Source organism: Perca flavescens, chromosome 24, assembly GCF_004354835.1.
Source record: "Perca flavescens isolate YP-PL-M2 chromosome 24, PFLA_1.0, whole genome shotgun sequence".
NCBI classification, from domain to species: Eukaryota; Metazoa; Chordata; class Actinopteri; order Perciformes; family Percidae; genus Perca; species Perca flavescens.
The window spans coordinates 6823553-6967731 of record NC_041354.1 but is presented as its reverse complement, the minus strand read 5'-3'; the positions used below and the strand labels follow the sequence as shown (position 1 = coordinate 6967731).

Here is a 144179-nt window from a genome sequence, read left to right as displayed (position 1 = left end):
TTCTTTTCTCAAAGAAAAACTTAACTCCAAGTCTTCCAGAGTCACGGCCAAAGCTTATTCAAAAGACATCTTCTTTGTTTTCAAGTAGCAGGGAATTCACGCGGAACCATCACAACTCTGCCGTCCTTATGTTAAGCCCGCCCACCACCGGTGTGATTGGCCTGACCAGAATTTGGTTTTTCCAGCTCGCAAGCCAATGGAGTTGCTAGACTGACCCTGGCTGCAAATTACATTTGCTGCCGCTAGGGTGCGTCTAGATTTCTAGGCTACTAGTATTCACATTTGCAATTTGGATCAAATACAGAAATCCCATTTCAAACATTTCAAAATCTTTTCAGTATCATTGTTTCACAATGCATTTCGAATTCTATTTCATATGACGAAAGAGATTTTAAAAAATACATATAAAAGTCATTGAATAATTCCTCAGAGAAAAACAAAGAGAAAACAAGCCCTTTGGTTTGGGTATATTCAGAGATGTATCAAGACCAGCACAGCAGGCCACAAGAGGCCCGGCTCTTTGATACTTTCTCTAAGGATGAGTAAAAGAAAATGTATTGAAAGAGCATAATTCACAGCACACACACAATCATACACACAGAAGGACTTGGCAAATGACTCCTCAGGTGTGGCAAAATAGAATAAAGTTCTGTGAACTGCACCTGGCAGAAGGATTATTCTGCTTCTTCTTCCCTCAGTTTCCATTTCCTCCAAACACTCTTCACCACCTGGCGTCTATCCAAATGGCTCAGTGATGCCGCTGGGGTGTCCGTGGCTTTGCCCGAGGGAAAATATCTATTATCCCCCCTCCTTGTTTTTCTTGCCTGGCAGAGGAAAAAACCCTGAACGATTCAGGGCTTTCACCTCTACTCTGATAAAGGTTATCTTGGCAATTTAGTGCTGGCGATATCGCATTATGGAGAGAGTTATGAGGCGGAAATCAAATTTTGCTCCCAGTGACTGAGGAGAGGGAGGATGAAAGGTGTGTGGGACTGCACAGTAATGATAAGGTAGAAATTGTTGTGTGTTTGTGCATGCAAGGATGAGTTAGAGTGCATATGTTTGTTAGTGGAAACTGCTTTTTACAAAATTGCACTGCAGGCTCATACATGAAAGTGCCCAATGGGTAGTGTCAGCCAATCTGCTTAATGGACATTTTAAATCCTGCTAATAAGTTTTAGAACTGCTAGCTGGGCTTTGCAAGTTGCTATATGTCAACTGTTGTGGCAGCCTGAAAGCTAAATAGTCAGTTTGTTTTTTTCCTAAAGGTTTTATTTTAGATGCATAAACCCTAAAGTCAGGGTTTTCCAACTCTGATTGTGCGGCGGAAGAGAGGGTCAGCTGCAATTAGCGTCGAAAATCTGAGAGTCATAACTCAGTAAAATCTGAACACAGATAGGATTAACATATTCTTAGATTCATTACATTACATGTCAATTAGCTGACGTTTTTATCCAAACCGACTTCCAATTAAGTGCTTTCAACCCTCAAGGTGCAAACCTTAGACAAAAAGTAGGAAGTGCAAGTACATTAGCTTTACAGAAGCAAAACTACAAAGAGTCATATTAAAGTGCAGCTTTAAGAATATATATATATATATATATATATTTTTTTCTTTTTTTATCCGAGGTGCAGTCGGAAGAGATGTGCTTTTAGCCTTCGGCGGAAGATGCATAGGCTTTTGGCCATCCTGATGTCAATAGGGAGCTCATTCCACCATTTAGGAGCCAGGACAGCAAACAGTTGGGATTTTGTTGAGTGATTATTTGTCCCTCGCTGTGAGGGGGCAGCAAGCAGGTTGGCTGATGCAGAGCGCAGTGGGTGGGTTCAGATTTAGATTCACTTCCACTTTCCAAGTATACCATTTTTCCCAATATCTGAATAAGCATCCACAGATCCACATAGAAATAATAAAAAACAAACACACTCCTTATAACTCCAGAACTGCCTCAATATCATCATGTTTTTAAGTTTTCTTCAGTATCCAAGTAATCCAGTGGTAGTTTTCTGTACATCCATGGGCAAAATATAAACAGGAAGTGCTAATGGCTATATTCAACACACTTTAAATTGTGCCTATTTGCAAAATGTAAACAAAACAATAGGCTAAAATAATGGGACTGAAGTTGTAGCCCACAAGTATTTGGCTTCATAGAAACATTATTCTTACTGTTTACATTCACTAAAGCCCCAAAAATGATGGCCGCATAATTATACCCTAAATCAAAGGGGTTTTTTTCCCTAAGAAAAATAAAGTGCTGATAACTCTGTGTGATAGTGACACCTCTTTCCCTCATAAAAGAGCCTGGAAATTAGGGAAACACACTTCTATCAGGGCTACTGAGAACCTACAAAGCACACCATCACATCACACCTCCTGTATTTGTCAGATGCATTATCACATGATTATATTCACAGTTTACCCAACTCCCTGGAGAGCGAAGAAAATATGCTGTTGCATGGCTCATTCTGCCAAAAAGGTTGCCATGACAATGAGATTTCACTCTTCTTATTCCTTTTAGTTTCAGTATATTCAACTCAACTCCTTCATCGTGTACAATTCATAAAATATCAACATTGCAACAGTTTTGCCCAAGGATATAATTTCAGCTGCTACGATATATGTGCTGCTATATATTTTGTGGAACTGTTTTCCACTTTATAAGACAGAATTCTAGAGAAGAGTGCAACCTTTTTGCACCTCTGAGGTAGTCGCTGGAAGCTTGGTGTCCCACAGCAAATCGGTTATGTGATGGTGTTCTTCTTACTGTTGGGGATTTAAAAAATGGGAAACGTTTTCATATCATGGTGAACTTAGACATTCTGAAGTACCGTGAGGACATGTAACAGCAAAGCAACGGGGAAGTAGGACAAAACTAGTTTCACTGTCTTAAATACACTTAGGTCACACAAAGAATGAACACTTGATGACATTTCTTTTGTGTCTTATCAAAATGGATGACCACTTTTGGTCAATATCAAAGCAGCAGAGGCCAATATATCCGGACTCTTTTAGTCCCTAGTTTATGTCAAATTCCAAAAACAGTGCATCCTACGTTTCCCATAATGCAACTTTAGTGAGACCTTTTTCAAACGGCCCACCTCCAGTTTGAAATGCAGACTTTCTCTTATACATGTGTAGTCTTTGAGCCAAAGCTGAGATAAACCCGATGACATCATGATTACATCATCAGGGGTTATTTTCTCAAGCTGTGTTCAGACAGGAAACAAAGCATATTTTCGTCTCACATCATTGGCGCAGATTTGACCACTGGGCCAGTTGTGCAGTCCCTATTTTCCCGCCCCAAGCAGCCAAGGTACTAATTACATGGATGTTAGCTATAAGTTAGCTGGCTAATAACACACTAGAGCATGTGTGTGGTAGTCTGCTCAACACCTACATATCAACTCTAGTCTGAAGGTCCAATAACATGACTACTGCTAATTGGTAATACATCAGACTTAGCCATTGGTTGATTTTAGCTGCGCTAGCATCGTTGTGTTCTACGTTTTAATTTGTGCTATAAAACGCTAAACAAAGAAGGTACAAATGGTCAACATAATAACTGCTAAACATCAGCGTGGTAGCATTTGTCAGTGCAAATATGTTAGCATGCTGATGTTAGCATTCAATGCTAAAAGCATCAATGTGCATAGTATAGCCTCACAGAGCCACTAGCGCAGCTTTAGACTCTTAGCCCTGTGTAACAGCCTCACACACATTAGCTTCCCAAAACGCTTCAAACATCAGCACACACGTGCGTTGTGGTGAAGGTTGCAAACAACTTAATCTCAAAGTGAGTGCCCTCCTATTCCTTCAGCCCACTAGTCCAGTACTTCAAATTTTGATAGACGACGAGACGCTGTAGCACTCGCACAGACAGGACAGCTAAAACCCTGCGATCTGATACCATGTCTGGGTTTGTTTGGCTTCTCTGCACCTCCCACAGTGGTCACACCTCTAAGCCCTTTTCATCACTTTTTCACCAAGTTAAACCCCATCCTGAATAAAAATACTTTAGCAAGCCTCATCCACAGCAAAGGATTCTCTCTCTGCATGTCAAGAGTACAAGAAGTGGAACGCCTGGGTAGCTCACCTGGTAGAGCAGGCGCCCATGTATACAGTATAAGGTTTAGGGGCTGTATTTCATTTTGCTGACATTTTGGGGAGAGCAGTGGAGTGTCTTTTAACTTTTTCTTCACCCAGAATATTATTCTATTTCATTCTTTCAACACTTACATTAATAGGATGTTTGTCCCATGCATCATAATAATTAAAACCCTAAACTTATGACCATATGTGGAGAAATGCAATCCACTCTCTGTATCAGGGATTTGTTTTTCTCATCAAATATAGTATCGGACCAAAATGGCACATCACTGTATTCTATATTTGGCATCATAACAGAACGCAGAAGAGCAGTAAAGTCAAAAGAGTCATAAAGTTGGCGGAAAGGGTCCCTGATGAGTCTCCAAGAAGTGATTGTGTATTAGGCCTCATGTCAATGGCTTAGTTACTTCATTTGCGGCGACAAGCAAGTGTTCATGTCTTGCACGTAAAAAGCCAACTCAGGTGTGCGTGGAAGAGCTTACTGGTACAACAGAGTGTGAGCCTGCAACTCAAAGCTTTCTCTCTTTATTCTGTATGTCAGTGAGCATGCACTTTAATTTCAAGGGTAGGATCGAAAGGAAATATGAACAATGTCGGAGGGAGTCTTGCTTTTTTATAAAATGAAAGTCAAAATTCAGACCCCTTCCCCACCCCAATCATTGGCATACTATCCGTAACCAGGGAGATGTGGTATTATTGGGTATTTGTGGTAGGGGAAATGCATCAGTCCTGGACTGCTTTCCTAAAGACAATAAGACTAAATGTTCATCTAATTTAATAATTAAATAGTCATTTAAAATAGTTAATAGTCTTCAATTTAGATTTTCCAGGAGACTTTACATTACTTTTACTTGTTACATTACTTGTCAAGATGGACATTTGTGTAGTGTTCAGTCAAGTTCTCACCCACCCAGACAAAAGCATCGCTAGACGAGCCTCACTCAGTACGCATATCACGACCCGGAGCACCAACAGTAACTATTCTGTGATTCCCTTTTCTCCTCTCCAATTCTGCCCGACCGGGCATGTTCTGAGCATCCACTGAGAGGCTTCAGCATAGCCATTGTGTACTGCATGTATTCTCTGTATTGTAATGAAAAGCAGAGGCAGCAGAGAAGTCAACAAGAGTTGGAACAGAGTTAGTGTTCAAAGCCGTAAACTCCGTAGGGTCATGCTATTCATATTCGAGTGACATACAGAGTAGACAATAACGGATGTGAAGAGTGATGTGTCTATGTTCAGAAGTGGGATCAAACAGACTATTGCTCAATTAAACAGCAGATGTCCTAGGATGTGACAATTCCATTTCTGCTGTTTTTAGTTCTTACATGTAAATTAATAACATTGAAAATTCCAATTCATGTTATTGAGGTCATTGCCCAAGACACCCTCTTGATCTGAGCCAGTCAGATATTCTTCGGTGCCTGTGGGCTCCAACTTTGAACTCAAACACTACCAGCCCATCAGTAGCCAAATAAACATTTTTCTAAGGCCCCATTCAAACTAGAAAACTTTTTTAAAAAGCAAAACACAAGTAGTTACAGAGCAGCCTTTGGTTAAATTTGGGTGTGCTCCAAAATCTGATCAAAACAGTCCTGGTTTGAACCCAGCGAGCGGGATTTACATGTAAAAAGGCAGGGTAATGTCTTTGCCAGTGGTTCCCAACAAGTAAGCTGAGCAGCCAACAGAGTTATGTTAGAATAAAATAACCACTGAAATAAAAATGAATTGTAAAATGTTATACTCTATATGGATCATTAATTGGCGAGGATGCTGACTTTGTACCTGGGACATGTTAGCTTTAGCCTCAGTCTTTTAGCGATATAACGTGTGTGGCCATTAAGTGCATACTCAAACCCCCTTTTACGAGATTATTTAAAACAAGTCACATAGAAATATCCAAAAGTCAGCTAAGTATTACGGAACTCACATAAGATGTGGTTATTGATCCATAAAGGTGTATATATAGCACATAAATGAACTACTGTTTGTTGCACCTGTGTCAGACACATTTCTGAATAGATGTGGTTGTACAGTGCTACACCCGATAGCTGTAATGGCCCACTCATCAGGCTACAGGATCATATCACAGCGATACAGCCGCTTGAGCTCCGTCTCAGCGTGTGTGCCAGCGAAAGAGAGGAGGCGATGGACTTTGAGACTCTGTTCCTTTTACAAAGCTATTTCAAACAATTTTTCAGTTTCTGCTTGACAATCCAGACACAGTTCATCTCCTGCAGCAGCAGGGGGTTTTGGGTTTCATTTCAATTTTCTTATCTTTTCTTTTTGTGCAGTGAGGGCATTCTGCCGCGCTCAGCGGGAGTGAGATTCACTGTTCAGGTATTCTGGGAGAAGAATAGAAAGGGCATTGCTTGTGGCACAGGACAAAAAACTTTTTTAGAATTGCTGTGACTCAGCCATCATTAAATACTCAATTTTCAGGCCTTGCTGGCTCCACAGTAAACTGACATTTATCACGGTTGATTCAGTAGCCGTGAGAGATGGCTGGGCGAGTGTACATGACTGATGAACACTGGAATGCAAGCTAAATTCAATTAAGTGGCCTTTTATTGTAAAAGGGGGATTGACAAATCTTCTGGGGACACGATAGGTGAAATAATGTTATTGTCTGTCACCAAACTTTTAATTTAGAGAGTGCTACAAATACATTTATCTTCACACACTATTCAGCATCCATCTATTGAATACAAATGCTAAGGTGTCTTAATTTAATGGTCATGAGGTATTTCTAACTTTGGAGGATCAAATAAAGAGTCTTAGTGTTAGACATCCGCTCATGATTGCACCAAGTCCCTGATCGAAACACAGTTGTGATTGTAAGTGCATGGTGTGCCCTAAGTAGGAAGGGGAAATGACGGGTGTCTGTCCAGTGCAAGTTTCCCACAACTTAACATGATCAGCAAGCAAAAATTAGTCATTGGCCTTAATCTTCACCCTTCACTCATGTTTATGCATTGCTGCGTACCTCATCAGCAAAAGTCAGTCTGCTGAGGATTCTTTGTTGCCATTGCATCACAGCACCACAGATGTGGGAAAAAACTCAGTGAATGAAACGTGTGTATCACTTAGAAATCCACAAGAGTCCCTGGGAGGAAATGGCTGAGACGAGAAGGAACATTGTGTGCTCTTCCAGATAATGCTCTTTATTCCTGTCTTTTGTTCCAGAAGTTCTCGTGCTAAAACTGCACATTTGGTGCTAGTGTTAATTGCTTTGAATTACGATGCCCAACAAATGTCATAATTTAGCAAGATGGAAATTCTACAAGCTCCACCTGTTGCAATGTTGTCTTTAACCAGACAGAAGCAGAGCATGACTAATGCATAATGGGGAAAAAATAAATTAAGAAAGAGGCATTGCCTGTACAACTCTTAACTTTAACTTTGGTTGAGGTGTAAACCCAAACTACCTTTAGGCTAAAAATGGCTTCTTCCAATCGGGTTGAAGTTTGCACAGGTATAGGTAACTTTATTCTGATAATGTGCTAGTATCTTGCCTAAAATGCCAATGAACTGTAAACACGATGGTGTTACCAGAGATTTGGTTGTCAGTCAGGTACAGTCTGTGCATGACTACACAGTCCTGAGAAGAAGTTTAATCAGGAAACAAGTGAAAACACCTGTTTGGGTGTTGACCATCAAAATAACATCTAACAGCCAGAAACAAAACAATTTTCCGGTCGCATGTTCCAGCTGCAACCATTTACCTTTTTCATTATTATTTGTAACAAATAGAAAAAGCTTTTAAGGTAAATGAACAGCAGCTGGTGAGACCGGAAAAACAAATGGAAGATAGATTGTTTAAAGAAAATGGGAAGTCTTGAAAGCCTCCTGACCAGGATCCAAGTTAAGTTGCCAAGTCTTGCTGTGAGTTGATTAAAGCCACTTCTCCCAGTGGTGTTGTCCTCACAACCTCATGATTGTCTGGAACTGATCAGACACTTGATTACTAAAACGGAGGAGAGGGAGGAGAGGGATTTCTAAGCTCTCATTTTCAATGAAGCTCTGCTCTTTTTATCCATGTCCCAGACCGACTGAACAAAGGCTAGGTCTTTTTATTATTATTATAATTTTAGAAAAGGTCCCAATTTCATAGCTTTGACACTGTTTGGAGCTTGACTGTGTGTGTGTGTGTGTGTGTGTGTGTGTGTGTGTGTGTGTGTGTGTGTGTGTGTGTGTGTGTGTGTGTGTGTGTGTGTGTGTGTGGAGCATGACTTTGTAGTACACTGACTTCCCCTCTAGAATTTACTATCAAACTTATTCATTCACATCTCATGTTTGTCGTGTTTTTCCGTCACCTCTTGGACATGTTAAGGTTTCCCATTGCCTGTGTTTTTATGCAGGCACACACATGTCCACTTTACTGCTTCTTAACAAGACAAATTGTGTGTGGTAGTGTATTGTACCATTAGTCTTTATTAAGCAATATTAGGGAACTTTCCAGATGATTGTCATGGACATTTAAACTTGACACTTGGAAGTGTCAAAATAAGCCTGTATGCACTGCAGTCTGCAGTACCAGAGACCATCCACAGTGGGGTGGTGCTTCACCATTATTCATAACAGCTGAGAGTAAACCTAGCATATTGGCTTGCTAATTAGTTGTATCAGTTGCCATGGATTGCTTTTAACCCTAGATCTATAGCAGCCTGGCAAAGAGCCTCAAATGGTTCAAAATGAGCAAAGTGTCCAGGGACGACCAGTGTGATTAACATCCTGCCCTGTAAGTCAAAGGCAAGTCAGTTTGCATATGGTAAAGTACTCCAGGGCCCTTGAGAGGACAGCTCTTAAAGTAATTACTTATTTGTTGCATCTCTATCAAACTGGTATCAACTACTTTTGAAATAATTGTCTTCTGTCATGTGTGTGTGTGTGTGTGGGGGGGGGCTAGTTAAATAATTCCAATTAAAATATCTGCAGTTATAGTGGTGGAAAGTAACAAAGTACATTTATGCTTAACACTGTACTTTCAAAAAGTTAAAGTACTGATTATGCAAAATGGCCCCTTTTTACCTTATAATGTATATTATATTATTGGATTATTATTGTTACTGATTCAATAACATGTAAGCAGCATTTTAATGTTGTGGCTGATCAAGGTGGAGCCAATTCCAGCTGCTTAATATACTGTTGGGTAGTTTGATCTATAAAAATGCAACACATTTTGTAAGTATATTGTAAAGAAAAAAATTATCTGTAAAGTAACAATAGCTATCAGATCCATGTAGTGGAGTATAAAGTACAATATCTGTCTGAAATGTAGTGAAGTAGAAGTATAAAGTAACATAAAATGGAATTACTGAAGCAAAGTGCAAGTACCTCAACACTGTACCACTCCTATATTATAAATAACACCACAGATATTTTAGTTAGACATACAGAATACTTTTTTCTTTAAATTACATTTATTTTTTGCTCAAGAAGAATTTAAAAGTAGCACTTGTTTTGTAGCACTTAATAGTCCATATAAGTGCAATTTCAAAGTCTAATGAAAAGTATTGTTTTTTGGTTCATGTTGTTTTTATATTTGCAGCCTATGTGAAACGTGAACTAGCCTACCCCACCAGCATGAACTACTGTGTTTCAAGGAGGTTTTATGTAAAGTGCTGCTTCAAAAATCACCACGAGAAGAAATTCTGGCCTTTTAGGAGGACAGCCCTCGTATTTCCACAGCAGTTGACCAGCAGAGTTTGGCCCCTGCAGTATAATTGATAAGACTGGGTGTGAATGGCTGCTCTCTGGCAGCCAATGGTTGAGCACCGGATGAGAGATATCCGCTGCAACAACAAGCGCTCTGTTCCCCCTTCAGCTTGACGCCATTTACAGCCCAAATCCCGACCTCCTCTCCGGAAAGAGCAAAAAAAAAAAAAAAAAAAAAACTCACACATGAGAAAAAATACCAACTCGCCAACCCTCAGAGCCTTGCGGATAAAACCCACCGAATTAATACTACTTCTGAGCTGGAGTTTTGTCTCTCAGTTGTCCCTTTTTCTCCCTTCTGTACTTCTTCTGCAAAAGTGAAGTGACGTTTACACTCCGCCGGTGATTGATTGTGAAGTTTTCGTTTTAATGCCTCGTGCTCTTGCGCAAAACATGGGATTTACGTCTTAGCGCTGCCTTTAATGAAAATGCGCCCCGGTTGTTGGGAACTTTCTCAATGGATTCTACCGACGGCTTTCCAGACTGACTTGTTGATGTATGGAATAAACACGCTTTCAAATTGGATTTACTTCACCTAAACGGGAGCTAAAGGGTCGAAAGCACGGTAAGTGTAGCCTTTTGCAAAACACACTAAAACAATACGCATTTCTTGTTGTTTCATTAACTTTAGCTTTAAGAAGTTTGGTATCGTAGTTTTTTAGCTTGCATGTGTAGCCTCTTTTACAGCTCCCCTCTCTTCCTTTAGCTTACTATACGCTATATATTTTTATTATGTATTCTCTTTAATTATATTTGTTAATGTTAAGTGTGTTAATCTGTCTTCTACTTTTCCTCTTATCCCTTTGGTGCTGCAACAGTGTGAATTTCCCCATTGTGGGATTAATAAAGTTTATTTTTTATCTTTAATATTGTAGTTTTAACAGATGGAGGCTGTCTTACTTTTAACAGAGATGTTGAGCTTATCGGCGGCTATTTTTGCTGAAGTCCGATTTTCCTGTATCTAACATTAATTTATGACGTTGCCAGGGAAGTCTAATTTAATTGTCCATCTCACTGCTGGCGTTTGCTTTATTAGGTAATAGTCGTGTCCAAGTTGGCACAAGTGTTTGCCTCTGTGTGCATTCATGCATCTTGTTGCTTCCCTCCCATGCAAACAACATAGCCTATCTACTAAACCTGTATGATACGACATGTATCTAAGCAATATTAAAATAATCTGCCACACACAGTGGAAAACGCTGCCTTATCAGATGTGAATCAGAAACAAAATGACTCATTGGATTTCTATATTTAACTCAACGTACTGAGTCATTTGTCAGTTTTTGCTTGATAAAGCTTGTTTTTTTATATCTATAACCTCATTTTTAAGAGCTGATGCCATCCGCATGCTTCAGTTTACTTCCGTCAGTCCCCACACTTCACCCACCCACTGTGGCCAACATTGCTTGCACACAGGCCCTGTAGGTGCATGAGGGGCCACACATACCCCCTAACAGGTTATCATTTGAGTGTGCCTGCAAGCTCTTCATTTGGAGCAAAGGGATCATAAATCCTAAAGGAGCCTCATGCATGCTCATAGAGAGCAGTGCTTCAGTCCCCCACCCACCACCACCACCCTTGAAGGAATCACTCACACTTTACATGGACTCTTTCATGCTCCAAACTTCTTCTTTTTTTTATCTTGTCACTCATCATCTTTTCAAGAGTGTCACAATGTGAAATGGGTTAGAATGGGGAAGGTTGCTGCAGGCCATTTGTGATGCAGCAAACAAAAGCCCTTCCTGTTATTGTTATTGAAAGGGGGGACCCTCACAACCCCAAAGATGGCATTTGAAAGCTAATTACCACAAGTAAAGAGAATTAAGGCCACTACTGTCAGTTTCTTTACTTTGATGTGATATGTTGGTGGAAACAAGGCTGTGCATTTGAATAGGTTAGCATATTGCCCTGTCACTCTGCATTTATCTAATACTTACTCCCTCCATACGGTAAATCGGTGAGATTACAACTGATCTGGGACTGTGAGTGCCCATAAACTAGATGGCAGAATTTATGTTTAAAAATATATATACAAAAGGCAGTCCATAGTAAAACTAAAGGCCATTTAGTACCCTTGTTCTGCCTACATTCACTCTTATATGTAGCTTTAACGTTGCATGTCCGTGTTATCTGTTTGGGCCATATTTAGTCTTCAGTAAAGTACCCTACTTCCCTCAGCTCTCAACAGAAAAAAACGAACTTTGATCATTACCATAGCCTCTGAGAATGGAAATATTGATCCATATAGATAATATATGACTAAGATATTTAGTGTAGAAAATTGTAAATACGTATTGGCTACCGTTTGACACAGTAATTACAATAGAAGTCTAAGAAAATGTGTCCAAAAACAATTCAGATGTCATGTTTTGTCTGACTATTATTGGGTTTTGGACTGTTCATCAACTTACTATCATGTATGGCAACAAAAAGCATCAACCTCTGACATTTGAGAAGCTGGAGCCAGCAAATGTTGGTTTAAAAAAAAAAGACATGATTATTCGATTATCAAAATATTTGCCGATTAACGTTCTGTCGATCAACCGATTGACCAATCGATTAATTGACTAATCGTTGCAGCTCTCGGATTATATTCCTAATTTACCATTTCATACAATGGCAGAATGTAGTAAAATAAATGCCCTTCACAATGTCCCAAAGCCCCAAATCACATTTCATTGACCAACAGCCAAAACCTAAAGATATAAAGTTTTATATCTAAAAAGACTAAAAGAACCAGGGTATATTCATCTAAGTTGAACCAGGATATATTCCATTTAGTTAAGTTATTTTGAAAGTTCTTAGGGCGTTTTAAACGTTTGTTGCACACTGTCGAGAGACAACGGGAATTTAGGGAAAGAGATGCAACAGAGGTCTCCAGCCCGACTCAAACCGGGGACGTTGCAGTTCATGTTTGATGTCTTAAGCTACAGGAGTTAACTGCAGATCAACTTTCTGTCAATCGACTGATCGATTAATCATCTTTCACCAGTCATTTCTCTCTCTCTCATTTTCCAAGTAAACTTGCTGATTTATTTGTCTTTGGTGAGGTTAGTCATTGTTGTTTCATGGGTGTGGAGAAACAGGAAGTTTGCACAAAGCAGGGAAGCATCTAAATTCAATAAAGATATCAGTTCATAAGCATGACACCTGGACCTGCAACTTGAACCCGCTAGTAGAGTAAACAAACGTATCTGTTTTTTTCTAGTAGCCACATACATCTGTAGTTCCATAGACCCACACTTGAGTTAAAGTCTCCAAAATCTGATTCTGAAAACGCCCAACCACCCCTCACTACTGGCTCCAAACATTAAGCTAACTATGTAATCCAAGGCGTCCATCTCTCTCCCCGACACTGTGATGTGTTTGTTAGGCCTTATTTCCATAGCGGTGCTTGTACAGATAGTGGTTATGATTTGCATGTCATCATTTGCATGGCTTGTCACAGATGGAATATCAACGGTCTGTTTCTGTTACAGGACTTCAGATGTGTCCCATGCCAGCCACAGTGACTCTTCAGTCCCGATATGGATTCCACAAGTCAGAACGACAGAGACGGGGGAGGAGGACGCCACGGCCGGTCACCGCCACCGGCCGGCACGCCGGATACGCCGCATGACGAAAGGAGACCACAACCACGGCCTCCGCAAACCCAAGGTGGTTCGCCAGATCCTGGGTTGACCAACGGGACCCATACGCCGGCAGTGCTGTCTCTGGATCAGATCAGCATAACCGGGAGTAGTAATGAGTACACAGAAGGGCCCACGGTTGCCCAAATCTCTCCAGCCTCTCAGCACAGGAGACAGAAGAGTGACTTGGTTATGTCGCCAGGTCCACGGTCCAGTGGGCAGCAGGAGACTGTGGAAGAGGGGCCCAATAATCTCCGTAACCTGCGTTCATTGACTGAGTATGGAAACACAAATACGTCCATCCCTTCCAGGGAGGGCGCGCTGCCGTCCTCCAGCGCCGAGGACTCCCAGAGCAGCATCAGGACCAGCGTAGGGAGTACTTCGTCAGGCCAGCGTCTCCTCAGCAGCCCGGCAGGCAGTAACCAGATAATCAGAACCCAGCCGAAATGCGCGGAGCTGAATTCCGAAGAGCTGAAGCCCCTGAGCGGTGAGTGCAGGGCCGTGTTGGCCAAGCCAGGCAGCGGAAGCTACAAAAATCACGGCACGCACGCCAACAAGTGCGAGGACTGCGGCCGGTGCCGGTGCCCAGAGTGCAGCCGCCCGCGGGTGCTCCCTTCCTGCTGGATGTGCGGCCACCGGTGCGTGTGCTCGGCGCAGAGCGCGGTGGAGTACGGGACGTGCATCTGCTGCATCAAGGGGCTCTTCTACCACTGCTCCAGCGACGACGAGGACACGTGCGCCGACAAGCCCTTCTCGTGCTCGCAGTCGCACTGCTGCGTCCGCTGGGCGGCGGCGTCGCTCCTCGCCGTGCTCTTCCCCTGCGTCCTGTGCTACGTCCCGGCTAAAGGATGTGTCGCCTTGTGCCAGTGCTGCTACGACCGAGGCACGCGACCCGGCTGTAGGTGCAAGAACACAAACCCAATCCACTGTGAGGATGTTGGCAAGCCAGCGTAGACAAAGATGGTGATGTTAAAATGCAAGAAGGATGAAAAGACTCCATGTTGACTGAACCGATAGATGGTCCTGTAGTTCAGAGGTTTGCTTTAGAGAGCTAATGATGCTTGAGTTTTAGTTTTTTTTTGTGTGTGTTCCCCATCTAGATCTTCACGCCTACCAGATCTGGGCAGAAACATAGTCCCATTTTGCCTTCAGTTGTCAACTTTTAATGTTCGGTTGACGAAACTGGAGGTGCATTTACTCACCCTAACATTATGAGTTTCACTTCACCAGGTAAACCAAAATAAGCGCTCCACATGTCATAAGGTATGAAGACATATTCAAATACTGTTTTAATCCTGAAAAATAATTTCTTCACTCAAGTGCCCAGATATCGAGTTGTTGCTATGAGAGTCCAAATGGCTTTTTTTTTATATACACATTTAATACAACTTATATGCTAAGAACAGACTCCTATTATTAACTGTATGTAAAGTAGGAAATGCAAAAGGTATGTACATTAGAAAATTAGTTTGACAGATGTTTTATTTTTGTACATATAATAATACTTCAACTGTGAAAAGTTTTCTGCCATATCTGAGGCACCTTGATAAATCCACATTTATATGAATCAGTAAACAGTTCATTCATACAATGTTTGTACATTCACTGGAATGTATATCAATCATTTAATGTAATTTACAAAGGAAAAGTCTGATCCCTTCTACTTGTAAATTGTACAGTGACCTTATATGAAAAATTTATTTTCTAATTCCAACATTGCTTAGTGTAAAGTTAAAAAAAATATATATATTTATTTGAAGGTTTATTATTTTATAATGAAAAATATTTATTTTGAGGAAGCATTGTTAATGTGTCACCTCTCACGGGGGCTACTCTGTAGTCGCTGCAGATTCTGAGGTGACCTGTAGGTGTGTCAACGCTGGATCAATAGTTCACTATGAATTAGAAGACAAATATATTAACGTTTGAAATTAAACAACCTTGAAGTCAGCATTGCTCCTGTTTTTATTTCTGCATTGTCATGTCTACTCTTTAAAACATGTCTGTCAGGGCTTGGACCATATGCCTTTTTCCCCGATTCGATTCTTTTCGCGATACGTGGGTGCCGATTCGATTTGTTTTATTTATCGTGACTCTAGAAGTATTGCGATTCGATAATATTGAGCATTGCAATTCACTTTTCCTTCTTTTGACAAAAACAAAAGTTTAAAAATAAATTTCTAGAAACAACATATCATGAGACTTTTGTCTTTCAAGATATTTATTTTTATTCTTAAAGAAGTACATAACATGTATTTTCTGCTTTTGGTCAGAAAACTGATATGATGTAGTTGCTGTCAGCGGTACCGTATGAACAGAAAATATTTAGGTGAATCATTGGTTTAAAAAAAAAAAAGATGTATGTATTGTAGGGAAAGGAATTGTTTTTAAAAATCATTGGAAAGAAATTGCGATACATACGATTTTCGTTTTATTTTGTTCCACCCCTAATGTCCATTAAGTCATATTCAGACGATGGAGCAAATGATAGATATGACCATAATGTATTTCTACACCACTGTAAGAACATGTCCAAGTGCCAGTTTTGTCTTGAGACTTTTCTGGATGGTTTAAGCCAGACTTAAGCACTTGTGTGGTTGACATTTTTAATGGAACCTCTGCAACACAATCGCTCCACAATGTTTACAGAGATCAAACAAGGACGCATTCATGTTTTTTTTCCTTGGGCCACATCTGGCTCTGGTAAAGCCATGTGTATAGGAATGTGCTCATGTGCCCATTTGTTTGCATGCTCTCCAAAAAATGCCTCTTGAAAATGATTTACCTTTTTAAAATTGGGTCCTACAGTATATCACTTCTTTTTAATCTTAAAAACCAAGCAGCCCTTCTGTTGTTTTTGCAAATATGCATTCATGTAAGCCTACAATTACACTCTGGCCTGGCTTCAAATTCACTTGATACACGTTCCCCCGTATCCTGCAGCTAGGCCCTTTTATTCTTCCTTTTTTTTTTTTTTTTTTTTTATCAAAGATTTGTTCAGGAATTCCTTGGTTTTGAATGTCCCTGCAGGCGAAACATAAGCCTGAAACATAAGCCCCTGACACTTGTTGACAGCATACGGACGTGTTTGCGGCACGGTATGCATTCAGAGCTGTGATTGACGCGCAGAGGCCCAACCTGCACTCACTTGTTTGTTATTCATCCCCAGCCTTTGACTGATGGGGGGTTGCTTTACATAATTATCAACTTTCACCTATTTTACAGAGTCGGTGGAGGAGATAGAAACATAACGGGCAGAATCCCATTAGAGACAGAAAAGGGAGCGTTGATCTTGTGTTTAGTCTTTATCTTTCCAGTCGCATGCCTCCTCTCTCCCTCCATTGTCTCAGCTGTGAATGAAGAGGGAAGGGGTGGGTGTGGAGGAGGACGAGGGGGGTGGGTTGTTAGGAAGAGGGACAGCAAAGGGTTAAAAGCATCACTTTAAATGACAAAGACCTAACAGTTTACCCCCGTATTCAGCCCGGCATGCATTCATCCTGTTTTCAATAGTCAGGGGGTCATTTTGGCTCCCTAACGCTCCTCTCAGCTACCTGCTCCTACTTGGTATTCCCATAGGGAGATGGTTGTCTTGTTGGTGGGTGGGGGGGATCAGTTGAATGTGTTGAAGAAAATATATCTGTTGGGACATGCAGTTATAAAGCAAACTAAGGCATATTTTTACATGTGCCAATGAGAAAAAATTTTATTTCTTCACTTAAAACACATTTCTCCACACACTGATCAATAAGTTTTTTATTGCTAGAACTTTGGTCTCTCAGGTCTACATCTCATCTGTGTGCAAAATGCTCACTGGCAAAAATGGCACACCTCGTTCTTAAAGCACACGGGCCCTTTTTTTTTTATGGGGGGGGGGGGATCTGAAAGGGTTTCTTGGCAAAAAGCTGTACATCTGGGAAAAGTGCAACCGGATGTTCACGATGCGCATTACATCCAAAAAAAAATTGGCTTCTCTAGCTTTTTGGACTGATCAGGAATATGTTAAGATACTGTGTTTGTTTGTTTTTAGAAGTAATACGTTTAGAATCACTATATTGCATTGTACTACTGATTACTACTTTTATGTTCGACTTTTATAATCTACTAGAGTCAAATACCGTGCATGCACAGACTTATTCAACCAATATACTGACAACAAAGTAGTGCAGAAAAGGGTAAAAACAAGATACACGGAAAGACATTGTTTATCCGGCCGGCAGTCCCAGTGATTTGGCAGCAGAGAGTAGCAAGAGGAGGAGGAGGAGGAGGGGGGGATGTGAATTGGAGAAAAAAAAGGCCCCAGAACGGCTCTCTTTGTTGGTTTTAGCCGCCGTGGCCCCTGCGGCTCATGGCGGCTGCAGGGCAGAGCGGCCTATTCACCCTGCTCACCAAGGCAGAACGCAGCACAGGAAGACAGGAAGGAAGCGAGGCTATTCTTCATGGACGCATTGTCTGTCTGTCTGACGGCCAGGCTTAAGCAATCAAACAGCCCTGTGAGAGAGAGGGAGGGAAAAGAGAGGAAATACAGGCTGGTGAGGGAGATGTACGCCACCCTGTGAAAGCATTACAACTGTTAAAAATAGAAAGATTATGAAATAATGTACTAAATGTATAGTATGTAAGGGCAAGTTGCCTCTTTGCCACCTTTTTTTAGAAGAATGTTGGCCTAACTGCTTCATGCACTGTTTGGTAGTTAAGTGACAATGCATCATAATATATGAGCTTATAGCCATATGTATGTATAAAACTTCATTCTTCAAGTACTTTTTTTTTAACTCTTACCACAAATGGAGTACTAAAATATAGTAAAAAGTCTTCTACTTTTAGAAATACCCAACTATACTAGTACATGAAAAGTACTATAAATAAGTGTGCTGTATATGTAGTAACTTTAAAGTTGAAGAAAGAAATCAGTATTTATATCCTGCTGGTGTTTTGTATTGTATTTGTATATTCTGGTTAGAATTGTTATTACCAAGAAGAATAGTTTTATTTATTTTTTCTGCAGTGACAGCACCCGCATCTTTAATATTCATTTTTTGTTTCCGACTGACAAAGTTTGCAGTTCTATACTCTTTTGAAAAATGTGCACAATAGCTGCCGTGTCATTATAGTTTATATGAAAGGGAGGAGAATTCCAATTTCAGTCCGACTTCAAATCCCTGCACTTTAAACACATTATGTAGATTATATGGGTCAGGCGTATTGGGAAAAGTTGCGGATTGAGTTGCAGTTGCACATAAGTTACTTCTCCACTTATGTGCTCACGGCCGAGTCGATTTAAAATACAGTAAATTAACTAATAGTACCTCAAGGTGTTTTAGAGTCATTTAACGTTGGTACAGTTGGCAGAGGCGAAACAATACTTTTTGTTTTTTCCTTTTCTTTACCCGAGATGATGATGTCAGTCTGTCATGTCAAAGGCAGAGACGCCAAGGCATCTGAGAGTGGAATTGTGGTTCTGTACTCTGACAGTGAAATGTGTTTGCTTTTGCTTTATAGAAAGAATCATGGAAGTGAATGCTCTTTTCTCTTTGGTGGTAAATCATCTTCCGGAAAGTGGCTGGACTTTGCCACCGTTGTTTATCAAGTAAGACAGTGTTTACAGCAGAGACTTTCTTTGAGTTACACAACCCTTTGTTACTGAAATGAGAACATGCAGATTCCAGTGTTTTTAGAATAGTGTGTGCAGAGACGTGTGCAAAAAAACAAACATCAGGCTTTTCAACTTTTAATAGGTTTACTTCAAATAAAATTTTGTATTGCTTTTTATAATCACTCACATTGGTTGTAGCTTGTTGCAGGAAAGTCAGTTTAACATAACACATCAACATGGCCGCAAACAGAGGCTACAGAATGTAGGTCTAAAAGAAGAAGAAAAAAACGCACCTTTCTCTTCTCTACCGGTGAAAACGCTTTCTCAGAAGCTGAACTTTTTTTTCTGGTTTTCCGACGTGGGCGGCGAAAGATGCACACATCTTGAGCTCGACGCTAAAGCGCATCCCCCCACCTGACTGTGGTTTTACTTTCCACTGAGTATGGCCTCTGCTACTCTCACTGTATATTCAGTCGAATTACATAAAGAAAACACAAGTGACACCACGACACTGCCGCAAAGCCTTTTAGTGACAAATCCCTAAAAAGTGCTAAAATGTCCAAAATGGCACCTGTTGTATTTCTACTTTTGTACTTTTTTGAACTTTAATATTCACTTTTTATAGAGCACCGAGGAGATACGTTCACCTCTGCAGCTTTGGGAGAGTGTACAGCTTTGCAAGGTGAATGACGGGGCACGTCTGCAGTTAAAAATCTTATGCAACCCAAGTTCTGTGTCAGTGACAGAGTACTGTTATGCCTTGAGGAAGAAGATTACAGCAGCCAGGAAGGCAAAGAGAGCAAATAGAGGGAGCAAGAGAGACACTAGAGAGTGTATCTGTCATAAAAGTTTAGTGAGTGTGAAGCGATGGAGGGTGTGTGTGCAGCATAAAAGGCTTCAGATAAGTCTTTGCACATGTTGAAAACTTTTTTAAAAATTGGACCTGTGCATGTGTATTCTTGTACACGTGTGTTAATGTCAGCATAAAGGAGTCTTTTGCCCAGACAATAAAGCCCGACTGGAGGCCTAAGTCTAATAGCAGCACTTAACTTCAATCCACCTCAGGAAGTTGGCTCATCTACACACACACACACACACACACACACACACACACACACACACACACACACACACACACACACACACACAGTCGGTCCGTTGCTGACAGCCAGTGGATATTTGTTGGCGACACTGTGGCTGCAATGCTCTTTACAGCTTAGCAGCCAATTGTTGTTCACCCAGATACACACACACACACACACACACACACACACACAAGAGCTTAGAACTTCAGTTGTTATCCTGAAAGGCAATCCTGATCCCTATGCTACACAGTAGGACAGACACACATAAAAAGAGGAATTAGTGCGGTCTGATAGCTCACTATACCACATTGCATTTAGTGTGTGTGTGTGTGTGTGGAAGGGAGGGTGCACATGTGGATGCAAGTGTGCAATCACTGGCAGACATGCAGCAACATAGCATAGTTCCTGGCCACCTGATGAATTTAAGCACATAACACTCTCCTTTTAGCTCCATTTTGGTCTCAACACCTGAGGCAGATATCTGCCTCCATGGCTCATTTTTAGCTGCGGGCCGCAAAACCAAAACAATGAGCTGAACGTTGCTAAAACGCATTTAAAAGCTGAAAGGAACAGCAGATTCAGGTGATCATTTTCGTTGCTATGTAACCTTTCACATTACACATTGATCGTTAATATAAAAAATATAAACAGCTTTAAATTATCCGGTTTAAGATAGTGGCTTCAAAATCACGGCCCACAAAGGGGTCGCAGGATGAATATTAGAGAGGGTGTGAGATGACGTAGATGAGAAGAAATTAAAAACATTGCTTTAACATTTATAAAAGAACATCTTCATTTTTTTTTTAGCTTTTTCCATGTGTGATTTACCTCTTTAGCACTCTGTAAACTAACAAATTGGCTTTGAATTGTCATAAGCCAACAAGGTTGAGAGCTAATGGTTAAATAATACATTTGGTGGCTTTAGCAAGCTCCTTTTCATGCCTGCAACACTGCTCTGTTGATATCCATCCATCCATCCATCCATCCATCCATCCATCCATCCATCTATCTATCTATCTATCTTCGTCCGCTTATCCGGTGTCGGGTCGCGGGGGGAGCAGCTCCAGCAGGGGACCCCAAACTTCCCTTTCCCGAGCAACATTAACCAGCTCCGACTGGGGGATCCCGAGGCGTTCCCAGGCCAGGTTGGAGATATAATCCCTCCACCTAGTCCTGGGTCTTCCCCGAGGCCTCCTCCCAGCTGGACGTGCCTGGAACACCTCCCTAGGGAGGCCCCCAGGGGGCATCCTTACCAGATGCCCGAACCACCTCAACTGGCTCCTGTCGACACGAAGGAGCAGCGGCTCTACTCCGAGCTCCTCACGGATGACTGAGCTTCTCACCCTATCTCTAAGGGAGACGCCAGCCACCCTTCTGAGGAAACCCATTTCGGCCGCTTGTACCCTGGATCTCGTTCTTTCGGTCATGACCCAGCCTTCATGACCATAGGTGAGGGTAGGAACGAAAACTGACCGGTAGATCGAGAGCTTTGCCTTCTGGCTCAGCTCTCTTTTCGTCTGGCGGTGCGATAGATTGAATGCAATACCGCACCCGCTGCGCCGATTCTCTGACCAATCTCCCGCTCCATTGTCCCCTCACTCGCGAACAAAACCCCAAGGTACTTGAACTCCTTCACTTGGGGTAAGGACTCATTCCCTACCTGGAGAAGGCATTCCATCGGTTTCCTGCTGAGAACCATGGCCTCAGATTTAGAGGTGCTGATCCTCATCCTAACCGCTTCACACTCGGTTGCGAACCGATCCAGTGAGTGCTGAAGGTCGCAGGCCGATGATGCCATCAGGACCACATCATCTGCAAAGAGCAGCGATGAGATCCCCAGCCCACCAAACTGCAACCCCTCCCCACCCGACTACGCCTCGATATCCTGTCCATAAATATTACAAACAGGATTGGTGACAAAGCGCAGCCCTGGCGGAGGCCAACCCTCACCTGAAACGAGTCCGACTTACTACCGAGAACCCGGACACAGCTCTCGCTTTGGTTGTACAGAGATTGGATGGCCCTGAGTAGAGACCCCCTCACCCCATACCCCCAGCACCTCCCACAGTATCTCCCGGGGACCCGGTCATACGCCTTCTCCAAATCCACAAAACACATGTAGACCGGTTGGGCATACTCCCAGGCTCCCTCCAGGATCCTTGCGAGAGTGAAGAGCTGGTCCGTTGTTCCACGACCAGGACGGAATCCGCATTGTTCCTCCTCAACCCGAGGTTCGACTATCGGCCGAACCCTCCTTTCCAGCACCTTGGAGTAGACTTTACCAGGGAGGCTGAGAAGTGTGATACCCCTGTAATTGGCACACACCCTCTGGTCCCCCTTTTTAAAAAGGGGAACCACCACCCCAGTCTGCCACTCCTTTGGCACCGTCCCAGACTTCCACGCAATGTTGAAGAGGCGTTGCCAGCGTCTGCTGCCCGGGTCTGGTCCGTCGAGGCCCCTGACCTTCACTGCCACCCATGTAGCATCGCACGCGACCCCAGCGGTTCCTCCCACAGGTGGTGGGCCCATGGGCTGGAGAGATGGGAGCCACGTAGCTTGTTCGGGCTGTGCCCGGCCGGGCTCCGTGGCAAACCCGGCCACCAGGCGCTCGCTGACGAGCCCGCTGTCTGGGCCTGGCTCCAGACGGGGGCCCCGGGCTTCCTCCGGGCAGGGTCACTCCATCTCTACCTCGTTTTTCTGAAAATGGGAATGGTTATTTTCACACATGGCACTCTAACATGCAACAGGCAGATATATTTCCATATTTGAGTATTTCTGGCCACATTTACAAGCCAACTTCTCTTTTTCCAGGGGCCCCATTCACCTCCCATTCATGTGAATAGTGTCATTTAGACTCGGATAAAATTATTCAAATTACAGTACAAGGAAGAAGGTGAGGACATTTGTAAGTGAAATCTACACTGACATAACTGGTGCTGTAATAAAAATAAAAAAAGGTATAGCAGACTAGACACACTCTCTAAAATCCTCTCAGCTGTGAAGAAAAGTAAGATGTAAAACCTGTTAACTGACGATGGTATCAGTGTGTGCATACTGAGAGAAAGACAGACTGGGCCAGTGAAGAGTTCAGGAGAATTACATGGTGATATTACTATATATGTCTCCATTGTCATCCTTCCGTAGTAAGCTGGAGATTGTGTGAGGGGAGAGAGAGAGATCATGTGGAACAAAGCTGTGGAAGAAAAAGATATGATCAACCTGTGTGCCATTCAGCTCCATTAAAAACAGATTCCCCCTTTCTATGGCTCAAACTTAATGATGCGTTGGGTATGTCTTGGAGGTTAAAAGACTGTAACTAAGACGGGATGCACTGAACTGCAATGTGCCGTTATGTGTGAAATACTGAAATACACTTGAGACCTCCGGGCATGTGTTTGTGTTTGATTGTATTTTGCTTTTAGTAATTTCTAAGAAAGGCACAGGCATACTTAGAGCATCGTTTCTTTTTTTTATTGGTTTTGTTTTGACAGCAAAGTCTGTGGGAAAACTGATTGCACTCCAGTTAACAATGATACTCATAGTTTGGCCTGGATATGAATGGCTACTCACATAGACTGTTGAACACATTTATTGGGGGATGAGATATGTTTTCCGTGCTATAAAAATGGTCATTTGCATTCTATATAATACTGTAAGTCAGTGTGGTAAAAACTGGTAGCGGAAAAACGATTCTGTATGATTAGCCTTGTTATTTTTTCCAACTCAAACATAGTTGATACCTTTTAAAGAAAGGAAAAAAAAAAATATATATATATATACTGTATATACCATTATGCTCTATACTTTCCTGTTTAGCTAAAGATATGTATTGATTGATTGTATTTATGCTTCCCATAAAAAAGATAGGTAGATAAGCATAATGCCCCGGAAACTGGTTAAATCTAAGCTTGTTAGATCAATATTACAATCAGGAGTGCAGGTGAACTGTGGCTTTATGCTGTTGCTTTTGACAACTCGTTACTTCAAAGTGTTAACCACAAAATGCGTGCATGTACATGTTGCTAAGGAAATGGCGAAATGCTTTACTGAGCAACGGCTCAAACACCCCTTTCCTATTTGAGGACCTATTCTGGTTTTTCTTTTTATGAATATTTGCGCTGATGTCATTTTTGAAAATTATATGAAAGCCAAACATGTATTTTGTTTTTAATGTGAAGGTTTATTATAGTGTGCTTGCTAAAATCCAAGTCAAACTTTGTACTTTCCCGATGTTCTCTCTTTTTCGAGGAAATTGATCTCTTGAGTCTGTCAGGCAGCTATGAGAGCGCTGCGAGCCACCAGCTCTTGTTTCCATTCACAGGTGCGGCGCATTGACAAGCCGACGATTGACAGTCAAGCCGAGCCAAGGTGGTGGAGGTGTGTGTTTGTATCTGTGTGTCCATTATGTGCACATGAGAGTGCGTATGTGTGCATGTTTCCCCGGCCTGAAGACAGAAATTTTTCAATGGCTGCAGAGATTGTCGGCATACCTGGGATTCCTCTGGATTCCAAACAGCCAGTGACAAGACAGAGAGGCATATAAGAGAGAGAGAGAGAGGCTTTCTGCCAAAGCTATCCACTCTGCAACGGGCACAGGTGCAATATTTCACAAGATAAAGGCTCCTCTGTTTGGAGAAACATGCTGCTTTGCAGCCATGATATAGAATATTTAGAGGCAGCGGGCCGTGCACCTTTTGGATGCAGATGTGCAAAAAGAGCTAAATGAAAATGGATAACACAGGGCTGCAAAGCTGTAAAGAAAAAACCCTTCTTTTGATTACCTTAAAGCATCGCGAGATGTCAGAAATTCATCAATTCCACTTGTCACAGGGGGAATTTTGTGGCTTATGTTGGAGTTAATATTAAATACAATTTGGAGAATGTGTATGTAAAAGTCTTACTAAAGCTTCAGTCAGGATGCGTCACTCTGTCACTATGTACGTTACTCTGTAACTGTATGTTATTCCAATGACTGTACGTTACTACGTGACTCTGTTCATTACTTTGTACATTACTCTGTACGGTACTCTGTGACTCCATGCGTTATTCCAATGACTCGGTATGTAACTCCGCATCATGACTGAAATCACTCGGTAAGGAATGCTAAACTTACAGGATGTTTCTCTGAGTTTTGACAGTCTGGGCACTTGCCATCACCACTGGACCCAAGAAAGAGATGACTAATGCTAGCTAGACCCTGTCCTTTCAATAATGTACAACAAACAAGTCACTGAGTGTGTGGGAGCTGCTGATGACTCAGCAGGGGTTGAAATAACATGAACGAAAAACAGTGTCTGGAGGCAACCAGTGCTTGAAACTAGGCTAATTAGCTACCACTCGGAAAATGGTAGCTTGCTAGCTTCCATTTTTTTTATAGTGAAATTCATACTTTCCTCAAAATTCCCCCCCCCCAAAAAAAAAGATGGAACAGGCATCTTAAATGCTAAAAACTGCACATAACCAACACTATTTGGGCTTGTTGAAAGAGAATAGCGACCAGTCTGTAGCGGAAGTTGACAGCGAGTCCCCTCACAATGCCAGTCCTCAGATGTCACTCAATCTATGTCATGGGAAACGTCCACCCAGTGGCATGAAGTTCCATAATGAAGCTCTTGCAATGCTGAAGTGCATTTTGTTCTGAAAGAAAGTAAGTGTATGTATGTGTTTACAGAACTTACCGTAAGTTCCATCACTGATTCGCTGTAGGCCACTAGACAGAGATTGCCTCATTGCAGAGACCCCAAAGTTAGAGAAAACATGCTGCACACTTAACATGTCATTTCACTGCGAGGAGTCTTAAGAAGTAGCGTGGCAGTTGGCCCAGATCCAAAAACAATAGAATTCCTTCAGTTTGGAATGCCTGCTTGATTAATATAGAAAACAGTCTCGCTTGAGCTCATTTGGTGTAGAAGTGTGGCACTTTCCTGCTAGTTAAGTTGCAAATCAAAATAACGAGGCACGTCTGCCACGACGGAGAAGGACTTGACCGTTTAAGGAACACTCAAGCGCAGCTTTTAGGTACAAATTTCAATATTGGACTGCTTCGATTAGGCAAAAGAGAAATGAATCCGTAGTAGCTTTGGTTTAATCCAGGAGTTTTCAAGACGTACAAAGCAAGACATGGAAAGTTGCCATATGTTTTTGCACAAAACCCTTACAAAACCAGCCAGTGAGAGCAATGCGCTTCCTGTGATGTCTCAACCGCTCACACTAAATCGACTTTGTGTCATACACTATCAAAGCAAAAGTCAAAATCAATGCTCAAAGTTTCCAAGGTCTCATGAACACACCACCATTAACATTGATTTTCCTCCACACGTGCTGACACCAACGCTGGATGAATAACACAAATGAGAGTGCTTGTCCTTTAGGAATTTTGTGTGCGCAGGTGAGTGTGTATGCATGTATGTGTTGTGTTTGTGTGTGTGTGTGTGTGTGTGTGTGTGTTTGCCCAAAGAGGAAGTTCCTGTGGTGAGACAGCCCTAAGCTGAACACACACACCACTGGAAAAGCTCTGGAAAACAACTTCCTGTGGTCACCTGCGCTCAATGACCCTGAAGAAAGAGACCCTTACAAACCAAAACTCACTGTGTCTCTCTCTCACACACACACACACACACACACACACACACACACACTGTACTACCCAGGCATGGTTGTAGCCAGGCCTCGGCTGTAACACACAAGGAAAGGAGGATGAATGGGGCCCTCTGAGAAACCTTCAGTGTGACGGTCAAGAGAGAGAAAAAAAAATTATTCAACCCAGCAATCAGATAAATCACATTGACATCTTCAAATAAGCATTTATTTTGTATTACTTCATCCTAAAACTGTGAGAAAAAAAAATCTTGATTTCTTGTTTGGTGATAACTTCACTCCCTCAACAGTTGACAATGGAGGTAATTCAAGACGCAACAGCAAAACCAACATACACAACAATAACTGCATTTCATTGATTAAAATCTGCATGAAATTACTAAATGCAGCCAAGTGCCCATGTCAGATTACATAAGTTTCCCTTTTCGGCACAGGGCGCAGCCAATGAAATCATCATGCCTACTTGAGTTTTGCTTATTTAAGGCTGTTGGGTGGACTAATAGGTGTCCACGCCTGTGGGCAGGTTCAGTGGCTGCATTCACCGTACAGACAGAAAGCAAAAGCGGTTGTGTGATGAATTCTGCATTTTATGAGAGCAGGAGTCTGGACATTTTAAAATTCCTAGACAAACTTATACGCCCTTGTAAGCTTAAGGGCCCTATTTTAACGATCTGAAACGCAAGTATGAAACGCAAAACGCAAGTATCTTTGTGGGCGGATCTCGGGCGCTGTTGCTATTATACCGGCGGGATAAATGAGTCTTGCGCCCGACGCAAATCTAAATCCTATGATTTGCCTGGCGCACGCCAGCGGGACCTGTCTGGGATGCGGCAAAGTAATAAATGCCCGTCTTGACCGGGTGGCGATGTCGCTGCTGCCTCTCGGGCGCATCTCCACAGTCTGGAGAGGATTGCTGCAGCCATGGAGCGTGGGCCTCCAAACGCACCACCTGCTCCTGTTGTGCCCCTTCCTCCTCCCCCCACTCCATCTCCGTCCACCCGCTCCATCAGGAGCGCATCGCGCATTACTCCCGGACCAGATTCCGCCGGAGTGTCCAATCCCGCCGTAGTTCAACATCACGTCTCCTTAAGTCCTCTGATATTTCCTCATTTATGTCATCAACACATCCACTGATTCATGGAAATGTTGTGTAAAACACAACAAGCCACAAAGAATGCTGCAACTTTTTGAGGACTGCACTGTAAAGTTCCTCCTGATCTATCCAAACACCTGAAGTGCATTTTCAGTAATATTTTCCTTTGTAATTATGTATGGTTTGCAAAAAATGGGAACTGCTGCGTCCGTTTAGATGAGAGAAGTGTATGTGCGTTGTGCCCACGCTACATTATGGCCAAGCATGCGCCCTTAAAATAGCATCTGAATAACGCGCTACTGACTTTAGACCAGGTTTTTCCTGGTCAGTCGCGGAATTGTTTTCTGAAACTGCAAAATAGCACCAATAACGTCAGCGCCGGAACACGCCTCCTCTTTTCGCTGAACCGCCCCCGGGAGCGCAAATACATTCCCTATTTTACCGACGTGCGACTGTGGAGGGAAAAGTCCGCCGTGCGTCGGCTGCAAAATGGGAATGATACATGCGTCGGTGTACAAGATAGGGCCCTAAGACTTTTTGCTTAAATCAGTTCAAAATGTAGCTGAGGTTAACAGATGCCAGCTCGCACATTTATTATTCCGTATCAGTTGTTGCCAACTTTTTTGGTCTGATGTTATTGAACACTATCGCTTATATTATTATTACAATATTTTGTTTCATACAATTTGAAATGTTTAGTTCAGTTTGGTCAAGTTTGCATTTATACTACTACGACTTGGAGTGTTTCAACACTATCCATTCATTTTAGCTAACTTTTTCTAATTACCATGTGAAGACTCGATTTTAGCTTTACCTTGCCCTTGCTCTCGACACAATCAACCACTAATAATTCCACTTATTTGCCAGTTACAGGACAAGATGCAAAAGATTTAAGAGTAGGGGTAGGTGTTTACAATATGAAAGGTAACATCTAAGAAGCCTAAACATCTAAGAGGCTAAAGTGTCCAATCTCCATTTCCGTTACTACCATCATTCAACTCATTGCCAATTGGATAAGAAATTAGCATACGTTTCATCTACATGTCATCATTTTGAAAAACTACAAAACTACGGCCTTTTCTTAAGCTGCTTTCTCCCAGACCCCGATGTTCACCTTGATGTTTGGGTATAGCAACTTTGTCCCCTTCCTTTTTCTAAAACTCGAGCACTGCCGCTGACATGAAAACAGTCTAGCACTATTTGTTTTACAGTCCCTTGAGGGAGCAGTACTGTCATTTTCCAGCCAGAAAGACAAGCCAGGACAACCTTTTGCTGGTCTTAAAATACAACAACAACCAGAAAAGACTGCAGGGTGCTGTTCTACAAGAAAAATGTATCTAATCTTTTTGACTTATGACTATACAACTTGACTGATTATATGAAGGGTCAGAGTTCTGGAGATACTGTTAAGTTAAAGGAGCAAGATCATTTTCCACTGCAGACTAATTTGCAATAGAAATGTACCTTTACTACTTTACAGACATGTGCTCTACTGCATACTATTTCTGTAGTCTGTAGTAGAGCACGGGACCTAAACACAAATGTCCGTACTATGTGAACTGAGAATATAGTTCCTTTACGTCAGCGGTCTTCTACGTTTTTTAGGCCAAGGACCCCTCAGCTGAAAGAGAGACGGAGCAGGAACCCCACATTACATAGTGTATAAAATTTGAGTTGCGTATTAAAACAAGCCTTATTATTGACATATTCACATATTTATACATCATGTTTTAAGTAGTGCTGTCAAACACTAAAAATATTTAATCGTGATTAATCGCATTAATGTCATAGTTAACTCGCAATTAATTGCACATTTTTATCTATTCTAAATGTCCCTTGATTTCTGTTTGTCCCATTATTTTTTCTCATTTTAAAGGGGTGATAGAATGATTATATAGGGTATTTCACACTGTTCCTTATGGTCTCCTAATGGGGTATGTAACATTGGTTGGGCTGAAAATGGCCTGGTTGATATTTTATTGGCCCTTATGCATCCCTGTGTTTTGGCCCTATTTGTAACAAGAGCTTTTCTTCCAAATATGGTATGTTCATGAATATTTAGATGAGCTGTGTGCTGATTAGTTGAGCGAATCCCCCATATACACACATTAGAGACGCGTGCTGATTGGTTGAGCGAATCCCCCATACACACACATTAGAGAAGCGACAGAATCTCATATTCCAAACACTGCAATGTTTCATTACCAAATTCACTTCTGAGACTATTTTATGCGAGAAATCAACTATATAAAGCTCAAATATGGGCCGTTTTACGAAAATTGATGGCTAATTGCAAATTTGGTAAGACGGGACAGACTTTAGGACACAGTCTGACGAGAAAGTGGCAGCCTGCTGGGCTCCATGCCCAGGGCAAAGTCACCCTTTGTGGATACTGCACTACGGGGCTCCGCGGCCAGCTGACAGCATAACTATAATATATTTACAGTTTGAATTTCGTCACGCCACTTATCTAACATCTACCCCAATGTCTTACAAAGCTAACGTTGTGTTCGTTTTCAATGTAAGGTATTTTCAGGCGTTTTGTTAGGAGCAGCTAGCTAGCTATATGTCCCATTCAATACAATGGGAAAAGATTGCTGCTAGCTAGCTACACTTTCGGCATAACTATAGTAGCTATATTTACAGTTTGAATTTCGTCACAGCACTTATATCACAGCTATCCCAAGCTCTTACAAAGCTAACAATGGTGTCAGATTTCAATTTAATGAATTTTTGTGAACACTAGCTAGGGGTTTCTTTAGCTGCGACTGTCCCTTCAATCCTATGTGTACAGATTGCGGCTAGTTAGCTTAATTTTCGGCGTAATTCAAGTATATTTACAGTTTGAATTTCGTCACGCCACTTATATAACCTCTACCCCATGGTCTTATAAAGCTAACAGTGGTGTCCGATTTCAATTTTATAATTCTTTGTGAATTTCATAGGAATTCTAAGAGGAGGCTAGCTAGCTCTCATTGATAGAGCTAGCTCCATCCAGCCGCAGGCTCTATCAATGAGACTCGCGGACAAGAGGTGTTTATTTCACCGATCGTTTGTTTAAATAACTCAACACATTATAATTACACACATAAGATTAACTGGAACCTGTGGTAAGAGATTGCTGGCCTAACAAGCTCGCTGACCGCGCTCTCACTCACACACACGGGGCATTTAGCAGGAAGAGGGGAGCTGCAGGCCCTGGAGCTCTGTCCAGGCAGCTGCGTTTGTTAGTCCATTAACCCACAAAACGGTGACTTTGCGCAGGTATGGAGTGCCGTGGGCTGCCAGCCCTGACGGAGCTCAATCTACCTCACAGCAGGCCGGGGTCTGTGAAGGAAGGCAGGCCAGGCAGCGAGGCAGCTACACAGGCAGCACCGGCCGCTGAACTCCGACACACAGTCGGACAAAAATTGCAATTAGACATACATTTTCGTAAAACGGCCCATATTTTACCTCTACATAGTTGATTTCTCACATAAAAAAGTTTCAGATGTGAATTTTGTAATGGAATAGCAGAGATCTGTGCGACCTAGATTCAGAAGACTACCTGATCTCAGGTCAGTTGTGTGTAAAGTTTTAGGGAAAGATTAAAATGTATAAACTTTATTAAAAGCACCCACCTGATCACAGATCAGCTCCCACTTCTTGTTGTTGTCATAGTAATGCAGCAGACGCACCTTGTCTGGAGGCAAGTTCGAGTTCTGAAACACAAATCCCTGTTGTCGCTACCCGATGTGAGTCGAGTGTAGATGTGAGTTGCGCATGCGTCACTTTGTGGGGACGCATGCGCGTAGTCCTAGACATGCATACTAGGACTACAGTTGAAAACACTGGCGCATTTACAGAAATGTTGATTAATGTGCATTGTCCTAATGAAATAAAACTTACTTACTGGTGAGTTTTAGTTTTAGGACCTTAACCAAATAGTAGTTGCCAGGGCCACAGTTTCCCTAACTTTAACCAAATTGTGTAATTTCCCAAACTTGATGATGTGACTTTGAGTTAGGATTGATACTTCAAAGAATTTGACAGAAAACCTTACAAACTGGCGTCATGGAGTTTGAAAGATGCTGTTGAGCTGCATTGTGGGAATTGTAGGATCCAGCGTTTTGAAGCTTGACTCATACTTGGGGCTAAACAGCTGTCCAACAAGATCTCAGCTATGAAATCAGTCCCGTCTCTCCTTTGAAAAGAAAACCAAGCAAATATTTGAGTGGCATTTGGATTTAAATTGCATATCAACGTCAAGTTAAGCACAATGGCAAAACAGACTATATAAAAAGCTACAACCATATTTTGGCATGGTCTTCAAAAAATGATGTGTGTAATGGTCTGAGCCAAGGAATAATTCCATGGCCTATTCTTTATAGCCAGAGAAATACTGTCTATAAAATTATTTTTGTTGGCCACCCTAAATCCCCTCTGTGCAAAAGAGGAAGTTACTTATCAAGGATCTGGTCTACCTGTGCCAAGCTAAGCTTCATGTTACTGCCTCTTTAACCAACCCAATATCCTGTTTGTGTGTGTGTGTGTGTGTGTGTGTGTGTGTGTGTGTGTGTGTGTGTGTGTGTGGGGGGGTTGTGTGTTTTCCATGTGTTTCTTGGAAAGAGGCGGACTGCCGCTCCTTCATGTTTAGCCTCAAACAGACACACACGCCATCGTAGACACACTTCGGCACATATTCACACAACCCGATACACGCACACACACACACACAGACAGACAGACAAACAGACACACACACACACACACACATACACACACAGCACAAACAGCACAAACAGACTGCTGCTCTTTGAGGCCGCGGAGCGAGAGCAGCAAATGATTGCCGTAAAGTTTGCTGTTGCTTTCGACAAAGCAGCCTCTGTTCTTCATTTTGTGCCCCCCACCACAGACGCCTTCCCCCTCCTCCTCCCACCCATTTCATGCCTTCTCCCTCCTATATCCCTCTCTCACCTCTCTTCTGTGTCTCCATGTCAACCCCCCTTCAACATGCTCTATGCTCCATCCTCTCCCTCTCTCTCCCTCTCTCTCTCTCCCTCCCTCCCTCTCTCTCTCTCTCTCTCTCTCTCTTCTGTCAGCCTCCTCCCTTTCTCCCTCCGCTCTCTTAATTCAGCTCACCTCTCCTCTCGCTCATCGCACTTCAGATGTTTATCAGGGGGAGAGCAGGGGCTGTGAGACTGCAGCAAAGGGACCATTTTGGTGTGTGTGTGTGTGTGTGTGTTTGTGTGTGTGTGTGTGTTGCTGCATGGGGACAAGAGAGAGGTGTCAAAGGGGAGTGTGGGATGGGATTTCCACCCACATAGATAAAACTAGGGAAGCTCCGCTTTCCAGATCAGCGAGGGGATACCTGCAGTGTGCAACTCGTGTGTAGGTGATGCTGCCAGGGTTTCAGTGGCTTTGTCCTGGTAAACATCATATTCTGGAATAAGCCCGTATGTGTACTTAATGAGTAAAACAAAATGAACTGAAATGAAATAATATAAAAAAGTCACAGTGCAGCATCAGCAGTGTAGTTTGCAGCAGAATTTAGTTTTGTGATGTGGAGCATGATTGGTAAATGTCAGTCTTTAGCGCCACGCCCTCAGACTTAAAGAGAAAAGACTCGCTTTTATAACCAAACATTATCCGGACAAAGTTAGTGACTTTAGCTAAACTGTGTGCTAGCATGTTCGCCATAGGTTGTGTTTAGAGCTTATTCCCCTGCCCCCAAGTGGCCCAGAAAAGAACATTAATGCAGCTTTTAGTGTTAGATTAAATATTACAGATTGATATGTAGCTGTGTAAGATTATGCAGAAGAGCTCTTTCTAAAATTGTTTAATACTGGGTTGTAATTCAGGATCGCCTGTGATGACATTTGGCTAGGCGCCGAAGTAAACTAGCATTTTTGACCAAAAAGGAGGGAGTGAAGATGAAGTTGAAGAAAGAGGGTGAAGTCATCTGGCTGGATGCATTAATTGATGGATCCGGGGGAAAACGGGATGAGCAGGGGGAGATTGTAGGTCAGAATGTAAAGTTGGAATTAATTAGGGCCCATCGCAGGGCAAATGAATGGCTCATTGTTATCACGCACAGACAGCAAGAAGGAACAATCTGAGCTTTGTGCTCGGAGTTCACCTCTCCGTCCCCCTCGTTCTCACTGAGTGCATACATACATGGTAATGTTTCAGCATGCAACACAAAGAGGAGGGTAGTTACATCATAAAACCAAGATATGATGATACTATTCTTAAAAGGTAGCAGTGGTTAGTCTTTGTTTATTCCAACACTGCATGATAAAATCTCAATTTTTCAATATTTTTCCAATATTAAGTTTCTTTTAATGGGACAATTAATATTTACACCCCAAATTTGCCTTTATAACTCATATGTGCATGCATCATTTGTGAAGTAATGTATATGAGCTGTAGACTGAGGGCTCTGTTTGAACTCAGCAGAGGGGAGAATGGGACAGGCAGGTGGCTCTTATCTCTGGCAGACCACAGCATGGGGACACTCACTGCATTGTTTTCTCCCTCTCACACTCTCTCACACACACACACACACACTCACACACACACACTCACGAACACACTCTAGCGCATGCCGGCTGGCTTGGTACCAACCATCTGCTGTGGAGGACAGGAGCCTTCCACTCTTTGGTGGTGATGTATGGTGTCTGGCTGCTACTTGCCACCTCACCCAGCAGTCACAAGTTCAACACTTCATCATATAGAGCCAGAAGTGGGTCAAACTCCAGCATCGCTTTGAATGCTTTGAGTGTTTGAGTGCATGACTTTGTCGGCTCGCGAAGAACTACTAGAAGTTGCCTTTCATGATGGAATTCACCAAGTCAATGGTATATCAATATTATAAATTTTGAGTCTTGGATGATGGTTTGTAGCACTTTTTTCTGTTGAAAACTGGTTTTTGAGAGCAGCGGATATTTTTTTAATGGAGTGTGATGGCAGTGTTGGTCTGTTGGTCCACCACTTTGGTCTAGACTGATATGAGATGTTTTAAATTATTGAATCGCAATTAAATTTCTTACAGACATTACTGGTTCCCAGAGGATGAACCCTAACAACTTCGGAGGGGGGGGGTTGAAATGTATGGAAATATTATTATTTTTCTTCACATGAATGGTCGCCAGAGGATGAATCCTAATGACTTTGATGATCTCCTAATTTTTTCTCTAGTGCCATCGCCAGGTCAAATTTATGACCAAATGCCTGCTGAACTATTGATATTACCACCAGCTGTACTTTGCGTTTTGTGCTAATTAGCAAATGTTTGCTAAACTACAATGATGAGCATGGTAAACATTATACCTGCTGTACATTGACCCTTATTACACTTCCTGCACAGCTGTCATGTAAAGAGGAAGCACTAGTCTTAGCACTATCCTCCTAACTAATTTGATAATTTACCACTTTCCTCACTTTAAGGCAACCAGGTCCAAATTTATTTTGTCTTTGCCTTTAAAGATTGGTCATATTGACTCCAGTCCCGCATTCAATCTCAGCTGTCTGCAAACGGATTGGAGAGCATTTGCCAGTAAGTGCTGTTTATTGCTTCCAACTAATGGGGATCTTTGCATCGGAGACTGTAGACAACCTCTCCTCCCCATTGACATCTTGATAAGTGGAAAATTGGGTCTGGAAATGAAGCTGGAGAAGGTTTACAGAGTCTCTCCACCCTGCATAATTGCAGCCTCGAAACTGGCTGTAATTAATCTTTGAGAAAACTTGTCAAATTATTAATAGGGCCCTTAAGTGATGGCCCTGAAAGGAGGCCACTGTTCGGAGAGGTAGGAGAGGGAGCGAGAGCTTTTGCAAGGGCTGTTTACTGTGAAAATATGAAGAGGTCGCTCTCCAGGAGTTCCACGACTCCACGTGTCAAAGCTCTCCACACATGAAGGAGTTAAAGGGAATGTAGGTCTCTCCGGAAACCAGAGAGCTCAGAGTCGAAACTTGAAATGTCATCAGGTATAAAGTGGGCTGCTCGGTAGACACTAGATGGAAGATTTTTGTCAACGCACCAAGCAGTCTATGGCTTTTGGAGAGAGATGCTGCAGATATACATAAGAATTCCTGCTGTTTTCCAGCACATGGGCAACACTCTTTACACTCTCTGCCTCTCACCACACCTCTCACCTGGTGAACACAACGACCATTGTTTTTACCAACAGGCCACCTCACACCATCCCATTCACACATTTGTATCTTTACAAGCCTCACTATAGCTGCGTACAAGGAAGAGAACTCTGTTCAAACCTATATATCAGTTGCGGTTGCTTGAATGTGTAACGCATACAATATCATGAAATTATTGCCAGTAATTTGCCCATCAAAATTTATTTTAGTTCCAACAGGAAATTAAATCTGAAAGGAACCGCCGCAGCTAGTATAATGCTTGGCTTTAATAAGTAGAGTTAATTACATTAGTGAAGTAGTGAAGTGAAGAAGTAAATTTAACTGAAAAACTCAAATAATTCACATCTCATAATACATTCTATAGTCAATTTGATACCATGCTCTATTGTTGTTAGCATGGGTACTTATTACATGCTTGAGCACAGTTCTTCAGCTTTCATAAAGACACACAACGAAAGCAAAACACTGACAGACTGAAACAGACTGCACGCTGAAAATAGTGACAAGATGAAGTTTTATGTGAATCCGAAGGGCATAATTGTTATTGTCAATTCCTCAGGAATGAAATCCTAGAAGAGGCAGGTTCAGTGAATACTGGGGCGTAGAAAATGGCATTTATTTCAAAATGTTCTACAAATGAAGAATGTTGATATGTTTGTTTACTTCCACTATATTATTCTTTTTGGCATGGTAATCATTTTACTTTACATTAAGAATTATTGGTTGGAAAGAAAGAAAAAACGCTGGTACACCTGGTGGAGCTCTTTGTCTTTTAAGTCATTTTATCACTGCTCATGCTAAATACCTAGTTGAAGCAGTTTTAACATTAGCTCTTGTTGCTGTTGGGAACAAGATACAACCTGGACATTTACTTATATAAAATGTGTCCGGATTAATGAGCCGTTGCATCGTTTGGATATTATTCCTCAACTGGCAGACCTGAGGTGGCATCCACAGGAGAATATGTCAATATTTGCTGACGTTGAGCTTGTACCAATGTGCATGTGTGTGTATAGTGTAAGTGTTGTTCCAGAAACACAGTGCTGCATGGGAACAAGAGATAAATGGTGCAGAAGTCAAACAAAACATGAAAAAGACAGGTGTGTTGTTCAGTCTGGGACTAACTGCTGTCTTCGAGCAAAGAGATGTCACTTTGGGTGTAGGTTATATGTGCTGCTGAGGCTGAATGTCACCTGTTTTGGCCCTTCATTAGCAATATTAGCTGTTTTGGTGGATTTGTTGCACATGTACTTGCGCAATTCCTCTCACAAAACTGTGCACACACCTCAACCACATTCTCTGCAAATGTGAACAAAGTTTCTGCCAACAAAAACTGTTTTTAGGACCTTTTAAGACCACTTAATATATTAAGTATAGTTTTATACGTTTTCTAATTAGGCGTGTTAGTTAGTGGCCTCATATTTGATAGGATAAAATCATATATAGACCACTTAGTCATCAACAATATTTTAACTTTGTACATTTTATTATTGTAATAAATACTATTTTGACATATATTTAGCATATACCAAGTGCTAACTGAACAATTAACAGGGACTTGGGTTTTTATATTTCAATGTTTCTTTAAAGATGTGTGGCAAATTCTTTTTTTAGTCTGTTTTTGAGTCTATTTTGGGTCGAAATGGGTGGGGTTTGCCTGACAGGATTATACAAAAAAGTTTAGACAATTCCCGGAAAGAAGTGAAGTAAGCTTGCCAGTGCAGGACAACCCACCCACAAAGAATTACCCCACACTATTCATTATACAATATTTGGTTAAAGACTTTGCATCCCATTGACAAATTCCTTGTTCGTTTTAAAGAGATAACCTATAGGCCACATTTGTGGTTTCACATGTGTGGTAAATGCCTCAAAAATCCCTGTTTATGTGCATGTATGTGTGTTTGGAGGGGTGTGTTGTGTGTGCGTGCAGTCTTGTGAAATGTCACAGTCCCATGCATGACATTCAACAACAGACAGGTATGTGTGTCCATTCTCCCTGTACGTACGAAAGATGCCCCGAGGACCTGCTGTTTGTAGTGACTCCTAAATGAAGGAGGCGTGTGTACACGCAAATGCCAAAATGCGGATCACACAGCCATTCTGTTCTTCCGCAACACCGTGTTTTGTGCCCACTTGAAAGCAGCGCTGCATTGTGCCAAAGAGATTACATATTTCCTCACCTAATGCCACAGGGTTAAGAAGCTTTGCTTTTGTGTGGGCGATTGAAAGGGGTTCAGTGGTGGAATGAGTTTAAATTCAGAGACAACAGAGAAATAATCAAGCAGAAACTTTAAAGGAATAGTTTAACATTTTGGCCTTTCTCAACGAGATCTACATGGGAAGATCAATACCATCTGTCCATCAAATGTAAAGCTGGAGCCAGGAGACGGTTTCAGAACATAATCATTTGTATTGCATATGCAGTGAGTGAAAGCTCAAACACAAAACCATCTGTACATGGAAAGTCTTTGTGGTTTTACAAGGCTGATGCATTGACATTTGGTACACTTCAGTGGTTGTCTATAATTAAAGTTGGTTCATATCATAAGTGTGACACCACAAACAAAGTTTCTTTCCAGGAAGGCATTAAACCTGGCCACTAGCAGAGGTGGGTAGTAACGAGTTACATTTACTCCGTTACATTTACTCCGTTACATTTACTTGTGTACGTTTTTGAAACAAATTATACTTCCAGGAGTAGTTCTAAATCACTATACTTTTTACTTTTTACTTGAGTAGATTTGTGAAGAAGAAACTGTACTCTTACTCCGCTACATTAGGCTACAATGAGCTCGTTACTTTTCTTTTTACCTCTTTGGTATTCTACACGTCATTCTACACAGATGAGGAGGAATACCCCAGAGGCCAGATCAACATGTCCTGGATTTTACTTCAGTTACCCGGCTTCACCTAACCTAACAACCACGGTCCCGCAAGCTGTGTCATGACCACTGACATATATAACGGTGGTTAACAGCTAGTTCAATCAACCCAGGGGTTCCCAATCCAGCGGCGCATGTTCACATAAAAGAGGCGATGTTTGCACAACATGACCAATAGCCACATATTTTACATAAGAAGAGGAAACTATAATTATACATACATATGAAGAACACAGACACGGTTTTACAGACAAAACGCAATACAGTCGCTGCTTCCTAAAACAGGAAGGACAGCTGGCAAACAAAAACAAAAATAGCCTACATCACAACGCTTATCAATATCACTTCCCCATCAGTCAGGACCAACATCTGACCATAATTACACTTGTGCTTTCCATAAACTGCCGTTGCTTCAGCCTATTATTTCAGTTGCAACCCTGGCAGTGGAAGCATCGTGAGAGCAAATAAAAAATATACAAAACATAATTCAAACCGCTGTGTGCATTGGCGACACACAGCTCAAGAAGCCGACAAATAGCCGATATGTAATTCCCTCCCATTAAAATCTATATATTTCATAAATATACCCATCAGGTAATGTTAACGGGGTTGTCGGTCTCTAAATGTTTTTTGTATGAGCGCACCTCTCTCTCTCTCTCTCTCTCTCTCTCTCTCTCTCTCTCTCTCTCTCTCTCTCTCTCCTCGCACCGAGCTCCGCCTGATCTTCTAAGAACGGTGACGCCGTTATCAATCGAGTATTGATTGGTCAGGTTTTCACCAAGTACTTTTTTACTCTTACTCAAGTAATTATTTGGATGACTACTTTTTACTTTTACTTGAGTCATATTATTCTGAAGTAACATTACTTTTACTTGAGTACAATTTTTGGCTACTCTACCCACCTCTGGCCATTGGTTACCAGACAATAGTTGCAGCAACTTGTTATTTACATATTTTGGTATGTGTACAGATTAAACAAGATATATATTATGTTAAAGGGGCTGTACTAGATATTCAGAACACTAATATAGCAGCAAACAAATGCTTGCTATGCAAAGATATAGTGGAGTAATCGCGTCCTGAGCAGAGAATAAGTCATACTCCCTCTGTGTGTTGGACTCCAAGTTTCTCTGGTCTTAGTTTTGGCAGGCGGTCCGGCAGCGCGTCACATCAGTGCATGTGACCGTGAAAAAACTTTCACGTGTTAGTGAACGTTCTGTGAGAGCCATGTGGAGGCAATCCCAGTCCGCTGTTTTCAGCATTTCTAGGTGTTTTTAAAAGTTTGAAGAGCCTGCAAGCTGTTTTCCCCTGTTTCCAATCTTTATGCTAAGCTAAGCTAATCGACTCTCTGTGCTAGCTCCACAGTTAAGGCACAGACATGAGTGGTATCAATCATCTCATCTAACTCTCAGCAAGAAAGCAACAAAGCATATTTTCCAAAATAGATTGTCTAACTATTTATAGAATGTTTTGGACCTATACACCAACAAATTGTCAGACAAAATGTGAAGGGCCTCAAATCATTTCATTGATCATGGTTTTGTCTTTTGTTCTGAAACTATTACACTTACCACACATGCTTTTTGGCTAAGGCAAGCTGTTTGCTTTGAAGAAACACCCACACACCGGAAAGCTGCTGGATGAGCATGGTGAAGTAGACACACACTTCACCAGTTGGTTTTCACCTTGACACACACACACACACACACACACACACACACACACACACACACACACACACACACACACACAGAAACACACACTCTTGGTAGTAGCCAGGCAGCCGAGGCCCTCAGATATGCTGTTGACAGAGATTATCAGTGCAGTTCCCTGGCTGCCTTTCTCTCTCTGCATGTGACAGAGTTTGCTTTGGGCTGGAACTACACCCTGACGAGGCTCCACCTGGTCAGAACGTGGGCGAGAGGCTTTCAAATAGAGAGACGGATAGCAAGAAAGGATGAGGAAAATGAGTTTGGAGACAGGAGAGGGCCCCATAAAGGAAAACATTTGCAAACCGGAAGGGAGTTATGTAAATGGGTCAGTCATTAAGGCCTTCTAAAAAAGAGGAGGCCAGATTGGGGCCAGGGGAAGGTGGGTAGGCAAGTAGGGAACATAAACCCATTATGTGAATAGGCTTCACTGTTCAACGTAAGCTCCTCTTTCTTTTTTTTTTTTTTTTTTTTTTTTTTAATACAGTCTTTACCTAAAGGCTAATATCAGCAGAGGTGGGTAGAGTAGCCAAAAATTGTACTCAAGTAAAAGTACTGTTAGTTCAGAATAATATGACTCAAGTAAAAGTAAAATAATTACTTGAGTAAGAGTAAAAAAAGTACTTGGTGAAAAAACTAATCAAGTACTGAGTAAATGTTGAGCAACGTCTGGTTTATTTTTTTTTTAACACAAACATTCAATCAGACAGACAAAAATACAAAATAATCATCTTTAGGCAAATTATAGCCTAGTTCATCCAATCAAGAAAATAAATTTAAATGAATGAATTAATTACAAAATAGCTTAAATTCAAATAATCCAGGTAAATTCAAATACTTAAAAGATAAAATCAATAAAATAATAATACATAAAAAAAAAAAAATAAGCACAAGTAACACAAATTTCCAAACCTTTATACTTTTTTTTTACCAGGCTCTGCAGGCAGAACTAGAACAAGGTAATGGAGCTACCGTTTGGCACTTTTACCAAGGTAAACATGCTTTCATTATGAGGCCAGAGGCCTGGACTACGAAGCAAGATTTGGTTTTCTGTATCACGAAGGTGGATCACTTGTTACTGGGTTCAATCGCCGTGGTAACTCATGCTGGACGCCTAACCTGGTCGGGAGCAAGTTATGTTGGAGATCAGAGATCAACCGGTGTAAAAGCAACGCCTACTGACCAATCAATACTCGATGGATAACGGCGTCACCGTTCTTAGAAGATCAGGCGGAGCTCGGTGCGAGGAGAGAGAGAGAGAGAGAGAGAGAGAGAGAGAGAGAGAGAGAGAGAGAGAGAGAGAGAGAGAGAGAGAGAGAGAGAGAGAGAGAGAGAGGTGCACTCATACAAAAAACATTTAGAGACCGACAACCCCGTTAATATTCCCTGATGGGTATATTTATGAAATATATAGATTTTAATGGGAGGGAATTACATATTGGCTATTTGTCGGCTTCTTGAGCCGTGTGTCGCCAATGCACACAGCGGTTTGAATTATGTTTTTTATATTTTTTATTTGCTCTCACGATGCTTCCACTGCCAGGGTTGCAACTGAAATAATAGGCTGAAGCAACGGCAGTTTATGGAAAGCACAAGTGTAATTATGGTCAGATGTTGGTCCTGACTGATGGGGAAGTGATATTGATAAGGGTTGTGATGTAGGCTAGCCTACGCATCTACAGCGTCGCCTATTTATTTGTTGTTGTCAGCTGTCCTTCCTGTTTTAGGAAGCAGCGACTGTATTGCGTTTTGTCTGTAAAACCGTGTCTGTGTTCTTCATATGTATGTATAATTATAGTTTCCTCTTCTTATGTAAAATATGTGGCTATTGGTCATGTTGTGCAAACATCTCTTTTATGTGAACATGCGCCGCTGGATTGGGAACCCCTGGGTTGATTGAACTAGCTGTTAACCACCGTTATATATGTCAGTGGTCATGACACAGCTTGCGGGACCGTGGTTGTTAGGTTAGGTGAAGCCGGGTAACTGAAATAAAATCCAGGACATCTGTTTTGAGACTGCAGATGAAAAATAGCCTTCTGGCTAACTCTGGCATATTGACAGAAATGTTTATTAATATGCACGGTCTCTGTAATAAAATAAATAAAAAAACATGTTGATCTGGCCTCTGGGGTGTTCCTCCTCATCTGTGTCTGCATTGCCGATGGTTGATTCTGACATTGTCATTTTTGTTTTGCTGCGACTGTAAAGCTAACTGGCTCTCAAATGGTGGAATGAGCTCCCCATCGACATCAGGATGGCTGAAAGCCTACACATCTTCCGCCAAAGGCTAAAAACCCATCAATTCCGACTACACCTCGGATAAGAAAAAAAAAAAAAAAAAAAACTCTTGTACCTGCATTTTCATGTCTCTTTGTAGCTTTGCCTATTTAAAGCTAATGTATTTGCACTTACTACTTGTCTCGAGTTTGTACCTTCAAAGTTGAAAGCACTTAATTGTAAGTCGCTTTGGATAAAAACGTCAGCTAAATGACATGTAATGTAATGTAGGTTTCCACACAGCAAAATTTCGCTTTGCTCTCATTGAGGTTGAATGGAGACGAAATTTGCCCTGATTGAGCGAGATGAGAGCGAATCGCCGAGGGGAGCGAAATAAAGTTGACGAAAGTTTAACTTTATTCAAATGAGGACCACTCGAGAACCAATTAGGTCCGTGTGTTTGTGTTTGGAGGCGGGAGTTACAAAAAAAGTCTGACCAAGATGGCGGAGGTTATCAGCACCTTATCATGAACATTTTGATGTGATTAAAATGTTTCTACACGAACATCGGTACTTCTATCAACACGAATTGTGTTTTATATGACACACAAACTTAGTTAGGGCACATACACCACTAAATAGATCACTGTATATGTTAATTTAAACACTCAAACTTTTCAGCTAGCCGACTAGTCAACTGCTAGCATGTTCAGACATTGCATTTGATTGTAAGCATAGCAAGGCAGCTAGGCTACATAGCCAGATTACCAGAGCATTTATGAGCTAACATTTTAGCGATGGTTTGCTGCTGTGCATTTTTACCTTTGTCTTCTGACAGCCCGGGACATTTAAAAAAATGTTGCGTTCCTGCGTGTTGTTTTCGTGACCATGCCCCTGAGGCAAACTTTCGCTGGCCGAAATTCGCGAGGTGTTTCGCTGTGTGGAACCCTACCGTAACCCGTCCCGCCGATGAGATTGAGTATGGTCACGTGACGAGACTGCACAACTACGTTTGATTGGTGAAACACAGCCACGTGGTAGAGCCATTAGCGGAAGTCTCTCTGTCAAAATAAAACATTAAAATGGGGCGCACACGGGGGGGATAAAAACAATGCCGCGTAGAATACCAAAGAGGTAAAAAGAAAAGTAACGAGCTCATTGTAGCCTAATGTAGCGGAGTAAGAGTACAGTTTCTTCTTCACAAATCTACTCAAGTAAAAGTAAAAAGTATAGTGATTTAAAACTACTCCTGGAAGTATAATTTTTTCAAAAACTTACTCAAGTAAATGTAACGGAGTAAATGTAACTCGTTACTACCCTCTCTGAATATCAGCAATAAGTAGACACTTCCCAGAGTATCTTAAAGCGGTCAGTACAGTATTTCCCAGAGCAATGAGGCTTCTACTTGACTCATCCTTTCAGTCTAACGTCTCGGACACTGATTGTTATTCAGTGTGCTTCTGTGTTACTATGGTTTTCAGCTACATCAACACCACAGGACTTGACGGTTAATTCAGAAAACCTATGCAGAATAATTTTTTTTTTAAATGATTATTTACATCTAAGTTGAAGCACATACTGTATTTGGCAGCATTTGAACTGAAAACCTTTGCTTTGTGGTGCCGTCGACAAGCAGCCGTTGTAGAGCCAGTTCTGACAGCTCGCATAGCTGTCAGCAACACGAAAAAGAAGGAAGAGAGAGACGGGGGGTGGGGGGGAGGGGCAACAACATCCTGTGTCTAATGTGACACCTATCAAAACCTGGTGTATAATTTACACAGGAAGGGAAGTGCAACACCTGAGCCCTGTCTGTCAGGAGGCAGGAGACAGCTTGTAGCTTCAAATGTTTCACAATGAACAAGCAAACGTGGTCTGGCACACGTAGAGGCCCTTCTCGCAGCACGGATCGTGCTCAAGTCTAGTCTTGAGTGAGGTCATGAGTCCAGATTCCTGCACTTTTGTTTACTGGCTAAAACATGATCAAATGGTATTGATCTCCACTTTAATGAAACTGCCAGAAGTCACTGTCATCCATTACGCTGAGGTGCAGAGGGCAATGGGATAAATTGGATCTGGTTCCCTGATTTTTTCTTTTCTTCTTCTATAAAGATTAGAGCCTGCAGGAAACTCATGCCGCTTTTACTTAACCTGTAACATCTCCACTGGAGCCAAACCTCAACATAAAGTCTGTGGTTTTACTTACCAGCTCCCCTAAGTGAAGGAACATGTGCAACTACTGCCTCTTTGTGGCAAAACATGGAATGACACTATTACCACCCTGCAGTTTGTTTTAGTGCTAGCAAATGTTAGCATGCTTAAATAAGATGGTTAACATGATAAACATTATACCTGCTTAATATGTAAGCATTGTCATAAGCTATAAGCAGCTTAGCATGTGTATGTTAGCATTTAGCACAAAGCCCTACTGTGCCACAAACTCACAAAGCTGCAAGCATGGCTGTCAACTCCTAGTCTTGTTTACATGTAACTAGATTTTTTGAATTGAAATAATACAAAAATACGGACAGGTTTTTGATGAAAAGACATTGTGGAGAATATTATCGCAGGGCATGATTGATGGTACAACTCTGTATGAATTCATACATACGCAGTAAGCTTTCACTTAGCAGCTTTAGGAGAATAAACTGTTAATGTTTAAATTTTAAGCTCACTTTTAAGCAGGGTTTCCCCCAGTGTATTGCAAGTCTGGTGGCCCATCAGGCCTAAATTGCCCCCCCACCAGGCCTAAGCCACTTGGAATTTATTTTTTTATTGTATTAAAGACTTTTTTTTTTTTTAACTACAGTTACAGTGGGGCTGCTCTGTTTGAAACTTTTTTCACTTTGTTTTTTTGCTTTTTAAATCAGATAATCTGTCTATTTTAGGCTGCAACCAAAGTGTTATTTTGAGCGCAGTTTGTCTAGTTTGGCACAATCTTGAGCTGACAGAGAGCCACTTAATGACCTAGTGACTGTTCTGCCTCCTGACCAGTGGTGTCTTCTGACATAAAACCAAGCTTTTAGATTTTAACATAGGCAGCTGTGTGAGGACAGAGGGCCTAGTTAACAGCCTGAGGCACTGGGCTGTGTGGACATTGATCTAGCAGAGAGCAAAAAGCACTCCCAGAGCAGTGCTAAAGAGCCCCTGGCTTATATTTATCAAGCCTCTCTGAGCTGGACTGCTGAACTCGGATCAGTGGTTAGGTCGCACCGCCATTTAAACTTCAATAAAACGACAAGAGTAAAAAATGGGTCACAAATCACCAGTGTAGCAGCACAGCCAACTTTTAGAGAGACTAAATCATAAATATAAGATATCCAATCATCAATGAAACAGGAGCTATCTAATAAAATGGGATAAGAGGTGTTGAATCAATATTTCAGAATACTTTGACTTTTAGATTTTATAGATAATAAAGATGTCGTCAAAGACGTGAGAGCCATTCAACTGAAATGATCTCACGCTGGTCCCTCACTCCCAGACTTTAACAATATTAATGCTGCCTCGTGCATACAGTTGACGAGTCCCTTTGCCTCTATACTCATGAAAGGACTTTCTTTTTCTTATGAAAAAAACACTAATTCACTTTTTATCTCAGCTAAGAGAAACAAGGATATTGTTGGTGGAAAAGAGGCTAAAGATGACCCATACATTGAATGAAGCAATGAAGTTAACAGAAACCCCAAAGACACACATAAAGAAGGACATGCTTGAGTTGAAGAGCTTTGACACTGATAGGAGCTCTGACCCAAATACAGAACGTGTACTGAGCTGCTAATGAAACTACTACATTAGAATCTTACAAGCAGTATTTAGCTCCATCTAGTGGACGCAATGACTATAACCGGTCATGCCTATCGCACACATCATTGTGTTTTATATGAAAGTATTGGGTGGTCTTCACTCCAAGAAAGATGTGATATACTCACTGGTATCTCTTTATCTATACGTCTCACTACCTTACAGAACTTCTGTCACACAGAGGGACATTATCAGACTCGCTCTGCTGACAGACTTTTGCTTCATTTTCCACTAGCTCGGTCTGAACTTGAAAAAAACTGCCTTTAGTTTTAGTGCACCCCGACTCCTGGAACAAATTACAGCCTCTTAGACAATTTAGAAATCAGGTTTTAAGCCTGCAAACTTCTACTTGTAACTGCTTCACATAGTTGTACTTTCTTTTTAAGTTTTTATTTCTATTGTCTATTCTATTGTCTTTCTATATGATTCTTATGAATGTATTTTCAGCGTTCTGTTTTTGTCTTTGTAATTTGACTTTAGATTGAAAAGGAAGGTCGCCCCTCAATGATCTCTCAAGGATGAATAAAGGTTGAATGAATGAGTGAATGAATATGAGCAATGTTCATCATCTTAGTTTAGCATGTGGTAACATTTGAAGTGCATCTGAGGCTTATGGGAACATCATTAGTTTCTAAGTATTTGGTCATAAACCAAAGTAAACCATAATCATTTCTCATTTGTTTTCTTAAAGGCATTGAAGCATTGTTGTCAGAAGCTTCCCCTCTCCATCTACACGGCTTTCCTCGTGCTTAACGATTTCTTTGCCCTTAGTGGTGCAGTTAATGTGTGCCCAAATGCTAGCCTAGAAATCTAGACGCACCCTAGTGGCAGCAAATTTATTTTGTGGGTCTGGCTTGTCAGGCTACCCAAATGCCATAAAGATAACGCATATGCATTTCAGGGCTTGTTTTTTTTTTTTTACTTCAAGTAGTTATTGTTTGACCATTATATTTTCTTCTTTATTGAGCTATGAACGGAAGGCCTGGGGGAGATAAGGCAACAAAGAAAGGCCCATGAAGCTGGTTTAGGGTCAGTTTCACACTAAGAGCCTGATGATTGGCTGGATGATAGCCAGTTAAGTGTCCATGAATTAAATGTTGACGCCTAAATACTAGCTTGCTTGTGAGTTACACTGACAAAATTCAGGTTTTAAGTGCAAACAACAAAAGAAAAAAAGAATCCAGAGTAAAACTTAACCGACTTTTGAACTTTATTGGCATTTTTTTGCAAGAAATCATTTGTCAATTTCATTCCAGTTACGATAAATGCACAACAACTGCTTCAGAAGACATTACAAGAATTATCTTAAGACAAAAAAAAATAGTTTGGCTGCTTTCTCATTTTTTCTTTATTTATTTACAAAGAAATGTAATTGTACTAGATTAATTCTAATATTACCCCACTCATTCAGGTGGATAAATCATGCAGCAGAGCTTTAATTTGTTGAAAGACCTTGATATTGCAAAAAAAGTTGGATATGACCAGAATAAAAAAAAAGAAAAGAATAAAAAAAGTTGGGCAATACTTAAGCTGTCACAGTTTAGGCTAAAAGCGATGAAACAAAACACACAATATCAATATTATCATTATTGAAAAATAATAAGTGCAAAAGGCAAATTATCTATTGGGGATGATTAAGTATTCCAGTTGTAAAACTTGGATGGCGAAGATATTTTTTTTTTTCATTTCTTCTCTGTCCACCACAAGTTAAGCAGATTCACAAATCATACTGTACAGAAGTTCTTCAAAGTGCAAATATTATGAATTGGCATAAGCTGGTATATACATTTTGTTTTCTGGATGACAAAAAAAGTTATTGAAATAAAAAAAAAAAAATGTTTTTCTTTGTTAGGCTCCATTTTCATGGCGCAAAAGCTCAAAGACTACTGCACTCCCACTGGACTGTACCCCCTGACTTCATCGCTGTTACACTTAGAGAACATATGGCAACATCTGCTGATGTCGTTCTCATCTTATCATATATTAAAAAGTGTTTTCCTCCACACAGAATCCACCTTTCTAATAGGAGCTATGTTACATCACCAAAAGCTTCTCGCGCAATGAAAAGAACCTTTTAATCTAATCATAAAAGCTAAAATCTCAAAGAGAGATCCACGTGTTCAAATCATGCACAACATGCCCGAACCGGTCACATTTTAATAGCTTTTATTGCATTTTTCTTCTGATTTACTGGTAATTTAAATCCTTGTGTTGGCAAGTGTGTGCAGTACACACACACACATATTGTGCAGCTTGTTCAAAGGGCACCTCAGCTTTATCCCAAAAATGAACACCCGCTTCACTCTGGGCGGAAACCTGATCTCAATCTCTAATGGCGAAACTATTCCATGATCACAGGACTTTAACTCCACCACTATTGTAGGTCATTACAGAGAACTAAATTGCACATGACTCTTTTGTTCCAAAGAGTCTTACTCAAGTTGTATTTAAAATGCTTATTATTATCAGTTCCCCTTCCACAGCACTGAAGCAGGAGCTCACTTTCCACATAGTCCTGCTTTTGGGCCACTTTCCAGCGATCAGCCTGGAGCAGCCTGTGTGGTCTAGAAACACTGATTTGTCCAGGGAGCCTCCACTGATTAGCTGCGCTCCTCCGTAGCTTACGGACACGGTTTTGCCAGTGTGGAGTTTGAGAAGAACAAAAAGCTTTTACAGACCTGTTTTGATAAACTGGGCCCCACAAAGGTGACACGTGTTACTGTAACATATGGTTAAAAACGGATTATGAAGTGGTTGTTTTTTTGGTAGTTAGGCAGAGGCTTTTTATTTTTCTTTGATTCAAACAGAGAAACTGTAGCCCTCTAAAAAATGTCATGATTGATGAACATCTTTACTGCATAGGTCAGCTTAGCACGACAGTTATCATTAAAAGGCAAAAAGAATAGGACAAATGTATGGAGAGCACATATTAGGTTCCGTTTACAATATTTGTTTTAGTATTTTTAGTAAATACGCAAATTTGACCGACTTTCATTGACTGCCTGGCTTCCTCTTTTTCCGTTCAGTGGCTCAGAGAGTATCGACAGAAAAATTGTTTCCTGTTTCAGTTAGTTCAAAACTCCCCAAGTTCAAAGTCGGGGCTTAATTTAACGATTGGTCTCAAAAACATTGACATTAAGAAAGAGTTTCAATTTATTCCAAGCTGTTTTCTGTACTTTGTCCTATTTTGCCATGTCACGGTAAACGAAATGAGCGTGGGCGAGTCGGAAATTGTGTTTGTTTTAAAAACACTAAATGCATCTGGGTCTGTGATATGTAAACCGATCACTGCATTACTCTGGTTTTTTGGTCATACGTGCACATTTGAGTGCCCTTGAGATGAAAATCTTCCATCTTTCCTCTCGGCTTCCTAATTGATTTCAGGGTAGAGAGGCTGAGATGCTAGAAGGATGCACACTGTCAACTAAAGGAGATTTTGGCCACGCCGCGCGTTAACGAGGGCGTAAAAATGCTACATCGCGGTTTAAAAGTAAGACTTGTTCAAAGCACCCTGAACTTAAAAATGTGGAATGGCAAAGCTAGTGCTTTTGTAGACAAAGCTGGAAGAAGAGATTTGAACATCGAAGGCTCGGAGTAGGTTTCCAATTGCTGCACGTTGTCTATTTTATAAATTCCAAAAGTTTTTGGACAGAGGTTTTCTCAAACATAAGCTGATTACACAAATGAGCTAGAGGAACTTTTGTGTTTAGGACATTTACGATGCCGTTTTGTTGAAATAGTTTCATTGTGCTTTCATTTAGCTCTTAAAATATTGGCTATCTCATTATGGGAGGCTGAATTTGCCTCAGGTAACCATGGTAATGTATCTGAAAAGCACTCTTACTCTTGAGAGATACATCTTGACACATATGTGGGACTGTTTTTTTATTTATTTTTTTAAACTGTGTTTAGAATCAAAGGAAAATGGAAAATGAGAAATGAAAACGAAGCCAGAAGATAGATCATCGTGGACTCATTTTTTTCGGCTCGGTTCAGAAGTTCAGAGTGAGCCGCGTTATGCTTTTAATGAGACCGGTAACACTTTCTCCCTACGTCTTAACCTTCCTTTCTTCCCCGTCTCCTTTCTGCACTGCAAGGCTCCTCGCTCAGGTTATTCGAGGGGGAGGGAGGGAACTTCACATCGGAAAGGAATGGTGATGGTGTGGAAACCTGTGGGACATAACATAAAAATCATTAGAGCAAGCTAGGCATGGGCCGGTTACCGGTTTGAAAAAGTCGCGGTTTTAAAACCACTCAAATTTAACAAGCTTTTTTTAAAGGGTCTTAAAGGACAGAAAGTGCAGTTTAGAAATCTCTCTCCCTGTCAGTGTGCAGTGTGTTTGCAAATGAAATATATTGTGTTCAATGGGAAGAAAAAAAAAGTTTTTGTTTTTTTTACCCAGACATTTTAAAGCTGTAATTGCAATACCGCAATACCGTGATATCTTTGCTGAAGGTTATCATACCGTCAGAATTGCCAATAGCAATAGCAGCGATTTTGTGATTTATTGTTTATTTTTAGAAGAGCTTTTACTTTACCTTTTAGTAGAGGAAGAAGAGGCGTGTTCTATGAGAGGTGGCCATATTCTCTGACATGTTGCGGACTTTAAGATAGTTAACGAAACCCCTGAAGAACAGCAGGAGACCTGTGGAGGGAAAGCACAGTTCAATTCGCAACAGAGATCTCCACTTGAGAGTCGGAAAAATGTCAAGATGAAGGACTTAAAAATGAATTAAAAAGAAAAAAAAAAACATTTCTAACATTGCATATATACTCACCGAGCAACAGGAAGATCCACCAGAGCCAGTACTGACCATTAAAGTAGCCAGTGAAGTAGTCGGAGAACTGGACACAGAGATCATCACTTTCAGTATACATATATATATATTTTTCTTTTTTATGAAGAGGTTACAATTCAATTCAGCAAGAAAAAAGCAATTGTCAACATACCCTGACAATGAGAATCCACTTAATGAGGGAAAGGCCGAATCCGCAGATGGCTCCGTAGCGTCCTGCGATGGTATTGGTCAGACAGAAGGAAAGGCAGAAGCCGATCCAGTTGAACAGGAAGGCCACTAGAGGGACAAACACAAAGACATGTAGTCATTTTGCTTTACAACAACAAAGAAAGAAAATAGTCATGACATTTTAACAATTTTTTATTAATTTTCTGATACATTAAGGAACATTTATTTATGTAACATTTAATTTACATTTTGTGTAATATTTTATTTTGAAAATGGCTATGGGAATTTTCAAAATAAAAGCACTGGGAAATTGATGTTGAATTGGAATGACTTTTTGAGATATAGGCTGATTAGGACAACTTAAAAGAAAAAAAAGGCAACTACATAACTAAAACACAAACACTTAATGCTGGCCTTGTCTCACTGGATTGCACTGGATTTGAAAAAATAAATAAATAAATAACAGAAACATTACAAATGTTAACATGAGACAGACTTACTGAAAAAGGCCAACATGAAGATTCCATCGTTCCCAACTCGAAGCTGATCGGCGTCACTGAAATCATCTCTGGGAGGGAATTCCTCAGCCTGGACACAGACACACAAACAAAATGTACATATGAGTTTGGTTAAAAACATGCGGTAACAAAGTCAACAGATGGGTTGCAAAACACGTTCGAGCTCCCTCAACCCTGAGAGCTATTTCACGTGATGACAAAATGTGATGACTAATTACTACCATGTATTTTGTTCTTACATGTACGTTGGCTTGGGGTAGTTTAGATGTAGCGTGCTGCGAGATAAACCCGACTCTACGGACATGTATGTCAAATTATACAAACACAACACGAATAGCCTGCAAATATAATGCAGCCCAGGTCTGAATCTATACTGCATTAATGGAAGAACGTTGATAAAACAAGCCCATAAAAAACACAGAAAATGCGACAAATAGCGAGAGGAGCATGTGTGTGAGCGTTTGTCCTCACCCGTGGCATCACCTCCACAGTGGAGGTAGCCATGGCGGCCGCTTTGGCCTTCTCCGCTTCGTCATATGTGGGCAGGGATGTGGCAACGCTGTAAGGCGGAGGCACTGGGAAGTCACCACGGTAACTAGTCTCTGTGGGAATAACAGAGAAGGAGAAGACAAAGGGAAGAAATGGGACCGCATGCAGTATCTAGCTAAGTAGCTGCCCATAATGTGGTAATGCTGTCATGGAAATGAACACTGAGTCATGAGTTAAGACGCTCCAGAAGTTGCCTTGAAACTGCTGCTGTTGCTATTTTAGGAAGCATGCAACCACATTAAAAAAATGAAGATGCAGCAAAGAAAATGTACAGTGTTGTCCCAAGGTTTGTGGAAAACATAAGTGCACATACTGTATATTTGGTGGGGGATTTAGGGGTCCTCCCTTAAGAAAATGTAAAATTTTTCAAAAAAAAAGCAATTTCCGATCATTTTGGACCATTATTACTATTACCATATCTATGTATAAAGCATTGTAAAATCTAGAGAAGATAATTAAAGACAAAACTTGCTTAAGAAGTCTACTGGGGACCAACTACAATCATTAGATCTGAGTCATTTAATCAAGTAATATAGTTAGTTTTGATGCTCACATTGATTGATGGTAGGGAAAACCCTGGGCATGGACAAAATAGGAAGTAATCCCGTACTTACCAGGTGCTGCAGCGGTTGCTCCCAGGTCAATGGAGGCGTAAGGGGGTGGAGGTGCCTCCGCCTCCCCCTGAGTCCCCGATCCCGACGCTTCCTCTGCTGCTGCGGCGGCGGCAGGCGCCGGGCCGTTCTGGTTCTGGTTCTGGTCCTGGCTGGACCTACCAGCCTGGGCTGTGGCAGAAGTGCAAGGCTGCTGCTCACTGGTTGAGGCCTCCGAAGAGTCATCCTCATTGTCCAGCTGGAGAAGAGGATGATACGGGAGGGGGGGGGGGGGTTAGAGGAATCGGCACAAGCAGATCAGCTGATCAGTCAGCCAAAAAGTGTGGCTTGTTGAGGGGATGTTCACACTGTGCCAAGTTCCTAAAACTGGCATCAATCTTGCCTTTTTTTTTTTGCCAGGCAGAATGGACGGCATAAGACAATTGTTATTTTTATCGACATATTTAGCCAGGTTTTTTTAAGTCGTACATCTGTACTGTTTTCTGATAGCGGGTAGTTATTATGTAACTAAATGAGTACAATCTGTTTTTGTTTGTCAGCACAAAATGTGGGTCATGCTGAATTGATTTTCAAGCTGAATAAGTGGGCAACACAATATGTGTGGAGGAACAACTTTCAATGACATACAGTATGTAATGGGTTACATCTTAGTAGTGTGTATATATATATATATATATTACTGGTCGTGGCGGGTCCACCATTTCTCCACTGTATTCCGATTGCCTACCTACAAGGGATGTAAACCAGCTCCATTTTATCTCAGGGATGACAGCTTCACTCTTTACTGCTTACTCTCTTTACACTGTATCACAGCGGTATTTATTTACCACTAAAGCAAACCGAACATTTCCTACTGCCGTGCTTCACATTAAAAGCGTTAAACTGGCAAAACACGGGGTGGCTTTTACTGTGAAGCTGCCACAGAATTTACAACGCATGATTACAACTGGAACTGCTATTTGGAAGTATGTGTTGGAATAAAATGACTGGGGTATGCATATATATATATATATATATATATATATATGTCTGCCTGGGGCAGGGTAAGAACTTAACCGTTTGCCCTCAGCAGAATGTTTGACATCGTAAGCCCAAGAGACTTGAGACTACATCAGTATGTCAACAGAGGAAGGTCTCTGGAAAAGTGATACACATATAATCAGTTAATAAGGGTCTCCGCCACAGCTGATAGAGTCAGTTACATTTTTGCCAGACCAAAGAGCCAAACACCCTCTGAAATTACAGAGGGGTAACGGGAACATGGCGGTTACAGAGCGACTGGTGGGAAATCTGGGTGGGCAAAGTGAGGGAGTAAATCCTCATCACCTTCTCTGTGGCTTTCCTTAAGAGGTCCCCTCAAGAAAGTTAACTCAAACCCTGACAGCATTATGCAAACTTGTGCTCAATAATATCAATAAAGCTGATATTGACCTTGATAAAATCAGCAGCACATATATTGTTGTGGCTTTATGGTTCATTCACTGGTATCTCACCTTAAGGATAATGCTACACTACCCAGTTTTATAAGATAACAACTGCATGCTATTCGTGTGTTATACTGCTGACACAAAGCAAAGATTAGCAAATGCTATCTTAATGTGGCTGAGCAAGTTCATCTTGTTCAGAGCCGTAAAACAAAATTTCGGAACAACGCGTGTGGTAAGGATAAGTGACGGCTGTAAGAACAGATTTCTAGAACACAATTTCCAAGTTGGGATGAAATAGTAGACTGTTGTTTTGCTGACCTGTGTTGATAGACCAAACATAGCCCTTCTGCTTCTAACGTTTTAGTCAAATACCTTTATTGAGATTGCAGTTTGCAATTTTAGTTTTGGTGTTAAAGGGTGATTTCGTTTTTTTTTTCTCAACCTGGACCCTATTTCCCTATGTTTTTGTGTGTAAAAAGTGACTGATAGGTGTAACCATAGATGTAGAATATATTGTTCTATATGGGTGTAACAATCTTTGAAATGGGTCCAGTATTGAATGAAGTGTATTTTACAATGCTAAAATTATTTTATTTTTATTTACATGGAGTCTGGTGGCTTTAACGAACGCAATTTTGCAGATGTGTAGGCTATATGTTCAAAAACCTAGAACATTAATCTGAGCCTGTCAGTGGCAAAACAAGCACTTTTGTGAACGTAAATTATACAAGCTGCGCAATTGCCCTGTATGAAATGTGACATTGTAGCTGCCGACAGCAGCGGACTTGCTTAATACCAGACCAATGTCAAATACTGTTGTTCCCATCAGTCACTTAGACACAACATAGGAAAATAGGGTCCAGGTTGGAAGAAACCAAAGTTACCCTTCAAGCTTGCTTTAGTTTTGACTACAAATAGGTTGAAATTCCCTCCCCTAATTTCCTTCCATTTTTTTACTTGACATTGGTTTTATCATGTCAGTTGCTTTTTTGTATTGTTGTGGTTGTCATGTACTTTCTATTTATGTAGCCTGATGTTTATCTATATATCGTGGCAGACTTAAAACCATCTGCCTTGGTTGTAAAGCACTTTGGGTCAACTTATGTTGTTTTAAATGTGCTATATAAATAAAGATGACTTGACATATTTAGTTAACATTTTCCATGACAAAGTGGCTATAGTCTTTTTGTGGTAAAACACCACAGTTCAGATGGGGAAACACCCTTCGTAATAACAGCTGACATCACACTGATAACTAAAACGTCACAGGTAATAACAGCAGATCTCAATCAACTACTGACCAAAGAAACATGGTCATAATTAAAAGGAACTTTGTTTGTTACCGTGCAGATAAAATTCTAAAATTCAAATTCAAGCCACCTTGTAAAACTCCACCAGGGCAGGGTCAATGTACAATGCAGTGAGTGAATGAGTGGCTGACTAGTGGCTTGGAATCGAGGACAAAGCATAACGCACCCCCGCGCACAGGGGATTACATAAGATCTTCATAGCCACAAGCTTCCTCATGTGTCCAAATATACCCAAAACTCATGCAAGCCCACTCAGAGCAGCAGTGCCCCATACTTGCAGAAATCTAAGTATTATTTGGAGAAGAATAAGACAGCTAGAGTGCAAAATGTGGGGAGGAATGAAAAGTGTAAGTGTAGGCATAATGAAATGAAGACCGGGCTGTCTACAAACCACAACATCACATAACTTTTATCAGTTTGGTCCGGACGTGTTGAACATGTAAATTATCTAAATAATCCTTGGGAATCCATTGTCTAAAAGTTGATTTTTGTTGTTGTGCTAATGTTATTTTACAAAAAACTGGATTATTGTTGAAATTTGCACTTTGTTCAGTGTTGCAAAGACAGAGCACAATGCTGATTTGCTTTGGTTCATGTGGGATTATCACACTCTCATACCCAGAACCACAGGCATCAGAGCACAAAGCGGACGTTTATGGCCGGAACCGTTTCCAAAATATCTCAGCCACTGTTGTTACTTTACACGCCTGGTAACACTTTTAGAACAGCAATACATTCCACTTTTAAAATGCCAGTTAACCCAAATATTCACCATATTGTGAGGTTGCCCTTTTTTAAACTCAACATCCGCATTGCTTCTGACTAGTAGGCTACTGGGAACACAACGTTTACTTCCATGAATTTGCGTTTTTGAAAGGTACTGGTGTTTTTAGGAAATTGTAGTGTATTGGTCTGAATAAATAGATATTGAGAAATTGTCAATAAGAGGCAGTAATGCCAACTGCCGTTAAAATCTAAAGAAGAAGACTTCCATGAATAACTCACTGAATGTCTTAGTAAAATGTCTGCTAGGAGATGCAATATAGTCACACCTTAATATATATTAGTTACCCTGTTGTTATTATTATCATTCCGTTCACAGGACTCTTACTAGCCCTTTGGTCTTGAATACCTAACCGGGGTGTTTGCTAATATCACTTGACTAGCTAGCTAAGTGGCTTTAAAAAGTGCATTTAAAATAACGTTACATTAAATATTAGCCGGTTAATAACTCGTTACAGCTAAGCTTCTTTACACTTGTGTTAGCTTGTCAACAGTCGTGCAACTTAACAAAGGTGTCATAGTTAGTAAGTAAGTATACCCAAGAGAATGTATAATAAGTGTGTAACACAGTTTAGGATTATATATATATATATATATATATATATATATATATATATATATATATATATATATATAGGACGTTAACTTTCGAGGCCTAGCGATAGCTAGCTACAAGATGCGGAAGTGCTTGAGAGGCTAGCTAACTGCCATAACAAAACAATTCGAGAAAATAAATGAAGCTAAAATACAACAGAAGTAACTAATCACTCAGAAGGAAACTAACATTAACGTTACATGTTTTGTATTCGTGACTACGTAATATAGCTATAGTAATATTCTACTTGAATAGTTTTTTTTTTTTTATTATTCCATAGCTGATTCTAGCAAGGCCTTGTTTCCTGTGACATGCAGGCCAAACTATCAAACGCTGTTTTGATCTCATTTGTCCTCACTCACCACTTGGTATCGGCTTGCTGGGTCCATCCCGACGAGATTCAGCTGGCAAGCAAGCCAGCCGAGAAAACAATAGGGAAAATCTAAGTTGTTGTAAACGTTACTCCAAAATGTGTATTACAGACAGGAGATACTTCTCCCAAACAACGTAGAATTACAGGACACAGACCGATGACAGAAATGGCTGCAATCTACGGGGCACATAGAGTCTATGCTGTGCACTCGCTTAGAGAAATACTGAGTCAAACTTCTCATGGAATCTGATACTTCCTATGAAATATTTCAAAATAAAATATATAAAAATGCAATGACCGTTCGCAAAACCCCGCCCTCGAACGGTCCTCGTCCAATTCTAGCTCAGCAACTGTAACTAAGGAGAAGGACCCCCGTCAAACATTGCGGTTTCAGCAAGATGGTGAAACGATGCGCCTATGGCACCTGCAAGTCTGACACCAGGTACCCCAAAAGTTTAGAGGGAGCTACATAAGTTACAATCTGTAAAACGGGACTTAAGTTAACAGTTGTGGTTCTATATAGCATTATTATCGAAAGTAGTAAAGTTAGAACATTAAATACTTTATTATTCCGTAGGAAATTCAGGCAGCCTGATAGCTGTTAGCCTGTCAAGCACATGTTGCTATCGACACAGATAATTTAGCAAGGGGTTGACGGTCATTGAACATATCCCTCCACTGCATATTGCAGCCCTTTCTGTCGTGCCCTGGAGGATATGTTTGCTGCATTACTCCAAAACCAATCACTTATACCAATAGGTATGGAGCTCAACCCAGCCATGGCTATGTGTCTGGTTCTCAATTGTTTGACGGGCGTAGTAACAATAACTAGGGGGCGTGGCTTTTGCGAACGGTTTGAGTAACAGAAATAATATCAAAGTAATAATACATTAATTAACAATAACTTCCGAACTCCGGGAGCTCTGCCTTAAAAATGTTAGTACGTAGTATCAAAGGTAAAGTAGGCTATATTATATTATTACTGTTTCATTAACACATTACTTGGTCAACGTAGAGACAGTTTTAACTAATTTATATACTGCGTCCTTCCTCAAGAAAATGTAATTAGTCAATCTTTTTTAAAAAAGAAGCAATTTCTCCCATACATTCTGTGTCTCTTTGTGTCCGGTTTGTGTCCCTTTGTGGTAGTTTTGCGTCTCTTTTTCACATCATTTTGTTCCGGTATTATCACCATATCTGGGTCTAAAGTCCCTTACACACCGAGCCGAGGGGTGGTAGTAGCTCAGTCCGTAGGGACCTGGGTTGGGAACCGGAGGGTCGCTAGTTCAAGTCCCAGTACTGACCAAAGTACAGAATGTGGATTGGTAGCTGGAGAGTTGCCAGTTCACCTCCTGGGCACTGCTCTTGAGCAAGGCACTGTACCCCCCTCCCCCCCCCCCTCCTAATTTATTATAATAAATTATAATTTATATACTCTAATATATTGTTAAATTGAATGCATCATATGTCATTACATTTTAGAAACTCATATGTTCTGAATGTAAAATCTTAATTTGCAAAGTAAGTAGGTAACTATAGCTGCCATTAAACGTAGTGTTATAATAAGTAGTCGTATATATCTTATAACATACTTTACCATACATACCATAGAATTTCACTCTAAAATGTAGTAAAGTAGCCTAAAATGGAAATACTCAAGTAAAGTACTACCTCATAACTGTACTTAAGTACAGTACCTGAGTAAATTTACTTTCTACCACTGCTTTTAAATGAATTGTGTAGTACTCACTCTTAGTGTGTTAGATGTTCTTGTGAATGTGACGTGTTACTTGCCGTTAAAATCTTATAATTTTGAAGAATGTATTTTTTGGTGCAGTTGTTTAGTGTTCCAATCTGTGTGAAAATGACAGTTAGATGATAAGCTTTGTTTTATAATTTTTTTTTTTAAGTGGTCTGCTAAAAAGTTTTTTTGAGGGCTTTAGATGTTTTATTTTGAAGGCCAAGTTCAACTATTTCCGATTTTAGTCTGACTCTGGCTAACTTGATGGTGGGGGTTGTTACCGGAATTCCACGGATTGAGCAAGCGTGATGACGCAAATGCATACAAAAATTGTGAATTAAATGGGCCACGAGGTGGAGCTAAAGCCCCTTTATATCACTGACCTGCTGGATGTTTACATGCCTTAGTTTTTCAAAGACATGTCACAAAAATGTAAATAATTCCATGATTATCAAAAGTATAAGTGGGTTGCATTTAAAAACATTGTGTAGTTTTTTTTTTTTATGGTATCAGTAGAAAAAAATAGGCCAACGCTGAAAAGTTTGGCAGTAGGCCTCTGCTTGAGCAAAATTTCACAGCTATAACTCATGTTGTAGCACAGAGACAATCTGGCCTTGAATGAAAGACAAATGGACACATCTCAGCGATCTATAGACTCTTTGGCATTCCGTAGTATAATGTTGGTATAATGTTAGCTTCTGTGTTATTATATGTTAAAGCCTTAGTGTGATAAATAAGTTTTGAATGGAATAATGACACAAAAAAAAAATAAATAAATTAGAATTCATAAGTAAAAATGGCAGATTGCATTGCTGACCTTGCTGTTAACAATATGCGGTTACATTTAACAAAATAAGCATTTTCTGGAGCTTTTAACCACATCGTGGCCTTGATCAAGTTTAACTTCAACACAGACAGCAAGTCCTATGGACGAACAAGTCATTTGTCATTTGTAAAAAGCTCCAGAAAAATCTGCAGTTTTTAATATTTTTTTTGCGAGATGCATGCACTTTCCAAGCAACAACCTGTAGAAGTAGAACCCATGTTGTAGATTATTACTCACAGATTCAGAAAACTTTGTGACCTTTAGCATTACAGTTTAAGATGTAGTCTAACTCTTTTTGATAGTTTGAACTTTTGCTGTGTTGTTCTTGCTTACTACCTTTCACCTTCAGCATCTCTTACCAGTAAAGCCCCTTGGTGATCCTTTTTTCAGTTACCAAGAGATCTGTCCTTCTCTGTGTGTAACACCACAGAAACAAGCAGGTCCTGAACACCCTGAGCTCTTTAAAAAAAAAACAGCCCTCTCCTGCAGAGAATAACCTCAGATGGATTTCATGGTTTTCGCTCTAGGTTGTGAGTTTACTGGGGGGGTGCTGCACTCCTGCAATATGTTGCCAACATTAACAGCTCTCTGTTCAAACAAAATAACACTGTTGCCATTTCACAGTCAAGATAGTTTAGCCTGCTTGCTTGTGTGTGTTTGTTACTCAGCGCCAAAGATTCTGTGATTTCATTCAATTCCCTATAGATGATGCAGGTTTGTGTCTTTACCTAATTCTGAAATTTACTCTATCATGTGTTCTTGCCTCTGGGCTAATCCTGGATCAGCAATACTGTGGATCAGTGCACAATAGGCTCTTGGTACGTTTATGAATGCAAGCACTGGAGTTTCAAGGATAAAGCACAAAGAGGTTCAGAAACCATTACGGGTTGACTTTAAAGGGATAGATCAGGTTTTTAGAAAGATGTATAACCTGTACAAAGCCTTTACAGCTGTGTTTCTCCTTTAGAATAATAGGAATGTAGTGCATGCGATGCATTGCTCATAGAACGTTTTGGTGCGATTTTTCACCAACATCATTTTTTAACCCTAGTGACTCTACTGCATTTGTAACAAGATGCTAATAAATGCTCCCTCTAAAACTAAAGTAGTGCAGATACTTTCTTGAAAGAACTCCAGTGTGTGATTAGACAATGTTCTTACACTCCTATATCTGCCCAATCTACTACATTAATACACTTACCATTCCTTCAATTTGCCAAAAGCTGGATAAAGCCACCCTAAACAGAGCGAACGCTGAAAACACAGCGAGGTATTGATAAAAGGCTCTTCTTGAATTAAATATTAATCCCATTCGCTAAGAAGGGGATTACTGTAGTACATGTATCAGTTAAGCAGCTCATGCTGAGACAGAGAGGGTAAAAAAAGGGTTAGACGAAATGTGAAAAAGACGTGAGGTGTGACGCAAAAAAAAAGCAATATCCTGCATCATAAAGTGTTTTGCCCTTTGCAAGGCAGCAGGCATTAGCAGCATTAAGGATCAAAGTGTAGTAGTGATATATGAGTTCCTGCCTGCACCTTTTTAAAGCAGCAGACCTGCATGAGAGTAAAGAGGACTTGAAGTCATTTGCCCAGTTGCTGTTAGAAACCCACTTTCAGATCCCATAATTGCGCTTCAGAACATCCATCACTGACACACTCACACACACCTGCCAGAAGACACCCACTCATGAACACACACACACACACACGCACACAATCAGGATGTTGTTACTTGGCAACATCATTTCAAGGTAAATAGGTGCTGTAGAAAAGGTGTTATATAAAGAAAAACAGTGGGTGTCAGATGCTGTAGCTTTTAAGCGTGGTAGACTCATTCTTATGCTGTGAATGCTTTGCTATTTGACTGGAGGTGAGCGTTTTGTTAGAGGCCGATGGGATCGTGTATTACAGGAGATGACATCTGTTAGCGTTGCGAGGACACAAGCAGCAATTAATTGTCTAGCTGCAATGTATTTTGAGTTGATTTACATTTCGTGTGTGGAAAATTGCATTACAAGAAAGGCTGTATAGAGGACTTCAAAATATTTCCAAAATGCTACATACAGTATACAGTACATTGTTACAAAAATGATCATAATTCAGGGGGATGTTTTGTTGCAGAGGACTACACTGTATCTTTATTGATATTAGTAATTAAACATAATTTATAGCAACAGCCATTCCCACAATCCTAAAAAAGGAAAAAGTCCATTTTGCAAAAGTCCCCATAATCTTTTCCCGTTGACAATGTTACATGAAGAGACTATCGCTGTGTCACTTACATGTAGTACACTGTGTACACCATGTACTGTGATGGTTCAGTGAATCTGCTAGGCAGTAGGTGTGGTTTCAGCCCGATGGACAGGGTCATATGAGGGGTGTGGTGTTAATTAAGCCCAACGAGCTGCAGGTGGTGTTTGACTCAATTAAAGGCAGGGTCGGTGATGTTGAAAAGCTAGCACGATTTGAAAGTAGCATTTCCTTAGATTACAGCAGATACAGATGACGGATCTTTTTCGCTCATTTTCAAAGCCCATTAGTTATTTATTGCAATAGATAAAAAAAAAAAAAAAAAAGAAGTGTATATTGGAAATGGTTACCAACCCTGCCTGTAAGCCCCAAAAGCTCCACACTGGAAGAGGGCACTGACGAAGACAAAGAAGACTGAAGAACGATTTGTAAATACACCTTTTTAAAACTGAACAGCTACACTCAGTTTCGGAGCACGGACGAGAAGTATCTGGGTGAGTCACAAACACAGCACAGCCCCTCTCAGACGGTAGCTTCAGGGTAGTATTTGTCTCAAATCGTGCAAAGCCGTTACGCACTGACTGGAAATTTCTATTCTTCTTTTTAATGTTAAATTGCAACCGCACGGAGCATCACTGCCACCTATTGTCACATGCCAAAATATATACTGACTTGTTTTCTCACTATCCGACTACAGTATAGTAGTACTTATTAATTAAATTAACAAAAACAAATGTGTAACTTACATATGCATACTGCAGCGTTCTTGCCTGCCATTTTCACAAGTTTGAAAATACGTTGGCGATCCCGTAGCTTCCGCTTTGTAGCAAAAGTGCCGACCGTAGAGGGCGAGTAGTCTCCAGCATTCATTTTGATCGTAATGGCTATGACCGGTACCTGTAGTGTACTGAATTTTGCTATACGTTATCAGTGTAAACACACTATGCACTCAAAATAGCAAGTGTAAGTACAGAAGTGTGCAAATTGAGACGCGGCATCTCTCTAGCTCTGTACCAACAAGTCCTTCAAGCCATCAACATTCAACATTTCATAGTTTTAAACACTAGAACTGGTTAAAGTTGTAAAACAGTCAGTTTGGTTAGGCTTAGGCACCAAAACTACTTGGTTATGTTTAGGCAACACTTCGTACTAGGTTGGTACTTGGTTAGGTTAAGGAAAAAAATGTGTTTGGATTTAAATCAGTACATGTGTTACGTTACTTCACTTCCATGCATGGCGTAATTACGCACATAACGTAGTTGGGTTTCTTACGTAGAGTTAAAATAACTCAGCGTTAACACAAATAACTGTCCTTTGGGTCAAAGTCCTGTTTGTTTGACACATCCGTCACCCCTCCAACCTATCCATCTAGGTATCAATTATAATTGTGTTACATTCAGAAATACAGTAGCATTTAAAGGTCCCATGACATGGTGCTCTTTGGATGCTTTTATATAGACCTTAGTGGTCCCCTAATACTGTATCTGAAGTCTCTTTTATATAGGCCTTAGTGGTCCCCTAATACTGTATCTGAAGTCTCTTTCCCGAAATTCAGCTTTGGTGCAGAACTACAGCCACTAGAGCCAGTCCCACAATGAGCTTTCCTTAGGATGTGCCATTTCTGTGTCTGAAGCTATTGAGGAGGAGAGTGGGGGGGGCAAGGTGGAGGGTGGGGGTGTGGCCTTGACCAACTGCCACTTTGCTCATTTGAAAGCCATGATGTCTCTCTCATGGGTGGGCCAAATTCTCTGGGAGGGCAAAGCAGAGAAAGGGGAGGTAACCTTGCTTGTATACTGTTTTGGTGCACTTCTCTCTGATTCTAGACCATAACACATTGGCAAGATTTTTTCTTTTTAAGGCCTCAAGTAATAAAGACTTCATAGTTTTCTGACTTTGAAATGTATTGAATTTATTAATTTTAAAAGCCTATAACAAGACTTTGATATCTAGATAAAATGAAGACTTTGCATGCATTATTTATAAGTGCTTGCACTTGTTTTATCATAATATACCAAATCCAAACATCTGTAACAAAATATATCAACATTTAAAAGGATACTGAATAAGCTGCAACGATTTGGATTTATCCAGCCCACACTGGCTGTATATGAGAATAGAGCAGTAATTGAGAAGTGTAAATAAGCAGAAACTCCGTCCTTGAAATTGGACCCTGTACAGCACAAACTACAAACATGGAGTAATTTAACGTGTAATTATGATGTCTATGCCTCTTTCGACACAGGCTAAATAAAATGTCTTTTAAATAACCGTCAGTATGAGATACAAGCAGCTGCTAATTAGCAAGAAATGTGAAAACGGAGAGCATTAATCACACGTACACGCCTCTCTGTGTCTGCAGATGAATGTGTGGGTGTGTGAATCTGTGATGGGGGGGATGCAGCATACAGAGTAAGCATGTATATTGTATGTACTTAAAGCGTCCAGCAGAGGGCAGAAAACACTAGGTTTTGAGGTGCTATATATTTTTTATCTCACCTTGCTGTGAAAACACATTAATTGTCACTTCTTTTAAATAATTTAAATTTTCAATCGTACTTGTGAAATTCAAATACTCTCATGCATTTTGGTGTGATGATTAACACTGTGTTTAAATGTGATCGAATTCATTGTCAAAAATGTGCATTCAATTTGTCGGAAAAACTAAACCTAACCTATAAAATACAATTTTCCTATTTCTTAACTTAAATGTTTGTTTTTTCTCCTTTTGATCCCATATTGATCTCTATAGAATAGCATGGTGATACTTACTGTGTGACTTAAATACATTTGATGAGAATCCTGCAACCAGAATGATAAAACAGCCTTGTTAACCTTTTTGGAGATATATGGCGACATTTAGAACAAAGGTACTTTTGTGTCTACGCTCCCGCTATCCCTGGCAGCCACGGCTCACTTTGTACTGATTATAATGAGCCTAGGGAATAAAAGCACTCCTGTGGGGACGGGGTGGGGGGACAGGCTGATAATGTCTGAACACAGAAAATGGAGAATGTGCACTCGCAAACAAAACGTGGCTGTGTAACAAGTGATATCATGTTGTATTTAGTCTAAAAAACAAGAAAAAAAAGTCTAGTAATGTCATCCAAAATAATTCATAAAACCTCTAACATTATTTTGGCCATGATATACTGAGATTTAAATTATTCCACCGCATCTGGCATCTTTTTTAAGATGGTAATTTTCGTAGAAGTTCGAAGTTTGTATAATGACTGAGTGCAAGTAAAACTCAGGAAACAGTGGTAAAGTGCACTAATTACATTTCATGTTGGAGAACTTCACTTAGACTTGGATATTTGGAATGAATGAAGCTGTCTGAATCAAAGAGATCAAGTGTTTTTATACCCAAACTGAATTTTCCAAACTCATACATTGGGGTTTGATGTAGTCAATTTAAAAACCTGCAGAGGAACCTGCTATTCCTCACCTGCCCACTAGTTGTCCTCAGTGTGTTTTCCACCTAAACCCTCACCTGACCAGTCACATTTCTACATACCTGCTCCTCATTACTCATCAGCCCAATTATATATTAACCTCCAGCCCAACAATCACACTTTGACCAGATTGTCTGTGTTGCCTCAGCTTGTTCTATCTGTGTATGTGTGACACTTTATTTTGAGATAAATCTATGTGCCTCAGCCCCTTTTGGTTTTGTCAGTGTATCTGACTGCCTAACAGTTGTGTTTTGACCAAGTTTAGTGTTTTTGACCCAACCCATCTGCATTTGAATCCTCAATTTTATGCCAGTTCAGTCACTGTTGTTTAATTTTTTTTTTTTTTTTTTATACTGTAAAGTGGATATGGCTAAAGTGTTAACAAACAGTAGCTTACATAAACGTTGAGTAGACACGGAGCAACATTAGCATTAATTTTGTAGTTGTGCTTCTTTCCACTGGATAATGTATGTCCAATATTCCATTTAGCCGGTTTGGTCTCCAACATCTCCTGAGAAAGATATCTGTATCCTTAACTGCTAAATGCTCAAGCTAGTAGTTAACTTTCTCTGATAGCCATCTGGTGCTGGGCAGGTAGTGCACAGTGGGTTTTCTGAGCTTTTTCACTCTAAACACCTGCCATCTGAAAATGACGCCAAGTGCCAAGTACCAGTATGTCATCAGCTGTGGTTAAATACAATTGTGAGTACTTTGACCTATGTTTGTAGGGTACATATAAAAGTTGATAATGCAAACCAAAATACAAAGATGACGATCCTATTGGGCCCACTGACATTTAAAAATGGCTTTCAGATGGTATCTATGAGATAAGTGGATAAATGTCTAGCCTCCTGTCAATTACAGTGTGCCAATTTACGCATTTAATTTTCATCTGATGATGTTGTCTAGTAAATCAAATAGCCTGACAGTACTGTATTCTCCAAAGAGATAAAGACAGCTGAACAACTACAGATGCAGATATGCAATCATGTTCAATTAAACACTAGTGCAATGCCGTTCAAAATGTGTCACTTCGGAACAACCGATTGCTTGGCCTGCAGTATTGCTACTTGCAGCTTTCTCCCGAACCGCTCATTCAAACAAATTAACACTCAACACTGTGCTTCCTTGAGTCCTGAGCAATACACCTGTTCTTCAATGTACTGTAGCCAGTGACGGAGAGCGAGCCGTACCCAGCATGCCGTTCAGGGGTGTAAATGAACTGTGGTCTAGAAATTTGAAGGACCGATATACATACATACATACATACATACAGAGACTCCTTCCTTTTTAGTTGGATAACATTAGTTTGGGTTAAATCTTATTGCCACAAATGTAAAGCTAGACTGTATAAAACCTTCCTCTCCAGTTTGACAAAGCATAACAGTGGTCAGTATTCTCTTTAATCTTTTTCCAAAGAGCCTGTTTTTTTTCTTAATTATTGCAATGAGCAGATGTGACTCAAGATATGAGTTTCTGGGTCATACATAATAAGACATGTTATTCTCTGTAGCATCGGACACTTGGGGAATAGCCCTTTTAAATGTTTAATGATTCAGGGATATGTAGTTGCATCTTCAAGAAAAGTGTATTGTCTAGGGACTTAAGGGTTTCATTGTAAGGATGAGGCATCAAATAGTTGTCTTGTACAGTACGCCCTTGCTTGCCAGCTGATGCAATGAAGTCTTACAAAATAAAAGACATGTTATAATGACAGACCAGAAAGAAGGTGCATGCAAGAGAGGGAATAATGAGTGTTGATGATGGAAAGGGAGCATGCGAGATGAGGGTGAGAACAGTAAAGAGAGAAGTAGGCTAATACGCTGCTGCTGCTGCTGCTGTTGTGTATCATTGAGTTCATAAAACAGAAAGGCATCATCAAAAAGCACATAGAAGAGTCAATGTATTCCCCCTAGTCTCCGAGACAGTCTTTTGATGCTGAAACACACTTTCTTTCTCTCTCCATCCTCCCATTCTCCCTCCTACTTTCTCCCACGCTCCCTCCATTGCTCGCCATGCTGCTGATGAATTAAAAGAAAGTATGTCAGTTGGCAGGCACGGAGGGAGGAAGAAAGAAGACATCAGAAAGAATTCATTCAGTTAGTTTCTCAACAAGAAACAAGGGCTGAATCTTCACCACCTCGGGAGTTTTTGGGGCTTGAAGGTGGTTATTTGGGTCAGTCATCAGAGTTGAGAACACACCTTGATCTGTCCACTTAGCGCTTCCGACAAAAACACAACAAAACGCAGGACAAATGTATTGCTAAGCTGATTCATATTCCCATCAGAAAAACTTGGCCCCAGTGTCTACAGGGTGCCTCGTTTTTAAAAAGCAGCACTAAAAACATCTACTGTAAGCCCAGGCAATGGAAGCTGTTGCTATGCGACTGTTGAGGGCTTGTTTGGAGTACAGTATAGCACCGCTATGCTAGAAGTTGAAATGTCTTTATGTCGCAGCAAGTGATGTTCTGAGTGCTACAAAATGGCGACCTCTCATCACTGCACAATGTGGGCAAGCATATTCAATTTCCATTTAAATAGACGGAGAGAAGAAGTGGATGTTGTGAAGTAGGTTAATGTTCCCATTAATGCAACTTGTCTTTTAGGGTTATAAAACAGATTCTAGTATATAGTTTAAACTTTTGCTGAAGTTTAACATAACTTTTGTGTAAGCGTGACAGTGTGACTTTTGAGACTTCTAAGAAACAGACTTTAACCACACAGCAAAAAGTTTTGCTAACATTAGACACCATAAGCTACAGGTCATAAAGAGCGGCCATTAAACATTTTTCATGACGCGTAGACCATCGCAGGCTAAACATCACAGCTCAACAGACGAGGCAAATCCATGGGCGAGTCGGAGGTCGCAGTTAGCTAGGACGTTTGCAATTATGGACGAAGGCGACTGAATTATCTTTAATGTGACTATTATCTTTAATGTGACTATTATTTGCCACTGTTCATCACACCCCCAACCGGCCCCATCAGACACCGCCTACCAAGAGTCTGGGTCTGCCGAGGTTTCTTCCTAAAAGGGAGTTTTTCCTTGCCACTGTCGCAACAGCCACTGCTAATGCTTGCTCTTGAGGGAATTACTGTAATTGTTGGGGTTTTGGAATTTATAGAGTGTGGTCTAGATCTACTCTATCTGTAAAGTGTCTCGAGATAACTCTGTTATGATTTGATTTTAGAAGAGAGTTAGCAATGAAGCAAGTACCCACGCTACCACACTAGTAAATTGTTGTGGGAGCAGTATTTTTTTAAATGTTCACAAAGTGCTGTAGTGTATTGAGTTACAGTAGCTATTGAATAGTCTAGCCCCATGACATCAGGACTTAAGCTCTCTATCTGAAGTTTACTGCTATTAGCTCAATTTAGCCACCATAAGCTACTGTTTATACCAGATGTAGTATGGCTAAGCAATAAAATGCCAGCTTACTCAAAATACCAACTTATTCAAAGTCTTGCTTTAAATTAACACATATCTATTTAGTTGATATCTAGCACCACTAGCAGGTTAACATTTTTGGTTCAGAGTGAAATGTCTCAACAACTATTGGACGGATTGTCATGAAATTTGGTGCAGACATTCAAGTTCACCCCAGGACAAATTGTAATAATTGTGTTGATCCCCTGACTTTTTAGCCAACGTCACTTAAATGTCAAGGTATTCAATACTTTGGTTTATGACCAAATACCTGCAAGTACTGAAATACCCATCAGCCTCAGCTCCACATAGTGTTCATGACATTATCCCACGGATATGATATCAACGCTCTGTCAAAACTTTAATTTAAAATTGGCAACGCAGCAATTACGAACCCAAATCACAGAGACGCCGATTTGCACGGTACGGTTATTCTCACACGACCTCTGTGTTTGTCGAAATATGGTCAGTAATCACACTGTAATCAGTAAAAAGACGACGTCTTTATTATCACAATTTACTCGGGGTCCCCAGTTTACACTTGTCCCGTGGGAATAGGGCTTAAGATGGTGAAGATGGTAAACATTATACCTACTAAACACCAGCATGTTAGCACGTTCCTTGTGAACAGGCTAATGTTGGCATTTAGCATTTAGGCTCACAGAGCTGCTAGCTAGCTGTAGGCTCTTGGTCTTGTTTAACCTATTTATATTGCTTGTCCAAAGAATATTTCATATAATTATCATATTTCTGTCCTGCATGTCCTTGTGCATTTTTATTGTTTTCATTTTGCTTGCTGCTGTTGCGACCCCATTTCCCAATTGGAGAAATAAGTTGTATCTAATCTATGTCTAATTCTTGACAAGAAATAATCCTTTTTTTAATTTTTTCACATTCTTTTAGCTGCTCTTTTATGAAAACAATAAGTCATTTACCACAGTGCTTTAGAGTTCCACTCTGCTTAAGGTCATGCCTAACAATGCCTCTGCAACCCCCCCCCCCCACCCCCCCATTAAGTCTTTTTGAGGCTTATTGCCTGTGAACGAAGAACTATGATTTGTGTATAGTTTTGACAATATTCATCACCCTTGATATCTGAGCTTTACTCTTTGAGCAATTATACAGATCTAGATTCTTTGCACTGCATGATAATGATGTCAAGACTAGAGGCTAAGGCCTTTATCCATCTAGTAATCACTTGCCATATTTTTTTCCTTTTCCGTGTGTGTGAACAGCTTGTTCCTTTTAAAAGCTTAAGGATCAGGATCCAGACCGAGTCAATAAGATCAATATGAGTGATAGCAAGGCAAAGAGAGGAAGCTGCTTTTTTGTGTTTTTTCCCCGATAACCTTTTGTTGACTTTGGCTTTATGGCCCCCTGGAGTGCTTTTTATTAGTGACTTGGCATCTTGTTTGACCGAGGTCATCTATCATCTCAGCCTCTCACTGACCTCCCGAGAAACAGGCAGGACGGTAAGCTTCAATATGAACTTCCTTTATTTTATTCTAATCCTTTATTTATTAATTATTTATCTGTTTGGATGTTCTAAAATAAGGACTGGTGGTGAGGTTGTTTTCAACACAGCAAAGGAACCTGACAAAGTTGAAGAGTAGGAGTATGTTTGTATTTCTTTTTTCCTCTCAAAACTGAGAACAGAAATGATCTGGGGACCTGATGTGCTAGAAACAGTTTGACAGCAGAAGTTGGAAATCTGTGTTTTGGCTTCTTTGAATATGACGGTACAGAGGCAAGAACTGTGAGTAGGAAGTTAGGTAGGTAGTTACAGTTGGATAAACAAACATATTGACTGGACAACATATAGAAGCTTGTCCTGTTTTTTTTATCTACGACATTTTAGTAAGCCAAGCTCAGTATTTTCTTAAAGGTCCAATGTGTGGGAATTTCTCCCATCTAGCGTTGAGAGCATATATCGCAATCAGCTCTCTCGCGCCACACAGTTCAAAGTACATATTACAGCTACAGTAGCCTTCACGCCTTTTTTCTGATGACGCCGGTCTCTTGCTCTTTTCAATATCATTTTTCTTTTTCTGGGCAAAAAAAAAACTCCTGTTCCTGAAATTTGGATTTTGAATACGTGTGGTCCTCCATGTTTCCTTCTTCAAACTTGCCGGGGCCGGGAAGCGACAATACCCATTAGCAGCACCTATGAGGTTATCATGTGACAGCGAAAACACGAAAGGCGGAGCAGTACGTCCTGTATGTCCCTTACTGGCTAACGTATTTCAAGATAGCGCATGAATATGGAGCGTCTACCCCAGTTCATGCAAATGCAAATGTAAAATTCCAAGCCAATAGGAATACTTGGAATTGATGGTGGTGGTAAATATTCATAAAAAAGGATACATTTGTGAACGGGAACGCAGATTTTGATAATGAACAACTAAAAACGTTACACACTGGACCTTTAAGTCATAATGCGTTAAAAGTGTAATATGGCCTATATATATTTTCTCTACCTGGGATGTAGGGCAGGTGATCACGCTTCAAAGGAAATTCCATGAGGCTATTTCCTCATTCAACATTTTCTTTCCAAAACCAACAAAATGCGTCACATGGGGTTTGAAATGTGATGCATCTAGCTGTAATGGAAAAACAGTTGAAACAGGGCATCGTCCTGGACAGAATATCTGAGTGAAACTCGTCGACACCATTCCTGGTCTCAGATATAATGGACAGACACCAAATTTGTACGGTCTTACGTTGTTTATAATATTTTGGAAGAAGGCGAACAAAATGAGCAGTTGACAAGACAGCGAGTTTTTCGAGCATTTCATTCTTAGACTCTGAAGTAGAGCCTGATGAGAGAGACAGATTATGATTATTTGTTACACAGATGACGAGTGAGGTCATTAAAAGTTATGGATTTGAAAGTCATCATCAGTTAAATCATATATATGTCCGTAAGTTGGAAAGTGAACAAACTCTAGTGCACTTGGTAGCGAACCTGAGTTCCGTTGTGTGGTCCGCACCAGAGTTCTAATGAGCTCACACACCACCCTGAAACCGACCTGATTATGTGACAAAACGCTCCAGGGTTCTGACAAACAGCTCAGGTCTGAAAGCACCCTCATGCTGTCGATATTGCGTGATTGCCGCATTAGAAAGCTTGTCCAGAGCCATAATATACAGTTTTAACAAATGTTTCTACAGGCTGAGTAGTACTCATGTCTAATAAATGTCGAATTGGTGGAGGACACCGATGTATCAGAGCTTCAAAGCTACAGAATCTCTCCACAACACCTTTCCTGCAGTTTTATGTTTGCTGTAAATGGCAGAGGCCACAGTGACTACCACTAGCACTAAAGTCTGGTTTAAGAAATGTTTTAACACACCTTCATGCTTGTTGCTAGCTAACCAGTACAATTATACTGTAGACCTTCTGTCAACTCATGCTTCTTGTCAGTGGGACAATAGCACCATTGCAATTTATTGTTTGATTCCCTGCCTCTGCTTAAATTACCCTCATCAGTAGGTGTTGAATTTCTTAAGACATTCCAAACATGTTTAACTGTCTCACTGTTGTCACCTACAATTTGAGTAAAACCCACCACAACTGCTCACAGTTATCTTTGAGTGGTCCCATAGAGACTACATTATTTAAGACGGACCCATCCGTAATGAATTGCATTGCTTGGATTACCTATACCCAGCTGGTCCATACAGTTGATTAATTGTCATGTATTATTTACAGTTGCTAGTTAATCCAGGTTTAGTGTACTGTACAAGCGGCAACCTCTGGTGCTGAAAAATAAAGCTAATACGCAAGTGCCAACAACTGCAGTTCATCGAGCAGCCACTCGAGGCTAGCTCAAAAAGAGAGTCAATCCCCATAGACCCCCATGTTAAAATGGCCAACTTTACAGCAGGATTAAACATGTGAACAGCCTGGTACAAAAAAACTGTTATATCTAAGTTCACCCTTCATGACAACTGTCCAGGGGGTGATTTGTTTTGTATAATTTAACCGTTTAAATTATATTCAGGCTTAAAGTTCTGCATAATTAAGGGTGTTCCACTTTGAGTGACAGGTGGGCTGCCATCACAGGAGGCAAGTGTAGACTGTAGGCTTCATTCATCCCTCTTCAGCTCCATCCATGCTCCGCCTCATTGCCCATTTTTTAGATTAGCCGACGTCACTGCCAAGATGGTGACGGACAGAGCCACCCAATTTTAGCTTCATTTTTCAAGATTCTAAATCCTTTATTAATCCCACAGTGGGGAAAGTCACACTGTTGCAGCAGCAGATAAATAAACAATAAATATAAGTAAAGAAAATGAATAGTAAAATGACAGTATTCCAGTATTGTTACATTTTTACTTGAACACTTGATATTAACTGGAAAAAAAACCTTAAACAAAAATAAAAACTTTCTCAGATGTTCATATACTACTTTTTTAACACTTGTACTGACAAGGCAGTAAAGAAATCGTCATGAACTTTGTGGCACTGAGACTATGTCCATATTTTAAACAGTCTATGGTACTGTATCAGCATCCTTGGGTAATCTAGCATTATGGGCAGATGTAATCTTTGCTTTTCTGAGCATCCTGTACGAATTATCGGGCCCAAACCTTTTAAGTAGCTGAAAACATGTTTTTTTTCCCCCATATTCTGTGTTACTGTGCTGTTGTGTGTTGATAAAATCAAAAATAGTTTTGTGTAGGTAGACACAGTTCTGTGTGAGTCCCTTTAGTGGCTCTGACCTCCTTCTAATGGCCTACTTCTAATCATTAGCTTTAAAGCAGGAAACCCTGTTTGTAAATACACATTACACTCTATAGTTGTGGGGTTCTGGTGTAGCTTCCTCTCATTGATCTACTATTTAGAAAAAGGGTTTGCTTACCGTTTGCTTAACAACTAAAAATGGTCGTTTTCTGGAACGGACAGTCTGGAAAATGTATATACAAATCCACAAACTGTGCAAAATTATTACATAGACTAACATTAAATTGATTTGTTTTAGTTAAACCATCTCATTACCACATAAGAATTGAGTCCATATCTGTATTTATGATTATAGACAACATTACTGTTCTTACCATATGGTCACCCCACACTGTGACTCACTTGGGTGCTGACAATTGCAAATTATCTAAATGGGTAATAAACGGGATAAACACATGCCAAACACTTATACAACCCTTTCTTAACTGCTCTGGAGACAGAAATAATCTGATTGGTCACTGCTAAGACACCTTAGGTACAAGCTGATATTGTAAAGACTTGAACACTTGATATTAACTGGAAAAAAAATCTTAAACAAAAATAAAAACTTTCTCAGATGTTCATACTACTTTTTTAACACTTGTACTGACAAGGCGCTAAAGAAATCGTCATGAACTTTGTGGCACTTGAGTAGGGCGCAAAAAATGGACAAGTTACGGCGCCGAATAATAACCTCCAACTGCAGAGTGTCTCTTTTTGTCTTTATTTATCTGGGGAACTACTGTACTCTTATTTAACAACACTCTGGCACACATTCATAAAGTTCATTTCATACACAAAAGATGTCCAACTGGGAGTCTTCAACTGTCACTGTGTAGCTGCACTGAAACAGACAGGGAATAAGTGCCTTGCTCAAGGGCACCTGAATAGTTGAAGAGAATACATTCCCAACAAGTTTGGGGATATGTACAGGCAACATTTTATTAAAATTGTATTGCATGTCCGAAATGGCTGTTTATTGTATTAGCTTGCTCTACATGTACAGTATATGGAAATTCATACGGAGTGTCATGCATGCTCCCAATACCAAATACAAAGGTACAATGTATATCATTTATTGGATGGTTTACATGATAATCTATTGAAAAAGGAAGAGAAACATACAGAGATATACAGTATAAATCTAAGCCTAAATACAATTTGTGGCAGCACAGAACATTTCACATTCCATTATGGGACCAAGGCCATACAACACCTGAAGTCTTTGACTCCTTATTTTTGTTACTTTTTTTCTTTTTATTCTAGGCTCACATGGCATATTGTCATCTCTAAAATGAGCAGCTCTCATAAGTGAATTTGTAAAATATCTTTTTTTTTTTTTTTTTAAGTCTTCCCAAGTTATGAATTGTAGTTGCATGCATGATAAACGAGTATCGAGAGTTACCGCATCTCACTTTTCAACTGCACTATATAGTTTGGTAATTAAAATAATGCACCAATGACCAACTGCAAAAACCTGACCCGTAAGCAATCGTTTTAATCAAAGTGTAACAGTAAGCCAGGAAGGAAAACATTTTCCAGCTTCAGTGTTCCAGAAATCTCTTCCAGTCTTATTCGTACGAATTTCCTCCTTCAACCAACACAAAGCAGCTTGATCATCTTTGGACAAACTGGTTCCATGTCTTAACAACCGTGGATGCATGAGATCACGAAAGAAAGCTCTGTCATCCTCTCTTACTCTGTGTTCAGAAAGAACGCCAAACGAGTTTTAGCGGTGGCGCAGTTGCATACATAGTCTACGGAAAGACACGATTTGACACAAAACCGTATCCATACAGGCTGAAAATGTTTCAACTTCCGAATTTTTTTTTATAAACATACAGAGACTAGAGGGATATACCAGACAGAAGTTTCAGTGTGTCCATTGCTAACTAGCTTACAGCTAATGTACAGTTGGTACATTGGCTGCTTGGGGCGAATTAACACAAATTTGTACGAATGACACAAGGTGAAATCTTTCTGAACACACCTTTAGCAGGATGTTTTTTTGTCTTATTATATATATATTATTTCTTGGACCCAGGTCATATGTGCACTCTGCCCCGTCTACACAGTAGAAAACAGGTCAAGAAACCAGCAAGAAACTTGGGGTCACTTGAATGTGGAATCAATGAGAGCGCTAATTAATCAGAGTTGAGGTCAATCCTGTTTCCAGAAAGAAAATTGCATTTATGCAGGAACAATCCAAGTACAATACATTCAGTTCTTAGTCATATATCAATCAATCTGTACACATAAAACTTAACAATTTTTTAGTTAAATTGATCCCAATGTTGTCAAGTAGCATTTTTTTTACTCTACATGTATTCTCGTACATGCACCAACGATGTATGTATGTAATGTATCAATGACAGATTTACATCATCGTCCATGAGTTGTAACTGGTTGATTGCTCTGCGACCTTAGGTGGAATGGCACACAGTTCATCAAAAGAGTGGGACAGGAGAGCTATTTTTATCCACAAAACTATTATACGTTGACATTTGCCCATAGTCGAGCAAGCAGCACAGAAAATAAATGGTCTACCCATGCCCTTCCTATCTTAAGCTCTCCTTATCCATTTCCCATCTCTCGCATACACACACACACACACACACACACACACACACACACACACACACGCACGCACATGCACACACTCTTAAAACACCATTTCTTCCCTCTCTTTCTTTTTCACTTGTAAGAATGGGCGTGTTACATTCTGATGGAGAAATGATGACCATGGCTCATTATCCTCTCCCTGAAGAATGCATACAGTCATTACATTCAGCGCTAGCATGTGCTTATTAGTCCACAGACCGGTTATTGTGGTCCGTCTGCGGAATCAATGAAATCCATTTGCATCTGCTGCTGTATGACGGAGCATAAAGTAACTCTAAAATGCAGGGTGAACATACATACAGTGTCTAGTGTGGTCTTGAACATGGTTGGATGTTTGAGAAGATATTCAGAGTGCCCCACAAAAAAACTAAACTGATGCTTGAAACTGACCTGTTGGTTAATTTGTTTAATCCTTGTCTTTTTTTGTGTCTTTTTCGCACTAAATATTCTGACATTTAATAGCCAGTATGACAATCACAAAATTCTCAGATCAATTTCATTTTGGGTTGTACACACAGTATATATATATACATTTATGTATATACACATATGTACTTATATACAAAAAAATGGATTTCATTCCTCACCATAACACAGTTAGTGTTGAGCAAAGAAAAAAAGACGGGTTAGGAAAGTCAAAGGAATACCTGAAGACACAGAGTACAAAAATATTATAATATTTCATGGGTTAAGTAACCGTGTCGCCCAAAAGGCCCTTGGCAGTTGTTTTAAATGAAAGTAAGACCATTTTTTAGAAGAAGTTTGATAAATTTGAGTGCAATTCTGTCATGCTATCACTTGAGCGCTGTTACCAGTAGGTAGAAGTGAAAAAATGGCAGTTTTATTCGTATTTGTGCTTTCTTTTCCTTATCAAGTTACCAAAAAGGATCAGTGACACTTTTCTTCGTCAAGAAGAAGATGTCAAATAGCAAAAGATTCAGAACCTGAGTCACAATCATCCTGAACAGAGGATAAAATCCTCAACTTTAAATTATTATTTTTGGGCAAAGTTTTACCAGATCAGCAAATGACATGGTTAATAGCAAGTATTCTGTATATTATTAACGCTATAAACAAATACACATCAACAGAGTCTTCTGTAAAGTTGTGACATAATCCAAGGCAAAAAAGGAGTAATTTCTTCACTATGGTTGATCATTACATGCATTAGTAGTGCATATGGTACCAGTCAAACATACATTAGTTTGTTTAATGGACTTTTAGGAATTGCCTGCATTTATCTGACCACCTGTGTAGTATAAAGTTTTTGTTATTAGAAAAATCATTGCGTTAACTGCTATTGTTTGTTTTTTGCTAATTCTGTATTATTTATTCAATTGCTGGCTTTGTATCTCTCTATTTACACATTACTGAAAGGGCAAATGTTGGGAAATGACTGTCACAAGTCCCAATTACAGTACATACTTTTGAAAATAAAAAGACCTTGGTACTAAAATTCAAAGACTGCAAATATAAAAACAATTTTGACAAGAACTTGGTCCTTTCTCAGTCTGTTGTTTTTTTTGTCTTGAAGGGTTGCAGTCTTTAACTCGATAGATTTGATCATGTATAAAAGCAACAGGAAAAAAGGAAGAGAAAGAAACAAAATGAAGGAAAAAAATCAAACAAGCAACAACAAACATCTCAACAAAACAGTCCAATCAGACATAGTAGAGCCAGTAGACAAGGTTGAACAGTGAGAAAACAGAAGGGAAGATGATCCGTGACCAGCGGTCGATGGCGTTCACATCCGTCAGGTCGGGGATTTTGATTTTGAGCTGCGAGGACCGCCTCCGCAGACGGCTGCGTTTCAGCTGAGCGGCCCGGTCCAGGGAGTGCTTGCTGGTGGAGCGTGGGCCGATCCCGCCGCTCTGCTTGCGGTACTGGATGTGCGACGAGGCCGTGCTGTCCAACTGCACCATGGACTGAGAGTTCCTAATGTCCGCCAAGCTGGTGGTGATCTCGCCCCCCGCCACCTCGTTATGGATCTCCAGGGTGGTTAGCAGGATGTTCCCATGCCCGTGCGGTTCCGCCTGAATGGATAAAGAAATGGGAAAACTAATTAGCAACATTATGTGCAAATAACTGGAACAGCTAGAGAGGACTCTACCTGAAGTGTTAAGGCACTCTCCCTCAGTGCACATTGCATTCAAGACCATGAAATGTTGATGTCATCATGGAACGATTACTGAACGGGCACAGGCCCAGGGGCCCAGAGACTCCTGACCACAAAAACTGGCAACCAGTTACAAAGATACAGAAAACATCTAAAAAGACTCCAAAGGGATGCTAAATGACAATATATCTTTATACTTTCAGTCTGGGTGTTTTGTCCCTACGAGAGGTGTTTTTTGTTTTTTACATGACTGAGCCAGGGGCCCATTGTCTCATAATCCATCCATGGATGTCTCCTTAGAACATTGGGACATATTTTCTAAAACATTCTAATTGCAGTGCTTTGCCTTTGCTCTGGACCTGACAGGTGTGTAAGTTAAAGTGTTAGAATAGTAAATTGTGATTTTGGGCACTGTTGACCGCTGCATGCTCTTTTGGGAATTGTTAGTTCTCTGTAAATTATAGTGTGGTCTAAAGTGTCCTGAGATAACTTTGGTTATGATTTGACACTATAAATGAAATTCAATTAAACTTATCATCGTTAAGTGCATCGCAAGAAACCTTTTTGAGTTTTTCTTGGGTATGGAAAAGTAATTGAGTGGATGAAGGAGCAGTTTCAGGCACAGCTTGGGTCTCAAGCGCCTCTGTTCCTTGATGGCATTTTATCAATTAATGGCAGCCACTACAATGTCAGCTGCTCTGTATGACTTGAAGAACAAGAGGAACGTTTCCATTGATAAATGATCAGAGAAATATTTTCGTCTTCTTGGGTGTCATGCCTCCTGCTATAACCTGTGGACCTCCGACCTGAAGCACATGAAGATTTTCTTTTTCCCGGACTGAAGCGATATAAGCCCACACCATCACTTTCAACAATTTAATCAATCACATAGGACACACATCATACTCCATGCCTATGATGTGTGCACCACAAAATCAACAATAATGGACAGTGGCGATCATTCATGCAAATGTAGCAACTGTGGAAGTCCCACATTTCCCCTTTTCTCCTAATGTCAGTGTTTGTACAGGCCAGAAAAGATCTAACTAAGACCTTTTAAGGTGTGTTCACTGACTTCCAAAGTTGTTATTATTATTATTCTCAGTTTGATTTAATATTTTCAGAATTGATTAAACTTTTTGAAAATGTCCAATTAAAAAAGAATCCTGGTACTAATGCAGAAAAAATGGGGGACCTCTGCATTAACTATCAACTGATTTACCACATTCTGACATGCGCAATGTCACTGTATGAAAGCTATTTGAGACATGTGGCTTTTAATGATGATTGCAATGAGAAAATATACGCAGACAGCATGCATTCAGGATAACCTCTGAAAGGAGAAACAGGTTCATATCTGAAATACCGATTTGACAATGCAATCGAGCACGAGCATCATTTCAATGCAGAAACAACTGCAGTGAAGAAGTCAAAGTCAAAATAAATACTCCTGAGAATATGGCAATGTCATGAAGATGTCTGTTGTCGCTTGACTCATTCCATGGATGGGGAAATATTTTGCATTACGGCAAAAGAAAATTAAAAAAACATCCATGTCAGCTGATGGCAATGGCAAGTTGACTCAAGGATATTGAAGAGTCTCACTGAACAAGCAACTCACCGAGCGTGAGTGGCGAAGACCTTTAACCTGATTGGACCGCTTTAGGGATGCGGTCCTACTACCTGCCTCCTGAGGAGATGAAAATATTCAGCCACATGTGGGGAACAAATACCTGATTTTATTTTTTTAAACTCAACATATTTTTCCTACTGAAGCCTCCATTGGCGATACAGATGCCTATGAATAATATGATAATGTAATACAGGTCAATTATGCTGAACATTTTCCTTTTGCTGCTTCTGCAATGGAGAGCTGAAAAAAACAAGTTAATTTTAGAATAACTGTAGTGTCAAGGCTGTTTTATCATTCATGTCCTGTTAGGAGAAACAAAATAAGGAATTTAAGAATCCACTCATACGGTCCTTTCTACAGTGTTGCCCTGCAGCATTTTCTGTGGATATAACCAAATATTCATACACATGCAGTACCATTATTTATTGATTGATACTTTAGTTCAATCCATTTATCAACTGATCATTTGAGTCCAGAAATCATGTCACAATCGTCAAATCCCAACTCACCCTTGCAGCGTCGTACTTGGCTGCCCTCTCATTGTTGGCTTTCTCTGCCTTCTCCGCTAGCTTCTTCTGCATCTGGGGACCCCTCCCGAAGAAGATGTAGTTGACAAAGGCGTACTCCAGCAGGGCCAGGAAGACCATGACGAAGCAGCCCATCAGGTACATGTCGATGGCCTTGACGTAGGGGATCTTGGGCAGCGTCTCTCTCAAGTGGGTGTTGATAGTGGTCATTGTCAGCACCGTGGTGATCCCTAAGATAAGGAATCAGAAAAACATGGTCTTTTTAATCATTTTAGGTGTCATTATGACCAAAAGAGCATTAAATAACCACAGGAGCAGAAACTGTCATGAGCTAAAAGGTAGTTAATGAGAGGTTTATTTAACAACTATCAGTCATCAATATCAGTAATATAAAGCATCAATATAAGTATGAGAGCTGCAAATAGTCGATTAATCGATTAGCTGTGAACTACTAAATTAATCGAGAACTATTTTGATAATCGATTAATCGCTTGAGTATTATTTTAAAGAAAAAAAGGCAAAATTATCTGATTCCAGCGTCTTAAATGTGAATATTTTCTAGTTTCTTCACTCCTCTGTGACAGACTGAATATCTTCAAGTTGTGGACAGAACAAGACATATGAGGACGTCATCATAACCAACATTTTTCACCACTTTCGGACACTTTATAGTGCAAACAACTAATCGAGAAAATCGCAGTAAATTCTACCTGTTCAGATCATACAGCATCATTTAGAGGATAAAATGTTTTTTTTTTTTCTCCAAGGCTTTCTTAATACCAATCTTGGCAATCAATCTGTGATGGTAAATTTGATGCTTAATTAGTCCAAACCTGTTTTACCATATGCACAACCCCCCCTCCACACACACACACATTTTCTAAGCAGATGCTTCGATCTCGTCAGTAACATTAAGGTCACGATGAAGGAAAAACTCCAACAGATGTCTTACGTGTTACTATAGAAACAAGGATATTTTTATAGAAAAAAACCTATGTTGCTCTGAGATTGCCTTGCTGAAGTGTCAAAGAAACAGTGAGGGCGGGAAAAAGAAAATACTATAAGCACAGTATTATGCTTGAGCACTTCCTGATCACTTTTATGTTGGATCTTATTTTACTTGCATGACCACACAGGCACTGGTAGGTGAGTGCATAACCTCTGCTTCATTGAAATTATAAAGGTCTGCCTTGAAACCTCCAACTGCCCCTTGGTCATCGGCAGAAAAAAACTCATTAGAATAGTGCGGCATGTATCTAGCCCCTAGCTCTTTGTAACCTTAACCACAACGGATACAGAGTGGCACGCTTCTTTGCTGTATCCCAGTGAAGGCACCTTCGCACCTTGTATGTTTCAGCATGACAGAAAGAGAGAGACACTAAGTGAGACTCATATAAAATGACAGACAAATTGAATTGGCTGAGGTTTGATACATTTCTACAGTGGCCCTGAGAGCTCAATGCACCGTAACCTACGAATATGCATGCAAAAGACGAAACACAATTAAATACAGGAAACACAACCAAATACAGAAACGCACTGCAACTAGGTGTCGGCGATATATCACGATAGTCAGGGTATTTCTGCAATAATGATATTCTTGATGATATGGCAACATACTGAACAATATAGGGCTGCAACTAACAATTATTTTCATTATGTTGATTATTTTCTTAATTAATCAATTAGTTTGGTTTATAAAATGTCAGTAAAATGGTGAAAAATGTCAATCAGTGTTTTTCCAAAGCCCAAGATGACGTCCTCAAATGTCTTGTTTTGTGCACAACTCAAAGATATTCAGTTTACTGTCACAGAGGAGAGAATAAACTAGAACATATTCACATTTAAGAAGCTGGAATCAGAGATTTTTTATTTATTTATTTTTTTCATAAAAAATTAGTCAAGCCGATTAATCGATTATCAAAATAGTTGGTGATTAATTTAATAGTTGACAACTAATCGATTAATTGATTAATTTTTGCAGCTCTAGAACAATATTTTATCAATAATTTAAAAAACATACAATTGCAACGAAATAAGTGTTAATAGTTTTGTATGTCATCAACATTAACAGTTTGCCTTTAAATATTTAGTAAAAACTATGAAAATTTTTTTTTTATTTCCATTGTGTTGTGTGTGACTTGCGATGTGTTTCTGCACTTATGCTACCATGAAAACCCCATGTATCTTACAGTACCATCTTACATATCACAAGTCATAGCAAATAAACACACGCCTCACTCATATTCATGCAAACCCTGACTTCCTGCAGTGCAATACCGCTATATCTTATCTCATTATTGATATGTGGCAGATACTATCTCTACTACTTTATCTACCCATGCTGGAAATAAATGGAGCATATCAGTAGCCGGGCCGCTCGTATAACACACGTGAACAAGGCTTTTGTGTGTGTGTGTGTGTGTGTGTGTGTGTGTGTGTGTGTGTGTGTGTGTGTGTGTGTGTGTCTGTGTCTGTGTCTGTGTCTGTGTCTGTCATAAAGTACAGTGAAGAGACAGTCGGGAGGGGTTGGGAGGAGGGAGCAGGATAGCTCAGGTCAATCTAGCCCTTAGTGTGATTTATTGGCACATTACAAGGCTAACACTGTGCGTGTGTGTGCGTGCGCACGTGTCGCATCATGGACGGTGTGAGAAGCCGGTGCGTATAAACGAGCTTGCCTGAACATGCACATGCTTCTTGTCTCCGTCCCTATTGGATGTTGCAATCTCTAGGTTTTTTTATGCTTAACGACAGCCTTGTTCTTTATAGGTGTTCTCTCAGCTGCGCCATTACTCTCTGTCCTTCACTCCCTCCCTCCATTCCTCCCTCTCTTTTGCTCCCTCCCTCCCTGTTCGGACAATTTAATCAAGGGGCCACGCGCCCATGGGCCTCTCTCCTTTTTCATCACGCTGTTACACTCCTAGGGGAGAAATATAGTTTTATAGGGTCTCTCACACTCTCGGTCTTTTTCTGTCTCTCTCATCCCCTCTCTCTGTCTCGTTCCATTGTTCACTGCTATCTCTCCCTCTCCCTCAATCTCTCCCTCTGTCGCTCTTCATTTATCCTGTATCCCCCCCCCACCCAGATCTCCCCATCATTTACTGGTGGTTTCCATCTTTCCATCCCCCTTTTTTCTCTTGTTATATGTCCCAGAGTCTCTTTTCCACCTAACAGCTGAAACAAAGGAACACAGCAATCAAATGTCCTCTAATCACAAGCCAATAGGCCATTAGCAACACAACTCAACATTATAAAAACGGAAAAGGTATCATGTAGGATGCAATAAAGCGCTTGAAAGGCAATGGATGTTGACTGCGAGAACAGAGGCATGGGCGTTAAATCACAGCAACGTCAATTAAACACTTCCATTCATCACTTGCAGACAGCACAAATTGTCAACTTTCTAGTTAGCATGCACAATGTTTCAAGACTTGTCATTTTGAGAGTCTGCGGTTTAGAAGAAAAGGTTTTAATGCACTGGAACAACATACAGTGAACTCAACTTGTCTACCATTACACTAAAAGTGCTCCTACACCAATTACAGCTAATGCGCACACCTTGACTGTTCTATATAATATGATTGTGAGTGAAGGGCATGACTGTGGGAAATGGGTTGCAACCAGATTAGGGTGTGAGCAGGTCATTTGTAACTTTGCAGTCCTTTGAAATTGCTCAGGAAAATGAGATTCTCCTTCAAACAATTCAATTGTTTGCCTGCTGCCTCCTTGAATTGATTTCTCCTTGATCATTACGTTGCTCTTACTGGCAGGTTTGCACACGCAATAGGAGCAGACGCACACAGGCATACACACACACACACACACACACACACACACACACACACACACACACACACACACACACCCCTTCTTCCACCATCAGGGCACCTGCTGAAAGCTTGTAATGATCCATCAGGAAAAGTGAATGGACCTCCGGTTGCCTCTCAGCTGAAGTAGCACACACCGGATATTGTAGCTATAGCAAGACATTACACGTACACATTCCCCTTACTAACACACACACATGCACAAACATAAAAGCAGACATACATACTCCTAAGGTAATGATCGGATATTGCATGCCTTAGAAAAACAACCAGTTTAAGCAGGCAAATAATGGTGGATATAAAACAGATAAAAGTAAACACACTCTCCAGAAAACAGGTAATGGATCAAAGCATAATTTCCAAAAAGCATTAGGATGTGTTAAGGTCATAACTGTTCCATTATCTACCTATATAAAGATGATTTAAGGGCCAAAGCAGCAATCCATTGGCATAGCCAGAATAAGGTTAGGATTTGCTGCTGGGCCACATAGTGAATCTGGGCCTTTTAAGTCCCCTTGAGCAGATAGCCTACCTAATTTGCCTGGTTTGTATTCCAGTTAATTGGTGAGCCACTTTTGCTTTGACGGTCACATTCTCAAAGGGATCTGGGCATGACCAGCCTTGATTTTATCTTTGCATTGTCTTCTAAAACTGCTTAAATGCCTATGAGTGGAGAGGCAACTAGATAGTGGCAGATTTAGCATAGCAAAAAAAATGGTGGATGGTGAAGAGGCGCACAGGAAATAAGTGGAGAGAGAGAGAGGGATATGACTTGCAACAAAGGTAGGTCCCTGGCTGAAATTGGACCGGGAACTCAAATTGTTTAAACAGTGGGTCTTTTATTTCAGACAGAGGTAGACAAACACAGACTTCTCATTTCTAGCTGGTGGGCGACTATTTTACCAGCTGAAATGACAACTGTTGCTGGCAGATTTCATCAGCTGTAGCTGGCTTGCTAATTCAGGTAATGTTAGCTCCATGTTGGTTGAAAACACTGCCTCCAGCTGTGGATGGATGAGGGCTTAAGAATTTTTTTTATGTAACCTTGGCTTTGTGTAAGTAGTAGGCTTACATTAGAGCAGATAAACGATAAACTGCATTCTTTATACTTTTGTTCTTTTTTTTTTTTTTTTTTTTTTTTTTGGTTTTGGAAAGGCTAAAAAAAGATTCAAACCTCCAAACAACAGTAGGTGGTGTTATCCTAGTTACTGTTGCTAAGCTGTGATTGGACCATTGCTGTTCAGGGGAGGCATTTAGCGAATGGTCGATTGCTAATTTACCATGGTGCTGCTAATTATGACTGCTGTGGAAAGTCTATTTTCTAAATTGCAAATTATCTATTGTCTTGACAATCTTCATATTACATAGCTTCCCTTCCTGGTTCCTCATGTCATCAAGAACTACGCACTTCAATATTTAACAAAGACAAAATTGTGTTGCAACCTCCTGTGAGGAATCGCAATGATTACAACCCAGAGACCTGCTGCTTCCACCTCTGCCTTGTTTACTACTCACAGGAGCCCGACGTGGGCCTTTGTACCCACACATGCCCTCCTCAATAGTGAAATTATGTATTATTATGTATTATTATATACGTGATGTATTTTAAACTCCTGGTAGCCTCTCAGTGACCACAGCAACAACAGGCACAAGGAATGACCCAGTTTTCTAAGAGTATTCCTGCCTTTGTCACATGGAAAGGCACAATGGACAAAATGTTTACATGCATAGCATTACAGCTCCGGTATTTACACACTTTGCACACAAATGCCTATGTCCAAAGATGACAGGGATGTCTTTTTTTCTCCAAATAATAGATGTGTTCTTCAAAATGTCCATTTGGCCCACCAATTTCCAAGCCATTCCCTAAAGCTCTCACTAATACCAGCACGGGATGGGAAGTTCAGCCAGGGAGGTTGTGTATCATTCTGGTCTCCGATCTCATCTAAATATCCAAATACCTGCTCCTTTACAGCCACTGTTTCTTACCTAGAGCCACTCTGGCTGCTGACGCGTCGTAATTTATCCAGAAGGAGACCCAGGAGAGGATGGTAATCAAGATCGATGGCATGTACGTCTGCAGGATGAAGTAGCCGATGTTCCTCTTTAGCTTGAAGCTCAGAGACAGTCGAGGGTAGGCACCTGAGGAATGGGGAGACAAAGATCGAAGCAGTGTGTTTAAATCTTTTGGTTTAGAAATTACATTTTTAGGTAGTATTAAGGATCACTGTACATCAAATCTACAAAAGTCCATTTGGTTCAATGGTTTGAAAACATGAAATTGTTGACAGTAAAAACATCTAACTTATATCATTCACAGGAGCACACGAGACACCTTGTGTTTTTGTTTGTTTCCATGACAAACCCGACAGCATGGGTTGGATTTATTGCCATGGTAACAAGTATCCCCATCACTAGCACCAGCAGAGACCAACTCTCTCACACACGCACAATACTGTAACTCTATTTCGTGACAATGTGACACAATATTTAGTTATGGTGATAAAAATGTTTTTGAGTATTTTGATTCATCAATTCTCCACATCTCATCCACCTACATAATTCATATGATGATTCTGAGAGATTCAGCATTACTGCAGGAATAGTAGTTTTCTAAATGCATGTAGCAGTGCCTGTGATTCTTTCTAAATCAGGAAAACGATACTCCTCACCACGATCTGCTTTGACAGAGCTTTTCTGTCATTCCTTTTCCATGGCCTGGAACATAAACAGTAGCCTATAAGTGTGATTTATGATTTTCTCTCGCCCAGCATATGTCTCTTTATGGATTGAATCTATGGCTTGTTACTTCCACTTTTCCTAGTTATTTTCCAATTTTCCCTTTCTATTGGAGGAGAACTGGGTGCCATTACACTGTAATTTCCAATCCGTGGGTTTCAGCCAAAGCTACTTGTGGCGAGCGTGGGTCCAACCATCGTGTGCATGGTTGGATGGAGAGTCACTTGAAAAAACACACAATCTCATTAGGTTCTGTGGTGACTGTAAGTTAGATTGCAATAAAATCCAAACATGTTATTTTAAAGGGCTGGGTTGTTATTAATGTTATTATCTAGAACTACTGACTGATTTATTCGGCTTCCAAAGGCAGTCGGCAACCACAAGACCCAGTTTGTAACCTGAGCAAATATATGGGTCTAGTGTATATGGGAATTGTGTTATGTTATTTACTCTTTTATGCACATACAAATGCACAGCCCACAGTTCACCAGACATATTGTTGCAGTGATGAGACATGTGTCACCTTTTTTTCTTTTAGCGCCACCATGAGGTTGACATTTGTAAAATGTCTCTGCATATATTGCATAGATTGCTATGACATTTGGCACACACATTTATGTTCCCCCTCAGGATGAATTGTAGTAACTTGTGATGTCTTCATTTTCCATACAGCACCATCACAAGTCCAAACATTAAATGTGTCCAATACTTGGAGGGGCCTTAACAAGAACCACTTAATATATTATAGTCCTACTTTATCATTTTACCTTAATAAAAAAATTAGGTACAAATTAAGTGGTACCTGTAATGTTAGTAAAGTGTTGGCAAGTTTTTACCTCTTAAGTCCCACTTCATCCATGCAAAAAAAACACCTTGATATATTACAACCCAATTGTTTAGTCTATGTAGTCTAAATGGTGAAGCCAACATCTTCAAATCTCTTGTTTTGTTACAGTCCAGAACCTAATTGCATCAAATTTGCAATGAAATTAAACAGAGAAAAGCAGTATGTTCTTTTCTAAAAGCAAAAGTAAAAGCAAGTTTGCTTGATATGTAACTTAAACAATTAATAAGTTACAAAAAAACATTTTATGTTGATAAACTAACTTATCAACAACTTTGTATAAAACCAAATGATCAGCTCATTTTAATATAAAACTGGTAGGTAGTTAAGCATATATAAATCTGCAAACTATGATTTATCTATCACATTAGATGATCCTCCTGTATTTGGCTCATGGTTAACAGTCTGGGAGCAGTGAACAAACTCAACACAAGCTAAATATACATTTCATTACTGTGTGAATATGGGAACAGGCTGTCACAGGTCTTAAAATATCCCATTCACTTCTTTTGATGCATCCTTAATGGCAGCTCCGACAGCCTAAACGGGAGCAGAGTATCTTCGCAGTAGCAGATGCGAGAGTAGGCTGAGGTTCACTTGCGCGTGGGTGTAGAACTGTACTGGCTGTAACTGCTACACCAAACAAAATTCACGAGTGGGAGGAACACCATGTGTGAGGCAGAAAAGAGGGAGAGAGAAGAGGAGATGGGATGCAGGGATGAATATAAAAGTTGAGTGGATGACAACATTAAAACAATAGAGACTGGGATGGTGGCTGGGAGAGTGCTGAGGAGTAGGAGGTCTGCTGTCTCTTTTATCACCCTCATGGCAGGGGAGTTGCAGTGAATGAATGTGCTTTAACACTGGCAGTTTTGATCTGATCAGGGTTAGTTCTTTTTACAGTTTCTTTTGCCCATTCTGAAACCAACAACACAAGAGCAAAACTGTAAGGAAGGGATTAAACTGTGTCTTTTGTCTGCAAACGTTAGGATGTCTGGCTTACTAGCTTACTACCTATAGTAGTAACCTAAATGAGCGTTACTTCTAAGGCCAAGGAGCATTAGCTAATTAGACTTTGTGGGGTTACAGGTTACAAGGTCATAATAGCACCCACCAACATTTCCCCACTGTCGAAACCCATGCATAATACTCCGATTTCCAAGTGTAAGCTAACGTTAGCGTCTCTGTCCTGTTCTTTATTGGATTTGGTGAAGTCTACACTTTAGCAACCCTAAACCCCTTATCCAACATAGCTTTACGTTAGGCAGAAACACTGGTCCTGTTCCTAAAAGCCTTTTTTCTTGTAGCGTTAAAAGTGAAATATGTTATGCTACTTTCAAAAGCCGTTAATGATGTAGTTCATGTTTTCAAACACTTACAAATGTGAAGGAATATTCAAGGGCTTTACTGTCAAATTACAGCAAAAACATGAAATATAGATGTTATAGAATTTTGAAAGCTGTTATTATTGCAGCTATCTTAATGAAGATGATGGAGTGGATGAAGACAAGACCCTGACATTGATTGATGGACATAATGCGCAAAATAACACACTTAAATGTCACCAAACGCGTTTGCATATGGACATGCTTTCTGTATGTACACACACAAACAGGCAGTGATTTTATGTGTGCTTAGAGGAGAATAATTTATGTGGGCCTCATTCCACATAAATATATGATGCCCTGAATCCTGGGCTGTTTTTCTGTCAGAGAGCAGGGTAATTGGCATCCAACCGCACCTCTCACAAGAGATATAATATACAGTATACTAAAGAAGATTGGGGAAGGGAAAGAAGAAAAAGTAAAAGAAACGACAGAGGGTGAGAGAGATGCCAAGACAGGACAGAAAGGGGGAATAGAAAAAGGGGGTAGGGAAAATGATGCTGTAGCTCAGGGTGAGGCACTTGTGGGAAGACTGACATGGAAAGACATACTGTGTAGCGTCAATAGAAATGTTAAAAATACCCAAAAAGCAAACAATTGTTTACTCTTCATAATCTTTTCAGACTGGGTGTGGCTCCTCCTCATGAGCATAACTTTGTGTTATTACTAAATGTCACACAGCTTTTATTTTCATTCTCTGAATGAGTCTCCACAGACCCGATTATATGGCAGTTGGTTAGGGAGCATCAATAAAGTTCTGTATCTAGGACTAAATGTACACATAAAAATCTGATTAATTGAGGACCTTGGTGTACAACAAATAAAAACCAAAGTTCACAGCATATAGCAGATCACCCCAGTGAGCAATGAGGATCGTTGAATTACTTTACTTTTCCAAGTAGCAACACAAATGAATCACATGAATTACGATATGGCAAATTGCTTTAACATGTCACCCTGTAATCTAATTAATTGTCTTGATAGATGAAAATGTCCATTGTGAACCTACAAATAACACTTGATTGATGGGTTTCACAACACCAGTTAATGGTGACACCAAAAGATCTGTAAGCTGTGTAAATCTCTTTCTTGTGTTTGCATTTATTTTTCCTGAGCATCCATGTTTCATTTATGATCTCTAAATATTAATTTGTGGTTTGGAGGCTCTAATGGGACATTTTTTTGTTTTTGTTGCTTTTCTCACCAGTTTGAAGTGGGCAGGGCATAGTTGTGAAAAAGTGATACCACGTACTTCCATGCACCAATCAGAATAGAGCAACATTAGCAGCAGATTAGCTGAGTTTCTGACTTCTATGGATGTAACTTAGATTGTTGCTTATTTAATCATGACTATTTAATGTTTAAAGAAGTACTTGAGGTTTGGAACTAAGTTTCCAGGGGCTTTTAGATAAACCGGATGCTGTCACATTAATTGATTGTATTGACTGACAGAGCATCAGCATGATAACAAAACTATTAATTCCAGCGTCACCTCTCAGGGTCAAAGGCCAACTGAGTTTGACATAATTTGCTCCGTAAATCACAGTACATCATGTTTTGGTTAAGTACCATTCCAGCATCCTTGCATCAGCCGCTGTTACTTGCGGGATACTTCAAAGGCAGCGTATTTCCTCACTTCAACCCAATTAGAAGCACTGACAAACACAAACTCTTTGGCTCTGAGGATTTAAGATCAACAGATCAAGCTTTGGCACAGATTTGTTTACTACATAATTGATTAAATAATCATCTTGGAAATAGACCAACGCTTGATATGAACAATCTAAAAAAATGTAACATCAACTTGTCAGTCTGTCATGTATTATTCCCAAAGCAAATTCAGTTTGTGGAGGCCAAAGCACATAAACACTACATTACAGTAGAGCATTTACTGTACCTGTGGAAAAGACTACGTTTCTGGACACCAGCTTGTAATCGACAATGGAGAACTGAGGCAACTCGATCCGCGTCACCCCCGTTACAGCCGTGTCGCCTCCTTTCCAGTAAAACTCGATGTCGTCTGTGGTGTAGCCATCTGCACAAGAATAAACACACACACAAAATGCACCAAGATGTAACCATCTGTCTAACCATCACTGGAGACCAAGATATGCAGTGTTGCTGATCATCCAACTGGCTGTCATTTGGAATGAAACGTGTTTGAAGTTGTTTCCGAGAACCAGACGCTGCTTTGAAAAGCAAGTCAGTTAATGGGTTCACTTGAGTTCACAAAAATGTCAAAAGATTTACAAAAATAGCTGACATTTCCTGTATTTATACAGAAACACAGACACTATTAGCAAAAAGTCTCATTAGTATTTGAGAAACTAGCTTCAGCTCAACTTAACCTACAAGGATGCCAACAGGATCCAAGTGTCTCTGGTAATCCCAATCCTTTTATTATATCATGTCTTCTGTGGGTCTAGAGGGAGGTCTTTCTGAAAAAATAACCTTTGTGATGTCATCAGGCTAATATCAATTTTGGCTTGGAGACCACAATGGCTCTTGAGTTGTGGAAAGTGTAGCACCCAGTGTTATTGGAGCTTGACTGATATTCTGCCTTTTTTAGTCTTGACTGTCTCAGCCTGTGCTGCTTACATTTTTTTAATTGTCTCTCAAAAGTCTCCAAACTTTGTGGAAGGACATGATAATATACCCCTTTAATGTGCTGATGAAGTCTGCCATTAATAGTTGTCATAAAAGATTTTAAACAAATGCTAAAGACCTCAAAAGAAGAAGAAGAAAAAAAACAGGTTTGATATTGTTTCTGTAATATTTCACATATGAGACTGTGTTGGTTTATTCTTAGCCTGCATAGTGAGCTGATAGTCAGTCCTAAAGGCATTAGGTCTCTCTACTCACAGCTCTCTATCTCCAGAGTGCAGTTCTGTTCATCCAGGGGATACCTCCTAAGGTCCATCATACACGCTGCTGTTGTAGTTATCCTGAGAAAGGAGACACAGATGAGGGAAGAGAGGACGCAGGAGAGAATATGTTAAATACTGTATGTGATTTACACAAATTGTATTGACAGGAAGATGGATGGGAAGGTAGTAAGGAAGCGAGGGGTGACATATTTTGTAGCCCATTTGAATTATTATAAAAACTGCAAAGCAGGTAATTAGTTACTTAACAAGGAAGTATAAGGGACTGTGGAAATACAATTCGATTAAAGCACTAAGGTGATAGCCCTTGACTTTGTCTTATCATCTTTAGAGGAAACAAAATTTCCATTTGTCTTTACTCTAAGTTCCTCAGTTGGCATCATATTACTGGAGATTATTGGCATTGTCATTTTAAAATAAGATTATGGCACCCCCTCCAAGGTAAAATGCTGACTGTGTAACTGTATACATAATTATGCTATGGATCACAGACAGACCAGCAGTCCTCAGTCTTGTATTTAAAGCAGTTCATGTCCCCCAAACAAACTGGCTACCCTCCATCCAGTGATTAAGTGAAAAATTATGCAAATAAAAATCATATTAAGGCAACACATTTTGGCAGAGTTTAGTGGCTGCTCATCTGAACTGGGTCATCAGGAGGTATCCCTTTGTTTATTAGATGTATGAGCTCAAATGGCTGATAATCAGACAGTTAAAATAAGCAGCAAAGTGAAAAGCAAATTCAAAGTGATTTAGGCTAAGTCTGCCCTAATTAAAAGCCGGCTGCTTGGCAGTTAGCCACTGGATGTCTTCATTCAGTTAAGACTCAGATGAGGCTGTGGAAACCCTTTATTATACAGCTAAAATTACAACATAACATGGTGTCTGTAAGATATAGATGTATTTTAATTACTGTGACTGCATTTTCTCACTTAAAGAAGCCTGTATGTTACATCACTTTTTCAGAAAATACACTACAAACTACATATTGCAAACTTCAATAATAATAAAAAGCAGAGTTGTTTACTTCATAGTCTCTGTAAGTAAATCTAATATATTTTGGGACTGCAGGTTATGTAGTCAAAAAGTGTTAAATAATCAAAAAACACAATGAAATAAATTATTGCATGCATAAATTGTGTAAAACATGGGCTATAGCCTAAATTAACCAATACATTGGGAAATGATTGAATAAATGATTCAAACTTAACTCATCATTCTTATTTCCAAAATAAGATACCTTTATTGGGGTTCTTTTTTTTCATTATAAAATCTTTTTTTCAAAATGCCTGTTTTCAAAGGTTTGTTTCTAAGGTTCAATTTACCAAAAGTATAGGCTATATTTCACTATTTTCTGCCACTTTATAAAGTAAATGCTTCATAGATTGAGAAAACAATTAGGCTAGTTGCAGCCTTAATAAATAGCAAACATACAGAGTGCATTATTTAATACCATGAATTAAATCTGTATTCAGCATGTTACTCAGCCTTACCTGACATACATTTATTTAACAGCTCATATCACAAACACCACGTCACACATCTCCCTCTCCCTTTGATCTCTTAAAAGCATTGAGAGGTCTAAAAGTAGCCCACAAGGCCAAGTGCTATGAACTCCACTTACATAATCAAGCATGGCTGTATGACTGTAAAGTATCAACACTGACGGATACAAACACAAGCACGCAAGTACACGTGCAAACACACACAGGCAAACACATTTCGCTCTGCACTCTAATAATTCAAAGCATGCATCCATATTCATAGGTCGCACTAACTCTTCTGAACCTGCCAGTCGGAAAGATCAATGGAAATTCAAAATAAGGGCTTTATGAAACAAATATCAAACAACAGCTGCAAGCTTAACATTGCATTAATGCACCGTCTAACCTGTTCATACTTCCTGGGTGATCTCTGACTGCACCCTCCCTCCCTTATGCCAGGTTGCCCTTGAGCACGACACATAATCCTCTGGCTGCTCAGCAGCCAGCAGCAGAAAACTGCCAAGTTCTCAGCATGGGCAACTGTGGTGCCGTAATAGGGCTTTAAACACATAGAATTAACTTGACACGGGGAAACATCTGAGAACATTTTGACCCTGAGCTTCACTTTGTTGCCTGTTGTGGGGAGTGTTGCTCATTTGCATGGCCCAGAAATTGCACATTACCACTCTAACAACATAAATAAACTCACTGGGAAACACAACGAATAGTTACATGTAGAATCAATTAAACTGAGGTTCTTAGTGTTTTTCTTATTGCAGACAAACCGTGAAAAATCCAAAACTAACAATTTGTCAACTTCTCTGTGGCACACAACCCCAAGGCCAATGGTTCCCACTGAAGACATGCATCTCTAAAAACTGGTCACAAGTATATAATTTGAATTTGTAAAAAAGAAAAAGGCTCAGTAGTTTCCCTTAAACAGCTGGTCACTGTAGTTTTTAGCAAATGCTCCTCGACCAGGAGGAAATGGTGTATTTGTTGGACTAGTTTGACTGGGGGATTAATACATATTTGGTGCTCTAGTGAATATTTCCGGCAGTAGGAGAGTGTATGAAGAATCATTTAAAAAAAAACTGCTGTGCCCAGTATCATGGTAATGAAGGATCAGGTCACCTAGTGCAATGTTGTGGCTCAATGATGTGTTCTTAATAGTTTTTGGTCAACAGTGGAGCTCTATGGCACAGAGGAATAAGACATATAAGGCTTTGGCTTACACAGACAATACTTAGTTGTACTGTAGGATCCATTCATTGTTGGTTTTGGTCTCCGTCTTAGGGTTTGTTGACAATTAATTCTTAGAGAGAGAATATCGGCAGTCTTTTCCAAATCAAAATTTGGGCAAATAGAGGGAGGCCTTGGTGGAGTGAGAAGCAGAACCCACCTGAGGCCGTAAAGAACGGTTCCATCTGGATGCAGGCGGATCATGCGGTTTTTGACGGTGACTCCGTGGACGAAAGACTTTTTGTCGTTGAGGAAGTAGGTGTCAGGGACCCAGAGCTGGTCTGCAACCCTGTTATCCAGGGTCAAGTTGAGGGGGATTCCTATGTAGGCTAGACGCTTGTCCCGCCAGTACTGTTGGAAATACATGGTCAATGTGTAGTCCTATGGATGCAAACACAGGAAAAAAAAGACAGTAACAATAGGTCACATCAGATAAGTAATATTTTGTTTTAATTCTTAAATTTTACGGACCCTTCACATTTTCCTGCATTGAACAAGCTGCTGCAGATCTTACAAATATGAACTCCTCTGAAATATTAACTCTGCTCATTCCCCACTGTATGGGCCAACTGGTCACACGCTGCAGCCAAATTCAGGTGCCTTTGCCCTTCCTTCTGGAATACAGTTACCCTTACAGTAATACAAGCACGTGGGCAGGCTGAGTCATGTAGCTGCAGCTTTAGTGGAAAATTTCATAGAAAATTTCACCTAATATATCAACAGTAGTGTATTCCCAGTATAAGCACAGTGATTCACCAATCCTCAGAGTTGAACTGAAATTGCGCCCAAGAGCTTTTTAAACATATGTTCCCTTTAATTTCATTCAAATTGTCTGACTCTTGAGATTTACAGGACTTTATTATTCTTTCAAAAAAAGTAAATTACTGTAAATTCTTTTTAATATAGTTTTAATTCAATGCAATTTGTATGCCAAGCTATCGTTATTTGCTCTCCACAGGGTACCCAAAACAATATGTCTAAACAAGTTAAATAGCTATTTCCCCATTCCCGATATGCAATCAAAATCAAAAAGACTGAATCTCAAAGGCTAAATTTCAGAATATAACATACTTACTTTAACTTCATGTAAGTGCAATCTTAGCTGTATTAACAGTCAAGCTGGCTGTTAAAATTGGACTGTGTAACTTTTGAATAAAGAATTGAACAATCCTCATCTTTCAAATGAAACACTGAACTCCTAAGCATTAAAACACACCCTCAATTAAATACCCTCACAGGTTTTGCTGCTACAGCCTTACTTGGTCTGGAATGACCAGTAGCTTATGTTGGCTAATGTTCGCTTATTTAAGTAAACTTTGCTGACATTACGGAGTCAATTCACTGACTTTATGACTCAATTTTCACTCGCTACTGTGACATTACCTTTTAGCATTACCAGTATCTAATAGCCACTGTTAAGCAAAAGTTACATAGGCTCGCTTTAAGTCGTTTAAACCATTTGTTCTATGGGTACTTTTTATTTGAATTCTCATTTGCTGTAGTGAACTCCTGTTCTTGATTGTGAGTAATGTTTATTTACAATAATGATTAATCTATCATTGATTTTAAGCCACGCTAGTGGCAATGTCGGTCTGTCTGTCCTGGAAAACTAATGACATTTCCATCAACCTCAGCTGTACTTTTCAATTAGTCCTAATTAGCAAATGCTAGCATGGTAAAGGGCTGAGCTAAGAAGGTTAACCTGGTAAATATGACCTGCTAAGCATTAGCATGCTAAGTACATCCTAACAGAGCCTCAAGCATGGTGGTGTGACTTGTTGGATGACATTATTGTTGAGTCCAAATAATGTGAAAACATAACAATTAGGTCTTGAAGGGCAACCATGAGACAATTAATCAGATTTCAAAGGATCAAAATGTAAGGTGAATGATCTTTAGTTAGCCTATGATGACTTTTCTCTGAATACAATGTTATCATAAGTCCCCTCAAACTACATTGTACAAATGGGCTTTACAACTGAGTTAATTATTGGTTTCCTTTTAAATAAGTTAAGTGTTTGCAAACATGTAAGATTTAAATAGTCTTTGAATCTGTCTGTGTAACAAACCCTCGCCATCTGGCACCTAAGCCTAATAAGTATTGGCAAGACTTTCCTAAATCCAGCCATGAGGATACTATTAGTTAGGATATCAAGTATTTTTATGACGTTGTGTAAGTTTTAAAAAAAAGGACGGTAAGCAAGTACGTGTTTTTATTTTGCCTTGATTCAAGTGGTATTTGGCCAGAGCAGATAGAGGACAGAGCCCCTCCCTCCTTCCTTCCACATCATATAATCCACTTACCCAAGCTAACAGTCTCACTTCTCTGTCTGTCAGTGTCTCTCTCTCTCTCTCTCTCTCTCTCTCTCTCTCTCTCTCTCTCTCTCTCTCTCTCTCAAGGCCATGCCATTATCTCCCCTCTGCCCGCTTTGGCGTTGAAATGAAACCAGCCCGCACCGAGCTGGCACTGGCAAAGGCACACATGTCCGTTGGTGCTGCAGATTTCAGGTTTGCACCAAACAGAAATAAAAATTAAGATTAAAACGGCCACTGCAATGAGCATGGCTTCCAAAAAAATGTGTGTTACATAACTGAAACAGTAATTTCAACACTGTATTACCAAAGCTGAGAAAACACTTGAGGATTTGCATTTGCATGAGATAACTAAAGAATAGAATTAAAGAGAAAGTATGCCTGCTTATTAATTATTCATTCCTTTATTTTTACTAAAACGTCATACTCAATGAACATGTTTTCCAGTTTTTGTTAGCACACAGAGATGTGAATAAGGATGATCTTAGTCAGCACAGGATACAGATTGTTCCCCCAGCATGACAAGGAAAGCTCATTGGCACTGAGCCATAAATGTATAGTGGTGGAACCATGGCCGGTTTGGTATCTGCAGCCCCCAAAAATCTAAGATTGCAATTATCTTTGGTGGTACTACTATCATCTATCATCTAATCTTATTTATCGAGCTAAAATACCAAACATTCTCCGTTTCCAGCTTCTCAAATGTGAGGATTTGCTGCTTTTCTCTCTTTCATATCATTGTAACTTGATAAAAAATAAAAATTATTTTGGACTGTTGGTTGGACAAAACAAGTAATGTTAATTACATGGGCTCTGGGAGCTTGTGATGGCCATTTTCACTGTCCTTTAACTAAATGTTTAATCAAAACAATAGACTTATCAATAATGGAAATGGTCATTAACTGCAGCCCTAAAGGTATGTGTGATAGAGTGTCTTTCCTTAAAATCCCATTGGTCCCAACACCTGCTTTACCCTAAGGGGCTCTGAAAGCTTCTAGTTCATGATCTCCATTGGATTATGGTAAAATGATGTGGGTGGTAAAAAATGTGTTTAGAAATATGCAGCTTAAAATCATCCCACCTGAAACTATAGGACATTTAAAGGGGCAGGCCACCAATTTAGCATGTGAAGATTGGTTTACTTGTCATAAGGAATACTACTTGAAAAAATAACCCTGCATTACATTCTGGTGGTGTGGGGTTTGAAACAAGTGGCCATTTAGTAGGGGATTAGTACATATGAGATTAAGATGCCATTGAGTTGCATTGTGGGAATTGTAGGATCAAGCATTTTACCCTTACTACCCAGCATGTGAAAACAGCTGTATAATATCCTCTGTGGCTCTGGAGCTTTTCCAAAAGATATTACCCTGATGATGGGATCAGAGCCATCTTAATATTTCACAGGAAGCTTGTGTGTGGGGTTTAAGAATGTCTATTTTGGAGGTAGGGGGCCTAATGAAAGATGCTAATGAGTTGCATTATGGGAAATCTAGGAGGCTCCTTTGGAGCTTGACCAACTCTAGGGACAAAAGGTCAAGATGTCTATGCTTCAATTATGACCATTCTTTATCAAATAATTCTCTCTTGAACATTATGGTAGCTTAATATCACATAATAAATCAGAGTGATCTAAGGACCCACTTGAAGTTCCTCTTTCAGTTGAGTCCTGTGTCAAAAATTACTTTTTAAGATCTGTATTACTTTAGTTCATTTTTATGCTTAAATTGTGCATATTTTTTTTTTCTTAAATACATTTGTGTTTTGTTGACACATACTGATTGCCATTCAGTACTGGTTGGGGCTTAAGGTAAAATATAATTAAGCTGCGGGTGTAGTCTGTTGTGTTAGGTTCTTGAAAATCACACATCTTCTTGTGTCAACGGAGAATTGGTTAATCCTGCCATTATATAGCAGGAACTACTGTCTCTTTTTCTCTGATTCTATAGGATATACAGCACTGGCAGATGTATTTTTGCTCAGAATAGGTATATGAATCCACTGGCCATGTGATAAAAACAGTAATAACTTCTTTCTACATGGGTTCATCTTCTTCCTTTGAATTACTTGCCAATGCAGGAAGCTAACAGTTGACCAGTCATAGCATGGAGTTAACCATTCTTCTGTTCCTTTAAGTGATACAAATAAATCCTTGTCAGTTCCAAGGATTTAGTGTCACAAAGGGTAAGAAGTGTTATCAGTCATAGTCTCATTAAAGTGGTCAATGTGGATTGATCACAGCATGTGGTGAAAATTACATTTGCTGTAAGAATGAGTACTGTAGATGTGCCTTCCCCGTCTCCTCCATCACCACTGTAACTTTACCCCCCATTAATCCCTACAAATGACTAATATCTCTTTCACACTGCCTTGTTTTGACCCTTATCACATCACTTCTCACCCTCCTGGTTCTCCCCCGCCTCTCCCCCGGGCGGTATCATGCTTTAGGTATGCATTTCCATCTCCCGCCAGAGTGTCAGCAGGTGGGCAGCACAGCAAGCGGCTACAGTGCACCAGCCTCGTAAGACATAAATGATTTAAACTAACCGTGTATCCTGTACAAACACGCGGCCAAGGAATCCTCATCAATATTGCATGGGGACAATCAAATTGAATTTCAGATGAGGACGAGTACAGCTTCTTAGTACCTGCTGTGGAACTCAAGGGAGGTGGGCACAGATTTGCTATAAACTAGGATTATGAATTATTGACAACCCCCAATTTCCCACAACTCATAAATTCCCAATGCACACAGCTTTACCATTGCTGTTTGGTTATTAGCATATGTTTTCAGCAGCGATAATGACAGTGACCAGTGGAAATGATTTCCAGCAAGCCTCAATTATTCAATTAACTCGACTGAATAATCACTTTCATTCAGGGTGTGTGAGAATTCAGATAAGCAGAGTTTTGGCTGTGAACTGACCCATATTCAATTTAATCTCTCCCCTCTTTGCAGCGCTAGCATAGTGACTGCTACGTCGTGATACCAACAGTACCTAGGAAATATCCTGCTAACATTGTTTGTCATATGGCATATGCTCTCTTGTCCCGAGCATATGCTGCCACTAGCTCATCATCATAGGCTGCAGCACAATAGGAGTGAATGGAAAATGTGTTAATAAACTGGAGAGAAATGATCATTACACCTGACACATATGAAAGCCGCTCCGCTCAACATTACCATGAAAAATAAATCACCGCCGCTCTGCAAGTTTTCCCCGGCTAAACTTCACATCTTTGAGAGAAAAAACGATGATATACTGTATGTAATCACCGTGTACTCCATATGAACCCACGGTCAAGTAAAGCAATTTGCGTCACTTCAATGTAATTTCGGAGCCCTCCCTCGGGATGGCCCTGAGGCAGTATATCACCGCAGTGCAGGGGAATCCCTCAGCAAGGTTCTATCCCCCTCCTTCTGCTGCTATAGAAAATGGTAAAAATAGCGCTGTCCCTTATTGAGAGCAAACATGGGGAGGTGAATTGGGCTTTTCCTCCAAATGACAGTGTTGGCCTGCAATATAAAGGATAATTTCCTCACTGTCTAATATTTTATGATGTATTGCCTCATAATAAGGTAAGAGGGAAAGAGAACAAGGAAGAGAAAGACAGGAAGCAAACAGTAGTAAATGTACAAATAAACATGTCTTATATGAACAGAGCGACTGTGACACTGCAGTAGAACTGCACACAATCCTTTTTTCATTGGTGTATATCACATCCTTTTCTTCATTTACAAACAATTATTTCTTCATGTAAAGCTATTATAAATTGATGGATTCATCAATGTAACCTTATTTGCACCATTTTTGGGTTGGCCATTATCTTTGGATTTTAGGAAAATGCAGAGTGTAAAAGTTTTTTTATTGAATGGTCCCAGAAGTGTGTCATATATGCTGAAATAACATATGCAGTTAGAAAAGGCACAGCTAGAGTGGCAAAACAGGTTCCAGAGGTCTTTTGTTTGGGAAGTAGCCAAAGATTAGGTATCATCAACACAGGCCTCAAAGGGGAAAGCATAGTAGATTTATGTAGTAAGTAAGTAGTAAGCTAACTGTTTAAAGTTCATGGATTAGAGATATACAGAGTTAGGCTCAGTTGGGAACCCAATGTGTGAACCCAGTCATTTTCAAACAAAACAAAAAATTAAGCATTAAGTACTTCTTTTGATCTCCAGAGATGTTCTGGTTAAACAGTGACACATTGTACAATAATGTCTACCAACAGCAAGAAACAGACAAAGAGGCTCATGCAAGAATCACTCATAGGAACAGATTTGTTAGCTAGCACGTGCAGATGTCCCATTCACAAATTTTGTCGTATTTCGAATGTTTCTTAGTAGAAATTCACGAGTGTTCCAACCCACTCACGTTATTCATGGGTGTGCACGTTCATGCTAAAATAAATGTAACCTTTTTCTCTTATCACTAATAATGATCAATGACCCAATGATCAACCTAAAAATGGAAGGCTGGATTTTTCTTCAAATCAGTTTCAAAACCAAAAGTGTGTATTGCTGCAGGGGTCTTTACTCTCCTGAAATCTTATATATCTGCTCTATCCATTACAGTTAGTCGAATGAGACTGTTGACCTTTACAATAACCCCCATCATAAATCCACTTCATAGTTGACCTGCCTCTTTTTATCTGCTACAATATTACGACTGCTTGAGTGGCACTGAGAGAGGAAACTAGGCCGGCGCCTGTCAATTTTAGATTCCCCAGAACAAGACATGCAGCATTTTAAAGGTGTATGCACCTCAGAGTGAGGCTATTATCAAGATGGGAATGTAGAGTTAGTCAGTAGAATGGGTAATCCCCATCAAATCTTGCGTCCTCTTGGTTGGTTGGCACTGCAAACCAGGAAGTGCCCTGTGTGCTTACTCTAAATCATCACTTCACCCTATACAGCATGCTCTCTCCTGTGGCCAATTACATTCCATCAGGCAGGAAGCCGGATGCCGGATAAAAGACATGGGGGTATATTAAGCCACACTCAGAGCACACATAAAAAGATATGCTCTTTTCACATAGCTGGAAGACCTATATAAGATAATTAGGGTGAAATAGTTTGTGCATTGGAACATCTTATTCCAAGATGTATTTAATGCAGTGCACAGTATGTGGATGAGGTGACCTTGGTGATTGTGGCACAACCAGGGTCAGACCAGGTTGTGTAACTTCAATACCTAATAAAGTCACCCTAATGTCATTCAGCAGAAATCTACATGCACACGTACTGTACATTACATTTAATTAACCTGATTAATAGTCAAGGCAAACAAATAAATTGGGAGCTACTTTATAGTCTTGCTGTGTTACTGGTGCACTCTAAAAAACAAACCAGCCAGAAGGAACATTTGGAGAAAGAGAGATGGAGAGAGAGAGATCTTTTCACCTCTCTATAATGACAGATTTTTTTTTCTTCTTTTTGACACCCACACACAGCCGTGGGTGTATGGATGACTAGCTTGTTCAGCCTGTTACTGCAACTACATTCACAGTGCTGGCTCTGTCCATTTCCCTGTGCGTGGAGCTACCATCATTGTAATTAAATTCCCCCAAATTATGATGACTTTCGATAATGGGCTGGAATAAAGGCTTTGATAGCTCTTACTGCAACAGAGAATCACGTCTGTTTGTCCATTCCTGCAAGAGGAGGTCATGATAATGAAAGCACACCTACACATAGTGCCCTTTTTTGCACTTAAACTTTCTTAATAGGAGTATTTCAAAATATTTTTAATGCAGGCAACACTAGCTGCAGTAAATTCAGTTGATACTCTAATTTCCACCTCCAAACCTTTCATTTAACTAATTGTCCAATACCCCCCAAACAAGCCTTTTAAAAACTCCCCTCAGTGCACTAACAAGTGACACATTTCTTTGTTAAAGTGATACATTCCTACAGTAAGTGTACAACTCGTTTCCGAGCAAGCCCTGCCTCAGCACACGCATATTCTATTTTGCCTTGCTCTGATCTTGTCCTAGTACGTGTTTCTCATCAGCGGAGGCCCCTGGCACATCACAAACAAACCTCAGAGGTAATTAGTGCGCCTTTCTCAGACGCTCTAGCATCTGCTAGTGCAGAAGCTTGCTCGCCGCGAAGGCGTCAGAGTAACTGAGTTAGTCAACCTGCCCTGCCAGGTGGATTCATGGATGAGCCAGATGCCATACTCACGCAGTCACTCAATAAATGTTTAGATCTTATAGTACAGGGGTCAGGAGAATGTATAGTGTGAGGCTTTGGATATATTAATCAATATCAATATTAAAGGACTGCAACAAATAATTTTCGAACCAGAGGAACTTTTTCATAGTTCTAGGAACATAGTTCTAAGAAAAAACCCTTTCATTGTGTCCACCACAATGCAATAACTAGGAACGATCATTTTCAGGGACTTTTCTAGCTCCTATTTCAGAGTTGGTACTCTCCCAGCACAAAAGAACTCTGAGTGAAGTAAGTGGTTTTGGTCGAACACATGAGCCAATGCACCGGCAACCACCATTTAAAAAAAAAAAAAACCTGTCAGCTATGTGAACAACAGACAACACAAATGGTATGACTGGTTTCACACATATTTTGCCTTTAAAACATATTGCAAATATTGCCCGCGAACAGCAAAGTGTAGGCTTTACTGAGCAAATACTGTATGCGATGAGCAAATACAACGCGAGTTTGACTCGTCAAAGCAGTTCTATAAGAATGTTCTTGCTATACCAACCGCAAGCCGGTTTATGTCACTTCAGCGTTTCTATTTCTATTGTTTATTGTCTACTGTTTGGTCCGAAAACGACTATTTTCTTTTGACCCTCCACCTAACATCTTAAAATATACTACTGAGTTTGTACAACTAGTTTCACCATTATTAATTAAGAAGAGGCAAAGCATAAATAATTGAACATGTACATAATACTGCATATGTGAAAAAGTTGTATTGATTGAAGACTACACGTTTAAAAATGATATAAATCTGGAGCTGTGGCGGTAGAAAGAAGGCAGCTCACTACTTTGGACCCCTGTAGCCCGCTCCTCACTGCTTGAGGCTAGCAGCTCAATGTTCTAGAATAACACAACTGAATCTCAGACCAAATTGTGGGCAGTGGAGTTGCATTGTAGCAAATGTAGGTCCCAGGTTTTGACGAGGAAGAAATACAATGTGTGAAATACAAGACAAAATCTCTGGCTCTGTTGCATCACCAATAGAAGAAATTAGCAATTTCCAAATTAGCAAACATAACACAATTATGAATATTCATGCTTTGGAAGGCCCTCCAAAAACGACAGACTACCATTCCTTCAGTAAAATGAAAAATAAAACATAAAAACATAATTTACACCCCATTTGACCTTCCCCTTCCCTCTAATAATGTGTGTACATTCCCTAATACAGCACTTTACACCTTTGACCTGCATAGATGCATCTGAGAATGTTTGTTTCACACCCATAATAAAGATGTGCACATTCGCTTGCATGAATGCACACATATATTACCTTGTAATACCTGTGAGAATATTCCATTGACTCACACTCATTTACTACCCCTTCACCTCAACCTTAACCCCCACATTTGATGCCTAACCTTAGCCCTTTGCACTGATGTATCTGCAACTTCTTAATGTTCTTTGACCTAAACATTATACATCACTAGCACCCCTGAAAAGGACCCTTTTCTTTTTCAACAGTTTTGTGGGATGATTTTGGATCTCACATACCGACTTCAAAGCTGCAGGACAAGGACCTTAACTCCCAAACTGTAAAAACCTTCCCATTTTTGTTTCATTATATAAATGTTCTGCTATTCTGTTTTTCTCTTTGTATGGGAGAGAACATCTTACCTTGCACGGCAGCTGCGCATTCTCGCAATATCACGAGACCATGCGAGAATCACGGGATCACATATCACACAGAAATCAATCTTGTCAGGCTTCAAGTAATGCCTTTGTGTCTGAACTACTAGCTTTCTGAACCAATCAAGGTCCGGTGAGGTGCTACTGGCAGCTACGGGTTTGGTTTAGATGTGTGTGACGGCCGCGACTGTTTGTTCTAAACAACAACTGCCGACGTGATAGACAGATAGTTCATCCAATCACTTGCCAGGTATTTTTTTTAAAGTGCCTGCCCTTTTCCAAACAGTTTCCAATGTCGGCTTCTAAGATGGTTCTGTGTAACAAACCGTCTGGCTCGTCAGGTTAGAGAACGTAAGCACAGCAAGCCTACAATTTGGCAGTATTGTTTTGCAAATCTGTGCTCCTTGCAGAACACACAGAGTATGATCCAGGCCTCATTTCAGCATAGCAAGCAAATCAGTTCAACTTTTAAAAACTAGTTTCCCAATTATGCCTGTGGGTCATTCCACTAGGCTGGTGAAGTGGATTTAGCAGCTGAAGTTCTATTGAAATTCATGTAGGATAGAGCCTAACAAAAAGAAAACGAGAGAGCAGCATTTATCGGGGCTGTGCTGTTTCGTGTTGTTCAATGGATAAACCATGGCACTGTCACTGTCGGGACAAAAGCACTCATTATCCATTTCTCGCTGGAGAAATCCTCCATACTAAAGCCACAGACGGTCCAAGCATTGGATGAAAAGCATCCACTAAATGTCAAAAGCTGGCGTGAAAATAACAAACAGCATGACCAGTCTTGTTTTTGGCTTCAACACTGGATCACAGCCAGGAATTGTTCATCTAACAAGCACAGATGCACAAATGCGCATATACAGTCCCCCAGTGAACTGGTGGCAATGAGGAATAGACCTAATTAATTATCAATTTTAAGTGTGATCTCATATGTCTAATTCCGTGGTCTTCATTCGCTCTGTAAAGAATATACTTGGCTTGTCAGCCAAATTTAGCAACTGAACTGTTGGCAAACAAAACTTATTGCATGGATCATAAAGGCTTGGCTGAAACTATAGGGTTTATTGTAAAATGTGTTATATTATTTCAAATGTGTATGATTTAGCTTGCCTTTACAGTCTCTCCTCGTGTAATATATAATGTGTTAGCTATTTGTGTTATGTAATTTGTGTGAACGTTCACAACTAAGAATATTGAAATAATCAACAGTAGGGCTGTAACTACAGTAACCTTTTTGATATATATTTTTTTGGTCTATAAATTATATATTAAAAATCTCATTCACAGGCGTGTAAGACAGCAACACCAAAACATAGAGGTTACAAAACACCTATATGTATAATAATATAATGAATTAGATGAAATATGAAGATCAAGGGGCACAAAAAATAAGATCAGAAGGATAAAGCAAGACTGATGAAATAATAACAATGAATATTCAAATAAATACACCATCATAAATGTCAGAAAAGAGTGAAAATGCCAAGTTGACGTCGTGAAATTTTGGTTTTCTTTTAGTCAAAAACCCCCAAATCATTAAATTAATATCATTTAAGACAAAAAAACAGCAAATCCTAACAGTTGAGTGGGTGGAAATTGGTAATATTTGTTTTTCCTTAAAAATAAATTGCTATAGTATATACATACATATATATATATATATATATATATATATATATATATATATATATATATATATATATATATATATATATATATCACTTCATGTAAACATAATCTGGGCATAAATTATGTTTCCCACAAAACATATTTGGCTAAACAAACTAGTAGCCTACAAATGTAAGTTACTTTGGAGGTATGTTGAAACGTCAACGGACAGGGAGCTCTTGTTTAAACCCCTGAGTACTGGAAGGAGGCTGGGAAGTCAAAGCCATAAGTCAACTGGTGAAGAAACTATTGAGTCATTACTATTAATCAACACCCGCCCACACACACAGCCCCCACCAGATAAATAATGACCATTTTCTAATATGGTGCAGTAAAAATGTAGCCTTTTCCCTCTTTAGTAGATCTGGTCAATAAGGAACAGACATTACGTGTGTAATGATGCTCTGTTTACTGTGATGGTGGACGCTTATAGAGGTGTATCCCTGACTGACCTGAATTTGACTCCTCATGACCGTAGTGCTTTTGTGACTGACTGTACTCACCAGCCATCATCTCTAAAAATCCTAATGGTTGCACCTGCACAGCCAACGGCCCATGAAACAGTGTTGATCTGCGAATCAGCGATTGTGGCTTTTAGAGCCTGGATCCAAAGCAATTACGAACAATTTTCACTTGGACAGGTCATTCATTGTGGTCTAAAAATCACATCTTTTGTACAGTACATCTCTTTTTATCACTGGTTTCCGTTGTGGGTCATCGCCGGCTGATATTTTAAGATAAATAGCCTAAAGTTTGGAGCTGCAAAGAGAAATCGATTAATCAATTAGTTGTCAACTTTAAATTAATTGCCAACTATTTTGATAATCGATTATTCGGTTTAAGTCATTTTTTATAATAAAAATAAATAAATCTCTGATTCCAGCTTCTTACATGTGAATATTTTCTAGTTTCTTCTCTCCTCTGTGACAGTAAACTGAATATCTTTGAGTTGTGGACAAAACAAGACATTTGAGGACGTCATCTTGGGCTTTGGAAAACCACTGATTGACATTTTCTGGACAAACGAGGAAAAAAAATCAACAGATTAATTGACAATAAAGTTGCAGCCCTACTGAAGTTACTTTCCTGCATGTGGGGACACGTGTCAACACGGGGAAAACTGCATCCAGCTCACAAGTTCCAGAGTTCCCTGATAGCTCTCTGCTAAGGGCACTCCTGAAACACTGTGGCTCCAGAAGTTAACAAGCAGAGGTTTTCTTCTGCCTGGGATAAAAACATTTAAACCGAGAGTGGAGAGTCCAACATTACCAGCGCATGTTTCCCTGCGGCGTGTGCATTGTATGTGGACTGTACTGATTGCAAAACCACAGTTGCAGCTCTAATCTATCCTCCCAGTGAGCTACTGTCTGAGCATCAGCATTGTTGGAAGCTCTGTTAATTTCTTACACCCTGGCTGAGCGGCTCTGTGTATTGTAAGGTAACACTGCGCTTGGCAGTTTGTGAGATAAAGATGTTTTAATGCTTACAGGAAACCCAGCCCATCCATCTCAGCATCACATAATGGCCTGAGAGGGAAAAAATGGATTTACATCAGCACTTCTACTACAGCGAGTGAGCTAGGAAATCATGCTGTGTAAGTGCCAATGTACAGAGATGACTGCATGTATTATGCGGTCGGGTAAACACAGAGGAAACCGTGTTTATGTGTAAATTCACTCACCATGTTGACTTCTGACACCATGTCTATGCTGGCCACGTCTATGCTCATCCCGACTGCAACAGGGGCCCCTGGAAGAGGTTACACAGCATAAAAATGTATATAGGCCTACACCTGTGAATGAAAGACTGTGAATGGCGCCAAAAATTAAGCTGCCTACGGCGTGAAGCGAAATTGATGGACGTAAATACAACACATACCTCCAAAGTCCGGCCTCAGTCGGATATCATATCCCTTCAGTAGTTTATCCACCGTCTCCTTCACGAAAGACATGTTGCCCGGTTCATTGACGCTAGAAACAAGAAGGAAAACATCACCTTGACTCCTGTGTGTGTTTTTATGGTCAATCAGCCGGGGCAATAACCTTGACTTTACAGAAAGACAAAAGCACTCACCTTTTCGCGCAACACACAATCGAACCGATAACCAGTGCGGATAAGACGCGAAACTGACGAACCCTGTGCAAAGCAAACATCACCCTTTCCTATGGCTTTCTTTCTTTCTTTTCCGCTCTTTACAACCACAACAACAGCAACAGTCGAGACGGCTCCGGACGCTCTTCAAATCAGAGTAAATCCATTGATTGCCCGAGAGGAGAAAGTCGACTGGGGGGGAGGGTGGGGGGAGTCAGCAGCTTGCAGTGGATGGAGTCAGATATGAAATATGGGCAGACATCGGCTCCTCGGCATGAACACTGGCTCCGCTTTTCTTTGCCGTCTCTGACTGTGTGGCTCTTACATTTAGGAGCTGAAGCGCATATTGATGAGGAGGGTGTGCAGGGATGCTGCTACTGGTGGCGGTGAAGGCACTCTGCTTGTTCAAATGAAAGACGAAGCCCAACACTTACACACTGCAAAAAATCACCCCACATTAGCTGCAGTATATTCAGGGGTTTTTATTTGAGGGGAAATATCCCAACAGATAAAGTTAAATTTCCTTTCTTTCTAATGCAAATTTACTTATTTCAAATCATTTAACTGTTTAAAAAAATTCAACTGCCAATACGTCCTCTTTCTATATTTCAAGTGTTGTAAATTGGTAGGATGTGGGTGTTTAAAAGGTTACTCCAGCGATGTAATGCTTTCATTAAGTTGTGGTACTCACAGGAGACGAATTCTAAAAGGAAAGGTCCTAATCAAAGCAGCACAGGCAGAGCTATAGACTACTTACTGTTGGTCCTCATAGTTTGCGTCAAGCTCCAAATACACTGTACTCAGTAGCATATTTTCATTCAACTCTCCCTAGATGGTAAATGCCAATGTCTTTCAAACTTAAATTAAAGTTTTAAGCCCAATGGAAGATAACCCTGATGACACCAGGGATATTTTCTGAGACGAGAAAATCCACTGTTGTCACAGGCTGAGTGGCACTCCCCATCACAACTGCATGTGTTAAACCACTACAGTGTTTTCTGTTAATACGTGAGATCATTTCACTTCCATCTACACATCTTATTTCAAGATTGTATTCTTTTTTTTTTTTAATTACTTCAGTTTGCTTTATGTTGTCTAGAAAATTACTGAAACAGCTAAATGAATAATAATATAGTTTAATCTAATAATTTTTTCTCACAAAGAAACATATTTTAAGACCCAATATTACACCAAATTGCCTTGTTAAGACGGACATTTTTTACAGTGATCCTCTCTCCATCTGCGCCAATCCCCTTCCTATGTGTTTCCTATAAAAATGGCGGGACCCGAATAATATCAAGGAGGGACGGCTGCATTTATCAACCTATTAATCGATGCATGTGATTGATTAGCCAGGTAATCACCTATAATGGATTTTTTTCCCTTTTCTAAAATGTAGGGCTCTACCATAGATGATTTAGGTTGAGAAATATTGGTGTCGTCAGACATTCCGTGGATAATTAGAACCGCGCGTGTGCGCGTAACACACAGTTGGAGAACCTCATTAATAAATAATTGTGTGTGTGTGTGTGTGTGTGTGTGTGTGTGTGTGTGTGTGTGTGTGTGTGTGTGTGTGTGTGTGTGTGTTTGTTTGAGTGTGTGTGTGTGTGTGTGTGTGTGTGTGTTGTGACATTTCCTACCTCGTGTCATAGATTGCGAACAACTTCTTGTTTCCGTCAACAGCATTCCTGGAAGAAATAAAAGCGATGACATTAATGATAGAATAGCTTTTAGCCAATTAAACATTCAAAAGCGGATGATTAGTCACTTCAATCACAAGCATTAACATCTACTGTCGGGGTAGATTTAGTTTTCCTATAAGATACAATTTTTAGGTTTTGTTTCCATGGCTTTTAATTTACATTTCAAAAGTGTATTAACCCTAAAAGGTGGATTTTGGTTTATTTAACCCTCCCTGATATGTTGAGTGGGTTAACTGATCTGTGCGGTCTGTATTCTTCTGCTTCGACCCAGGTTTGTAGCCTGCAGTAAAGCACTGATCTAAAACAGTGGGATGCCTGCAGGGCAAGTATTGAAAGGCAGTCGATTTCCTCTAGGAGAGCCCTTAACCCCCACCTTCTTATCTGCACACACATTAACACACGCGCACATACACTCTCTCTTTCTCACACACACACACACACACACACACACACACACACACACACACACACACACACACACACACACACACGGGCGCGCGCCATATCTTTATTTTTCCATTCCCTCACACACTTGTCCAACCGGTCATCACTCTGCAGGAACTGTCCGTGGTGCTGAAATCAGCCTCCCGAGGGGACACACTGGGTTTTTTACATTTCCCGGCTGCATCTCCTGTCCACACACTATTAAGGGAAGTGGAGGGAAGTTAAACATCAGACACTAATTACAGTCTAAAAAACATGGAACTCGGCTACCCTCTTATGGCAACCGTCAGGATGATGACAACTTAGGTTTGAGACTTTATTAAGGAGGATTTAAATGGGAACGGTTGTTTTGACAGTACCTACAATATGCAAATTCATAACTATATATATATATATATATATATATATATATATATATATATATATATATATATATATATATATATATATATAAATATATATCATATAACGCGGGCTTCGGCAGTGCTGCTTTTTTGTATCAAATCTCAGTTGTTTTGTGATAGCCTAAATCTATCTAGGCTCACGTTTTATTTTTGTATGACATGCCAATTATTTCCAAACAGGGAAGCTTGTACCCCAGGGGTTACTTCTGCAGTTGGCAGGTTGGTATGTGGAACATTTGTAGAGTAGCACAGCTAATTAAAGAAACTAGAAATAAGAGAAGGAATAAAAAAAATAGAGAATTCTAAGCAGTTGGCTAAAAGTATTCCATCAATGGTTGAAATAGTTAGAATAGTACAAAGTAATGGGCGTTTGAAATAGCATAGCTGAAATTAATGGCTAAGTGGTTGAAATAGTTAGCATAGATAAAAGTAAAAGTTTAGTGGTTGAAATAGTTAGCTGAATTGAATGTAATTGATACATTGTTGAAACAAATGGCTGAACCTAACTTTGGTAAATGGTTTAAATCGTTGGCTAACGTTAAACATAACGGATGCCTAGTTGAAATACATGTGGCCTATCGGATAAATGGTTGAAATGACTAAGCTAAAAGTATTAAACGGTTGAACCCCCTCTCTCTCCCAGTTGCGCGCCTCCTCCTCCCAAACCACCAATGGGCAGCACCTAATATAAAATCATTAGCCTCTGTTGCAGCTCTTCATCCTCTCGCACCGGCGCTAGGCGGTATAACAAATGAGACGGGAAAAATGCGGAGTGAATCCAGTCTCCTTCGAGGCTGGCGGATAAGACTGAGGAAGCAGCCCGTGTGATGCTGCCGCCGCTGCCGCCGCTGCGCTGCTGCAACACCTCTGGTGGCGATGCAGGAGACGCGGTGCAGCAAGCATTAAAGAAGGAAGGCGCTGTAGCCTATAGGAGGAGAAGACCAGATAGACTACTACAACACCGCCTGATGGGGAACCGCTGACTGAGAAAGAGAGAGAGAGAGAGAGAGAGAGAGAGAGAGAGAGAGAGAGAAGAAGAAACAGCCCATGGTGGAGAAGCTAAATAGAAGAAGGAGGGGAGACAACCGACAAGCACGCGGATTAGCTGATTGAACCCGTGATCGCCCACATTCAACACTGCCGACGGAGACCCCAAGCTTGCAGTCGCTGTTTGGGGAAAAAGATCCCCAAAAATATGGTGGTGAAGGATCTGCATTCAGGTAGCCCCCTTTTTTTTACCTTCAGGCTTTTTATAATTACACACAGCTGACATATAGGAGTGAGATTCATGTTTTTGGTGATGGAGAGAGTGGAAAAAGGTGATGGTGGAGGAGAGGAAATGGGGAGGGGGGGTGGCCCATATGAATTGTAATGCCAGGATTCAAACGCAGTGGAAGCTTTACATGATATGGATCACACTGCACAAATCAACATGTATCATATCCTAGCCTTTATAGTATCTGTGAAGTTTGTGAGGTAGATGTATAACAGAGATTGTCCGGATGACAGTTTGAGTTAGTGATTCCTGTAATGGTCTGCCTCTGTGAGTTGGGGTGCCTTATTAGGATTGCTAGACCTTTTAGTTCATCATATTTAGAGGATAGTGTAGTGGCTATGGTATTTGGTGATTTTCTGATGCAATTTGGTTCTTTTATTTGTCTCTGTTACAGGTCTAAACAGTAGACAAGTGAACAGAATTTCAGTCATGATGAGGTTCGTCCTTTCCCTCCTGCTCCTGTGTGGATGCCAAAATAGGTAAACTAAGTAAAACTAATTGGAATGCTATTTAAGTATATAGCTTTGGCACTCTTTTTAATGGAAGCAAAATGTTTTGAAGTTGCCATTTGTTTCAATTTAGTCATTCAGTTTTATTTTCAGTTTGCAATCACAAATGGCTCCATCTGCAGCTCTGTAAATTACTCTCACATATGTATATCTATACACATATATGTTTGATTCCTGCAAGCTCTGCCTTCGTCTCTTGATCGCATATCCGATCTGCACTCTGCTACATCACTGCTTAAGTGGCTGTCCTGCACTCAAGAAAAGCGAAAAAGATCTTTGGGGTAAAGCTGTTATTAAATCACCGGAATAGTCCGCTCTCATCTGAGTAGATCAATGGCTTTTAGATTGCATGTTCAAATCCAGCTTTTAACCTGCTTCTGTGTCTCTCCCTGGTAATTCCAGTGCATGAACACAGTGTTCTTTGTAAAAAAAATAAAAAAATAAATAAATACAACACAAGTGTAATTTTCCTCATTTTCTTGCTACAGAGAATGTGCTCATCCTCGAGACATAATGCCTTGCTTCTTGCCATATTTAGCCGGAGAACTCATTTGTTTATATTTGGATCACATGTCAAAGCCTTAATTATCTCTACTGGTAGTTGTAAGCAGTACTTATGTTCAATAATGAATCACTACAAGCCTGTCCTTAATGTAGCGAGCTAATTAATCACAATAACTGTGTCATGTTTGACGTCCTGCAGTTAAACCAACGCCAAGATGTTGTTTCTCCTCAGTCTTTTTACTCTTGTTCCCTTGTTTCCTCTCCTAGTCTCTGCCAGCCCTCCTCAGAGGCTCAAAAGGAGGCGGCCGCCAACGACAACAGCACAGTGTTCACCAGGATCCTGGATGGGCTCCTCGACGGTTATGACAACAGGCTCCGGCCGGGGCTTGGAGGTTTGCTGGGGATCTTATTTCCGCATCATTCAGACCCTTTTATTTGAAATCAACTCAGTAATGTTACACTCTAATAAGAGCTGCAAAGATGAATCGATTAATATGCCAACTATTTTGATAATCGATTAATCGGTTTGAGTAATTTTTTAAGTAAGAAAAGTAAAAATTCTCTGATTCCAGCTTCTTAAATGGGAATATTTTCTAGTTTCTCTCCTCCTCCATGACAGTAAACTGAACATCTTTGAGTTGTGGACAAAACAAGACATTTGAGGATGTCATCTTGGGCTTTGGGAAACACTGAACATCTTTCACCATTTTCTGACATTTTATAGACCATACATCTAATCGATTAATCGAGAAAAAAAAATCTAAAAAGATGAATTGACAATGAAAGTATTTGTTAGTTGCAGCCCTTATTATAATATCATAATGCCACAGCCAACCTCCCAGTATGCTAACCTAGCCAGCTTACCTGGACGCCATGGGAGGCCCCGTTTCCCACTGCCATTTCATACACTAATTCATGGGAAATAGGTGTGAGACTGGCAGATACAAGGGTAGAAACTGTGCAAGCAGATGTGGAATTTTGCTCCCATGTCAGCTGAGGTGAACGCAAACACATGTTGTCAGATGCTGTGTTTCCTTCTGAGCCGTGGCGAGGATCATGAACGCATCCAATTCTTTTCTTGTATGGTAGGGAGAGTAAATCAATCAGGCCATCTTCAACACAGTCTTCATTGTGCTGTGGTGGTTTATTCAAGCGCTTTACCCTGGCAACAGGAGATAACCTTGAGGGCCGACAAATTGCCATTCAAAGATGGAGATTTCTTTTTCTAAGGGCCCACTGAAATGAAAGCTTTTAATTTTTAATTTCCGCCATCCCTACCTCCACGTTCTCTAAGAGGGTGGCACTTACTGCGTTTATTCCACTGATTTTCCAACCAACTCTTTATTTTGTCCTCATCATATTGGTCCTCACTTGTTTCCCATCTGCATACAGTACTTGTCCAATAATAGGAAGAAACTAGGCTTTTTCATGCCGAATGCCTGATGTGTCATGGCGAAAGCCTGCTCTAACATCCTGGTAACGGTTGCTACCCTTGACAAGAGGGCCTATAAATACATACCAGAAAAACATTCAGGCCTTCATTCAGCATTCAACAAGCAACACGACCAATCCCACCTCGCCAGCACCACATTTATATGCATAGGGGAGATTTTGTTGGCTTTGCTGGTACAAATGACAGAAATAATGTGCTACCTTTTTCACCTCCTATTCAGAAGAAGTGCATTGTGAAAGAAAGTGATGGAAATGTGTGAATACCGAGAAAGCACGGCTTTATTCGGTAGCTGCCATTCAACTGATGCAGGTTTTTAAATGTCAATACTGATTTTCTTGCTTGATATCTTATTTTTATCTTTAAATTAGACCATTTGCATGCCCCTTAGTTATAAGCCACCCATTTCCCCCATTTTCCTATTGAAGTCATTTTTTTTTTTTTAAGCAAAAGAACTAAAACATTCTCTGATTCCAGCTTAAGTTTTGCTGATATTTTCTTCTTTCATATCATTGTAAATTGAATGTCTTTGGGTTTGGGACTGTTGGTCAGGCAAAAAGACATTTGAAGACATCACAGTGGACTATTTTCACTATTATTTGCATTTTATTGTTAGTTGCAGCCACTTAGCAGTTAAACTTCATTCATTTTATGTGGCTGTGGTCAGGGAAGAAGTCCCAAATATCATTGAAAGACATTGACTTGCAGATAGCTGAAAAAAAAGTTAAATTGTGCTTTTCAGTGCTTTTTTTTTACGACTTTTCCACAACTCAAACATTCTCACCTGTGCTCTCTGAATAGAAAATGTCACAGAGATCCAGACGAATATTTTTGTCACCAGCTTTGGCCCGGTGTCTGACACGGAGATGGTGAGTTGATCTGCAGCAAACACCATAGATACACAGAGAGAGATTGGCTGAACACACACACACACACACGTTTCCAAAGCCCACCCAGGCTACTGTCGATATTTTTAGATTGAAACATGTATTTACATTTCATGAGACTGGTACCACTGCTCATGCTGTTCACTGGAAGTACACTCATGTCCTAGTTGTGTCTTTTGAAGATTGGTTCTTTCTTTTGGTTCTTTGGTTTCTTGCTAATGAGACGAAATTAATGTGGATGACTTAAACATTTGAGATTTAATACAATGTGGCTGGTCCATTCCAACTTGTTCCAAATGATTCATCCCTTTATTAATCTATTTTCTTATAGACTATAAGGTTTCACTTGAATAGCATTAGATTTCCTCTTTCATTAAATCCTCTATTACACCCTGCCATATCCCTGGCACACTTTAACACAGCAGTTGCCACTTTCCTATAATTGACTTGAAAAAAGGTATTGACAGGGGCGCATGATTGATTAATGAAATGTGGCAAGAGACTTGAACAGTTTTGCGGTCCATAAAAGCCTGTATGTCAGCCTGCTAACAGCATCATTATTCTATGGGACGGAGTATTTGTTTCTTGTTCCTTTGTTGTTGTTTTCGAGCTTGAAGCGGGTCGATATTTCACACACGAGCAAATTTATGATGGATTTCTAAACCGCAATTTTTGATTTACCATATCTGTAAAATCTTGTAGTGGATTTATGAAGGCATAAAGGAGGAGCTACTGTCATAGTGAGCGTAATAATGGACCATAGTGTGCCGATTTGACAATTGACTGCAAAGAAGCAAGTTCAACATCTGTCTTCATGTACTTACTTGTAACTCTGAAATGTGACAAGAAAATGCCCCAAAAGCTCTATTAGGGGAGAAAATGATGCAGCAACAGAAACTAAGACTCTATATAATTTAAAAATCTTGTTTTGGGTAAACACACACCAGATGAAATGATGCTCTGAAACTTAAGAGCTCCATCCAGAGGAAGTTCATTTGCTTTTGGCATCCCTTCAAAATAATTCAAGATAAAATGATCAGAGAGCAGACAGATTGGTTAACATAAGAGCAGTGTGCAGTTCGGCTCATATTTCCCATCTTTTTCTAGCAGAACTCCCTTAAACCTCTCTTTTGCTCTTCCCTTAGGAATATACCATAGACGTCTTCTTCCGTCAGAGCTGGAAGGACGAGCGTCTGTGCTTCAAAGGGCCCATGGAGATGCTGCCGTTGAACAACCTGCTGGCCAGCAACATCTGGACCCCCGATACCTTCTTCCTTAATGGCAAGAAGTCTATTGCTCATAACATGACCACGCCTAACAAGCTGCTGAGGCTGAAGGATGACGGCACTTTGCTTTACACTATGAGGTAGGTTCTAACACACACGCTTCTCCCACTCTGGTGTGAACATATGTAGTCTTTTTCCCTTCTGCCTTTTAAAGAAACACTGAAAAATTAGCTATGAATAACTAGAAGCACATTTGTTGTCCAAGGTTGGTGGTACTTGTTGCAATCAGAGATTTCATTCCTTTCAGATATTTTGATAACCATAGAGAAGTACAATTATCTGCATAGAGGTGGAGTGTTTCTATGCCGAAAATGTCTCCAAAATCTTACATGAATAGAGGACACCTCCCATTAATGTGCCCTACCGCTTTTTTAAGAGGTTAGGTTAGTGAAGGGAAGGCATTTAAGAGTACATATAAATGTGTAAAAAAATAGCTAGCAAGGTCAACATAATACACAATACAGCTTTGAACTCAAAGAAAAAATACAGTGACAGAAACCCTCAGTGTGTCTCACACGGTAGGAAAACAGTGTCACCCGGTGGCCAATCAGAGGCATTGGATTTGTCCTGGACAAGTCTGTAGTACAGCAAGAGTAAAGTACATAGTAGATATTGCAAGTATTTCTTTAAATAAAATCTGCTATACTTGCTAACTATTAAATTAATCGCCACCTATTTCGTTTTGAGTCATTCTTTTTATGAAAAAAAGGTAAAAGTCTCTGATTTCAGCTTCTTAAATGTGAATATTTTCTAGTTTCTTCACTCTTCTGTGACAGTAAACTGAATATCTTTGAGTTGTGGACAAAACATGACATCTGACGTCACCTTGTGCTTTGAAAAAAACACTGATCGCCATTTTCTGACATTTTATAGACCAAACAACTAATCATTAATTGAGAAGCATAATCAACAGATTAATCAACAATGAAAATAATGGTTAGTTGCAGCCCTACTTAAAATCCTTGTATTTCTTCTTATTCTTTTACTTTTGTTTTTAAATTAATATGGAGACATATTTGTGATGTAATGAAATATGAATGCAAATGAGTGAAGTCTCTCTTTAAATGTAGGTTTTGAGAAAAACTACAGAGGGAGATCATCCATTATGAAAAGCAGCCTCATTGTGAACTATAGTTTTTGGCAGTGATGTAGGGGTAAATTAGAAAAAAAACAGGCCAGTTACCAGATGGTGATCACGCTAAACTAAACCGTCAGTATTTACAACTTAATTAGGAAATTGAGACACTATCCCTTTTAAAGTGATTCTCCAATGTACAAATAGTTGTTTTTGTTTAGGAGAACAGCAGTGTAACCACCAGGACTCACGCTGACCTTTGCACCATAGAATTAGAATAATTCTGTGCTTATCCTCAGGAGTTACTGTAGCTGCAGGACTTAATAGTGACTGTATCACGGATGAGAGCACTCTATCTGATCCCAGTGCCACCCACAGGGAGAATAATGCTGGATGGATGACAGATTATCCATATGCAACCACCCTGACATATATACATATCTAAAGAAGTGCGTATTTATAGTCACCTCTTTGTCACATGCATCCAACGCACACATGAACACACGCTGCGGATGTCAAGCATGTCTACTGCACTAATCACAGTTATAGTGGCGCTCAACTTTGACCTCAAGGCTTATCAAGTGAGGGATTGCGTAAATGTACACACGTTCATTTCCATATGTGTCATTCTATGGAAATCTATGCATACATGTATGTCTGAATGCAATAAATGCATACATGAGAGTGCATGCGAGAAAGCTTGTGCCTCCATAATCTAAAAACGGCATTGCATTTCCTCGCCACAGTTGAAATAAAGCAGCAGTAGGTTGCTTTTAATCGTCTAATTGTTACAGCACTGGGCTTGTCATTACCAGTGGAGCTTAACCACAGGCAGCGCTGATTTTATTTCCTGCATTAACACACACTAACACACACACATGCACGCAGGTCATCTGGGTACTTGCAGGTTACAGCTAACTCAGCAACAGCTTTTTTGTTTCTCTATATGCCTGCTTACATTATATGTCAGTTTTTCATTTTGTTATCTTTAGAATAAGGCAAAATTGATTATTTAAAGATTTTTATTTACAATGTCCTCACATAACTGTAGTTAAATACATTATTTACTCTTCAATAAAGATTTAGGTGACTAACTGTATTACACAAATATAATAATCCAACAGTAAACAGTAACACTTATGGGTGCTGTAAGCACTTACACATTTCATTCATAACCTATAATAATAATACTTTCATTTACATAGTACTTTTCAAGCATTAAGCACAAGGTGCTTTCCAGATGAAAAGATTTACAAAATACAATTTAAGAACTTGTCTGGTAGTGCAAAAATATGAAGTTGTGGCAGTCTCTGTGCAATAACAATAAAGGCTTATCTTATCTTATAGCATCCATTATATGGAGTTAAAACACCTCTCCAAAGGATTTACCCAGACACTCTGAATTAGTACACCCACACGTCCAACTCTTAAAACATGTACAATCCACACTAGTAAGCAGAGGCATGTCACATTACAAACATTATATCTCCCCACACACACACACACACACACACACACACACACACACACACACACACACACACACCATTTCCACGTCACGTATGGGTGTCAACAAAAGCTCCTCTCTCATTTATAAAAGCATTACATTGAGGAGGAGCGGTTGGTTTTATGGAGCAAATTTCTATGCATTTGTCTCCATGGATGATTTATAAAATGCCCCTTTTCAGGTTAATGCGCATGGAGCTTGATGGCGGCCCATTATAACCAGATAGGTTGCAACAGCTCACACACACACACAGCTTTATCATCTGGTTGAAACCTCTATATTGCCAGGGAGTGAGTGCTTTACACACCATTATCATTAGGTACAGTTGAGTTGCCATTCTCATTCATGCTCCGTGTGTTGCCTTTAGACTCGTGGCCTTCTATGTAGTCATTTGAACATGCTACCATACTGACAATTACTCATTCTCATGTTTTAACACTTCTAACGGTTTATTTAATGTTAAAACATGTTTTATTTCTTCACGCCTTGGATATATTATATAACCCCAATTCCCATGAGAATGATTGTATGTGATACAAGGGGAGATTGTTAAAAATGTGCTCGTTAGTGTGAAAAGACAGATGGCACAGCATGGTGGCTCTGTGGTTAATACAGCATAAAGCTCCTGGACTCAAAACTCAGCCTTTTCTGTTTTGTCCTGTCGTCCAAGTTCTCGACTTTTCTGCAAGGTCAGGCGTCTTGGAAAGTTTCGATTTCCCACAGGTTTGAAGGTGCGTATGTGGTCTGTTTCTGGGGTGTTACCCCTGTGATGTACTGCTTTCCACTCAGTCCATACTGGCTGAACAGAATCATTATTCTGGCACTATTCACACCCCAAATTAAAAGAGCCTATCTTTACAGGCATCCCTGCTAATGGGGCAAGGCCACATGAATAATTAGGACATTGCATAATAGCCAACAGCCATGTTCTCATTTATTTATTTATCCCAAAGACACTCTTTCCTCTTCTGAATACACAACCCTTTAGCTGTTTTAGACACAATAATGCTATTGGATAATCCGACACTGATTTGGAAAGCAAGCTGAGCCCCAAAACAGTCAACTCTGTGGCTTCTTATCCCACTTTGTTATGCTTCGCTTAGTTTAATGATATAATTGGGGAAACCTCCTGTGGTAGATACATACAGTACATGCAGGAGGTTTTGGAGCATAAAGAAAACATGACTCAAGAGGATTTCGCCACATCTTGGTGGCACTGATGTCATTAAGATTATAATACACATCAGTGAAGGAAAAATAATAACAATTAGCCTTATTCCGTAGCTAATGTTGAGGTTGCTCATATCTGAACGGTTAAAGCCGAAAACAAAATGCTGGAGAAATCTTTTCATGTAGTAAACATATGTTTTTGTGCACTGGTTTCCACAGCACTGAATTTCCCTTCATCCAGCCTATTAAATTCAGTGAATCCACATCATCATATCACTGTATTACTGTTTATCATTATGCATTGAGTAAGAATACCCAGGGGACTTGATTCAATCTAGGGCAGATAGCTAAAAAAAAAAAAAAAAAAAAAAAAGAATTATATTTGTATGCTTGATTCACTTAATCTTGCAGTTCTTTTTAAGGATAGTGAGAGAGAGAGATACCATCACGGCAGCTAAAAATGATAACATGTCGTGAATGACTGGCAGAAAATTAGATTTGAAAAGCTATGTATGTGAAGGTTTGAATATATTGAAATGAAGCAGGAGATGGATTCACCTCAAGTCCTTAGTGATTCAAATGCTGTCCATTAGGATTATGTGTAATATTCATATTTGAACAAAATAAAAAATGTCTGGCATGAGAGCTTGTCACCCAAGGGTCATTTTGAAAAGTTTCCCTATCTTTTATGGAGCTAAATAACACTGTGACCACCAGGTGGTAGTATTGCCAATGTAATACCAGTGTTTCTGTAAGAGAAGTACTGCACTTGCAAGTGTCATGCATGAAACTTTACTCTCTCTCTCTCTCTCTCTCTCTCTCTCTCTCTCTTCTTAGTTTATGTCCTTTTTTAGATTGTTTAATGGTTGTTATTGCAAAGATAGTGAAGCTGCGACATTCCTTCTAATTGTTTTTGGTACCCTGTAATTTTCAGCAATTGTAGCTGTTCATGTAATTGCACAGTGCTTCGTACGAGAGATCCACATGCCTAGTTACACAATCAACGGTGGTGACTGCTAAAGTAAGACTATGATACATGGTGAATGGGTATAATGTATGGTTTTTATGCTTTAGACTGACCATATCAGCAGAATGCCCCATGCAGCTGGAGGATTTCCCCATGGATGCACACGCCTGCCCTCTCAAGTTTGGCAGCTGTGAGTAAAATCCCTTCTCTGAATGTCTACTTTTATATTTATCTTGTTCTCCACTATATTTTAATCCCAGCTATTGTGATGTACAATGGTGATAATCAGCAATAAGTTATAGTTTAATCAAAATATAGGGAACAATAAGGAATCATTTTGGCTTTTTGATAGAATGTTGTTGCAGAAAAAAGTCATTATCTACTGAAGATTGCTGACTTTGCTTTCCTGACATTAAATTGGCAAGCTCACTTTTAAAGCACTTAGCTAAAATGCTAAGCCATTGTAACTGTAGCACAAGTGAAGTACAGTCAGCGAAATGACTGCATAATGTGCATCATAGAAGAATAAGTTTGCTAATGTCAGCCATGCTGTTACGATACGGGTCATACCAGTAATAGTGAGTTCAAAAAGGTATACACGCACACTGACTGGGATCAACATACAATAGTAAGCAAAGACGTAAGCTGGACAAGATTCTTCTCAGGGTAGACCTACCAGAGAGTATTATGAGCTGACCTGGGTCAAATCACCTGTGTTTTGTATCACTCACAGTCAATTTAAGTCATTTGAAATGCATTGCAAAGGGGTTTTACCCAAATATGTTCCTGGCTAATAGTCGAGTGTGGACCTCTGATGCTGCTTATTTGAGCACCTTTATTTATATATATATATATATATATATATATATATATATATATATATATATATATATATATATATGTGGTCCTCTACTATTACAAAACATTGGAAGAGGTCACTGAGTGTAGAAAAGAGAAGATTAGTGCATGTTCTCCGACACTTAATGATCGGAAGGGTTCTCCCCAATGCCTTCTTAACAGTACGGCTTTTGTGGTTGCCCTACCTGTGAGGACATGTAGAAATCTGAGTGGCCCTGGGGGTATTTAAAGACAGATCTGGCCAAACGCCACACCTTGGGAGCCTCTTCAGCTAAAAGGATGAGGCTCTTACTGTATCACCAGATTTCTGCAAGACGCAGTCCACCCATGCTCACTATGGAAGGGAAGCACATTTGACTTCAATCCAATTACAGTGAGGAAGAGCTGTTGTGCCTTCCCATGGCAAACTCTAATCTAATCGCCTCGGTGCCATGACCTGCAGGTGGGAGGTGTAAGTGTATAATAGGAATAATGTGTTGATGGCGACATGAGTGAGTGTATTCATGAGTGTCCTCGTAGGGAGAATGTCTTTCCGTTCGTTGTTTGTAGCGCTGAGTCTAAAACTGTGACATCTCGGGCTGACCTGACTACCTCCTGATTGAGCCTTTGTCCTGAATTGACATCATGCTGTATACTAAACCTCCACATCACACCGCAGCAAACGTGCCGCTCCTCCACTTTCATTACTACAACGTGATGATATAATTAAAATCTGCAATAAGAAATAAAAAATTAAAAAAGACTGCATTCCCTTTTCTTAAAATAAACAAAATGGTTGAATTGCCTGACACAAACATTGTTTTAGTCCAGTAATCCATGACAACACTAAGCAGTATTTTGACTGTATCAGCTGTTTACTATTGTACATCCCTGGGGGATGAAAGGAGACCACATCCGATGTAATGAAAAATGGTCAAAAGTAATCCCTCATGTTAAAATTGAATTTGATAAAGCCATCTACGAAGACAGAGAGCCATAACTCCAGAAGCAGTGAACGTTAAAAGATTCATGGGGGTTTTCAGGCTGGCCAGCAAACTGAATAACAGTTAAAAAGCTTATAATGTGTTTTGAGTTTAGGCTGAATACTCAGTATCTACCAATGAAATTTTTTTCCAACAGTTTTTTTTCTTCTATTTTTCCTGTCCATTTTAACAAGTTTAAATAGATAATTAGATGTATCTCTGTGTGTGCTGTTTATCTACTATTAATATTTATATTGACATTAATATAATTAATTAAGTTTCAATTTAATATGTATTAAATGTGATTTAAAGGTATCTTAATTATCTTACTTACATATCTACCACATCAAATTGCATAAATTCCACAAGAGTGGAAGCTGAGATTTGCAGTTACTGCCACTCTGCCAAGCTAACGTTAGTTACCTTTAGCTGGCATTTTTTCTACTGTCATGATTGGTTATAGTACCACATCTAGTTGTGTGGAATAGCAAAATAAAAAGGATTACCAACATTCAGATTCCGTTCTTACCAAATTTTTGACCAAATATGTAGTAATGGCATTTTGACTTTGTAAGGCAGAGTTATATGCTCCATCCTGGGCCATATTTATGATGGTCAAAAAAGCCTTTAAGTGTGCATTCATAAACCCGTCTTCCATAGTTCCTTGTATCCCCCAACTGGTGACAGAAGCCAGGTATCCACCCAAAGACTTTTATTCCCAGGAACTACTTTTGAAGGAACTAAAAGGTTCCTTGAGCCCACTGAGTAGTGATATGTTGTGCAATAAAAGCATGAAGTTGGTTCAAGTAAGGGCAACTAATCCCTTATTCTGGCCTACAGTACCTGTATCTTAATTTAGCTGCTGGCCTTCAGCCATACAGCACTCACATAGGGTTAGAAGTGCGAGTAATACTCTAAGGTATGCAGTTAATGGTGAGCACAGTCATGTGTAGCATTTGATTCAAGATGCAATCCTTTTTCTTAAAAAAACCAAACAAATGGCAGCTAACAGTGCTGCATATTCTTATTTTACTATGCATCTGTGGGAGCTGGAACCATTAGAAACATTGGTGTTTGCAGCGAGTGTTGGAATTGTTGCATCAGACACAAAAGCTGTAAACCTCTGTGAGGAACTGTCTGGAAAACCGTGACAACTATGACAGCCACATAAAATGTGCCTCAGTAAAAGCCAACAGGTTGAAGCCAACCCATATAGCTAGAAAAAACAGCTGCTGAAGTAAACGACTTTCTCCAAAATTACCACGATTATCATAATCAACAGCTCTTAGACAAAAAAAGACTTGTCATGTGGAGCTCTGCAAAGCTGGTGTTCATGGCGAGGCGGATGTTTAGAAAATGCTTGTTCCCCGAATAAGTGCATAAAGATGCAGATGATGTTGTGAGGCGCACAAAACCTGTTAGTAAGCAGAGGGAAAACAATAAAAGATGCTGTAATGAGTCATCTCTCAGCTTATCTCGCCTTCAACCCACAATGATCCTGCTGAACATATGTAGTGACTCATTTTATGATTGATTGGAGCCTTTCATATTCTTAGATATGAATGTCTGAATTACTTGTATTAATAAACGTGAACAGCAGAAAGAAGTCCCAGCCACCATATCTGAACATCAGTGGCCCAAATCCTTGTTTGATTCTACTGTACAAGCTCTGCATGTGTCTTCCACCTGCAGATAAAGTTGACTTTCTCCAGACTGTCTTTACCACAAAAATGACAGCGTTGTTTCCTAACAACCTATGTTTTATGCTCTCCCGACAAGTGACCTTTTGCAGTTTTGAGATTGACTGTTTTCTAAAGCTCACCCCCATTAGTTGCTGCTGCTACGCCTGTGAAAGTTTTCCATTCTCGCTCGTTACGTATGCAGTTTACAGTGATAGCGGTGGCTGATTTACTTAGAATTCTTATAATTTCTCGCTGAAGATTTTACCAGCTCAAATGCTCGCTAGCTCGTCGGCTTCATGAGTTGTTTGCAAACACAACAAACAGGATTGCTTCTGCAGTGTAGAAGAAGCAAACACGTACTGAAAGTTCAGAGTATTTGTTCTAACATTAGGCTGTTATGTTACCTGACCTACTTGTTTGCATATTCAAACACTGTGTTTCAATTTTAACGTTACAAAAGCTATATTTAATTATTGTTTTTAACTTTAATTGCCTTGAATTTGTAAGACACAGTTAAGCAACCATTTTGTTGTTGAGATATGAGGACTTGTTGATTTTCTATTTTAGCACATCAGTATTCAGTTTTTGTTCTCACATTTGATCGTCCAGCTCTCATTACATACTGTTAAAAATCGGATGAGGAAGCAACCCTGTGGTAAACTTGTGTTCTTCAGAAAAAAACACATTTGGGTTTGTGAAATCCTCTGCATTTATCTCCATTCATGTTTCAGGCAGCTTCACTCAGAGTGCGTAGAGCCTAGTAAGTGATGAGTTTGACTGAGTTGTGGCTCCCCTTGCCTCGCACACAAGACGGGAGCAGCAAAGCATTAAGCGTGAACTGTTGAAATTTTGGCACAGGTGCACCGTTTTGCCTGCCAAAGCCTTTAGCTCTTCCTTTGCATAATGAAATTCACCAATAATCCCTTATTGCAATCTAACTACCCTACAATTAAGGCCCTGACCTTTGGCCTGAGAGTGCCTAAATTTAAACACTACATATATTGTACACCAGTATGCAGCTGCCAAGTGAGCACCCAGAATGGAAATACTCAAGTAAAGATGTTATCCACTGGACAGAAATAAACGACCCGGTTAAGCGAGGCCAAGCTACGTAAGGATTTCATTAGTGTTTGTGACAATCAGCAAAATAAGTTGTAATCATTACAATGTTTAAATGTAGTTTTGGCTTGTCCTGTAATCAACAAACATTCCAGATCTAAAAAAAGAGAGATAAATCCCGCTCTCCATGCAAGTTACAATTCTTTTTTGCTACCTCAGCACACAGCACTTACTATCTATTCATTTAATCTTGATTCAGGCCTTACTTTAAATTACCTGGTGCTCCTTTTAGTATAGCTTCTGTTGTATATTGTGTTTTTATGTACCCTTTTTAATAGCAGATTTTGCACATTCAAGTTTTGTCTTTTTGAACGCACAAAAGTAGAAAAAGTATTTTCTTTTCTACTCTATTCATAGATATTCCGTGTACATAATTGTCTACTTCTCACTTCAGTTGACAAAAATACATTTGGCTGCACAGAATTCCCTGTGCACATCCTCCTTTTTCAACATGATTCATCCAGATTGCATGCATGTCTGACAGTGAACCATGCACACTAAAAGCAGTGCTTGTCACGGCAGAAAGAAATCTTAGCAACTTTCTATCCCCAGTATTAAATTGTAGCCTTTACAGCACATCAAAATAATTTGAAAGGAAATTGAGCCATCCACTGTAGGTGGGCTGACGCAGCCCTCCTCTCTCATTATTTTTCCTCTGAGCAGATCATTTCTTTTCCCAATTTCCCCTTCAACCTGTCTATTTTTAGCATATGTTTTTTTTTTTTTTAAGATTATTTTTTTGGGCATTTTTGGCCTCCATTTTGACAGGAAAGCTGAAGACATGAAAGGAGAGAGAGAGGGGGGAACGACATGCAGCAAAGGGCCGCAGGTCGGAGCCGAACCCGGGCCCGCTGCGTCAAGGAGCAAACCCCTACACATGGGCGCCCGCTCCACCAACCGAGCCATACGGGCGCCAGGAATATGTTTTTTTTAAGATCATAAATATTTTTTTCAAATCTTATGGATGACATGATCACAAATAGATTTTCTTCCCTGTTCTCATTTTTAAAGGTTTGTTTTTTGTGTCTAAAATACGTCGAAACCTTGATATAAGGCTGATTTGGAACAGGTGACTTGAACAGATTTCTTTTTTCTAATAAGTAGTGCACTTGGATTGAATATAAAAAGTTGAACTATGACAAATAAAAACAACAAACATTCCATTTCAGATCCCTCTCTGCATGTGAGTTACAATTTTCATCTTTCCATATTTTAAGGAGGGGGGGGAGATGAAATAGCAGGAGAGGCTTCAGAGTTTGAGCTCTGTTTTTCATCACAAGTGTGATGCAACACATTATGGTTAATCTGACTCGGTCTGGTTCCTGCCGCCAGGGGAGCTCACCTCTGACCCAGAAGTGCGGTTCAACTATCCACCCACACACACAGCCAAATTCTGTTTGGGCTTTAAGCCGGTGGTCTAATCAAAAAGTGCTAGAAAGACTGCATTAGCACTCAAATACACACAAGCACATGGGTGGCTTTACATAGTATGAGCGATGGCAGGGTTGGAACTAACTGTGATATGTTACTTAGTAATTTAACATGCATGTTGGATGTTCATATAATAAAAAATGAACAAGTTATAATGTAAAGTCACAAGCTACAGTAATTTCAAGTCATCTTTCTCTCTCTCTCTCAGATGCCTATCCGGTGTCAGAGGTGGTCTACACTTGGACTGCGGGAGCTTCTAAGCCTGTGGTGGTGGCAGAAGACGGCTCCAGACTCAACCAGTACCTTCTTATGGGGTTAACCTTCAACACAGAGAACATACACACAAGCAGAGGTGGGTGGGTGGGTGGGTGTGTGTGTGTGTGTGTGTGTGTGTGTGTGTGTGTGTGTGTGTGTGTGTGTGTGTGTGTGTGTGTGCGTCTGCGTGTGTGTGAGAGATATTACATATTTACTCATGTTTGAGTGCCCAGCTGTATTAGGAACTTACTTTTACCAGGGTGTTTGGGTTGAGTGTCATAGATAAGGTAGAGAACTATGGTTGAATTGTAATGAAAGGCTAATGGCATTGTTGGTTTGGGCCTTTTAGATATAGAATAATCCCTTATTCCTTAACCTTTTAAAGAACATAACATGAACTACATTATGTTATGTTAAGTATTGGGATCACATCGCATTTGCCAAAAGGATCTTCGACGACCTCCATAATGCAACGATTCTACCTTCACTTCACTTTTTCATTCATACAATCCCCCCTTATTCTCGCCCTTTCTTTTGCACCTTTTTCATGAGTGAATTCATACTATATGCAATGCACAATAAGTGTAATATCAAATAATGTGATGTAACTAATTCTAGATTTGAAAAGATAACCGCTGCAAGGAGAGAGTGATGGGCGTGCGAGGCAGAGAGTAAATGTGGGAAACATTATCAGGAGATCAGAGTCAATGAGTGGAGGCTAGCGGAAGAGAGTAGCCTATCCCTCACACAACCAGCTGTCTACAGGCCCGGACAGCCCTGTCAAACAACACTTATCCCCGCATGAGCCCATGCGCGCACACACACACACATACACCCACACAAACACATCGAGCTAGAGAGAGACCTGAGACCTAGGGTTAATCCCCCCATCCAACCACCCATCAGCTTTTGCATAAGAAGATGACATCACAGATCAGTGAGGGATTGGTTGGTTGGCTGTCGCTGAGTGTATCTGTGTGTGTTGTCTGTATGTGCTCTTGTACATTTATCCACATGAGTAACAAATGTCCTCACCATAATGGTAAAAGAAAACTACAAAGTGAGGACATTTTGACCTGGTACATTCGACTGTAGGTTGTATCTGAGCTATGGGATAGGTTTAGGGCCAATATTAAGGTGAAACATGACATAAGGTTGATTTTATGAGGCATGATTGAAGGCTTGTAATTTTGAAGTTTAGCATAATGGAAATAGTTTGACTTAAAATGTAAGTTAGGTCCTCACAAAGATAGGAAAAGAAATCTGTGTCTGTTTGTATGTTAGGATTGGACTCGCTTGGACGCTTGGGGGAGGGCGGGGGGGGGGTGTTGTGTGGGGGTGGGTGCTTTGAAAGGCATCTGCTTAATACTCTTATGTAAAACGGAACTGTAATACACTTCCCTCCAGTTTCTAGTAGAATCATTATTAAAAGTGTGGATTTCCCCAGTGATTTTTTTTATTTATTTGCGCGCCACAACTGAAACCTTGCGTTTGCTTTTAAGCAAAGGGTTTAAAGGGTTCTTTTGCTGGATGGCTGGTTCACTGGGTGGATGGTTGATCAGTTGGCATGTTAACCAGTTTTCAAGTTGGGTACAGCAGTTGATAAAATGTTGGCTGAAAGGCTAAATATCTGGCTGGCAAATGTCTTCTGTTAACTATAAAAAAAAAATTAACTAGGGGTAAGGGATTTTAAATATCAATGCATGCAACATTTCTAAAAGTTAAAGATGATAATGCACTGATACAAAAAGAAAGTTGAGCAAAATTAGGGTTGTGTGCAGCCTTCCTTAGAAATTTTTTTGTATCAAGTAGTCTTGTGGAAAATGTATCCAGAATATACGTGAAACAAACTTATATAACCAACTTGTGTATCCATTCAGTGTACACCCAAATGCATTGTGTGTATCATTTAAGGCCTTACACACCTCTTTATTATGCATCTAAGCTAGCCATGTTTCATCGTCAGTTTTTTTTCTGTCAAATTCTGCCACATTTCCAGCATAATTCGCATAATTCGACCAGTTCTGGCCTCGTGTGACATTATTTATAGACATCAACTACTCCCATCTTCTCATATCTGTGATCAAGACCAGGCATAAACAACATTACAGAGGATGACATAAAAGAGGATGCCATTTCATCTTTTTGTTTAGAAATACATCATTAACTTCAACATGTAATCAATAGCCGTGGTCATTTGATATGTATTTATATGTCTGACACTTTACTTGACATTATTTGTTCACCCCAAAACTATCAAACCGCCATCTGTTGTTTTGATTATTACAAGAAAATGCTACACATTGTCTGTGAATTTCATTTAGCTGAAGGACTAAAAGCAGTAAATCATCATTCATGCAGCTCAAAGCTTCTGTCTGGAAAACGTCCAAATCAGTGATGGAGATAACTGATGAGTTTTGGCTCAGGGGTCACATTCAGTCCAGTAGGTTAATTTACTTTCTGTATGTGTTTGACTCTCTTGCTAATAACTCTTACAGTCCAAATATGACACTTTCAGACTATGCTAAACATTCTAACATGCTTTAAATGGAGTGTTATCCCCTTGGATTCAGCGGGCAAGGGTTTCTAGAGGTGTAATCACAGCCTACATCATGTAATTCACAACCTGAAGCCATTTTTGAACTTCAGCAACAACTTCTCACATTTGCTTGTATTGCATGCTCCTGCTACACAACTATATTGGATATTCTAGTATGTACAAGCCTAACACATCTGAAGAAGATTGGACAATTAGAAGATATGTTGTCCAAAAGTCAACCATGGCTTGTCTGCCTTGTTTCCACATGGCCGTACATCATCAAAAAATATCCAAATTGTATTTTAAGGCCAATAAACCCCCCTGAAAAAGGTGCATTTGCTGTGATAGATTTCTCTTTGCTCTGATAAAATTCACCTGGAGTTAACTATTGTTCCCTTGCTTGATTAAAATAAATCTGACAGCCACCTGCTGTTTTATTGGGCCTGGACAATGTTATGAAGCACTTGTAAACATCAAAATTCAAAACAGCAGTCAATGAATGATTGTCTGGCCTTTCTTGTGTTGTTACTCTGAGCAGTAGCAGTTTGTCCGCTGGCTGTGGCTGCGTGGCCTCAAAAAAAAAAATCTTATTGGTTGATAATAAACATAGATCTTGAAACCTCACATATTGAGGTCCACAGCTCAAAATATTGCATGGATGGAATGTTGTGAGCCTTTAATTAGCACATCTAATCTTAGACTGCACTCTCATTTGAGGACATGAAGAAGGAGATTAGCCCATACGTTTCTCTTTTAAGACATCTTAAAGGATGTGACTTCTACCATCTTAGACAGCAATATCCTTCCAAAAATAACTCCTGACTCTAAAAGTCGATAAGAAGTACTATAGCAACAGTTCTATGTACAGTTTGTAGGACTTGTAAAGAATAGTATGCTTTGGAATATTTTAGCTCATTGCCAGAGGATTATTGGTAGTTTGGACCTTTCTGTTAACCCTTAAGGCAAATGAGCTAGTTAAAAAAACATTCTTTTCCTACTCACCAGTTGACCAGCATGGCAGCATTGTTCCCCGATATGAAAGGAAGTTCCCCTTGGACGTTGCGAAATACAAATCCTTGGGAGAAAAGCAATAAGATCCACCAGAGGAACATGTTCCTCCTCATTCCTCCACCCCCAGTCCTGTCGGGATCCATGCATCAAAGGCAAAGGTGACCCTGGGGTGTCCCAGGTTGGCAGCGCCTGGATGTGCCTCGATGTTTCCGACAGCAGTAGAAGTTGACGGGGTAGCTGTGAGCCAGATGGCCTGGAGTCATGAGGGCGTGCGAGGGCCCAGGTGATGGGGTGGCAGTAAGAACTAACGGTGTTGTGGATCTCCTAAACGAGGCATGGCCGTGTCGGTGATGTTGATAACTGTTGTATACAGCTGCTGTCAGCACTGAGCGTCTGCGAAATAAACAAGTTTACTTCACTTTCAGGCTGCTGTCAGTTGATGCTGGGATCCCCACAGTGCATTTTCTGGACTGCTTCTTCTTCCCCTTTGGCACGCCAGCCAGTCCCATCAAGAACATTTGATCATTATTCCACAAAGCAGCTGTAAAATAAGAAAAAAAACAACATAAAAGATAGAAAATTTCCACAAGGTTAGCCCCCCTCCATCCCACCAGTGATTAGCAGCGAGTGTCCCTCTCTGTGGAGTGTGTGTGTCTGTGTGTTTGTGTGGTGGCTGTCTGTTAGCAGTTTAAAATCATGCTTCATGTGTGTTTCAGAGTGTATATGTGTGCGTGTCGGTGCAGGGCAGACTAGGCGGGGCTTAGAGCTCTGCGAGGATCCCAGAACAGGAAGCCTCTCTCCCCCCCTCCTCCTCCACACTCCCTCTCTTTCTCTCACTGATGGCAGGGTGCAGATTGTAACCAGGGATTAGGGAGGTTCAAAAATCCGATTTTGCCTGGAGAAAGCCTCATGTATTACTGTGTGTGTGTGTGTGTGTGTGTGTGTGTGTGTGTGTGTGTGTGTGTGTGTGTGTGTGTGTGTGTGTGTGTGTGTGTGTGTGTGTGTGTGTGTGTGTGTGTGTGTGTGTGTGTGTGTGTGTGTGTGTGTGTGTGTGTGTGTGAGAGAGAGAAAGGGAGTCTGTCTACATGTGCCCTAGTGTGTGGAATATGGTCATTGGGTTTTTCATAGTTTACCAGCGCCTGCAGTCACAAACTGCTGCAGAGGATTTTTTTAAAGCCTCAAATGCAATCTTCTCTTGTTTAACTGAATATTGTGTCCCCTCTCTTTTTATCTCTCCACACTCGATACACTTTCTCTGGCTTTACCTCCAACTGCCATCACCCCTTTGTTGAATCCCAGACTTTAACCGCATAATAATCTATTGTCATGTCCTCGCAATAATTAATGCTGCTTGCTCCCATTTTTCAGTTTAATAATGGTATTAAAGTCAGGTTCATTTTGCCATTAGGTTCAACTGCATATGAAATGTTCTCTTTATCCCAGATTCATTTTTTTTAACTGTTCCACCTCCACAGCTTTCCATTCTGCAGTTTGTATGAAATTGCGCTGGAAGAAGAAGAGATACATTAGTTGGGGGGAGATGAAGAGAATAGATTATGACCTTTTCAAGCTGTCAAGTTTGTGGTCATATAAAGTAATTCAGCCAATAATGTTTATGATGTTCTATATGGTAACCCAACACCTGTTGTGCTGTAAGGAGGTCAAATCACATATTAATAATTCAACTATGTGCAAACAATATTTACCCTGACCTGGTTCAGTTTAAAGCCAATATCTCTATCATTAAGAGACATCTACTGTACTGTAACCTCTCGCCTTGTTTATTGTCCCTATCTAACTTTATATCCTTTTTTTTTTCTCCCCTCAGGACAGTATACAGTGATGATGGCCCACTTCTACCTGAAGAGGAAGATTGGATATTTTGTCATCCAGACGTATATGCCATGTTTCATGACTGTAATCCTGTCCCAGGTGTCATTTTGGCTAAACAGAGAATCAGTTCCTGCAAGGACTGTCTTTGGTGAGTGAAGCAGCTTATAATTCATTAACTTCATAATGTTTTGTTTGTCTGGGTAATATTCCTGTCATGCACATTCACACAAGGGAGAATAACAGTTGCCCACTGAGCAGCAGCACTGCAGTAGTTGGCAGTTAAGAGTTATTAAAGCGCCCACATTTGTTGAGTGAGGGGAGACTGTTACTCGTTTCCAGACAGCCTGTAAAAACTCAATTTAAACTTGTCACGGCCTTTGTTTGCACCCAGGGGTGACCACTGTGCTAACCATGACCACCCTCAGCATCAGTGCAAGGAACTCACTCCCTAAAGTGGCCTACGCTACAGCTATGGATTGGTTCATTGCCGTCTGCTACGCCTTCGTCTTTTCTGCCCTCATCGAGTTCGCCACGGTGAACTACTTCACCAAGAGGAGCTGGGCCTGGGACGGCAAGAAGGCTCTGGAAGCACAGCCCCCTAAGGTACAGCTTGTCGACACTACAATACATATTTAGGTGCAAAACACCTTTAAGAACAACACATTGATCACACCATAATTTCAACTTTGTGTCTGTGCCATGCCTACTTTAAAGGTCCCTTATACATTTTCAGGTTCATACTTGTATTTTTTGTTTCTACTCAAACATGTTTACAAGCTTTAATGTTAAACAACATTATTTTACTCGTACCGTCTTATTGAATATGACTTTATTTACCTCTGTCTGAAACACTCTGTTTTAGCGCTTGTCTCTTTTAGCCCCCCTCCCAAAAAAGCAATATGGGACCTTTAAAGTATCATATCACTAGTTACACATGTTGTAGCTCATAAACCAGAAATCACCAATACTTTTTATATCTCAATTTATTAGTATGGTCCTTATTTTGACATTTTGGAGAAGACACTAATGCGGATGTGAATTCTTGCAGAATTAGATGAGAAGATCAATACCACTCTCATGTCTGTATGTTAAATATGTAGCAAGAGCCATGAGATTGTTAGCCTAGCTTAGCATAAAGGCAGAGTGAACTGGTAGATGCTAGATCATACCCACAGAACAACAACACTGGTATACCACGCAGGCGTTTACACACAGACTGTTATTTAAACATTTTAAAGTGTAAACCCTTCATGGCGTATGTTAGTTAGCTGCTAAGTTAAATGTTGACACTGATGTAGTATGCCAGATTCGTTCAGTAACTCGTTCTGTGGGTATGATCTAGCATCTATCGAGGGAAACGCCTAGCCAGTCTCTGTCCAACAGTTTTTTTTAAATATGCCCACTCTTCTAAAGCTCATTAATTAACAGTAGGGAGGCCAATTTTGTTACCTTTGGACAGAGCTAGGCTAGCTGATTCCCCCTCTGTCCAGTCTTTATGCTCAGCTAAGATAGCTGTCATCTGGCTCTAGCTACATAGTAAGTGCACAGATATGAGACTGGTATGAATCTTTTAGTCTTTACAGGAGAGCAAGAGAGCAAATACACGTGTTTCCCATTTTCTGTATGGGACCACTTTTTCCATGTATTACTCTTATCTAAAGTTATCCCAAATGACAAGTCAGTTAAAGTAAGTTTTGTGTGAATTGCACACAAAAAAAAACATGAAAATTATTTATATAATGTACTAGATAGACCACATAAACTGAATCATGAGTCATCAGGATATAGATATCACAACATTGATTATGATACAAGTTGCTTTATTATTACCATGCCCAGGGAAACTGCCATGTATCTGTTAGCAGCATCACTCAAAAATATACCTGCATATTGCAATCATCATAAATAAATAAAATTCTGACTGCTGCCTGAGTGAAATTCAATTACACAGCACCCCCGCATTTTACCAGAATGTTTTGCCAGAAATGTTTCCCTTCTGTAAAATCACTAATCATTCCAGACAGAATGAAACACATTGATTATCCAACACTGGTAATAGCAGAGCAGGGCTTCAAACTAATTCAAGGCTTAATGTAATCTGTCCCGCTGTAGAAACGAGACCCCATGGTGCTGTCCAAAAAACCTAACAACGTTTGCTCGGCGGGCGTCAACTACACCCCCAACCTCACCAAGGACGTGTCCATCTCCACGATCTCCAACACAACATCGGTGCAGCTCCGAGCCTCGGAGACCAAGATGGTGGACCCCAAGAAAACCTACAACAGTGTCAGCAAGATCGACAAGATGTCTCGGATAGTGTTTCCTGTCCTCTTTGGAACCTTCAACCTCGTCTACTGGGCCACGTACCTTAACAGGGTACCGGTGGTGGAAGGAGTGGGGGAAGGAGTGGTGACGTCAACGTAATCTTACTCTTTTTTTTTTTCTTCTTTTTTCTGAGTCAGACAGTTTGTGTAAGGGATTAAGTTTGAGAGTGGGTGGACTAAAAGGAAAAGGGGTTGTTGTAAGGTCAGTGCCCTAGACGAAAAAAAAAAATTAATAATGTCCGGGCTTGAAGAACAAAAACAAACTATACTCCACTATCTAATTCAAGCACTTTGAATGGATGCAAGGCTGCAACAGAAGCCCTTTCCTGTTTTTCATGGCCTAAAAAACTGCTCCATCACAAAGAAACTGCTTCTAAGACTATGTCGACGAGAGAGCGGGTGCTTTGCTTCTCTCTCATCTATTCTGCTGCAGTTTGCATGACGCTCTTCTCAAAAAGAAACCATGGACTCCTCTTTGTCTTAAATACCGACCATGTATATGTCAATCACTGCTTAAAGTATGGGTGCACACTCCATTGCTACTACTTGAGGTTTTAGATCAAAGTAACGTAGACATTTTGAGCAATTTTGCCTAAATTTAAACACATTCTTATCATGGAGGCTTGAAATGCACTGAGCTTATGCTATAGAAAAGAAACTGCAATATAACATGCATTTGAATTTGGAATATTTATTTAAAAAAATTACTTAATTCCACACTGTGGAAGAAACATTTCTTAAGATTGATGCTGCAAGTGCATTAATAATTTAGTCTCTTTTAAAAAAAAAAAAAAAGAAATTGTTTGTGTGTCTCTTTGTACATTTTTACTTGAAGGTTCAAAGGCTTCTGCTGCAGGCCTGGTTTCCCAAAACCATTGTCAGCCCGAGTCTCAGTGGAAAACGGCGGGAAAAAAACGAATGCTACCTGCGGGTGAAAAAAAAATGTATTCGGAAGATTATTCTGAGTTTTTAAATGAAGAGATGCTTCTTCCTTCACAAGAAATTAAAAAAAAAAAGTCGTCTTCTAGAGCAGCTTGCCAACAAGAGTATTAGAAAAACTTCTTTGGCCCACTTACACTGGATGACTAGACAGCTGTGGATGGTGTGTTCAGGACAAATTTAGGATTGGATATATGTGCTTTAACTGAATTTTGAGCCCGGGTCACTCAGCTATGAAACTAATATTCACAGTTGAAAGACCAGTGCTTGAAACGCAGTGTGTGTCACATCCAGATCAGCAGAGTTTGGAGACATTTAGGCATGCATCCATCTTGTTGATGTGTCCATGGGCAAAACCCTGCAACTGTACCAGCTCCAGGGGCCGCTGTGACAAAGATTAATTTTGAATATGGCTTAGATCAAACTAACAGTCAGACTTCAGCTAGACGTTTAAACCAGCCTTACAGCTTTACAACTTAAGTAGGACTAATTTGCCATGGATTCTGTGTTAATTAGGAGTCTTTTCAAACTGGAGAAAACACGACTGACCAATCTCCGTTCCCTACAGCGGAAAATGTTTGCCTTCTGGAAGAATGAAACAGTAACAGGGACATTTTACTGGGGAAATTCTGAGCTCTGACCTCCCTGTGGCAAAAAAAAAGAAAGAAAAAGTACAGCGATCAACGGAGTATCATTATCGTAATATTTTTCTGCATTCTGGTACTATAACTGTATCAGATGAATTGCTCAATTATACGTCCACATAACTAGACAAAAATTCCCCACAGGAGAGGTGAACAGCAAACTTACTGTAAAGGCCTGTGGCTCAGTGGAATATGCTGGAGAACTAACTGCTGACATGCTAGCCAGCTGGGACATACAAGCGCTTGTCAGTAACAATGGCTGTTCTTCTATTTTGTCTTTCCTGAATGAATTTGAAATTATGGTATGATCAGGCCTTTTAAGCTACAAAGATTTGGGGAAATTAGGCCGAGTCTCATAAGGGAATCATGTAAATAAACTTTAAATTTTCAACTTTGCTTTGACACAAAAAAAGACAATGTTGAGATTCTCACGTTTGAGTTTCAAACGTCAGCAATGTCAACGTCTAATGTTGACTTTCAATTTCTGCAGATGTTTTCATCTGATATCTTTCTTAATGTTTATGTGCACATGTGTAAGATTTTCTTTGTTATCGTTGCTTGTAGAGGAGCTTACATCTGACCAAACTTGGCTTTTGATCTTTAAGTTTTTGTTGATCTATTTCTACACTGACTTAATCAAACTGGAAGCAATGAGCACACGTTGTGGCATTTAGACTGGAGCCCACCATAGCACAGCATGCGTGACTTGTTGGACTGTGGTGAGACATACTCAGGAACAATAGGACCCATGCTCCCAGCAGAAGAGTCACTGTTTCTTTAATCTCATGGATTTAAAACAGTGCAGTTGGGAGCATTGTCAATGATACAATGGCTTGGTGAAAACCCATATAAATAATGACGACATCAGCTACTGTATGTGCTTTGCTTTGTGAAATTTGGGCCTACAGCACAAATCGTCACAATATCAGCTTAAAATTCATCTTAAAGCGCTTTTATTTTGAGTCATAATTTCCTGTAGTGTTTTTGTGCTGGTTTGAGTTGATGTTGAATCTGCATTTTATGTGAATCTAAGGTGTTGCTCTCTGTCAAATGCTCAGTGGGTGTCTATTGGCAAAGCTACATTTCAGTGCTTGTCAAAGCGCAGCAGCAGTGTAAAAGGAAGTCAAATGAAATGCAGCTGAAAGGTGATCTATACATCTGTCTGTCTGGGGTCGACATGGCAGCAAGTCCTCATGTACAGATCAGACATCCTTTCCCCGGTAACAACCTCCAACCTCTGTATGTTCCTCCACTCCCCAACTGTTTCTGACTCCGCTGCTTATACACATTATCAAGAAGCTAATTGGCCCTATTCTTTCTGATTACGCCTGCAGTAGTTGAGTCTATCACAGTGTTTGGAGCTGAACTGCTCCAGTGCTGCTATATTTCAGCTGACGAAGCCTTATTTTGAGTTATATTAACAATAGAAATTAAACAGTAATACGCATTTTGGTCCCTTATCATGAAAGTGTGTTTAGCCTCCATTATTTTCTCTATGGACTGCAATGTTGTAAGACATTCCCATCAGCCTTAGCTGTAGTTTCTGTGCCAACGTAGTGCTAAGCAGCGAATATTAGCCTGCTAACACGCTATGGTGAACATCATACCTGCTCACCATCAGCATGTTAGCATTATCATGCTGACGTTAGCATTTAGCTCAAAGCACTGCTGTGCCTAAGTACAGTCTCGGAAATTGTGGCCCATGAGCCAAATCTGGCCCCTCAAGCAAAACATTTTGGCCCACTGACAAAAGCTGAAGTTTCCCTTTTATAGTTTACAAAACTTTAACATTATTTTCATAAATAGACCACTGGTTGACTTCTGTCCATCCATGCACCATTCTTGCCATTCAGGAAATGAGTGCCCCTATCTATCCATTCATCCATCCACCCATCCATTTAACCACCCCTCTCTTCTCTATTGCCAGCCAAGAAATGATTGCACACCCCTCCCTCCTTCCTTCAGCTACTGTGACAGACTCATCTGCCATACATCTGTTAGAAAAGGGATTTAGTTCTGCTTAAGTTACTTTCACCCATTCAGCGGGGTCCCTTACAGCAAAGCGCTTCTCTCCAATTTAAGCCCCGACTGGCCATGCCGATGACATTTTCTTTCTGTCTGGACAGCTGTGGCTGGTGCGTGTTCAGGACAAATTTAGGATTGATTACATGTACTTTATCCAAAGCTAGCTCATGGGCAGTGAAGCAGACTAAAGTTATGAACTTAGGTCTCTCAACTAGTGAATGTAATGCACACGCAGAGCTCATCTTAAACAGACTTTTGCAGGGCTGCGATCGCAACAGTTGTTTATCCCTGGAAGGCTACAGACGGCCATTACACATGCATGAAGTTTCTCTTGCTTTTGAGCATCAATTTAAAAAAACAAAAAGTGGAGTAAACATTGAGAGACCTTTGCTTATATTTTGAAAAAATGCAGCAGTCATCGTAGCAATAGCTGGGCTTAACAAAGTATTTGTGTTATACATTTTTGTTTTATGTAATGTATTTGTTTTATGTATTATACTTAAAATAACAAATAAAAAGGATTAACACATATGGCATTCATTATTAAACATGGGGCACAGCTGCTGTATATTTTAGAATCCATTTTATAGCTTATATGTGGCTTTGTTAAATCAAGATTATAGCTGGAATCTGACCACACTTCTTTGGTGGATCCATCTTAGCTGATTCCCTCTTGATGTTTAACTGCTTTATAAAAATAGTTTGAAGCATATAATGTCTGTGCGCTCCAATTCCATTTATCACACATCTGGGAATAATCTGTTTATATATCTACTCACCTGTCATTACTTTATCCCAAAAAAGACACACAAAAACACGTCTACTTCAGTTATAGTGCTGTCGATCCCTCATGTCTATTATCTAAAGCTATGGTTATTTTCATCACTGTATTTGATGAGCAACGAGTGACCAGCTTTTTATAGATGAAATACTACTTTCACTTCTTAAACGATATTTAGCAAACCGATTCAACCAAATTGTAGTATTACTGATACTTCCTGCAGAACAAATACTTTTAATTTTAAGTACATTTTGCTGATTATAATTCTGTACCTTTAAGTAAAATGCTTGACTGTTACTTGTAATGGAGTATATTTACATCGTTGTACTGCTGTTTTTACTTAAGTAAAGAATCTGAGTATGTTTGCCATTGGTTGTATCAGTTTAAATAATCAGAAATTCTCAGTTATTTATGGAGGTCAGTGCTGGTTAAGAGGTTTACTGGTTGCAGCACTGCAGTGAAAATCTAATACTCCTGCCAGTTTTTTCTTCTGCATCTTCAGCCACCAGGGGGCAGCGAAGCCTCTCAGTGTCTTGCTTGTGGGCTAAACACATGGCTGCCCTACTGAGTTGTGCGCCTATTCAGAAATGACTTACTCTGAGTGTGGACGAGAGCTTGCTGTTACTCTGTGGTACGCAAACGGGTGTGTAAATATATAACTTCCAGTGGCGATCATCATCAGGAAAGCAGCAAACATCGATATACACAGAAATCAAGTACACGTTCACTGAAACTGATACCCTACTGTTTTTTTCTATGACTTTATGCTCATATTTTTATGATCTGCGTAGTGCAGCAGACTGTAAAATTGTGGATAAAGTATTCGGAATACTGGATTGAGTTTTATATGGTAAAAAGCCAATAATCTACGTTCTGTTTCAGCACCATTTAACCCTTAACGACCTGCATAATTATTTTTGGAATAATTCCAGAAACGTAACAACGTATCCTCATTGATACAGATGTTTAAATATGTAACAACAAAAAAAAGGTAATGAAATAAATAAATTTTGATCATGACGCAGCCTGAAAAAAAATTGTTTTTAATCTGGATATTGCAATTGTGGTCCAGGTACTGTATGTAGCCTGTGCCTGGTTTATGAGTCACACAAGATGCTCATCTCCTAAGGTTCACCACCAGCACCAGCAGCAGTAGCAGCGTCACCAAACCACTGTTGCCCACACAGGCGTTAGAGAGGAAGGAGGGCGCTGCTGGATCCCGTCCATTCGACTCCCCTCCGCTGGACTGATCACATTGATTGATCGTCGAGTGCGTCCCGGAGGAACCCCTGCGTGGAGCTTGGAGGGGGGGGGGGAGACCGCGGTGTGGTCGCAGATGACACGCAGAAGAAAGTGTGTGGGCGGATGAGGAAGTTCAGAGCACGGATTGATGGTCACACACCTACTGTACTCACTTTATCACAGCAGCAGCAGCACAACGCCGGGATCTCCATCCACCAATTTATGTGATCGGAGGTGATCCGCGCATGGGAAAATGATAATCAAGTTTGTGCTCATCCTCTTCATACTTCTCGATCAAGGTGCTCGGTAAGTCGGATTTGCACCTTTGTTTTATTTGCATGATCAACAGCTGAGGGGTGTTTCTTTGAAGCTTTACAAGTTCCTATGTGACTATTGTGGGATATAATGGCAATTACGCATCTCATGTGAAGGGGTCTTGCTTATAATGCATGTGCTGTTGTTTTTCTTCTTTTTTTTCTAAGGGCTTTCCCCGCACACACACACACACACACACAGACAACAATGACTGCTGTGCCCAAACAGTCTAGGGTCTGACAACCATTCAGTTTAATCTCATAGCATCTAAAAATAAGAAGCATACATCATTGCAGCTGCGACAAAGTTTTTTTTTTTATGACAATGGTGTTTATTAAAGGGCAGCTAGGGATAGCAAATCACCATGATTAACGACTCCCACTTCTTGTTTTTCACCCCCCTTTTCCCCCCAGTTCGGATCTACTGGAATATGGCGACGACGATGAAGATCCCAACGATACCACTGTCAATCAAATGCTGGTTCCCAGGTCGCACCAGGAGGATGCCACACTTATACTCAACAATTTGCTCAAGGAATACGACAAGACTCTGCGGCCGGACATTGGAGGTAAGGTTGGATCATATTGAAGTTTAAAGCTTGCGGAATAGGCTAAAAACTAAGTGGAGTTCAGGTTTAGTAGTGCTGTCCAAGGTGCTGATTGTTGTTAGTTGGGAGTGGAGCTGTCCATAGTGCTGAAACCAGTGACGCTGCAACGCTGGATGGGGGTTGCTTTCCTTGTAGCGGTTAAAGTAGGCTATTTTATGTCTACAGATATTCTGAACGTATTGTCCATTTTATACACATTTCCTTAACCTGAGGGCGGACATAATTGGTAACTTTGGACACTTTGGGATGTCTACTAGAATTTAGAATATAGTTCTGTAAGTTTGGACAATGTTTGGCTAGACAGCATGAGCTTGTATGTATGACCCCAGGCCCACAGCTTGTTAATAACCTTGTCTGGTAACTGAAGAATACAAAAACATGTTTGGATGGGTTTTCAGATTGGATCATGCATACAGTACACTACTGGCTGCAACGACAAATATTTTCATTATCGATTCATCTGCCAATCATTTTCTTGATTAACAATTATTTGTTGTCTCTATAGAATGTCAGAAAGTATAATCATTTATAATGTTCTAGAATCCAAAGTGCCATCTTCACAATGTTTTAACAAACATGTTAACCGACACAAACCCAAATACTGTATATGTGCTTTACTATCATAACTGACAAAGAAAAGCCAGCTAATCCTCACATTGAAAATGTGATTGGTAAGTAATTAGAACTTTATTTATTTAGCACTTCACAGTTCAAAAAGCATTGGAATAAGTATAAACAACAAATTCAGGCAACAGTTGTCAGGCAAATAAGAACAAATCAGGGCAAGAAAGCATCAATTAAATGCTTTTGTGAATAAGTAGGTTTTGAGATTGCTGAACTGACTAATCCATAGCCAGGACAGGAAAAGCTCTGTCACCACAAGTCTTAAACTGTGAGCAACCTTTGTGAAACTGTAAGGGATCCGCATCTCACTGATACATGTGGACTCAGTTGTATAGTGCCTTAAAATTAGGTGATTTTTAAACTTGTTTGGAAACACTGAAGGTGTTTATTTAGGTGAGATGATTTATTATTATTATGTCTTCTTAAACTAAAT

The 144179-nt window shown here is 40.1% G+C and overlaps 5 protein-coding genes across 6 annotated transcripts in view; 3 read left to right on the top strand and 2 right to left on the bottom strand.

Moving 5' to 3' along the window:
• The first annotated feature begins 9925 nt into the window (after positions 1-9925).
• spry2 (sprouty RTK signaling antagonist 2) lies at positions 9926-15408 on the top strand. Its single transcript, XM_028572153.1, has 2 exons — positions 9926-10394; positions 13309-15408. Exon 2 carries the CDS (start codon positions 13357-13359, stop codon positions 14410-14412), a length of 1056 nt encoding a protein of 351 aa, XP_028427954.1. The 5' UTR covers positions 9926-10394; positions 13309-13356; the 3' UTR covers positions 14413-15408.
• A 32355-nt stretch (positions 15409-47763) lies between these two features.
• ndfip2 (Nedd4 family interacting protein 2) lies at positions 47764-58034 on the bottom strand. The gene is made up of 8 exons (XM_028571781.1): positions 57701-58034; positions 53227-53461; positions 52535-52665; positions 52046-52133; positions 51529-51653; positions 51357-51423; positions 51117-51223; positions 47764-50747 (listed from the first exon to the last, which is right to left on the bottom strand). Exons 1-7 carry the CDS (start codon positions 57725-57727, stop codon positions 51120-51122), a joined length of 777 nt encoding a protein of 258 aa, XP_028427582.1. The 5' UTR covers positions 57728-58034; the 3' UTR covers positions 47764-50747; positions 51117-51119.
• Positions 58035-77209: 19175 nt separating this feature from the next.
• Positions 77210-109560, bottom strand: LOC114550853 (gamma-aminobutyric acid receptor subunit beta-3). 2 transcript variants are annotated; one of them, XM_028571779.1, is made up of 9 exons: positions 109356-109560; positions 109161-109252; positions 108964-109031; positions 95598-95818; positions 92689-92771; positions 91724-91861; positions 86848-87000; positions 81014-81261; positions 77210-78788 (listed from the first exon to the last, which is right to left on the bottom strand). In XM_028571779.1, exons 1-9 carry the CDS (start codon positions 109433-109435, stop codon positions 78417-78419), a joined length of 1455 nt encoding a protein of 484 aa, XP_028427580.1. In that variant the 5' UTR covers positions 109436-109560; the 3' UTR covers positions 77210-78416. The 2 variants fall into 2 exon arrangements, with proteins under 2 accessions (XP_028427580.1, XP_028427581.1); XM_028571780.1 differs by having other exon boundaries at positions 95598-95788.
• Positions 109561-113025: 3465 nt separating this feature from the next.
• Positions 113026-137288, top strand: LOC114551061 (gamma-aminobutyric acid receptor subunit alpha-5). Its single transcript, XM_028572132.1, has 10 exons — positions 113026-113144; positions 113595-113679; positions 114481-114605; positions 116465-116532; positions 117696-117916; positions 122663-122745; positions 128816-128959; positions 134241-134393; positions 134637-134848; positions 136358-137288. The coding sequence occupies exons 1-10, from the start codon at positions 113120-113122 to the stop codon at positions 136667-136669; spliced, it is 1428 nt and encodes a 475-aa protein (XP_028427933.1). The 5' UTR covers positions 113026-113119; the 3' UTR covers positions 136670-137288.
• A 5165-nt stretch (positions 137289-142453) lies between these two features.
• Positions 142454-144179, top strand: part of LOC114551286 (gamma-aminobutyric acid receptor subunit gamma-3) — a 140233-nt gene continuing 138507 nt past the window's right edge. Inside the window, exons 1-2 of the mRNA XM_028572463.1 lie at positions 142454-142506; positions 142929-143083. Coding sequence (XP_028428264.1) covers positions 142454-142506; positions 142929-143083 — 208 coding nt within the window. The remainder of the gene's footprint in view (positions 142507-142928; positions 143084-144179) is intronic.

Excerpts from the sequence above, each read along its gene's own strand:
- spry2 (XM_028572153.1), top strand. The coding sequence starts at position 13,357 with ATGGATTCCACAAGTCAGAACGACAGAGACGGGGGAGGAGGACGCCAC.
- ndfip2 (XM_028571781.1), bottom strand. The coding sequence starts at position 57,727 with ATGGACCCAGCAAGCCGATACCAAGTG. Across the intron at positions 53,462-57,700 it reads CAGCAAGCCGATACCAAGTG|CTGGACAATGAGGATGACTC; the intron begins GTGAGTGAGGAC and ends CCTCTTCTCCAG. Across the intron at positions 52,134-52,534 it reads CTGTGGAGGTGATGCCACGG|GCTGAGGAATTCCCTCCCAG; the intron begins GTGAGGACAAAC and ends GTCTGTGTCCAG.
- LOC114550853 (XM_028571779.1), bottom strand. The coding sequence starts at position 109,435 with ATGTTTGCTTTGCACAGGGTTCGTCAGTTTCGCGTCTTATCCGCACTG. Across the intron at positions 91,862-92,688 it reads CACTCTGGAGATAGAGAGCT|ATGGCTACACCACAGACGAC; the intron begins GTGAGTAGAGAG and ends ATTCTTGTGCAG. Across the intron at positions 81,262-86,847 it reads AGCAGCCAGAGTGGCTCTAG|GGATCACCACGGTGCTGACA; the intron begins GTAAGAAACAGT and ends TCCTTATCTTAG.
- LOC114551061 (XM_028572132.1), top strand. The coding sequence starts at position 113,120 with ATGGTGGTGAAGGATCTGCATTCAG. Across the intron at positions 113,145-113,594 it reads GGTGAAGGATCTGCATTCAG|GTCTAAACAGTAGACAAGTG; the intron begins GTAGCCCCCTTT and ends TCTCTGTTACAG. Across the intron at positions 134,394-134,636 it reads TCCTGCAAGGACTGTCTTTG|GGGTGACCACTGTGCTAACC; the intron begins GTGAGTGAAGCA and ends GTTTGCACCCAG.